General features: G+C 42.7%; 2 protein-coding genes and 2 pseudogenes across 3 annotated transcripts; 3 read left to right on the forward strand and 1 right to left on the reverse strand.

Annotated features, from left to right (window-relative positions):
• Positions 1 to 2,535: 2,535 nt before the first annotated feature.
• On the forward strand, positions 2,536 to 29,883 carry CES5A (carboxylesterase 5A). Its single transcript, XM_032614811.1, is given in 11 exon segments — positions 2,536 to 2,685; positions 4,139 to 4,272; positions 7,693 to 7,846; positions 8,304 to 8,408; positions 10,059 to 10,163; positions 11,507 to 11,647; positions 14,378 to 14,446; positions 17,410 to 17,557; positions 27,428 to 27,577; positions 29,494 to 29,577; positions 29,621 to 29,883. Coding segments are annotated over 10 exon segments (1,350 nt in total). The 5' UTR covers positions 2,536 to 2,685; positions 4,139 to 4,141.
• A 6,714-nt stretch (positions 29,884 to 36,597) lies between these two features.
• Positions 36,598 to 37,094, reverse strand: LOC116744146 (annotated as a pseudogene).
• Positions 37,095 to 39,565: 2,471 nt separating this feature from the next.
• LOC116744734 lies at positions 39,566 to 41,561 on the forward strand (annotated as a pseudogene).
• Positions 41,562 to 58,663: 17,102 nt separating this feature from the next.
• On the forward strand, positions 58,664 to 97,561 carry LOC116744140 (liver carboxylesterase-like). 2 transcript variants are annotated; one of them, XM_032613500.1, is made up of 14 exons: positions 58,664 to 58,715; positions 61,610 to 61,817; positions 65,213 to 65,357; positions 67,773 to 67,906; positions 69,834 to 69,987; positions 77,345 to 77,449; positions 79,289 to 79,397; positions 82,641 to 82,678; positions 87,803 to 87,943; positions 89,557 to 89,637; positions 89,909 to 90,056; positions 95,878 to 96,009; positions 96,948 to 97,020; positions 97,298 to 97,561. In XM_032613500.1, the coding sequence occupies exons 1-14, from the start codon at positions 58,664 to 58,666 to the stop codon at positions 97,479 to 97,481; spliced, it is 1,704 nt and encodes a 567-aa protein (XP_032469391.1). In that variant the 3' UTR covers positions 97,482 to 97,561. The 2 variants fall into 2 exon arrangements, with proteins under 2 accessions (XP_032469391.1, XP_032469392.1); XM_032613501.1 differs by having other exon boundaries at positions 61,613 to 61,817.
• The last annotated feature ends 32,017 nt before the right edge of the window (positions 97,562 to 129,578 follow it).

Genomic DNA, 129,578 nt, shown 5'->3' on the forward strand with positions numbered 1-129,578 from the left:
TTGCTTGATTTCCAAGTGTTTGGGAATTTTCTAATTATATTTTTGTTATTGATTTCTGCATTATGGTCAGGGAATATATTCTGTATTATTTTAATACTTTGCAATTTATTAAGACTTGCTTTAGGGCCCAGCATTTGGTCTATGTTGGTAAATGTTCCATGTGCACCTGAAAATAATAATCTGTGGTTGTCCATCTAATACATGTCAATTAGGTCAAATTGCTTAATACTGTTGTTCAAATCTATATCTTTACTGATTTTTTCTGATTATTTTATTAATTATATAGATAGAACTGTGTTAAAACTTCTAATTATGATTGTAACATTTTCCACTTCTTTCTTTAGTTCAATTTTTTCTTTATGTATCTTGAGCCTCTGTTGTTAGGTACATACACAATTAGGATTTTTATATCTTTCTGATCACTGTATTTTTTTTTCATCCACTATAAAAAATGGTATTCTTTATCTCTGGTGATATTTCTCATCTTGAAATCTACTGTACTGAATGTACTGAAAATCAGTCTTAAATTGCAGTGCTTAGTCTGTCTTCATTAAACATGTTTACTAATATGGGTAGGCTAAAGTCTATCATCTGACTATTGGTTTTGGTTTTTTTTTTTCCCATCAGTTCTTTTGCTATTTTTGTGGTTTCCCCTTTCCTATTTTCTTTTAGATTAATTGAGTATTTTCTATGATTCTTATTTATTTATTTATTTATTTATTTATTTATTTATTTATTTGGTCTCTGCTCTTGAGTTTTTGTTTTTTTTTTACGGTATGCGGGCCTCTCACTGTTGTGGCCTCTCCCGTTGCGGAGCACAGGCTCGGGACGCGCAGGCTCAGCGGCCATGGCTCACGGGCCCAGCCGCTCCGCGGCATGTGGGATCTTCCCGGACAGGGGCACGAACCCGCGTCCCCTGCATCGGCAGGCAGACTCTCATCCACTGCGCCACCAGGGAAGCCCTGCTCTTGAGTTTTTTAACTACACTGTATAAGAAACTTAATGTAACATAATTATGTTTACCTCCCCCATTTGTGCTATTTTGTCACATCTTTTACTTTTGTACATCTTAGAACTCCATAATACATTTGTATTATATTTGATTTATCATTTTATTTCAGCCTGAATAATATACTGTAAGGTTGGTAGTAATGTTTCCACTTTCATTACCAATTTTAGTATTTTGAGTCTTTTCTCTTTTTGTCTTGATTAATCTAGGAAAAGGTTTTTCTTGTTTGTTTTGTTTATTATTTTTCAATTTGCTTGGTCTTTTCAAACAACTAGCTTTTGGTTTCATGGATTCTCTTTATTGCTTTTCTATTCTCTATTTTGTTTATCTCCACCCTAATATTTGTTACTTTCTTCCTTCTGCTTTAGATTTAGTTTGCTCTTCTTTTTCTAGTCCCTTAAAGTGGAATATTAAATGATCTATTTTGGATCTTTCTTCTTTTTCGATGTAGGCATTTATAGGTATAAATTTCCCTCTGAAAACTGCTTTCACTGCACCCCACACCCCATAAGTTGTGGTATGTTGTACTTTGGTTTCATTCATCTCAAAGTATTTTTTAATTCCCTTGTGATTTCTTCTTTGACCTATTGGTTGTTTAAGAGTGTCTTGTTTAGATTTCACATATTTGTGAATTTTCTGAATTTCCTTTTGTTATTGATTTCTACGTTCATTCCATCGTGGTAGGAGAAGATACTTTGTATGACTTCAAACCTTTTTATTTTATTGAGACTTGTTTTATGGCCTAACAAATGGTATACCTTGGAGAATGTGCCATGGGCACTTGAGAAGAATGTGCATTCTTCTGTGTTACATAGAATTTGCTATATATGTTTTTTGTTGAGGGATGGGCCCTTGGAATTCCCTAGTCCGTTTTCTCTGATGTCACTCCATATCTCCTGAAGAACATTCTTTAGTCCTTCCTGCAGTGTGGGTCTGCCAGTAGCGTATTCTCTCCTGAATATGTACTTATTTCTTCTTCATTCTTGAAGGATATTTTCCCTATGTAAAGAATTTTACAGTGACAATACTTTTTTTTTCATCATTTTGTTATCTTTTGCCTTCCATTCTTTCTAATGAAACTAGCCATCATTCTTATTGTTTTCCTCTGGAATCCAATATGTATTTTATTCTTTGGCTGCTGGCAAGATTTTTTTAAGCTTTGGTTTTTAGCAATTGATTGTGATGTGCTAAGGTGTAATTTTTGTGCATGTGTTTATCCTGTTTTGGATATGTTGGGATTCTTAGATAAGTGGGTTGATGTTTTTCATCAGTTTTTCAACCAATATCACTTCAAATATTTCTTCTGGGTTTGGATTATTCCAGGCCACATTTGAGTAAAACTCCCCTTTAACTATCAAATTAGATAGAAAAGCACATTCATAATTTTAAACTTAACATTTATTAAAGACTTGCTCTGTCAGGCTCTAAGCTGGTCATTGATGGTAAAAGGTAAATCTGATGTGTGTCACAAGAACTGGTCCCTCCCAGGGAAGTTTGCTGACAGCAACTCTGGGGGTTTCTCCTTCCCTTTTTCAAGGTGCCTCCAGAACTCAGAGTGGCTGTTCTCAGATCAACACATTCTCAAGGTGCATTATCCCAAACTCAGCGTGTCGGAAGACTGCCTGTACCTTAACATCTATGCACCGGCCCATGCAGACTCTGGCTCCAAGTTCCCCGTAAGGAGGCCTGCCTTGCTGGGGGCTCCAGTTGGCAGGTTCTGGGCCTGGGACCCAGGCGGAGTGGCAGGATGTCTGGAATCAGATCTAGGCCCCCACTGGGTAAAAGGGAAATGCAATCACTTGACATGTCAATAACTTTCTTAAAAAATCATTCTAATGACAGATTTACTTTATCTCCTTTTCTGATTGCTTCCTTATTGGCAGTGACTTGATCTTTGATTTTGATTTTGTTTTGTTTTTCCCCTCTGTTGGGTATTTAATGGTCTGTAAACATGTAGAAAAGACTCTGTTTCAGAGGACTCTGATTTTTCAGCTTGGGAAATCCTCTTTTAAAGAGGAGAAATGCCTTTTTCAAATTTTCTGTTTTCAATGAAGAAAGTCAGGTAAGAATGTGAAATGTTTCACTTAAGAATGTGAAAGATCACTGTACAAGTGAGTAGAGAAGGTAACTCTACCATCTAATTTTGAACCACAACCTCTATCACCCTCTCTCCCCTTGCCACTGCAATGGAGACTCGCTCTGTTGTATCGTAACAGCAACACCTATTGAGGGCTGACTATGTGCCAGGCACCGTTCATTATCTCATCTAACCCCCACAATAACCCAGTGGGTGAGGATTATTGGACCTATTCTACAGATGAAGAAGCTGAGGCACAGGAAGGGCATAAGTGACTTGGTCCATGTTATATACACAGTAAGTGGCAGATCCGGGTGTCAAAGCCAATGCTTTGTCCAGCTCTCCTTTTTCCTCCGTGGCTTTCTTCTCTTTTCCTGCCCCAAGAGTTGTAGTCACTAATATGACCTTAAAAAATAGAAGGGGAGGGATTTATTATTAAGTATATAAATTGTGATAATACCATTTGAATGTTTGATGTTTCCTGGTCCCAGTTTTTCTAATCAGTATAGTAAAGCTTCCATACTTCTCTTCCCATTTTTCCCTCCTCTCTTCTCTATTCTCTGTAAGTAGGGAAAAGTCTTAGAAAAGCAGCTTTTCCTCTCATATATGGCTTACAGTGATTTCCATCCTCCTGTGGGTCAACAAGTTCAAAGACATTTAGTTAATATTTTCTGAGCACTTGAAATATACCAACATTGTTCTATGGCCTTTGGATGAAGAATTTTATTTAAACCTAATGATAACCTCATAAACGAGATACTTTCATTCTTCACATCTTACAGATGAGAAAAACAAACCTCAGAGAGGTTAAGGAAGCTGCTCAAAGTCACACAGCTAGTCAGTGGCAGAGCTGGGAATCAAACCCAGGCACTCGTATGCCAGAAGCCACATGCTTAATCCTGGGCGTTCTTCAAAAGACAAAAACCTCTGATGCTGTTTGGAAAAGAAAGTGAGACATTCATATTTCCCTAAAGAAAAAATGTCCCAACATGCATGGCGAGGGGATATGGGTGCCTGGTGGGCTGACTGGAGAGTTCCTCTCCCCTCCTTAGGTCATGGTGTGGCTCCCTGGGGGTGCCTTCGAGACTGGCTCAGCATCCATCTTCGATGGGTCTGCCCTGGCTTCCTACGAGGACGTGCTTGTTGTGGCTATCCAGTACCGGCTAGGAATATTCGGCTTCTTCAAGTGAGTCTCCCCAAGTGATTGACACCCCTGATCCCCAAGGGGCAGCTGGATAGCAGCCACAGGGGGTTCAGTGCCCAGCAACCTAAGGAGAAATGAGCCTTTAATGACACTGAACAAATTTGGCCCAAATTAGTTAGGTAATTTTAGCGGCTATAACATGTAAACCCCCAAGTCTTAGTGGCTTAAAACAATAAAAATCTCCTTCTTACTCAACTAAAATCCAATCAAATGTTTCTGACTGACAGATGTTCTTCTGTGTGGTCAATCAGGGACCCAGGCTCCTTCCATCTTGTGGCTCTGCCCTCCTCAAGGGCCCCAGATCCTCTTGGATCTACTGTACTTGGACAGCAGATGGAGAAAGAGCATGAAGAGGATGGTCTTTCTGGGCCAGCCTGGAGGTGGCGATTATCACTGTGTTCACATACAACTGGTAGAACTCAGTCATAATAGCCACACCCAACTGCAAGGGGGATGTGTGCCCTAGAAGGTGAGGAAACAGAGTGTGTGAGCAGTTTGTAGTCTCTGCCATAGGGCCCACATCAAGGCTCCTCAGGCGCTCACCTGAGAGTAATCACACCATTGCATGGCTTCCTTTCCCCCAGTAACATCGAACATGTTTCAGGTGCTCACCATGAGCCAGGCATGGTGTTGTGCACTTGCTATGCATCCATTATAGCTCACACTCAGAATAATTCTATGAGAAACATACTGTTGTTATTCCCATTTTACAGTTGAAAAATAGAGGCACAGAGAGGTGAAGCAACTTCCCAGAGGTCACAGAATAGAGCTGGGGCTCTTGGCCACTTTCATTATCCTACTTAGAACATGGCAGAACCTAAGCCCTGGCCAGGATGCAGTGTGAGCCAAAGGAGTAGTGAGAGGCCATGGTCAGAAACTACAGGGAAGGTGGCAAGGAGTCCAGCGTGAATCCTACCCTCGAGAGACTCTGTGTCATGGGGGAGATAACACAGGGACACAAATACCCTACCAGACAGGACATGAGTAATGCTCTGAGGGTGAGAGGTGACGGAGCTGTAGGAACAGAGGGAGCTGCCAGAAACCAGCAAGGCTTCCTGAGAGAGGTGGAATTTGAATTGCACCTTAAAGATGAGGTTGGGTTTGGGGAGGAGGGGTTGGGAGAAAGCACACTTGGCAAAAGGAGCTGTCTGAGCAAAGGCTGGGAAGTTGGAAAGAAATGTAGCAGCATCTGGGCCTGGAGCAATATTTGCAAACTGGGCTTTGCACACATAGCATGGGGAGGTGGTTATGGGGCTGCGGTGGAGGCAAGAAGGCCTGAGAGGGGTGCCCTGATTACACTTTTAGCAGGCCTGTACATTGGGATTCTGCCTAAGATTCCTTCGACAGAAAGTTTTCCAAAAATTCCTTATAATGTCTGGGTTCTAGTAGACAGGTAGGTGAGGATGTAACCGGAGATGGATGTGAAAAGGTAGGGACAGGTCTGATTGGGAAAGACCTTGAATATTAGGCTGTGCACGGCGACTGGTTTTTATTGGATAAAGAAGGAGGGACAAGCGACTTCCCTGGTGGCACAGTGGTTAAGAATCCGCCTGCCAGTGCAGGGGAGATGGGTTCGAGCCCTGGTCTGGGAAGATCCCACATGCCGCGGAGCAACTAAGCCCGTGGGCCACAACTGCTGAGCCCATGTGCCGCAACTACTGAAGCCTACATGCTTAGAGCCCGTGCTCTGCAACTAGAGAAGCCACCGCAATGAGAAGCCCATGCACCACAGCGAAGAGTAGCCCCCACTTGCTGCAACTAGAGAAAGCCCGTGCGCAGCAATGAAGACCCAACACAGCCAAAAATTAATTAATTAATTAATTAAAAAATATATTTTTAAAGAAGGAGGGACCCAGGAGTGCCCTGCAGAGCAGTATAATAGGAAGGTCACTCCAGAGCAGAGCGCAGGCTGGGCTAGGGGCGCCTGGCCTTCAGATGGGGAGTCCGGTAGGGAGGCTGCTGTACAGCATAGGTGCAGGTCATGGGGTGAAGCAGGCCGGAGGGATTGCTAACATGTACATGGCACTTGCTGTGTGCCTGCACCGTCAATCTTCACAACAACCATGTGAAGCAGGCACCGTTATTAGCCCCATTCAGACATGAGAACATTGAGGCAAAGCAAGTTAAGTGACTTGCTCAAGGTCACCCAGATCATAAGTGACCAGATTATGAATCAGGATAAACAGAAATGGAGGAATGGGGACCAATGTGGGGCCTATGATGGAATGGAGGTAAAATTGGCAGGGCATACGTGGCTCCTGACCAGATGCGGAGGCTGTGGGAGAGAGAAGACGGAGTTAGGGCCAGCCCAGGGGTCATGGACAGAGGAAGAGAACCAAGGGGAGGAGTGGTGTGGGGGACTGGAGGACAGAGGAGGAGTAGACTATGATCCCGGGGTTACTCTCATACATGGTGGGTACCACACGAATGTTTTGGTCTAGGCGTTTCTTTGATTCTGTGTTTTTCCCCTTGTTTCCCCATTAATTGTCCACTCATCCTGGGAAACAGGCTATTCTGCAGGGGCAGCAGCATGGAACATGGTTAGGAGCATAGATCCAAATCTGCAACTTTCTAGCTCCTGGGCAAGGGATTTAACCTCTCTGTGCCTCACTTCCTGTCTGTGAGAAGGAAACGATGAATCCATCAGTATCCTTAGAACATGCTTGCGGATATCATTGATGGGCGTGGGGGTGACGTGAGCTGTGGCTGCAGAGAAATGCAGCCACTGCCCAAACCACTTCCCAGCAGAGGGTGGTGGGGCATGGGGTGCCAGAATAAACTTCCCAGTCCCTCAGTATCCCACCCTGAACCCCCGCTGGTGTCTCCCACTGGCCACAGTTCAAAAAGGTCAGTCTTTTGAGAACAGCGTGGAGAAGGGTGAAGAGAGGACCCAGAGGGATAAAGGAGAAAGACCAGCACCACCTACCTCACAGTGTGGGAGGATTATAGGAGCATCAGCTGTAAAGCCCTTGGGGCAGCATTGTGCACGATGCTGCAGCAGCTGCTGTCATTATCATTATTATTCATTTAGTCATTCATTGGAACCCCTGTGCCCAGGGAGGTCTTGCTTCCTGGTGCAGACCAACTCTCAGGAGCAGGACTTTTCTGGAATCTATGGATTCAGGGGAGCCTATGACTACCCTGAATTGCACATATAAGATCGTCTGTGCATTTTTCTGGGGTGTGGAGCTATCATCAGATTCTCAAAGAAACCCAAATCCCAGCAGAGGGTGAGAATGAAGCCTGGTTTTCCCAGCTGCCCCAGGCCTCTGATTCTCAGCTCCTTTCCAGCTGAGGTGGCGATGCCCTGACACCAGCCCACGGCCTCTGCAACCCACTCCCTGGGCTGTGAGAAGCAGACAGCAGCCAACTGAGCATTCTCACCCTGCCTCTTGTCCACAGCACAGGGGACAAGCACGCACTGGGGAACTGGGCCTTCATGGACCAGGTGGCTGCCCTGACCTGGGTCCAGGAGAACATCGAGTTCTTTGGTGGGGACCCACACTGCGTGACCATGTTAGACGAGTCAGCAGGAGCTATAAGTGTTTCCAGCCTTGTGAGTTCTTCTCTTTGGGACTTGAAGGAACCTCGGTGTCACCTCATTTTTGAGGTGACAAAAATGAGGACAATGAGTCATACACGTCTAATGGCTGCTTTCATGTTGAACAAACACTTATAAACACATTGCCTCCCTCGAGCCTCACAAATACATCGTGAGTTAGGGGCTCAGTCTCATTTCAAGGATGGGGGCGTGAAGGAGCTAGCACTCCCATGGCAGAATGCTTGACCTCCAAGTTCATGAGGAACCTGGGGCTCGGAGAGGTTAGAAAACTTGCCCAAACCTTCGCAGCTAGTCCTTGAAACCCCCAAACCAGGACTTTTTCCCCTCTAAGTTTAGAGCTCTTAAGAAGGCTTCCTGGGAAGTTTTCTTTAAAGAAGGGCTGGGTTTTGTGTGTGATAGGTGGGGAGCCCCCTGGATAACTTTTCCTGGGTCTCCTGTGTTCTCTCTCCAGATTCTGTCCCCCATGGCCAAAGGCTTATTCCACAGAGCCATCATGGAGAGTGGGGTGGCCATCATCCCTTACCTGAAGGCCCCTGATTACGAGAGGAATGATGATGTAGGTATATTGTTAACTCTTCTCCAGCTTCCTCTCCTTGGTCAGGAGAGAAATGTGCTCAGGTGTCCATAGACCATGTGCTTGGCTATCCTTACTGACCATGACCAAAGGATCTGATGTTGGCCCAAGGTGACCCCTGTTGCTCCATGGAAGGGCTGGTTCAATAGGAAATGGGTCCAGGTACGCAATTCACTACTGCTGGTGTGCATGAGTGTGTATGTGTGTGTGCATGTGTGTGTGTGTGTATAAGCATATGTGTAATAGTTCTTACATCTTATCCATTACTCTTTGCTTATGATATATAATTCAGTCCTCTGTATTATGTACGGCTTTTCTCCTGTACTAAATCTACTCCACCTAGAGTACTATGTTAAGAAAGATTCTGAGGTTGTTTCCAGCTCAGTGTGAAATAATGCTGTGACTGATAAATGCTGTCTGGCACGAGATTGTGGGGGGAAGTGAGGCATATGCCCTAGATATTTGTCATCTATCATCTTGTCTTAGTGCTGTACCAGATAAGAGGACCTAGAGACCAAGGTCTCTATATCTTTCATGTCCCAGCATAATGTCTGGTGTATATTAGGTGATTATAAATGTTTGCTGAATGAATGAGTTCGTGAATGAGCTGATTCATTCAATGAATATTAATTAAGCCCTGGACTGTGGAGCCATCTCCTGGGTATTATTCACTTTAGTGGTGCATTTTCTTAAACACCTTGTAGAAAATAACAACTTACACCAAGAGTGGGAACATGGAGTTATAATATGGTAAAAAAAAAATACCCTCAATACACAGGGAATATTGATTTTGGTAACATGATATATCAAGCTTTTTTTAGTCTGTGCATTCGCCACACACATATTGAGTGCTCATTGTTTTCCCTGCTCTATTTTAAGACCCATGGGTTTATAAGTGGAGAAGACATATACTAACTTGAGAAGACTATAATCTTTTTATGGCAAGGATTTTTAACCTGGAATCCATGGAGAGTTTGAGAGGTGGTCCTAGAACTCCTACAGTTGTATGGAGACTCTGTTTGTGCATTTTCCAGAGAGAGAAGGTCTATAGCTTCCATTGGATTCTCAGAGCATCCATGACTCCCAGAAGAGTAAGGACCACCACTCTCAAGGGACAAGTTCTACACATGTGGGAAGTCCAATGACAGGGCAAGAAGGAGTTTAGCAAAGAGCTGGGTAGAGGAGGTGAGGACACTTGGAGTAACAGGAGATTAGAAGAGGAAGGGGCTCATGGGGGCTGCAATGGTCTAAAAGAATATCCTGGAAAAGATGGGACTTGGGCCTCAAAGAATGAATGGAATTGGTGTAGAGATAGAAAAAGGATGCTCAGGTCATGTTCAGATGCTCCAGGCTGGGGTGGGGCTGGAGCAGAGTTGATAAACTGAGATCGATCCAGCTCTGGTGATTGCTAAAGATGACAAGGAGCGTCAGGCAAGAGTGTAAGGATGATGCAGTGCCAACCTGTCCTCAATGTGTGCATTCCATTATGGGCACATGGGGGTGGGGAGAGGCAGCAGGCTGGATTTCATATATAAAGCACCAGCCTGGGGCTGGATTGAGGACATTTTCCAACTTTCATTTTCCTGGAGGCTTTCAGTCCTGTGCGCTGACCTGTTCCTTCTCTGGAAATAGTTGCAGATGGTTGCAGATATTTGTGCTTGCAACGTGTCAGACTCCGTGGCCCTGCTACAGTGCCTGTGGGCAAAATCCTCCAAGGAGTTGCTGAGCATCAACCAGGTGAAGAGGGAGGGGAGAGTTTGGGGACAGTGTTACCCTTTGAATGGAGTGATAGACAAATCCTACCACTCTCTTATTTATTTTGATTTGGGACTTGGACAGATGGGGTTTGGGGATTCATAATAACGGCTGTAAAAAAGCAATGTGGCGTATAGAACCCTTATAGGTAATTTAAGGACATTGACAAGCCAGGGTGCTGCTTAGCTTGGATAAGACCCAACAAAATACAAAGGTTGTCCCTATATCATTGAAGGCATCTCACTGGGAAGAGAGACCACAGTTGCTCCACAGGCCACTAGAAACTAAAGTCCAGATCAAGAGCTGGAAGCTGGGAAGCCATTTTGGCTTGAGATGACCAAGAACTTTCTAAAAACTCAGCTGTCTGAAAAAGGACCGGCTCCTTTAGAAGGCAGTGAGATACCCACTTCTGTAGGTATGCAAGCAGGGTCTCCATGACTGCTGACAAATTTCAATCACTGGATGATTCGTTGGACTGGATGATCTTTTATGTCTAACCTTCCAATCTTGAGACCCTCTGGTAGTCCTTGAGAGAATGAGGTCCTTACCTGTTTGATTCTAACATTTGTTAGATAGTTACTTGGCATGGATTGAGAATCTGCTGTGAGTTTTACTAGGGTCCAGGAAATGGGTAATAAGTTCTTGACCCAGTGTAGTGTGAAAGCTCTGTTGTGTGCTCCCTTCTACCCCCAGTCCCAGAACAGAGACCTAAAAAGAAATCACGAATAGAGCCAGGTGTTGCTTCCTAAGACCCAAGAAATATCCATCCAGATCCAAGGCCCAGTGCTGAGGAAGACACCTCAGGAAGATGCTCACACCAACCCACACTACCCTGGCCATCCCCTCCCCTCACCACTCTGCCCATTGCATTTGGCTGGTGGTTCCACACTTGAGCATGCATCAGACTCACCTGGAGGGCTGTTTGCTGGGCTGCACCCCCCAGAGTTTTGTATTCAGCAGGTCTGGGATGGGACATGAGAATTTGCATTTCTAACAAGTTCCCAGGCGATGCTGACGCTGCTGGTCCAGGAGCCATGCTCTGAGATCCGTTGTGCAGGGGTATTATATTTCTTAGGTTATTACTATTATTATCCCTATTTAGCAGATGAGGAAATTAAGGCCCAGAAAAGGTGAGCCCCTTTGCCTAAATGAATGGCAGAGCTGGCCAGGCAGCACTGATGTGTTGGGATGGGCCAAGAGTGGCTTATTTTTCCCTTCTTAATGCCCTTTGCTATAGTGGGTTGGCTCAGCTAGGCTAGGGTTTGGGGACAGCAGATTTCATGAAGAGAAACGGCTGCCGATTTTTCTCTTCTTCCTTATTTCAGAAAACCAAGTCTTTCACTCGAGTGGTTGATGGCTTTTTCCTTCCTCATGACCCTTTAGACCTATTGGCTCAAAAATCATTTAAGCCAGTTCCTTCTATCATCGGAGTCAATAACCCCGAGTGTGGCTTCCTGCTGCCCATGGTAAGAATTCCTGCTGTGCCTCCTTCTGCTCCCTCAGCAGTGAGGCAGCTGTTTGCTTCACACTGGGTACTCCCAGAGATTTCACCCAGCGTTATGAGGGCTGGAGCCCATCACCCAAGTACGCAGCTTGGGTGTACTTCTCATCTTTCCTCTCTCTGAAGGAAGAGAACTGTGGATTGGGGGCAGCCGTAGCAAGTGTCCACCCTGCTCCTCGTATAGGTTTAAAGAAACAACTCTACAAAAAAATAAGAGAGGATTGGACCCATTTGAACTTTGTTCAAAACATTACGAATGATTGTTTCAAATAAGCACTGCTACTACCTCAAAGGTGAAACTCATACAGGTTTAGAAAACTTCAGTCCTTTACACTCTCATGTCCAGCCTTGGTTCTGGTATTTAATTTCCAAGAACGCTCTCTAAGGCAGTGCAAGTTGCAAAATTATTGAATTGTTTCATTCATTCAACAAGTATGAACCAAGCATTTACTGTGTGCCCTGCACTCATAAAAAACCAGCATTCGGCAGTGAGCAAGTCACATGGTTCCTGCTTTTTTCCAGCTTACATTCTCAAGGGGAGAGACGGGTGACATGTAAGATTGAAAGCATGGTTTCAGAGAGTCTAAGTGCTAGGAAGGACATAGACTGGGAAGAGGAGGCTTCTTTAGGGAGGGAAGCAGGGGTCAGGAAAGGCTTCTCTGAGGAGGGATCATTTGAGCTGAGGCCTGAATGCTGAGTAGGAGCCATGATTTCTTGACCCTGTGGTTTGAGAAGACCCTCCCCATTCAAAATAAGCTTTTCGTCTGTCCTCAGAAGAGCAGAGTGCTCAATTCTTAGTATATCAAAGCTCATTTCTGCAGACCAACCTCTACCTTGCAAGCTGGGGGAAGTGCGGTTATGAAATACAGAAGTTTGTCAAGTTATAAGGCTAGTTGGTGACACTCTAGAATCAGAATCAGAACCCTGAGTTCACTGAGCTGTCAAAGGCATGTTCTGGTAATTATTAATTTGACACATAGAGCAATGTTTCGGGGTAAGTAGGGTTGGGGATTTTTTCCCTCGTTGTAAATGAGGCAACTGAGTCACAGGCTGTGGCTTAAGTTAGGTCTTTTAATGCTTTCTGGGTCTGTGCTAGAAAAAGGAAGGCAGCTGCTACTGATAATAGCCATGCCACCATAACCACTGTGACTGAGTGCCTTCCATAAGCCAAGTGCATGTTGTCTGTGCAACTTGCCAACAGGCATTATTATCCCCATTTTGCAGCTAAAGAAACTGAGACTAATGTGACTCTTAGCTAGAGAGGAGACAGCAGTGTATAGATTTTGTGTATTTAGGCTCTGCCTGTAAATGCTGAGTTCTCTGTTTATCTGCTGTGTGACCTTTAGGGAGCTCCCTAACCTCTCTGAACCTCTGTTCCCTCATCTATGAAATAGGCTAATGTTATTACCCACCTCACAGGTACACATCAGGTAGCCTGGCATATAGTCTAAGTGCTCAGTAAATGTTAGATATTGGAATTATTCAAGTGGGAGACCAGAACTTGGTGCCCAGGTCTGCATGCACAAGAGGCTGCATGGGTGCTGTCATTCCGTGTGACCATTGCTGGTTGTTTGAGACCATAGGAAATCTCCAAAAACCAATCCTAGCTCCTGAACGTACATAGAGGGTTCTTGTAGTTAAAATGTACTTGTGGATTATTTCAATGACTCTGGGAGAAGACAGATATGTTTAAATATCTGTCATGACTCGTTACCCCAAGATTTTCAGCAGAAAATATACCAGAGAAATTCATTTGACAAGTGAATACTACTTCTACCCCCTCATGTTTTTAAGCTGTGATATTGACTAGGGAAGGGTCATTTTAAAAACAATTGCTCGTAGCTCTTACTCTGTACCAAGCAGCCCCTGTGGTTTTAACCATCCTCTCTGCAGCCTCACTAAGCTGCCTGCCCCTGACAACTGCTGGCTTCTGAGACTCTAATGACAGAGGTCTTTAGAAAGAGAGCAATAAATAAACCACTAGTTTTGAGATTTTCAACCTCTCTTTTAACTTGCTGTTGAAGCCAAGTGGTGGCCTGTATTAGTTTCCTAGGGCTGCCATAACAAAATAACACAGACTAGTGGCTTAAACGACAGAAATTTATTTTCTCAGTGTTCTAGAGGCTAGAAGTCCAAGATCAAGGTGCTAGCAGGTTTGGTTTCCTCTGAGGCCTCCCTCCTTGGCTTGCGGGTGGCCGCCTTCTTGCTGTGTCCTCACAAGGTCTTTCCTATGCGTGCGCACCCCTGGAGTCTCTGCACATCCAAATTTCCTCTTCTTATAAGGACATCAGTCGGACTGGATTAGGGCCTACCCTACCGTCCTCATTTTAGCTTAAAGACCTCTTTAAAGACCCTCTCTCCATATACAGTCACATTCTGGGTGTTCAACATAGGAATTTGGTAGGGGACGCACTCAGTCCATAACATGGCCTTCCACAGGGCAGCCACTCAGCTCCCACAAGACTGCAGGTATGACAGGGAGTGGCTGCCTCTTATCAAATGTGAGGAGAAGAAACTTCGTTGCTCAACCAACCCACTGAGGCTGCTCCTTACACATGGACCCCTGGGGGCTGAAAGGGTTCCTGCTCTTGCCAGCCTCCCCTCTGAAAGGCAGGTGTCTGGGCCCTCAGGGAGACCAGTTTCCCTTCTGATGACCTGCTGTGCTCACAGAGGGGGCACCTGCTTCTTTCCACAGAAGGAGTTTCCTGAGATCCTCGGGGGCTCCAACAAGTCCCTCGCCCTGCAGTTGATACACTCAATCCTGGTAAGTGAGCCTGACTCTCCAAGATCCATTCATTTCACAAACCTCCTTGGGTCACACACAGGGGTAGCTCTGGGGGTACAGATCTTCCTCATTCGTTCATTTAGTAGATCTTTACTAAGCAGAGTTCTGCAATCCCTTATCCACAATCTCAACATCCAAATCGTGCTGACAACCCAAAGGTTTCTTGTAACTCACATGGCAGCCAAAATTGACCTAGACCGATACGTAGCCATTGGTCTTTATTGTTGCTATACGTTCATTCACTTTATCCCACCATATGTTTCTCTGTGGGCATATTAATGGGGGGGCTGTGGTGCTGCCTCGCCCCCCACCCCTGAACATATCACATAATATGCAGCATATGTACTGAATTATCTGTCTACGAACGGAAAAGCTCTGAATTCTGAAAACCACCTGGGACTAGGGACTCATATTCACTACATACCTGCATATCAGCCAGGCACTGTACTAGGTTCTAGCAATACTGAGGACCATTACTCACTCTCTCCCTGCACTAGGGATATAGAGATATATTTATCCTAGACACTAGGATATAGAGATGGATTTCTTTCCTTCCTTCCTTTCTTCTTTGCATAAACATTTATTCAGTGTGTATTTTGTGGCAGATTCATTTCATTCATTTTTTATTGAACAAATGTTTCTTATGCATCCACATGCCCCAGAACTTCCCGAGGCACTGGGTGCAGTGATAAGCAGGCACTCCCCCTGCACTTGAGGGACTTAGAGACTGTCGCGGTGGATGGACATGACCGGGCACTTTGGTACGGTGCTGTACACACCAGAGCAGAGATGTGTTCGAGGCCCTGTGGTGCCCGCAGGAGGGAGCAGGTGGCTTCCTCGGGGAGGAAGGCTTTGGAGGATGAATTAAGTGTGTCTGGTTAATGGAGGAGCAGGACTGAGGGGAGCCAGAGGAGCTGAGAGGACCAGTTAGGAGCAGAGAAGTGTAAGGAGATCAGTGGAAGAGGCTGGCTGCAGCAGGGGAGGATGCTGGCAGCTGTTTCATGCTATGGAAGGAATAGAAAGTTTATTCTGGGGGCTGGGAACAGAAAAAGAGAAGCATGCTTTGACTTCCACTTTAGAAATAGCCCTATGGCTGCAGAGTGGCCCAGACTGAAGGCAAGGGATCCATCAGATCCTAAGGCTTAGAGGGGATGTTTGGTGAGTCTTGGTTGTCTGGTGATGAGAGTTGAGATGAAGGTTTCAGATATTTAAAATATGTTAGACAGAGGAATTTCTCAGGCTGGATTGGAGATGGCCTCATGGAGGAGGAGGCCATTGATCTGGGCCTTAGCGAAGGGGAACATTTGAGCAGGAGGGCATTTCAAGAGGAGAAGGTATCTTGAGCTAGGTCCCAGCAGGTGGGAAGTGGGGTGTGTGGGAAGCTGCAGGAGGACTAGAAGGGCACGCAGTCTCTCTTCCTCCCAGTAGCAAGGCAGGAAGTACTTTCCAAATGGTAAGTAGTTTTCTCATGCAGAAGCCATAGTTTTGCTCCAGAACCCTAGGGGTCTGCACTGTGACTGCCCAGCTGGGGCTCGCCAGAGGCTCCACATGGCATATGTACCCCCCTTGGATACCTCAAGCACCAATGTGTCTGCTGGTCCTATGGGCCACGCAGGGGAACTTGCACCAGAACCTGGACCTGCTGCAGAGCCCTCACTTGCTCTGGGCCTGATTAAAAGCAGTTGGCCTTCAGAGGACCCAGTGAATGCGTCCCAGCAGCATTCCCTGGCGTGGTATACGCTGCCTCCAAATCCCAAAGAAACCTACGAAGGGCTGTGCCTTTGTCTTAGTGTTAGGGGGTTGAGGTGCAGTAACTTTTCCCAGTGTTCCCCAGAGCACCAGACTCCCAAGAACATCACCAATGTGGCAGACCTTGAACCTTTATGATGTTTCCCTTCCATCCTCTGGCATTTGTGCTGGGGCCACACTGAAGGACTGAAGACTGGGAGGCAGCCTGGTGTCAGGTCAAAAAAGCATGAGATGGGGCTTCCCTGGTGACGCAGTGGTTGAGAGTCCACCTGCCGATGCAGGGGACATGGGTTCGTGCCCCGGTCCAGGAAGATCCCACATGCCGCGGAGCGGCTGGGCCCGTGAGCCATGGCCGCTGAGCCTGCACGTCCGGAGCCTGTGCTCTGCAATGGGAGAGGCCACGATGGTGAGAAGCCCATGTACCGCAAAAAAAAAAAAAAAAGCATGGGATGCTCTGTTAAAGGACTTGGCAATGGGTTTCAGAGGGAACTGACAGAACTGAAGGCCTGCTCTGTGCCAGGCAGCATGCTTTTCTTTTTGTATCTTGTGTGATCCTCTGAACAACAATTGTTGTTGAACAACAACAACAATAAATAAACAACAATTTTTTTTTTTCATAGAAGAGGTAACTCCAAGAGACCAACTCGCTTAGATCAAAGAGTAAAGGTCTGGAGACAGTGCTGGTACCAGGAGCAGGGCCAGCCTCAGGAGTGTGCAACCTGTGTAGTTCAAAGGGCCTCATGCTTAGAAGAGTCCTATACTTGGTTGAATGTTCTGTTGTCACGACCTTGAAATTCTTATAGTTTTTGAACAAGGACCTCACATTTTTCACTTTGCACTGGGCTGCACAAACAATTTAGCCAGATCTGCCCAGGGGTGGCTGTTTCTGAAATATTTCAGAGAGGCGTGCATACTGTGATTAGAGAATGAGATTTGGATGCAGATAGACTTGTGAAGGAATCATGGTTCCACCACTTTGGACAAACCACTTAGCCTCTCTAAACCTCAGTTCCCTCACCTGTCAAATGGGGCTGATTTTGATAGTTGCATCATAGGGTCACTGCGTGGATTAAATGAGACAATGCATGTAAAGCACTTAGAATTTTGCCTGCAAAGGCAAATGTTTGACTGTTGTTGCTGTGTGTTGGCTATTGCTGTTGACCTAGATCTCTTGCAACCATGATGTTTTACAGCACATCCCTGTCCAGTATTTATACCTTGTGGCTAATGAATATTTCTACAACAAACACTCTGTGATTGATATACGAAATCGCTTTCTGGATTTGCTTGGAGATGTGTTCTTTGTGATCCCTGAGCTGGTCACAGCTCAGTATCACAGAGGTGAGTCTCCTAGCACCGCTCCTCCTGCAAGGCTGGTGGCTGCAGGGATCCCTGTTGCCTGCTGACTGTCTACCTGCCTTGCCCTTCTGTTCCTTTGATGAGAGGGAGTTCCCAAGGCTGTCTGGGATATAGCCCTGCATGCTGACCTTTGCGGTTCCCCTGCCTTTCAGAGTTCAGGAATGTTGATCATCTCCTTGTTGTTTATATTCCTTCCCCTTCTTCAGGACCATGTAGAAAAGTTCTACCCCTCCATATTTTCTGGGGCCTGGACCCCACTTTCCTTCCTCTTCGGAAGTATCTTCCCAAATGTCTTAACTCTAAGCAGTAGTGGAGCAATCAGAAAGAGAAGGTTACTCGTGGGGAAGCAAACCTGCCCTTCTTTCTTTTTAAACAATTTTTATTTTTATTTATTTTTTAAATTGAAGTGTAGTTGATTTACAAAGTTGTGCAAATTTCTGCTGTACAGCAAAGTGATTCAGATATATATATATGTGTATATATATATTCTTTTTAATATTCTCTTCCATTATGGTTTATCACAGGATATTGAATATACTTCCCTGTGCTATACAGTAGGACCTTGTTGTTTGCCTATTCTATATATAATAGTTTGCATCTGCTAACCCCAAACTCCCACTCCATCCCTCCCCACCCCCCTCCTGCTTGGCAACCACATGTCTATTCTCTATGTCTGAGTCTGTTTGTTTCATAGATAAGTTCATTTGTTGTCATATTTTAGATACCACATATAAGTGGAATCTCATATGGTATTTGTCTTTCTCTTTCTGACTTTCTTCACTTAGTTTGATAATATCTAGGTCCATTCATGTCGCTGAAAATGGCATTATTTCATTCTTTTTATGGCTGAGTAATATATATATATATATATATATATATATATATATATATATACACACCCTACATCTTGTTTATCCATTCATCTGTCGATGGACATTTAGGTTGTTTCCATGTTTTGGCTATTGTGAATAGTGCTGCTATGAACATAGGGGTGCATGTATCTTTTTGAATTATAGTTTTGTCCAGATATAAGCCCAGGTGTGGGATTGCTGGATCATATGCCAACTTTATTTTTAGGTTTTGTTTTGTTTTGTTTTTTTGCGGTATACGTGCCTCTCACTGTTGTGGCCTCTCCCGTTGTGGAGCACAGGCTCCGGACGCGCAGGCTCAGTGGCCATGGTTCACGGGCCCAGCCGCTTCGTGGCATGTGGGATCCTCCAGGACCGGGACACGAACCCGCGTTCCCTGCATTGGCAGGCAGACTCTCAACCACTGCGCCACCAGGGAAGACCTATTTTTAGTTTTTTGAGGAAATTCCATACTGTTTTCCATAGTGGCTGCACCAACTTATATTCTCACCAACAGTGTAGGAGGGTTCCCTTTTCTCCACACCCTTTCCAGCATTCGTTATTTGTAGACTTTTTAATGATGGCCATTCTGACCGGTGTGAAATGGTATCCCATTGTAGTTTTGATTTGCATTTCTCTAATAATTAGTGATGCTGAGCATCTTTTCATGTGCCTGTTGGCCATGAGTATGTCTTTTTGGAGAAATGTCTATTTAGGTCTTCTGCCCATTTATTGATTGGGCTGTTTGTTTTTTTTGTTGTTGTTGTTGAGTTATATTAACTGTTTGTTTATTTTGGAAATTAAGCCCTTGTCAGTCGCATCATTTGCAAACATTTTATCCAAGTCCATAGCTTGTCTTCTTGTTTTGTTTATGGTTTTCTTTGCTGTACAAAAGCTTGTAAGTTTGATTAGGTCCCATTCGTTTATTTTTGCTTTTATTTCCATTCCCTTGGGAGACTGACCTAAGAAAACATTGTTTCAATTTATGTCAGAGAATGTTTTGCCTATGTTGTCTTCTAGAAGTTTTATGGTGTCATGTCTTATGTTTAAATCTTTAAGCCATTTTGAGCTTTATTTTTTTGTATGGTATGAGGGTGTGTTCTAACTTCTTTGATTTACGTGTGGCTGTCCAGCTTTCTCAATGCCACTTGCTGAAGAGACTGTCTTTAAGATCTCAGAATGTAGGGATTGCAGAACGAATGGATTAAAAAAAAAGTAATCCAACTATGTGCTTTCTACAAGACACTCACTTTAGAATCAAAGATACAAATAGGTTGGAAGTGAAAGGATGGCAAAAGGTACATTCCATGCAAACAGTCACCAAAAGAGAGCTGTAGTGGCAATACTTAAATCACACAAAATAGACTTTAAGGCTAAATAGTTACAGAGAAATTGTTACAGACTAAAAGAGACAGAGAAGCACATTATATAAGGATAAAATAGTGAATCCATCAAGAAGATATAGCAATTAAAAACCCAGACGTACCTTACAACAGAGCCCCAAAATATATGAAGCAAAAAATGACAGAATCAAAGGGAGAAACAGACAGTTTTACATTAATAGTTGGAGACTTCAACCCCACTTTCAATACTAGAACAACTATACAAAAGATAGACAAGGAAATAGAAAACTTGAACAATACTATAAACCAACTACATCAAACAGAAACATAAAGAACACTTCACCTAACAACAGCAGATTGCATATTCTTCTCAAACATCCTCAGCTATAGACCATATACTGGACCACAAAACAAATCTCAGTAACTTTTAAAAAGATGTAAATCATACAGAGTGTCTTTTCCAACCACAGTGGAATGAAGTTAGAAATCAATAACGAAAGGAAATCTGGAAAATTCACAAATGTTTATAAATTAAACGGCACTTTTTTATAGTTTAGAAAATTGTGGCAAAATATGCATAACAAAAATTTTTACCATTTTAATAATTTTTAAGTGTACAGTTCAGTGGAATTAAAGTTCATTCACATTATTGTGCAACCATACCACTGTCCATCCATCTCCAGAACATTTTCATCATCCCAAATTGAAACTCTGTACCCATTAAAAAATAACTCCCCACTCCTTCTGTCTCTATGAATTTGACTATTCTAGGCACTTCATATAAGTTGAATCATATAATATTTGTCCTTCTGTATCTGGCTTAATTCACTTGGTGTAATGCCTTTAAAGTTCATCCATGTTGTATCATGTATCAGAATTTCATTCTTTTCTAAGACTGAATAATATTCTATTGTATGTATATAACACATTTTGTTTATCCATTCGGCCATCAATGGACATTTGGGCTGTTTCCACCTTTGGTTGTTGTGAATAATGCTTCCATGAACATTGGTATACAAATATCTGTTCAAGTTGTGGCTTTCACTTCTTGGGGTGCATACCCAGAGGTGTAATTGCTGGATCATATAGTTATTCTATGTTTAATTTTTTGAGGAACTGTCCTATTGTTTTCCACAGTGGCTGCACCATTTTACATTGTGCATTTATAATGCACAGGGTTCCAAGTTTTCCACATTTTTACCAACACTTGTTATTATCATTTTTAAGTAATAGCCATTGTAATAGGTGTGAAATGGTATCTTATTGTGGTTATGATTTGCATTTCCCTAAGAATTAGTGATGTTGATATTGAATATCTTTTCATGTGCTTATTACCCATTTGTATATATTCTTTGGAGAAATGTTTATTCAAGTTCTTTGCCTATTTTTGAATTTAGCTGGTTTTTGTGTTGTTGTTACTGAGTTTTAGGAGTTCTTTACGTACTCTAGATATATTAATCTTTTATCAGATAAATGATTTGCAAACATTTTCTCCCATTCTGTGGATTGCCTTATTATTTTGTTGATAGTGTGCTTTGCTACAAAATAGTTTTTAAACAACAAACTCTTAAATAATCAATAGGTCAAAGAAGAAATCACAGGGAAAATCAGAACATACTTTGAGATGAATGAAAACAAAACCACAAGATTCTGAAACTTATGTGGCATGGTGAAAGCAGTGCTTAGAGAGAAATTTATAGCTGTAAGCGCATACATTAAAAAGCAAAAAAGGGCTTCCCTGGTGGCACAGTGGTTGAGAATATGCCTGCTAATGCAGGGGACACGGGTTCGAGCCCTGGTCTGGGAGGATCCCACATGCCACGGAGCAACTGGGCCCATGAGCCACAACTACTGAGCCTGCGTGTCTGGATCCTGTGCTCCCCAACAAGAGAGGCCACGATAGTGAGAGGCCCACGCACCACGATGAAGAGTGGCCCCCGCTTGCCACAACTAGAGATAGCCCTTACACAGAAACAAAGACCCAACACTGCAAAAATAAAAATAAATAAATAATAAACTCCTACCCCTAACATCTTAAAAAAAAAAAAAAAAAGCAAAAACGATCTCAAATCAATAACCCAACCTTCCACCTTAAGTAACTAGAAAAATAAGAGCAAAGTAAATCCAACCAGAAGGAAGAATATAATAAAGATTAGAGCAGAGATAAATGAAACAGAGTATAAAATCAATAGAGAGAATGGATGAATATAAAATTTGGTTCTTTGAAAAACAACAGAGACTTCCCTGGTGGCGCAGTGGTTAAGAATCTGCCTGCCAATGCAGGGGACACAGGTTTGATCCCTGGTCCAGGAAGATCCCACGTGCTGTGGAGCAGCTAAGCCCGTGTGCCACAACTACTGAAGCCTGCACACCTAGAGCCCATGCTCTGCAATGAGAAGCCACCGCAATGAGAAGCCCACGCACCACAACGAAGAGTAGCCCTTGCTCGCTGCCACAACTAGAGAAAGCCTGAGCGCAGCAATAAAGAGCCAATGCAGCCAAAGATAAAAGTAAATTAATTAATTTAAAAAATAAAAATAAAAGTGTTTATTGAAAAAAAAAGAAAAACAACGAAATTGACAAACTTTTAATCAGACTGACCAAGAAAGAAAGAAGACTCAAATTAGAAATGAAAGTGAGTGCATTACTACAGACATTACAGAAATAAAAAGGATTATTATGAATAGGTATATGGCAACAAATTAGGTAGATGAAATTGAGAAATTCCTAGAAACACAAAAACTACAAAAACCAATTCAAGAAGAAATAGAAAGTCTGAATATACCTATGACAAAAGAAATTATTGAATCAGTAAGCAAAACCCTACCAACAAAGGAAATCCCAGGACCAGTTGTCTTCACTGGTGAATTCTAGCAAACATTTAAAGAAGAATTAAAACCGATCCTTCTCAACCCTTTCAAAAAAGTGAAAGAGGAGGGAATACTTCGTAACTCATCCTATGAGACCAGTAGTACCCTGATAGTAAAGCCAGACAAAGACATCACAAGAAAAGAAAACTATAGACCAATATCCCATATGAGCCTAGTTGCAAAAATCCTCAACAAAATCCTAGCTACTGAATCTAGCATATTAAAAGGATTGTATACCATAATCAATTGGGATTTATCCCAGGAATATAAGCATGGTTCAATATATGAAAATCAATCAATATAATATACCTTATTAATAGAATACAGGAAAAAACACACAATTATCTTATTAGATGCAGAAAAAGCATTTGACAAAATTCAACACACATTCATGATGAAGACACTCAACAAACTAAGAATACATAGGACCTTGTTCAAACTGATAAAGGACTTATGTGAAAAACCCACAGCTGATATCTTACTTAATGGTGAAAGACTGAAATCTTTCCCTAAGATCAGGAACGAGATAAAGATGTTTCCTCCCACCATTTCTATTCAAGTTCTAGCGAGGACAAATTAAAAGGAATCTAAATTGGAAAGAAAGAAGCAAAACTGTCTCTATTCACAGATGGCATGATATTATGTGTAGAAAATTCTAAAGAATCCACAAAAAACCATGAGAGTTAATAAATTCAAAGTTTCAGGATACAAGATCAGCATACAAAAGTCAGTTTTATTTCTACACACTAGCAGTGAACAATCAAAAAATGAAATTAAGAGAACAAATTCATTTAGAATAGCATTAGCATCAAAAAGAATAAATTACTTAGAAATTAATATAACCAAGGAGGTACAAGATATGTGCACTGAAAATTATAAAACATTACTGAAAGAAATGAAAGAATAAATGGTTTGGAAGATTTAGATTTAAGATGGCAATACTCCCAAATTTAATGCAATTCCCATCAAAATTCTGACTTCCTTTTTTGCAGAAATGGACAAGCTGATCCTAAAATTCATATGGAATTTCAGGGGACCCAGAATAGCCAAAATAATCTTGAAAAAGAACAAAGCTGGAAGACTCATATTTACTGATTTTAAAGCTCACTTACTACAAGGCAATAGTAATCAAGGTGGTGTGCTACTGGCATAAGAATAGACAAACAGATCAATGTCCAGAAATAAACCTATATATATCTATGGTCAATTGATTTACACAAGGCTGCCAAGACTATTCAATGGGGAAAAAATAGTCTTTTCAACAAATTGTGCTGGGACAACTGAATAACACGTGCAAAAGAAGGAAATTGAACCCTACCCTCACACCATAATCAAAAATTAACTCAAAATGGTTATTTGTAGAGAGGTGGATGGACCTAGAGACTGTCATACAGAGTGAAGTTGAGTCAGAAAGAGAAAAACAAATACTGTATGCTAAAACATATATATGGAATCTAAAAAAAATGGTTCTGAAGAACCTAGGGGCAGGACAGGAATAAAGACACAGACATAGAGAATGGACTTGAGGACATGGGGAGGGGGAAAGGTAAGCTGGGACGAAGTGAGAGTATGGCATGGACTTATATATACTACCAAATGTAAAATAGATAGCTAGTGGGAAGCAGCAGCATAGCACAGGGAGATCAGCTCGGTGCTTTGTGACCACCTAGAGGGGTGGGATAGGGAGGGTGGGAGGGAGATGCAAGAGGAAGGAGATATGGGGATATATGTGTATGTATAGCTGATTCACTTTGTTATAAAGCAGAAACTACCACACCATTGTAAAGCAATTATACTCCAATAAAGATGTTAAAAAAAAATAATTAACTCAAAATGGATCAGAGACCTAAAGGTAAGAGGTGAAACTGTAAACCTCTTAGAAGAAAACAGGGTACATTTCTATGACCTCAGATTTGGCAATGGATTCTTAGATATAACACCAAAAATATAAACAAAAAAGAAAAAACTTGGACTTTATCAAAATTAAAAATTATTGTGCATTAAAGGACAATATAAAGAAAGTGAAAAGACAACCCACAGAATGGGAGAAAATATTTGCAAATCATATATCTGATAAGGGTCTATTATTCAGAATATATAAAGAACTCTTACAAGTAAACAAACAAACAAACAAAAAGCCCAAACAACTCAAATAAAAAATGGGCAAAGGATTGAATGGACATTTTTCCAAAGAAGATATACAAATGGCTAATAAGCACATGAAAAGATGATCAACATCATTTGTTATTAAAGAAATGAAAATCATAACTACGAGATACCACTTCACATCCACTAGAGTAGCTACAATAAGCAAACAAACAAAAAACAACAACAACAAATCCAGAAAATAACATGTTGTTGAGAATGTGGAGAAATTGGAACACTCATATACTGCTGATGGGAATGTAAAATGGTGCACCCGTTGTAGAAAACAGTTCGGCTGTTCCTCAAAAAGTTAAACGTAGAAGTATCAACAACCCAGCAAATACACTCCTAAGCAACTATACTCCAATAAAATTTTTAAAAAATAGGTGGTCAAACAAAACTCTTGCATGAGTGTTCATAGCAGCCTTATTGTAACCAAAAAGAAGTAACAACCCAAATGTCCATCAATTGGTGAATAGATAAACAAAAGGTGGTGTATATCTATACAATGGATTATAATTTAGCCATGAAATATTGATACGTGCTACAATACGGATGAACCCTGGAAAAACTAAGTGGAAGAAGCCCATAAAAGGCGATATGTTGTGTGATTCTATTTATGTGAAATGTCCAGAGTAGGCAAATCTATAGCACCATAAAATTCCCAAGGGCTAAGGGGAGGGGTGAGTGAGGGAATGACTGCTTGATGGGTCTGGGTTTCTGTCTGAGGTGACGAAAATGTTCTGGACCTAGATAGTGGTGATGCTTGCACACATTCTGCACGTACTAACAGCCACTGAATTATACACTTTGAAATTGTTAAAATGCTGACTTTTATGTTGGTGGATTTAAAAAAATTACTGTGAAGAAAATGCAAAAGCGGGCTTCCCTGGTGGCGCAGCGGTAGAGAGTCCGCCTGCCGATGCAGGGGACATGGGTTTGTGCCCCGGTCCGGGAAGATCCCACATGCCGCGGAGTGGCTGCGCCCGTGAGCCATGGCTGCTGAGCCTGCGCGTCCGGAGCCTGTTGCTCCGCAGCGGGAGAGGCCACAACAGTGAGAGGCCCGCGTACCAAAAAAAAAAAAAAAAAATGCAAAAGCAAGCCACAGACTGGAAGAAAATATTCACAATACAAATCTGACAAAAAATTCAAATCCAGAATAGAAGAACTCTTACAGTTCAGTAGTGAAAAGACAAATAACCCAATTACAAATGGGTAAAAGGCTTGAAAAGACATTTCACTAAAGAGGATGAATGAAAGCAAAATGCACATGAAAAGGTGCTCGACATTGCCATCAGGGAAATGCAAAGTGAAACCAAAATGAGGCAACCATTTACACCGCTAAAATGGCTAATATTAAAAACTCAAACCATATACCGAAAAGTATTGCCAAGGATGTGAAATGTTCAGAACTTCTGGTGGGAATGTGAAATGGTTACAATCACCCTGGAAAACTGTAAGTTTCTTATAGACATACACCTACCCTGTTACTCAACCACAGAAAAGACTTGTATATGGATCTCCACAGCAGCTTTAATCATAATAGCCCAAAATTGGAAAGAGCCCAAAATGTCTATCATCAGATGAATGGATAAGTAATTTATGGTATATTCATGCAGTAGCTTACTACTTGGTGATTAGGAGTCAATTATTGATACAGGCAAAGCATGGATGAAGCTCAAAAGCATTATGCTGAGCAAAAGAAACAGGATACAAAAGAGTATATTTTGTGTTATTCCATACAGAGTTCAAGAACAAGCAAAATTAATCAATTGTGATAGGAATAAAAACTTTGGTTTTCTCTTGGTAGAGTGACTAGAAGGAGATACAAGGGAACTTCTGGGGTGATGGAAATGCTGTGTATCCTGCTTGGGGTGGTGTTTACATGAACGTTGCATGCATTTGTAAAAACTCATCAAAATGTACACTTAAAATCTGTGCTTTTTATTGTCCATACATGATACTTCTATTAAAAGAGAAATTGAGAGGAAAGGAAGCAGAGATAATAAGGCAACTTCACTGTAAGGCTTGCTAGAAGGAATTTAGAGAAATAAGCCAGTAACTGGAGGGGAAGTTGAGACCAAGAGTATGTATTGATATGTTTGTGTGTGCTTCTGTGTGTGTGTGCCCATATGTGTGTGCATATATGTGTGCACACGTGTGTGTGCTTTAATGAGAGACTTTGTAAGCATGTTTGCTACTGATGGTGATGATCCAATAGAGAAAAACTGATGATGCAGAGAAAGAGGGGAAATTACAGAGCAAAGACCTTTAGAAGAGAGGTGAAGAAACATAGGATGCAGCAGAGCATCTTGGTAGCAGGAAATAATTTTGTTCTGTTTTCCCCAGACAGTTGAACCAGGGTCAAACAAAGGAAGTCACAAGGAGGTAGATCTCGGATCAGCATAAAGGGTTTTTTTTTTTGAGAAGTAGTACTGTTGCCCTCTCAGGCCACCCTGAGGGGTAGTGAGTTCTGTCTCCAGGGGCACGAGGGCCACTGTAGCAGGAAACACTAGCCTCACATTGTCTCTGGGCTGTTCCACCCACGAGCCTGTGGATCCCAGACTAGGTGGACGGAAATGCAGGGCCAGCCCCTACTGCCCGCTGCATGCATGCCTGCCACAAACCCTTCCTACCTTTCTGCAGATGCCGGTGCGCCTGTCTACTTCTATGAGTTTCAGCATCGGCCCCAGTGCTTAAAGGATAAGAAGCCACCTTTTGTCAAAGCTGATCATACTGATGAAATCCGCATTGTCTTTGGAGGTGCCTTCCTGAAGGGCGACATTGTCATGTTTGGTTAAGAAACTGGCTTCAGGGGCTCCTGCTCTTGCAGGAACACGAGCTTGGGATGAGTTGGGGAGAAGATGAGAATCTCCATTGTTAGCGTGAAGCCTCACCAACCGCAACACTATGCAGGGGCTGGGAGGACTGGCAGGGTGGTTTACAGACACAACCTTTCCCTGGAGAATGTCTCCACTCGTAGTTTTAGAAAAAAGGGCCATGAAAAAGAGGGGCCAACATTTGCTTGATGAGTGTTTTTCTCTGGACTAAAGCCTATAGGGGTGGGCACTTGGGGGCACTCATGCAATCTGATTTTTTTGGAAAAAAAAACAACAACCCACTTACTTCCTTCTCTTTGACACCTGGTCTCACCCTCCCTGCCCTTCCCAGAGCTCCTGTGAGGCTACCACTCAGGGCTTTCAAAGGCAAGAACCACATTTTTCATAATTGCAGCTGAAAGTTGTCTGGATCCAGGTGATCTAATGTAAATGCTTGTGAACTATTTCTGGTGAGGTTAGCTCATTTATTCCTGAATTTATGACCTGTTCAGTGCCTAAAATAATAAGCCAATCAGATGAGGTTATCAAAATTTAAAAAACCATAGGAACTACACATGGGAGTTATGACTAAACTATTTAGTTAAAAACTTGCACAGTGTAGGCTCTTAACCAGTTCATGCTAGCCGCTCCATGAAAAGGACAGAACCTCTCCTCTAGAGTGTGTCTGTGCAGTGCGGTTTGTTCATCGTTTTATTTATTCTTTCTTATCTTATAATGCCAATACTAACAGAACTACCTCCTAGGTTGTCATAAGGATTAAATGAAACAATTCTCATAAATCATATGGTGAGTGCTTAAGAAATATTACTATTATTATTACTCAGTAACCATCAGTGAACCTGTACTATGTGATGGGCACATGGACTCTCAAAAATGGAAAAAATGAACAACATATATATGTATCAAAGGGTTAAATTCCTTGATATCTAAAGAGCTCATAAAATCAATGAGAAAAACACAACCCAGTCAAAAACTGGGTAACAGATATAAATAGTTTATGGAAAGGGAAACATGTGGCTTTTAAACATAAAAATCCATTCAACCTCGCTCATAGCAAAGAGGATTAAAAACTAACCTTGACCAAGGACTCATTTTTCATAGATCAAGGTTGGCAAGAACATTTTACATAATGTATTTGAGCAGGTGGGGGAAAATTGATAACCTCATATGTCAATGGAAAACTCTATCAAAATTTAAAATGTGTGTAGTTTTTAGCCCAGCAATTCAACTTCTGGAATTTTTTATGCAATTATACTTCCACATGTGCAAAAATATACACACACAAACACACACTAAAACATTGCTTTTACGAGCAAAAGATTGAAAAAAATGTCAAGACCCATCAATACAGTACTGGATACATGAATTATAAATTTACATATATATATTTATGTATTGTATATTTATAGAGCAATAAATGGAGCAGTAAATGGAAGGTTTATAGGCAGCAATATGGAACTAACTCCTGGATACAATTTTAGTGAAAGAGAAAGATGTATAATGTGTGTCCACTGTAGCATCAAGTATGTTAAATGTGTCTGCTTAAACCCTCATGCACGTCTAGACTCCTTCAGAAGTTCACTCAAGAATGTGGTAACAATGGTTGCCTCTGAGGCTGGTAACTCGGTGACTAGAGGGAAGAGACGGAGAAACTTACTTTCATTAGATATACTTCCTGCATTTTGAACTTTGTGCTTTAAGCAGTGTTACATTTTCAAATAAAGAAGTACAATAATTGATTGATCGAGAGAGAGAGGTGTCTCTGTCCCCAAGGAACTTGCAGTCCCGTGGAAAGGGCAGGAAGAGCATTGGATGGTCAGGGAAGATGTGTGTTCAGCCTCCACCATTTGGAACCATGATTCTTCAGGCAAGTCAGTATCTGCAAATACGCGATGAGTGCAGTGAAACGGCTGAGCAGGAACATGTTGCGATATTGGGCTAACTTTGCTCGGACTGGTTAAGTGAACCTCCCAGCTTCCTCCGTAACCAGGTATTTGAGGCTGAAAATCTCTCACTTCCAGGAATCCTAATGGGGAAGGCCTGCCCCTGTGGCTGGCCTACGATCAGACCGAGGAATACTTACAGCTGGACTTGAACATGAGTGTGGGACAGAGACTGAAAGAGCTGGAGCTGGAGTTTTGGACGGACACCCTCCCCCTGATGATGTCCTCTTCCAGAATGCTCCTTGCTTCTCTTTCTTTCTTAACCTTCCTTTCTCTGCTCCTGCCTTTCATTTTCTCTTTTGCTCCTATCTTTGTGTGATTCTGGTTTTCCTTTTCCTTCTGTGGTTTCTCCCACAATCATTAGCTTCATCTGTGTTTAGCTACTTTATGGAGTCAACTGCTTTAGCTGATGTTTTGGGAACTTGGGGATGATCGTTAAAGAATTATTTTCAACGTCAAAAAACGCAATTTGGGGCTTCCCTGGTGGCGCAGTGGTTGAGAGTCTGCCTGCCGATGCAGGGGACGTGGGTTCATGCCCCGGTCCGGGAAGATCCCACATGCCACGGAGTGGCTGGGCCCGTGAGCCATGGCCGCTGAGCCTGCGCATGCGGAGCCTGTGCTCCGCAACGGGAGAGGCCACAACACTAAGAGGCCCGCGTACCGCAAAAAAAAACAAAAACAAAAACGCAATTTGCCTTGGAAAGCTACCAGATTTCTTCAATAAATCTGCAGGAGGGCTGGCCTATTAGTTGGCATCATAATGATCTTGTTACTCATATAAAATAAAATAAGAATGCAAAATATGTACAGGGAGCAGAATTTAATTATGGGCTGAAAACTCTCCCCCTCTACCCCAGCATCCAAGATGAAGTGAACTTTCTAACATGTCTTGGTGTGTGTTACCTGAATTATGTGTCCTCCAACCCCCATCTAGGTGGGTTTTAGCCACGAACCAAGCATGGATGTCCTGAACATCACTGCCTTGAACTGGCTCTCTTCTCTGGCTCAGGAGTTATGTCGGGGAGAGGGACACACCAGAGACCCTGCTCAGAAATGGAAAACAGACATCCTCCAAGTTCTGGAATGCAGAAGTCAAACACCAGGCAGCAAGTTCAGTCAGAGATTTCCAAGAAGAAAGGATGTTTTACTGATGGGGGTGGAGACTAATCCATCATTCAATAAATCTACATTGGGTACCTGATATGTACCAGCAATAGCCCCACTGGGGTTACAACGGTTAACGAAGACATACTCTCCATCAAATGGTGAGCAAACAGACAGTAAGCAAACATTCACACAAGTGACTATCTTAAGATATATAGTTGAAGAGTTCACTTAGTAAAGAAGGTGTTTTAAGAAAGTGTAAGAGGGGAACCTAATTGAGGTGAAAGTCTTAGGAAGTCTCTCTGGAGAAATAACATTTGTAATAAGAAAGGATGAATTAAAGTTAACCAGATGATAAGTAGGGAGAATGTTATACATACCATCATTCAAAGGATGCACTTTTACTTTTTATATAATTCCTGTTACATCCATATAATTTACCCAGGTAATTACTATTTATTTCTGATTCCTTCAAAGTTACACGAAGTACATAGAATAGGAGGGTCTCTGAAATGTCAGTAACTTACAGTTCTTCTGGGTCAGAGATCTTCAACTTATAGCCTGAATCTGACCTCCAGAAGAGTTTTGGTTAGCTCACACAATGTCAAATATGTTTTGGAATTAGTTTCCACCTAATTTTAAATTAGGGACATTTCACATTAAAAGCCATACTTCCAGCTTCTCAAAAACAACAACAACAGATCCGGCAACATTAGAACTGTATTCCCACATGGTAACTAGGGCTTCTGAAAGCCCATATAACACCTTCGTGCAAATTAGAAGGTATCCTTTTCTCAAAACCCTCTACAGAAAATATCTACATCTATGATGTGAATGACATGTCCTCTGAAATAGTGTCTTTGTGCAGTGCACAACCTTCATAACTGTTCTCAGCGACCCTGATAAAACAATCTGCAGGAGCTGAGGAGTGACTATCCCTTTACAAAGGCATGAACTCTCAACTTTCCCCAGTCCTCACTATTCTCCATTGTCTTGGTCCTGGCCCATTTCAAAACTCACTGATATTACCTGCCCCCTGAAGGTGTTTAAGTTTGGACCCCTTACCTCTCATTTTACAGTAATCTGCAAGGGGGAAGAGACTCACCCAAGATGACTTGTGAGTTAGCAGCAAGTCAACACCAGGCCTTGAGTCTCTTGTCACTCCAGTGCAAGACTCTTCCTGCCATGCTGCCTGCCTCCCTCAGCAGATGGTCCAAAGCTGTTGGATTATCTCTAGTTTAGGTGATTTTGAGAGTTGTGGGTGAGTGATGTTCGGGCCATTTTATGGTTGTTAAAAGAGGGACTGAGATGCATACAAGCAAGCTGGAAATTCAGTTGCCTCTGCAGCTGCAGAAGGCTAATTTCTACATTGGTATTTGGTAAAACTAACAGCTAGAAAAATATCACTCAACTCATATTTTTAAATATTACTATATTAAATGAAATTACACATTATATACTGCTTGCAGTCCTAGTGTCATCAAATATGGTTCTTATTTTGGTTGGTACCTTGCAGGAGGAAGCATATATCCACTTCATCCAGATACAGGGCCCTCTTCCCTCCTTGTTCCTGTCCACATGCAATCAAATATTTTATCAAATTAAAGTTGAAATATAAATGACAGTTGGAGGGCTTCCCTGGTGGCACAGTGGTTGAGAGTCTGCCTGCCGAAGCAGGGGACACGGGTTCGTGTCCCGGTCCAAGAAGATCCCACATGCCACGGAGCGGCCAGGCCCGTGAGCCGTGGTCGCTGAGCCTGCACGTCCAGAGCCTGTGCTCCGCAACGGGAGAGGCTCAACAGTGAGAGGACCGTGTACCACAAAAAAAAAAAAAAAAAAAAATGACAGTTGACATCCAGGTTTTTATCATTTAATTTAGAATTTTATATGGGGTGTAAGTAGAAGATACACTTGGAGGGTTTTTCCAAAATCCAGTGCCCTTCCACACCCAGTCCAACTTAGGCATAATCTTCTTGGGTAGGACTTGGGAATCTATATTTTCAGTTTTTACGTGTTCAGTGTACACGCTGAATAAGAACTGCTGAGCATTAAGCATGTGTCATATGTATTTTCCAAGTTGCCAGAGGGTCTTTAAAAAATCAGCTTTTATGGGGCATGGCCAAGATGGCAGAGTAGGAAGATCCCAATTTCACCTATTTTCATGGGCACATCTAAATTACACCTATCTACAGACCAACTATCAATGAGAATGACCTGAAGACTAGCAGAAAAGATCTTGTATAATTAAAGATATTAATTTTAAAAGGAACTACAATGAGATGGGTAGGAGGCACAGAGATGTCATATAGTCAAGATCCATACCCCTGCATAGGCAACCCACAAACAGGATTATAATTACAATTGCAGAGGTTCCCCTCAAGAGTGAGGGGTCAAAGCCCCACACTGGGCTCCCCAGTCCAGGGGTCCTGCACTGGGAAGATGAGCCCCCAGAACATTTGGCTTTGAAGACCAGTGGGTCTAACTTTCATGAGAGACAGAGGGCTGTAGAAAATAGAGACTCCATTCTTAAGGGCACACACAAAATTTCACATGCTTGGAGATCCAGAGCAGAAGCAGGAATTTGAAATGACCTGGGTCAGACTCATTACAGAAGGCGAACATCACCTTGATACTGAAACCAGGCAAAGATATCACAAAAAATAAAATTGCAGGTCAATATCACTAATGAACGTAGATGCAAATTCCTTAACAAAATATTAGCAAATTGAATTCAACAATGCATTAAAAGGAACATATACCATGATCAAGCAGAATTTATGCCAGACATGCAAGGATAGTTCAATATCTGCAAATTGATCACTGTGAAACACCACATCAACAAATTGAAGAATAAAAATCATATGATAATCTCAATAGATATAGAAAAATCTTTTGACAAATTTTGACATCCATTTATGATAAAAACTCTCAAAAAAGTGGATGTAGAGGGAACAAATCTCAACATAATATAGGCCATATATGACAAACCCACAGGTAACATCATACTCGATAGTGAAAAGCTGAAAGCATTTCCTCTAAGGTCAGGAACAAGATAAGGATGCCCACTTTCACCACTTTTATTCAACTTAGTACTGGAAGTCTTAGCCACAGAACTCTGAAAAGAAAAAGAAATAAAAGGAATCCAGATTGGAAGAAAGAAGTAAAACTGTTACTGTTTGCAGATGACATGATACTATATATAGAATATCCTAAAGACACCACTGAAAAAAAATTAGAACTCATCAATGAATTCAGTAAAATTGCAGGATACAAAATTAATATACAGAAATGTGTTGTGTTTCTATACACTAACAATGAGCTACCAGAAAGAGAAATTTAGAAAACTATTCCATTCACAATCACATCAAAAAGAATAAAATACCTAGAAATAAATCTAACTAAGGTGATAAAAGACCTGTACTCAGAAAACTGTAAGACACTGATGAAAAAATTGAACATGACACAAACAAATGGAAAGATATACCATGCTCATGGATTGGAAAAATTGACATTGTTAAAATGACCCTACTACCCAAGGCAATCTACAGATTCAACACAATTCCTATCAATATACCTATGGAAATTTTCACAGAACTAGAACTAGTATTTCCAAAATTTGTATGGAATACAATACAATAGCCAAATACAATAGCCAAAACAATATTGAGAAAGAAGAACAAAACTGGAGGTATCATGTTTTTTGATTTCAAACTCTGGTACAAAGCTACAGTAATTGAAACAGTATGATACTGGCATACACACACACACACACACACACACAAACACACACACACACAAAGACACATAGATCAGTGGAACAGAAGAGAGAGTCCAGAAGTGAATTCACACTTATATGGCCAATTAATGTAGGACAAAGTTAGCAAGAGTATACAATGGGGTAAAGACAGCCTCTTCAATAAATGGTGCTGGGAAAACTGGACAGCAACATGCAAAAGAATCAAATGACTGCTTTCTCACACCATATACAAAAATATATTCAAAATGGATTAAAGACTTGAATGTAGGACCCGAAACCATAAAATTTGTAGAAGAAAACATAGCCAGTACATTATTTGACATCAGTCTTAGCAATATTTTTTTTTGGATCTGTCTCCCCAGGTAAGGGAAACAAAAGCCAAAACAAACAAATGGAGCTACATCAAACTGAAAAGGTTTTACACAGCAAAGGAAGCTGTCAACAAAACAAAAAGGCCATCTATTGAATGGGCGAAGATATTTGCAAATGATATATATGATAAGGGGTTAATGTCCAAAATATACAAAGAACTCAGAACTCAACATCGATAAAACAAACAACCTGATTTTAAAATGGTCAGAGGACCTGAACAGACATTTTTCCAAAGAAGATATACAAAGGCCAACAGGCACATGAAAAGATGTTCAGCATCACTAATCATCAGGGAAATGAAAATCAAAACCACAATGAGATATCACTCACACCTGTTAGAATGACTGTCATCAAAAAGATAACAAATAGCAAGTGTTGGGGAGGATGTGGAGGAAAGGGAACCCTTGGCATTGTTGGTGGGAATGTAAATTTGGTGCAGTTACTATGCAAAACAGTACGGAGAATTCTCAAAAAAATGAAAATAGAACTGCCATATGATCCAGCAGTTTTACTCCTGGGTATTTTTCCAAAGGAGACATAAACACTAATTTGAAAAGGTATATGTATCCCTATGCTCATTGCAGAATTATTTATAATAGGTAAGATATGGAAGCAACCTAAGTGCCCATCAATAGGTGGACATAGAAGATGTGGTGTGTGTGTGTGTGTGTGTGTGTGTGTGTGTATGGCTGAGTGTATATATATATATATATATATATGTATATATATATATATATATATATATATATATATATATATACACTCAGCCATAAAAAAAGAATGAAATCTTGCCATTTTTGACAATATGGATGGACCTAGAGGTTGTTACGTTAAGCAAAATAAGTTAGACAAAGAAAGACAAATATCATGATTTCACTTATATGTGGAATCTAAAACACAAAACAAATGAACAAACATAACGAAACAGAAACATAGTCATAGATGCAGAGAACAAACAGGTGGTTGTCAGAGGAGTGGGGGTTGGGGAGAAGAGAAGAACAGGGGAGGGAGATTAAGAAATACAAACTTCCAGCTGTAAAAAAATGAGTCATGACGTGAAATACCCAGTGTGTGGAATGTAGTCAATAATTATGTGTTAATGTATGGTGAGAGATGGTAACTAGACTTATCATGGTGCTTTTTTTGAAATATATAGAAATAACAGATCACTATGTTGTGTAACAGGAACTAACAGTGTTGTAGGGCAATTACACTTCAAAAACAAACAAACGAGCGAACAGAAACTAGCAAACTTATATAAAAAGAGATTGTATTTGTGGTTACTAGAGGCAGGGGTGAGGGAGGGGAAATTGTATGAATGTTGTCAAAAGGTACAAACTTCCAGTTATCAGATAAATAAGTACTAGAGATATAATGTACAGCATAATAAATATAATTAACACTGCCATATGTTATAAAGAAAGTTGTTAAGAGAGTAAATTCTAAGAGTTTTCATCACAAGGAGAAAAAGGTTTTCTGTTTCTTTAATTTTGTATCTGTATGAGATGATGGCTGTTCACTAAACTTACTGTGGTCATCATTTCATGATACATATAAGTCAAATCATTATGCTGTACACCTTCAACTTACACAGTGCTATATGTCAATTGTATCTCAACAAAACTAGAAGAAAAAATCAGCTTTCATATCTGACTGATGTGGATATATCACAATCTCTTTAGCCAATAGTATGTTCCTGGATATTTATGGGCATAATTTGATGAGTAACTTTGGGAATGAGTACTTTTACTTTTTTACTTTTTTTTTTAAAGTCCAGGTCTTTTATTTTCTTTACACCCATCATGCCATGAATTCATAGGGAATGGACTCCAACAGTTCAGGCTCCCTTCCGTTGGTTCTCATGAAGTGTGCTTCTCTGGATGGAGCAGGCTGGCGCTTCAGTTGAACCCAAGTACCTTTCTCTTTGGCTTCCTTCTTTTTCTGACCATTTTCCTTCACCAGTTTCAGGAAGCTATCTCAGCTCTTAGAGTGTTTAATATTCTCGATAGGCACATTAATTCTCTTGGCAAGAATCTTGCCCTTAACTTGTTTGTTTATAATGATGCCAACAGCATGCTGGGTAACATTGTAGACTCTCCCAGTTTTACCATGGTAACATTTGTGGGGCATTCCTTTCTGAACAGTGCCCATTCCCTTGATATCTACAGTATCACCTTTCTTGTAGATTCGCATGTATGTGGCCAAAGGAACAACTCCATGTTTTCTAAAAGGCCTAGAGAACATGTAGCGGGTGTTCCTCTTCTTTCCCTTTGTGTTGGTCATTTTGGAGAATTACTGGAAGATGGCAGTTCCGGCCAAAAGGTGAGTACTTTTACTTTTTAAAATTACTTCTGGCTTCTGGATTTGCAGAAGATCAACTGGATCAAAGGCCCTTTGATTTTATTTTATAATTTTTTGTAAATTTATTTATTTTATTTATTTTGGGCTGCGTTGAGTCTTCGTTGCTGTGCCTGGGCTTTCTCTAGTTGCGGAGAGCGGGGGCTGCTCTTCATTGCGGTGGGTGGGCTTTTCACTACGGTGGCTTCTCTTGTTGCAGAGGATGGACTCTAGGCACGTGGGCTTCAGTAGTTGTGGATCACAGGCTCCAGAGCGCAGGCTGAGTAGTTGTGGCACACGGGTTTAGTTGCTCCGTGGCATGTGGGATCTTCCCGGACCAGGTCTCGAACCTGTGTCCCCTGCATTGGCAGGCGGATTCTTAACCACTGCGCCACCAGGGACACCCCAAGGGCCCTTTTAAAATTACTCTCCTTACATTCTACAAATTCAGTTCCATAGGGTCCCATCACTTCACACTCATCAACAATACAGGTACATGTATTTCACAATCACTTCTGCTTTTTCATCATTGTAAAAACAAAATATTTAACACTTTCTTGTTGTAAATTTTAAAAATTATTTATTTACAGAAAAATCCTTTATTTTTTTCAAACAATCTTGAACTTGAATTACTAAATCAAACCCAAACAAAACTTTAGAGACAAATCAGCCTTCGCCTGTGAATTTCCTGTCATCCAGCAGAGGTCAGCAATGTAAAAGGGGGAAAAAAATTCCCTTCCCTCAGGGATCCTGGGATGCAGGTGATATGATACCCTAGAACTTAGAAGGAAAAGAAAACCATACAAAATAGTTAAGTTACAAACCTATACCATTAATCATTGTCCCTTTTCCCTGTAAGATTTGGAAAGCGGAAAAGTACAGTTCATTACCTCAAAAGACTGAAATGACTTGCAGGCGGAACAGAGTTTGGGGCCAGCAGTTTTTTTCTTTCCTGTTTTTTCTACTTTCCCATCAAGTCCCTAGGAGCCTGCCTCAGATGGGCAGAAAGTAGTTCCTTCCCCTGTGTGTACCTGTTCTTTCTACTCTTGCCTCAGTGGCCCTTTGGGCTCTGGACCTTTCTGTGTGACCCCCAAAGCCCGATTCTTCTCCCTTTCAGCCTCTGGTCTTGGCTGAAAGTCAGGGGTTTTCCCTCCTGGCAGAGGTGGAACAAGGTGCAAGGTGGGCTCAGGACCTGTACCTGGGAAGCTGCCGTGCCTGGCACTGCCCCAGGTAACAAATCTACAAGATGAACCCCCTTCCCACAGCTGAGACTGACCCAGCCTGCCATAGCCCTTCTGCTCTGCTAAAAGTTTGTAAGTGTGCACCTCATTTTATTCCCTGGGAAGGGAGGAGTGGGGAGAGAAAAACCTGTCACTTGATTATGTCCAAATACAAAGGAATTCCTGGGCAAAGAAGTTGCTATGCTCCATGGATGGGTTGGTTCTCAAATTGGGACCTAAAGAATGGATGGGGGGATAAAGGCCAGCAAAGGTGTGTGGAAGCTTGACCATAAATTTGCAGGGCGGACATATATACACTACCAAATGTAAAATAGATAGCTAGTGGGAAGCAGCCGCATAGCACAGGGAGATCAGCTCGGTGCTTTGTGACCACCTAGAGGGGTGGGATAGGGAGGGTGGGAGGGAGGGAGACATAAGAGGGAAGAGATATGGGAACATATGTATATGTATAACTGATTCACTTTGTTATAAAGCAGAAACTAACACACCATTGTAAAGCAATTATACTCCAATAAAGATGTAAAAAAAAAAAAAATGTGCAGGGCGGGGAGAGGGCCAGCCCAGTCGGCAGCATGGCTGGTATTGTCACAGTTGCTAGAGCACAACTTTGAGGCTTAGGGAACAGCTTTTATACCTTGACCTGTAGGAAACAGATTTCTTTGTTTAGAGTGGGATGATTGATAAGAGGTGAATTTATCTACCCATCCATCCATTCATCCACTATCTATCATCTATATCTATCTATCTATCTATCTATCTATCTATCTATCTATCTATCTGGGCTCCTTTATAGGCATACCTCATTTTATTTCACTTGACTTTATTATGCTTTACAGATATTGCATTTTTTACAAATTAAAAGTCTGTGGCAACCCTGTGTGGAGCAAATCTATCGGTGCTATTTTGTCCAAAAGAACTTGCTCACTTTGTGTCTCTATGTCACATTTTGGTAATTCTCACAATATTTCAAACATTCTTCATTATTATATGTGATGAGTGATCTTTGATCTATTGTAATTGTTTTGCGGCACCAGGAATCATGCTCATATAAGATGGCAAACTTAATAAATGTTTTGTGTGTTCTGACTACTCCATCGATGGACCATTCCCCTCTGACTCTCCCTCTCCTCAGGCCTCCCTATTCCCCAAGACAAAACTATATTGAAATTTGGCCAGTTAAAAACCCTACAATGGCCTCTCAATATTCGAGAGAAAGAAAGAGTTGCACGTCCCTTATTTCAAATCAAAAGCTAGAAATGAGTAAGCTTACTAAGGAAGGCATGTTGAAAGCTGAGATAGACTGAAAGCTAGGCCTCTTGTGCCAAACTGTTAGCCTCATTGTGAGTGCAAAAGGAAAGTTCTTAAAGGAAATTAAAAGTGCTTCTCCAGCGAACACACTAATGATAAGAAAGCAAAACAGCCTTATTGCTGATATGGAGAAAGTTTTAGTGGTCAAATAGAAGATCAAACCAGTCACAACATTCTCTTAAGCCAAAATCTAGTCTAGGGCTTCCCTGGTGGTGCAGTGGTTGAGAGTCCGCCTGCCGATGCAGGGGACACAGGTTCATGCCCCGGTCCGGGAAGATCCCACATGCCACGGAGTAGCTAGGCCCGTGAGCCATGGTCGCTGAGCCTGCATGTCTGGAGCCTGTACTCTGCAATGGGAGAGGCCACAACAGTGAGAGGCCCACGTACTGCAAAAAAAAAAAATCTAATCTAGAGCAAGGCCCTGACTTCCTTTAATTCTGTGACAGCTGAGAGAGGTGAGGAAGCTGCAGAAGAAAAGTTTGAAGCTAGCTGAGCTTGGTTCATGAGGTTTAAGGAAAGAAGGTGTCACCATAACATAGAAGTACAAGGTGATACAGCAAGTGCCAAAGTAGAAACTGCATCAAATCATCCAGATTATCTAGCTAAAATCATTAGTGAAGGTGGCTACACTAAACAACAGATTTTCAATGTAGATTAAACAGCCTTATATTGGAAGAAGATTCCATTCTAGAATTTTCATAGCTAGAGAGGAGAAGTCAATGTCTGGCTTCAAAGCTTCAAAGGACAGGCTGACTCTCTTATTAGGGGCTAAAGCAGCTGGTGACTTTCAGCTGAAGTCAATGCTCATTTACCATTCTGAAAATCCTAGGGCCCTTAAGGATTATTCTAAATCTACTCTGTGCTCTATAAATGGAACAACAAAGCCTGGATGACAACACATTTGTTTGCAACATGGTTTGCTGAATATTTTAAGCCCATTGTTCAGACCTATTGCTCAGGAAAAAAAGATTCCTTTCAAAACATTACTGCTCATTGACAGTGCACCTGGTCACCCAAGAGCTCTGATGGAGATGTACAAGATTGTTATTGTTTTCATGCTGCTAACACAACATCCGTTCTGCAGCCCATGGATCAAGGACTAATTTCAACTTTCAGGTCTTGTTATTTAAGAAATACATTTCATAAGGCTATAGCTGCCACAGATAGTGATTCCTCTGATGGATCTGGGCAAAGCACATTGAAAACCTTCTGGAAAGGATTCATCATTCTAGATGCCATTAAGAACATTCATGATTCATGGGAAGAGGTCAAAATATCAACACTAACAAGAGTTTAGAAGTTGATTCCAGCCCTCATGGATGACTTTGAAGGGCTCAAGACTTCACTGGAGGAAGTAACTGCAGATGTGATGGAAACAGCAAGAAGCTAGAATTAGAAGTGAAGACTCAAGATGTGACTGAATTGCTGCCATCTCGTGATAGAACTTTAACGGATGAGGAGTTGCTTCTTATGGATGAGCAAAAGAGTGACTTCTTGAGATGGACTCTACTCCTGGTAAAGATGTTGTGAAGATTGTTAAAATGACAACAAGGATTTATGATACTATTGTACATAAATTTAATTGGTAAAGCAGCAGCAGGGTTTGGGAGAATAGACTCCAATTTTGAAAGAACTCAAACTGTGGGTAAAATGCCATCAAACAGAATTGCATGCTACAGAGAAATCATTCATACTACAGAAAAATCATTCAATCAGTCAGTGCACAGACTGCGTTGTTGTCTTATCTTTAAAAATTGCTGTAGTCAATCCAGCGTTCAGCAGCCACCACCCTGATCAGTACAGCAGCCATCAACATCGAGGCAAGACGCTCCACCAGCAAAAAGGTTATGACTTGCTGAAGGCTCAGATGATTGTTAGTGTATTTTTAGCAATAACGCATTTTTAAATTAAGGTATGTACATTGGTTTTCTAGACATAATGCTATTGAAGACTTAATAGACTGTTGTAAGATGTAAATATAACTTTTTTTAAACATCTTTGAGTATAATTGCTTTACAATGGTGTGTTAGTTTCTGCTTTATAACAAAGTGAATCAGTTATACATACACATATGTCCCCGTATCTCTTCCCTCTTGCATCTCCCTCCCTCCCACTCTCCCTATCCCACCCCTCCAGGCGGTCACAAAGCACCGAGCTGATCTCCATGTGGTGGGAAACCAAAAAATATGGAGATTGCCCATCTCCTCACTTTCAGTCTGTGTGCATCTTTAGATGTGAAGTGAGTCTCTTTTTCTCTTCACCCCTATAATGTGAATGTTATTCTGCATGCTGTTGTCCTATAGGTCCCTTAAGTTATCTTCACTTTTTTTTATTTTTTAATTTTTTTATGGTACACGAGCCTCTCACTGTTGTGGCCTCTCCCGTTGCGGAGCACAGGCTCCAGACGCACAGGCCCAGTGGCCATGGCTCACGGGCCCAGCTGCTCTGCAGCATGTGGGATCTTCCCAGACTGGGGCACAAACCTGTGTCCCCCGCATCGGCAGGCAGACTCTCAACTCAAGCCACCAGGGAAGCCCCTATCTTCACTTTTTAAAGTTCTTTTTTTCTCTTTGCTGCTCTGTTTTGTTGAGTTCCACTGCCCTGTCTTCCAGATCACTGATTCTTTTCAGTGCTTCTTCTATTCTGCTGTTGAACCCCTCCAGTGTATTTTTCAGTTCAGTTATTGTATTCTGCAGCTCTGTGATTTGTGTGGTACTTTCTCATATTTACTCTTTGTTGAAGTTCTGCTGTGTTCATCCATCCTCTCCCAAGTTTCATGAGCATCTTCATGACCATTACTTTTACATTTTTACAGGTAAATTACCCATCTCTCTTTCATTAAGGTATTTTCTGGGGTTTTATCTTGTTCTTTCATTTGGAAAATATTCTTCTGTCTCCTCACTTTGCTTGGCTCTCTGTGTTTGTTTCTATGTATTAGGCAAAACGGTCTTGAAGGAGCAGACTTGAGTAGGAGATCAAGACTTATCATTAACCTTGACCTAGCTCTTGGTCTTCTCTTAATCATTTGTGATTGTCTAAGCAGTCTGATTTTTTCTAGCTAGGTCCCAGTTTTTGAGGGTGTCAAGAACTTTCTGATTTTTTTCGGATCCCTGGGACCCAGAAATATAATACCCCTTGCCACCAGAGTGAACCACTCAGTGAGTATCCCCATTATGGGCTGCATGTGTGTGCTGGCTTTGGTGGGGCCACAGGAGTAATGCAGGGGCAGTGTATTTGCCCGGTCAGGTTTGGTGAGACCATGGGAACAGCACAGGTGCAGGGCACTCACCCAACTGGCTTTGGTGGGGCTGTAGAAGTGGTAGGGCTGAGGTACTTCCTTGGCCAACTTTGATTGGGGCCAAGGGAGAGTCTCAGATGCCAGACATGCCCCCTGGTGCTAACAGGTCAGAGGGAGAGTGCAAAAAATGTGTCTGCCAAGCCGATGCTAGCAAGGTAGAAGGAGAAGCAGAAGGGGTGCCCACCAGTGCCGGTGTCCCCAGAGAGTGTCCTAATAGGTTCCTGCCCCTCCAGCAGATGCTTTAGGATTAACAAATAAATCTTCTTCACATATGGTCTAGGCATTTTTCAAACTGCTGCTTTTGTGCTTGGTCCCAGGGCAAATGAGTCTGTGTACAAGCTCTTAAAGAAAGAAATCTCCATTCCCTATAGGCCTGTGGTTCTCCTGAACATAAGCCCTGTTGGTTTTCAAAACCAGGCATCCTGGGAGCTGTCTCTCCAGTGCAGGTCCCAAGAGTTAGCATGCCTGATGTGGGGCACAAACCCCTCACTCCTCAGGGATAAGCAGTGCATTTGTGAGATCCCTCCTGCTTGTGGGTCACCATACTGGGGATGGGGTTTGGGGAAGACTGCAACTCTGCCTCTCCTACCCATCTCGATGTGATCCTTTGTTGTGGAGGAGCTGATCTACACTGTGAGTATATATTTACCTTTAGCAGTGAGATTTTTTCTTTTGTAATTTTCATATCTCTAGCTGTGGTCTTTTCATTTCTTCTTAGAGAAGTCCCTTTATTTATTTATTGTAAAGCCAGTTTTCTGGTGCTGAACTCTTTTAGCTTTTGCTTATCTATAAAACTCTTTGTCTTGCCTTCAAACCTGAATGATAGCCTTGCCAGGTAGAGTATTCTTGACTGTAGGTTCTTCCTTTCATGACGTTAAATATATCATGCCACTCCCTTCTGGCATGCAGAGTTTCTGCTGAAAAGTCAACTGATAGACTTATGGGAATTTCCTTGTACATAACTAGTTGCTTTATCCTTGGTGCTTTTAATAGTCTCTATCATTAACTTTTGCAATTTTAATTACAGTGTGTCTTGGTGTGGACCACTTTGATTTGATCTTGTTTGGGACACTCTGTACTTCCTAGACCCGGATGTCTGTTTCCTTTCCCATGTTAGGAAAGTTTTCAGCTATCATTTCTTCAAATAAGTTTTCTGCCCCTTTCTCTCTCTCTTCTCCTTCTGGGACCCCTGTATTGCAAATGTTAGTATACTTGATGCTGTCCCAGAGGTCTTTTAAACTATTGTACTTTTTTTTAATTCTTTTTTTTTCCTGTTGTGCTTCAGTGAGCCCCACTACTCTGTCCTGCGGTTCACTGATGTGTTCCTCTGTATCACCTATTTTACTGCTGATTCCTTCTAGCGTATTTTTAGCTTCAGTTTTTATATTCTTCAGTTCTACTTTTCTTTATATTTTCTAACTCTTTGTTATACTTCTCACTGTGTTCATCCATGCCTCTCCTGAGTTTGTTGAGCATCTTTATATTCATTACCTTGAACTCTTTATTGAGTAGATTGCTTATCTCCACTTGGCTTAGTTCTTCTTCCAGGGTTTTATCTTGTTCCTTCATTGTGACATATTTTTCCTTTGCCTAACTCAGTTTTTATTTTTGTGTATTAGATAGGTCAGTTACATTTCCCAATCTTGGAGAAGTGGCCTCATGTAGGGGTTGTCCTATGGGGCCCAGCAGCACACTCCCCTCTGATCACCAAAATTATAGGCTCTAGTGGTGCCACCTGTGGTGGGTGCATGGGTCCTTCTATTTTGGCAGGGCCAACTACTGTGAGTCCACGGGTAGGTGGGGCTGGTCCCTGGCCCCGGTGGCTGCCAGTGGGTCCTGGGGGCAGAGCTGTCCCAGGGCTGGTCCCAGCCCATTAGTGGCCCCAGCCCATTGGTGGCAGGGCCATGTGCCAGTGTGGCTGGCTGCTGAGGCTGGGTGGTTTCATGGCTGGTGCTGTCCTGTTGGTGGGTGAGGCTGGGTCCTCGGCCTGCTGATGGTCAGGGCTATGTCCCAGAGTGGCTGGCTGCTCAACCTAGGGGGTCCTGGGACTTGTGCCAGCTAGCTAGGGGCCAGTTAAGATTCAGTGCTACTAGACTAGAGGAAGTGCTCCAAAATGGCACTTGCCAGCACCCGTGTCCTTGTGGTAGAACAAGCTCCCATAAATGGCTTACGCTGTCATCTTTTTCTGTAGGGGGAATCCCTGTTGCCTCCTGCCTCTTCAGGAGGCTCTCCAAGATTAGCTAATGGGTCAGATCCAGGCTCCTTTCAAGTTACTGCCTCTGTGCTGGGTCTAGGAGTATGTGATAGTTTATGTGCACCCTTTCCCACAGCCCTCCAGCTCTCCTGTATGCTGGCCTTCAAAGCCAGAGATTCTGGGGGCTGGTCTTCCTCGTGCAGATTCCCCGGGTTGGGGGGCCTGATACGGGGCTCAGACTCCTCACTCCGTGGGGAGAACCTCTTCAACTATGATTATCCTCCCATTTGTGGGTCACCTACACAGGGGGTGTGGGTCTTCTCTGTCTGTCCTCTCATATTGTGTTTCCTTCTCTGTATCTTAGCTGTGGAAGACCTTTTCTGCTAGTCTGCAGGTCATTCTCACTGATAGTCGCTCTATTTGGTGTGCCTGTTGGAGGAGGTGAGCTCAGGGTCTTCCTACTCCGCCATCTTGGCCGCTCCCTTACAAAATGGTTTTCCTGAAAATAAGTTACTCAGTGGGAAAAGCTGACCACTGATGGTCAGCTAGTAACATAAGGGTGGGACAACCTTGTCCACCGTCATGACCACTAGGTAGGTGACCAGGCGTTGTCTTCATCACTGTTACTACAGCCACTTCCTTGAACTTCAGGAAAATTTTCCTTTTGACACTCAAATCTCTGGACAGAAATCACATTGTGTTGATGGTGCCACAGGCCTTCTGGTGTTCTGTTGTGATCAGGTGATTGGATTCCCCAGATTCAATCCAATTCTGGGACTGGCAGAAGCAGAGCACAAGTGGGGAACTTTAGCCGGGGTGGATCTTGGAGGGGAGAGCTGCACTCTTTTTTTTTTTTTTTTTTGCAGTACGCGGGCCTCTCACCACTGTGGCCTCTCCCGTTGCGGAGCACAGGCTCCGGACGCGCAGGCCCAGCGGCCATGGCTCACAGGCCCAGCCGCTCCGCGGCATGTGGGATCCTCCCGGACCGGGGCATGAACCCGTATCCCCTGCATCGGCAGGCGGACTCCCAACCACTGTGCCACCAGGGAAGCCCGAGAGCTGCACTCTTGATGTGCATAAGTTGGGGGTATCTGCATCCCCCACTTTCACAGCTACCTGGCACCTCTAATCCAGAGTGTTGTCTACTGTCTCCATTCTGCATCCATCTTTCGGGGCCTCCGTCCTCTCCATGCATCAACTTTCACTCTCTCTGCCCTAAAAGCAGTGGTCATTGTTCTGTCATCTTTCAGCTTCCAGAGTGCTGTTGCCATCGTCTCCTCTTCCACTTTGGACACGTGGGCTTGTGCCTTTACAGACTTTATTTAACTGTCCTTTTAGAAAAACTGGGGGAGGGAGTGAAAATTCAGGTTTTTATCCTCCTTCTTTAACAGCAAGTGCCAAACTGCTTTTTTTTTTTTTTTTTTTTTTTGCGGTGCGCGGGCCTCTCACCGCCGTGGCCTCTCCCGTTGCGGAGCAACAGGCTCCGGACTCGCAGGCTCAGCGGCCATGGCTCACGGGCACAGCCGCTCCGCGGCATGTGGGATCCCTCCCGGACCAGGGCACGAACCCGCGTCCCCTGCATCAGCAGGCGGACTCTCAACCACTGTGCCGCCAGGGAAGCCCCCAAACTGCTTTTTTTAATGAACACTTAAAAACAATATTATGTATGTTTCTACACTTTTGACTGCTACCTAGCATCCCATAGTAGAAATACTTAATAAATTATTTAACCATTTACTATCATTGGTCATAGGTTATTTCATACTTTTTACTGCTATCAGTATCATTGAGGTGAACAATCAGTCTGATACAGACCTCTTAGGGCTCATTCAGAATTATTCCTCAATAGAAAATAGCTAGGGCAATGAAGATACCCTTCTTAAGTATTTGGATAGATTTTGCCAAAGTGCCCCCAAGAAAGGCTGTACTAATTTATTTCCCACATCAGTGGTGAAAGTTCCTGTTTTTCTACACTCTTGTCAATACTGGCATAACCATTAAAATGATTCCTTGCCAACTTGACAGGTACAGTTTGAGTATCTGGTTTTAATTTGCACGTCTTGATGTTCATGCTTATTGTATATTGAAATGACATTTTATATGTGTGTAGCTTGAAGGGTACTTGAAACCTGGGTGATGGGTTGGGGGAACCGTGGACTGACTCAGCCTCCCACATACACACTTGTGCCCACCCCTCAATGTGCTCCCAACCTGCTACCATAGAAGGACAAGTAGGCACAGAACAGACAATGGTTCAGGGGATCTCAGGCGGTTACAACTTCCCCACGGCTCCTGTGACCTTTCAGAGTGAGAACTGAGAGCTCACATCAATAGATCCTGGGATTTGGCAAAACTTTTTGCCATCTAGCATTTTGGAAATGCTTATGTCATTATTCTTGCTGAGGCCTGTGGGAGCCCCAAAGGCCAAACTTTCACCTGCAGAGAACTTATCTGTCTTTGGAAAGGAGAGCTCACCCTTCACCCTCCCAGTGAGTGTTTGGGAGGTTCCTTTTCAGAGTAACCCTCTTGGCCTCTCCAGTGGCTTACCTGCTTCTGCCAGATTCTACTTTTGGAAACACCCTTGTTATCTTGTCATTACCATTGCAATGGTTCCCATTGTCTGTCCAGGGTGAAACCCAGTTCTCCTTAGCTTGGCATGTGCCCTCTGTCCTTTATTCACCTTTCAGCCCCTGCTGACCTCCCCAGGAAGCCTTCAAATCCACCTTGCACTGCTGCTAATGTCCTTTCTTCTCTGTCCTCCAAATTCTGTTCACCTCTTAATGCCCAGTATGATCAGAAGTCATGGAAAGTTTTGAGCATTTATATATATGTATATATTTTGACAATTCCAGGATAAAAAAAAAACACAAAAAACACTTCTGTAGTTGGAGGTCACTGTATTTGCCCAGATGTCTATAAAAAATCTATAATAATAATTTGAACTTTTTCCAGAATATAATTCAATCTTAACTTTTCTAGGTCTAAACTTTTACATGTCTTTCTGATTCACCCTTTTTCCTTTTTGATTCTTAAAAGGCTGAAGGAAAGCTTTATAGAGTAGTCCTAGCAAGTAGGGACTGGATTTACAATCAGGCTACTGTAATTTAAATCAAAGAAACAAAAACTCAGTGTTTACCAAAGTGTAGTACTTATTCCCAGAGTTACGCAAGGTCATTTTAGATGGTGTACAAACAAACTTTAAAGGGTTTATATTATGGTTACATGTTTATTTTTCTGTGAATTAGGAAAAATATCTCTAATATCAAATCTATGATTTAATGGCTATTAATTGTGGCAGGAATTTCTAGCTGTCCATTAAAATCCATCCTGCTTTGTTTGGTGCACAACCAGACCACGTTTCCCAGCCTTCCTTGCAATTAGACTGACCATGTGCCTAAGTTCTTTCCAGTAGAGCCTGAGTGGAAGTGAGGACTGTCACATCCAGGCCTGGCCCAATTTTCCCTAATATTCACTCCTTCCTGCTCCTCCCCACTCCAGCTGGACTAGATTTAACACCAACTACAACATTAGAAGCCATGAATTAAAGATGGCAAAGCCACCATTGTCTAGATCAGGGGTCAGCAAGCTATGGCCCATGGGCCAAATCTGGTCCACCACCTGTTTTTTTTTGTTTTTTGTTTTTTTAACATCTTTATTGGAGCATAACCGCTTTACAGTGGTGTGTTAGTTTCTGCTATATAACAAAGTGAATCAGTTATACATATACGTATATCCCCATATCCTCTCCCTCTTGTGTCTCCCTTCCACCCTCCCTATCCCACCCATCTAGGTGGTCACAAAGCACTGAGCTGATCTCCCTGTGCTATGCAGCTGCTTCCCACTAGCTATCTATTTTACATTTGGTAATATATACAAGTCCATGCCACTCTCTCACTTCATCCCAGCTTACCCTTCCCCCTCCCCGTGTCCTCAAGTCCATTCGCAATGTCTGTGACTTTATTTCTGTCCTGCCCACCACCTGTTTTTAAAGTAAAGTTTTACTGAAACACAGTCATGCCCATTTGCCTATGTATTGTCCATGCTGCTTTTGCTACAACAGTAGAGATGAGTAGTTCCATGGAGACCATATAACCTGCGGAGCCTAAAATATTTACTATCTGGTCCTTTATAGCAAATGTCTGCTGACCCCCTGGTTTGATCCCTGAATGGAGGACAGCCACCTTGTTGACCTGAACCACACCCAAGTTCTTTATATAACAAGAAATAAGCCACTAAATTCTGAGCCTATTTGTAACCATAATTTACCCCCCTCTCTCAATACATTCTCACTCAACAGGAGCTAAACTAGGCAGTCCCACGTGATTGCCCGATGGAGACAGCATGACCACCAGTTGTTTGTACCATGTAGGGTGACCACTTGTGCCCATGGTGAGTGACTCTCTCCCCACTGGGAACCACCCCCAGGCCAAAATTTCCACAGGTACTCTGCCTCAGTCAGTCCTAGGACTGGACTGACCCCAGGGTGTCTAGCAACATAATTACAACAGAGCATCAAAGGCCTTGAGAGGTGTGAACATAATGTGATTTCTGCCCAGTGATCTAAGTATCAAAAGGAGGAAGGTCCCTGAAGCTCAAGGAAATGGCTACAGTAATGATGACCCTTGATGAAGCCAATGCCTGGTCACCTAACAGGTGGTCATATGGTGGACAAGTTTATCCCTGCCCTTATATTACTAACTGACCATCAATGGTCCACTTTTCCCATTGAGTATTTATTTTCAGGTGTACACTTTTGTAAATCAGTTAGAGGTGTCATTACCTTTATACTTATTCACTTTTTATTTTTACCATTATTTTAATTTTAAAAATACAATGACACATTTCCATGCTTACTATTAGTACCTAGTAAGTTATACAGGTCTTCCCTTTATGGAAATGGTGTAAAAATTTTTTTGAATAAGTTTGTTAAAGTAAAAAAAATTAATCTAAAGAAAACTGGTAATAGTAGTACAGATGGTATACTGATATGGTGAAAAAACATGATGTTATTATGAGAATAACTGAGGTTCCAGAAACACTGCATATGTCTAGGCTGCATTGGAAAATGCCATATAATTCTAGATTCACAGAATGTTGATCCAGGGTAGGTGGTGCATGAGAGATCACCTCACCCATAGCCACCCCTGCCTCTCACCACTCCCTTTCCAGAACAGACACCCAAATGTCACCCAGTGGGGTTCCCAGATTTCTGGTCTCCCAGTGCAGTGTTCTCCATCATAGACAAAGCCCAGTAATGGGCCTAGTAGGACACAAGCTCATACTTGTCCAGTGCTTGTTTTGGTGCATATGCTCCAAAACATGGTGTATATGCTCTCCATATATCTTTTGAGTAAATTGATGGAGATGGAAAGGTTTGGAGGTAGCTAATTTGGAGGCCCCACAGGTGTCTTCTCTCCTAAGACCTGCCCAACTACTTAGGAATTAGGATTTTACTTTCCAGATCATTTAGTTTCATGTGGGAAACCTTAGGGAGTTCCCCAAAAGAAAAGTGGTAATCCCAATCAACTGCCACTGAAACTTAAGAGCTGTATTACTTATAGCTAATGTGATGCCAAAAGATTGTACACATTAAGTGGAACTGAGGTTTGGCTTCAGGTTTGGTAGGCTTCAGCCTCACCCACTTCTGCAGAGTCCTTATGAGCCAGGAAGGGGCATCCAGACTGCAGCCATTCACAGCAAGGTTTGGAAGGGGCTGCCTCTGGTTTTGAAATTATGGGTGTCACAATTGGGTATGTGATTGAACAGTGAGATTAGGAGAATAATTCATCCCTTCTCTTTATATTTTGCTAAGACAGCATCCTACAATCTTATAGGCTAAGAACTAGGGCTGTGTTCCTAGGTTAGAAAGGCCAGATGGCCAGGGCAAAAGGCTGGATGGTTATTCCTTGACAGGTGTGTGAATTTGTGTGTTTGAGTGTATATGTGGTGTGGTAAGTGATTAGATAGAAACAGCCTTGTTTTCTGCTTAGGAGGACCACCTGGATTGTCCCATGTGGATAGAATTAGGGGTGCTCTTTATTAGGGTGCTCCTATGACCCATGATTCTTTCCCAGGTAAAAGTAAGGGAAGAATCCCAGACGAAGTCAAATTTCATAGAAGCAGTCTTCTCTAAGGGCTAACTCTAATGCTGTCACAAAGTCCCCGTCCCTAACACAGGGCTCCCCCTTACTGGCCTGCCATAGTGGCTAGAATGAGTGAAAATGAGCATCCTTTATAGAATTTTGGTCTCCAGAAGCTTCATTTCAGCTATATCCTATGCCCTTAGCCAAGAACTCATGAGCTTTTCTGGGATTGTCTTGTGTTTTATAGATGCTGGTTGCTTAACTCTCTCTGATATCAATATTGGCCTGGCCTGGACAAAAGCAGGCTTGCTAAATGAAACTGTGAAAGCAGTGTGAGCATAGGGAAGATACAGCTGCCTCTTACTGTGCTGGCCTGACTTAAATTTTAAAATGAAACTATAAAGTCTCTTTGCATCTGTCTATATGTTTATGTGTGTAAATATACTTGTTGTAGATGTGTGTGTATTTTCTACCTCTAGATGGCATTTCCAAAATTAATTTGTAGAAAGAGCTCTCTCTATTTAATTGGTTTAAGAAAAATTAAGTGCTTATATAAGTCAAACTCTCAGAAATATAATAGAAACTAGCCCAAATGTTTCTCAAGTTCATATGATCTAAAATAATCTTTAGTAAATAAAAGCTAGTTTAAGTTTATTGGGGTTGTTAGTAAACATAACTTGTGCCACATTGAGAAATTTACTATGAAAATTTATGTTCCTAAAAATATATTAAATGTATATTAAAATTTTTAAATAAGTTGAATGAGTTTTAATATCAAAAGTAAGCTGGTACAAAATTAAAATTTGGTTTTCTCACTGTTAAAAGGACAGTCTTATTGGACTGTTGGTCTGTTCTTCATAAGAGATTGTGAAAGGTTTTTCTTTACCTTTTAAAATAATCTGCCTAGAAAACAAAGATCTTGAGACTTGTTAAAATAATCTACCTCTGTTTCTGTGTTGTCTTTGATTACTTAGGTAAAACTAGTCCTCTCAGTAGTAAAAGAGCTAAGTTTTACTCAGAGTATATCACATTCTATATTTGCCTGTGAAGTCTTTAATTGTCACCTTGGTTAAGTAGATAACTAAGTATTGTTTCACAGTGACCTGTGATCCTATTTGACTGAGTGTTTTTAAACCTTTTGTTATTTTTGACAAACTTCCCCAAAATCAAATTCTAAATGAAATCTTTTGACCTCAAACTAACTTTGGGATTTTTTGAAGGGTTCCTGGAACACCTTAAAAAATTTATTCTTTCTCCTTTAAAAAAAGAAAGATGTTAAACTAATTAGTTTTATTTAATATATTGAGTTACATGGGAAGCATTGTCAGAAAAGAAGTAATACTAAACTTTTTTTTTTTTTTGTGGTACGCGGGCCTCTCACTTTTTTTTTTTTTTTTTTTTTGTGGTACGCAGGCCTCTCACTGTTGTGGCCTCTCCCATTGCGGAGCACAGTCTCTGGACACGCAGGCTCAGCGGCCATGGCCATGGGCCCAGCCGCTCCGCGGCATGTGGGATCTTCCCAGACCGGGGCACGAACCCGTGTCCCCTGCATCGGCAGGCGGACTCCCAACCACTGCGCCACCAGGGAAGCCCCTAAACTTTTTAATGTTGCATTTATGTTGGTATGTATTATAAGTGTTCCAGAAATTGCATGAAATTCCTAAAATCTGAGATGTCCTAGTATGTTATCACTTGTAATTCCAGTTATTATCTTAAAATGTGTGTGTCAGAAATAACCAAATTTCCTTATAAATTGCATTGTAATGAACTCTAATCAGATCTTTAACCATGGCTATTTTAAGTCTTTTGTTATTTACATATAGTTATTGTTTTACTATGATGCTTTTGCAAAAGCGTTCCTACAAAAGTGTTTCATCTTCAGAGAAATTCATAGAAAGGATTCTACAGGTACTCTAGAATACAGATTCCTGATAACTTTCAGATCATACCACAAAACTGGGTAAGAATTTTCAGAACTCTAAGGAAAAACTAGATTCATAGAATTGCTAACAAAAGATCGAGATCAACAATAATTAATTACATAGGACTAAATGAACTGATAAAGATCATTATAATTTTTGGTGATGACTTTTTGTTTGAAACGTTGCTGGTTCTCTTATGTTTAGTTTTTCCAGATTTAAGGAAACCTGTTTTCTTTCTCTTGAAGCTATTGACAAGTTAAATCAGATATACCTTTGTGAACAAAGACGAAACCTTTACTTTTTCTCCCTACCCAATCCCTTCAAATTTCAGAAACTCTTGAGTATTCTTTTCATGCCAATATAGTTTGCTGTTTCAGTAAGTTCAATAAGAGTCTGTTCTCCTTGTAACAGAACACAATAACATTGGATAGAATATCAAAGTTTTTTTATTAATTAATTTACTTATTTATTTTGACTGCACCAGGTCTTAGTTGAGGCATGCAGGCTTCTTAGTTGCAGCATGTGGACTCTTAGTTGAGGCATGCATGCAGAATCTAGTTCCCCAATCAGGGATCGAACCTGGGCCCTCTGCCTTGAGAGCGTGGAGTTTTACCCACTGGACCACCAGGGAAGTCACATATTACCAAAGTTTTGACTAGAATATCATATTTAAAAGAGACGTAGGGACTTCCCTGGTGGCACAGTGGTTAAGAATCCACCTTCCAATGCAGGGGATGCAGGTTCGATCCCTGGTCAGGGAACTAGATCCCACATGCATGCCACAACTAAGAGTTTGCATGCCACACTAAGGAGCCTGCTGGCCACAACTAAGGAGCACACATGCTGCAACTAAGGAGCCCTCAAGCTGCAACTAAGGAGCACATGTGCTGCAACTGAGCCAGCGAGCTGCAACTAAGGAGCCTGCGGGCTGCAACTAAGGAGCCCACCTGCCACAACTAAGAGCCGGTGCAACCAAAATAAATAATAAAATAAAAAAAAAAGATTCCCAGCTCCCTTTAAAAAAAAAAGAGAGAGGTATAAAGGCGCAAATTGACCAGACAACTTTAAGGAACTGCTTGAAAAAATCAGCCTGGTACCTTGCTTACAGGATTCCCAGCAACCTTACCAGGTGAGTAAGGCAGGTAACTTTCTGGCAGACCCAGGAACCTCAAGAAGAGAGGAATTTACCCAAACTATAGGTATTGCAGGTAAAAACTGATGGTGAGTTCTTGGACTTGGAGGCTTTTTAAGAGTTCAGTCTGAGATTCCTTATGAAAAGTGCCAATGAAGCAGTCTCAAAAAGAACGTATATGGTCAACTGTTCTTGCTGCACTTATGTAAATAATCAAGCTAAATTTAATACAAACAAATTAAGTTTTACTGTGATTATCCTTGGAAAATAAGAAATGTGGATGGTTGTAGAGAGAAAAATTATTTTTGCATAATCCTGATAATTGCCTTTGGGGTTTTGCTATATACCTGTTAATTGGACTGGATCTTGAATTCTTCTAGTTTCCTCAAATATCTGGCTACAAATCTCCAAACTAATGTTTCTAATTACCTCCCACCCTTCTGATTTAGAATCACTAAGAACAAAGACTGCCTTTAGATCTCCTTGGAAGGATCCAGGTCTTCCTCCTACTACCCAGACGGCAGCCAAACTTCAGGAACTTGAACCTTAGATATATAACTCACAGCTGAAAAAGGCTCCACCTGTCATCTGGTCCTGTACAAATGCTGGAGGACACCACATCAAATTGACTGGAGAGAAGCAGCTGACATCAAGGTAGACTTCTTCCACCAAAGATGTCGGATTGGGACTTCATACTTTAACTAAATATGAAACCTTTTTTTTCTTCTTTCTTTCCTTTACTCTGGCATTGGCCTAGAAAGATGATGCCATTATCCATATCTCCAAGACCATTGCTAAAGGGGGTAAGTTTTCAGACTGCTGGATTTGTCGTTTAAAAAACTCTTATCTGTCCATGATGCCAGGGTCACCCTGGTCCATTTCCTTATCTCTGGTTAACAGCCCCAAACTTGGGAAACCTTGTGTCCAGGCTCTATGCAAAGAAAAGTACATGAAGAAAGGGTAACCAGAATAAAACTGCCTGTGTGGTCTACAGACCCTTTTACTGGCCTCCATGGCTGTCACCTTTCCAATCCTGAGCCAAAAACTTAAATGGGAATTACCAGGAGGCATTCAATTTTCAAGATTCGCTTCCTTTGAAGGAAGGCCCTACTTCCCTGGTTAGGAGTAAATGTAAATGAGGCTGTGATCAGGAACCTCTTCTTAACTCTTGAAAGTATTATGGAATCTGCCACTAAAGCAATAGCTCAGAAAAATTCTGAGACTCTGGCCAAAGTTGTTTTTGATAATAGGATAGCCCTTGATTATCTTTTAGCTGAGCAAGGAGGTAACTGTGCTTTGGCCAACACCACTTGCTGCACTTGGATTAATATTTCTGGGGAAGTAACTTAGTTACATAAGAACAGTTATATAAGATCACTGAGCAAGCCACTTGGCTTAAAAAAGTGACTTCTTCAATAAATCTTTCTTGGACTTATTTGATTTTGATTGGTTTGGGTCTTAGGGACCATGGCTCTAGAGTGCACTCCAAACATTGAGAATTATCTTGCTAATTACAATCATAATCATTTCTGTGGTGCATTGTATTCTTTCAAAGGTTTTAAACACGCGTTCCCAGCTGCTAACGACCACATAAATGATCTCACTAAGATAAAGACACAGACCTACTAGAGAATGGACTTGAGGATATGGGGAGGGGGAAGGGTAAACTGTGACAAAGTGAGAGAGTGGCATGGACATATATACACTACCAAACGTAAAATAGATAGCTAGTGGGAAGCAGCTACATAGCGCAGGGAGATCAGCTCCGTGGTTTGTGACCACCTAGAGGGGTGGGATAGGGAGGGTGGGAGGGAGGGAGACGCAAGAGGGAAGAGATATGGGAACATATGTATATGTATAACTGATTCACTGTTATAAAGCAGAAACTAACACACCATTGTAAATCAATTATACTCCAATAAAGATGTTGAAAAAAAGAAAAGAAGGAAAGAGAATAACCACTTAAGTATTATGAACCTGAAGCCATGACCTGTGACCGTCACGGGGATTAGACAAAAACATGATGAGCTATGGACACCACACAAAGGATCCACAAAAGTGACCGGTAGCTGAGCGTGGTGCTGATGCCTTAGATTTTGATCGCATCTCTCAGTTAAGCCAAGAATTTGATCAAAAGAGGGGAAATGTTAAAAAAAAAAAAAAAAGAAACAACAGACCCCAAATGCAGTCACTTGTGCTAAGCGCTCGTCACCAAATGAAGATTTAGTACCTAACTTAATTGTAGTTTCAACCTTCCCCAGGAATGTAATCTTAACCAGTCAGTCTGGAATTTCCTGATCAGCACCAGTGAGGTAGTATGCCTAATAGACGCTCTTACCCCTCAAAGAAGGTAACCCTGCCTGAAATCATCATTTTTGTTTGTTTATGACTTCCTTGTCCTACTTCCTCTCTGCCTTTAAAACCTTTTCTGCTTGCTAGATGGGATGCCGCTTGGTTCGTGAATCATTTGAAAAGCCATTTAGATCTTCAAATTTACGAAGTAGAACTTTGTTTTTTAACATGGGATATTATACATGATGGGATTTTAAAAATATTTATTTTTTTGAAATACAATACACATATCATAACATTCACCTTTTTAAAGTGTACAGTTTAGTGATATTAGTATATTCACAAAGTTGTTTAACCATCACCAGTATCCAATCTCAGAAAATTTTCATCACACCTAAAAGAAACTTTATACCCATTAGGAGTCATTCCTTATTCCCCTCGTCCCCAGCCCATAGAAACCTCTAATCTACGTTCTGTCTCTATGGATTTGCTTATTGTGAACATCTCATAAATAGAATCATACGATATCTGGCCTTTTGTGTCTGGCTTTTTCCATTAGCATACTGTTTTTAAGGTTCCTCCACATTGTAGCAAGTATCCGTACTTCATTTCTTTTTATGTCTGAATAATATTCCATTGTGTGGTTAGATCATATCTCTTTGTCCATTCATCAGTTGATGGACATTTTGGTTTTTTCCACTTTCGACTTTTTTGAAGAATGCTGCTATTTGAGTACAAGTTTTTGTGTGGACATATTTTCAATTAGCTTGGGTGTATACCTAGGAGTGAAATTGCTATGAAATACGGTAATTCTAAGTTTAATTTTTTCTAAGTTTAATTTTTGACGAACTGCCAAACTGTGTCCCGAAGCAGCCATAACTATTTTATAACCTGTTTTATTTTCCTTCACAATGGATCATGACTGTATTCCCTTGTCCATATGTAGAGGTATGCATCTCTAGTTTGAGTGAATGTGTAGTATTGTCTTAGCCAGCTAAGTATCAATATCACAGTGTATTTGGAGAATTCTCTTTTATTGGACACTTAATGATTCAATGAAACAGGCTTTAAGCATCCTCCTTGCATCCCCATCAGGTAAATGACAGTCTTCCAGGTATACCCAGAGCACTTTGTATCCCTTTATTTTGGTGCTTTCACATTGCATAGCAAGCCACCCCTTCTCCCATCTATCTTATCTATTACATGGTGAGCTCCTCTGGGCACTAGAACATGTCTTAAATTTATCTTTGTATCCATACTACCTAGCACAGAGGCAGGCATTTGATAAATGTTTGAAGAATGAATAAATAAAGGGAATAATGAATAAATGGAAGGATGGATGGTTAGTGCGAGGGATTATGAAGAGATGGAGTTCCTTTACTATAAGAACATTCTGTCCAAAGATCCCTGTGTGGAGAGGTAATGAATTCCCTGACCCTGGAGGTGTGCAACAGGAGGCTGAGTTAATTGGCAGGAATATTGAAAAGTTAATCCAGGCATCAAAAGGGAAATGGGATGAAATTTAAGATGCTTCCAAAGTGGAAAGCATAGAACTCTATGAAATGGAAGCTCAGGGAAGCTAAGAGATTTGCCTTAAGTTCTCCAGCTGGGCAGCTGTGGAGCTAGGAGTTGCTCTGAAAGTTTTCAAGTTGTTCTGAGGACCCCAGGCCAAAGCCTCCCCTTGTCTAAAGGCCTCTGTCTGCTTGTGTCTGCCTTGGGTAGCCCACAGCACACTAAGGTTAGAGTCCAAGAAGGGAAAAACACTTATGAAACAAGTTGTTGAATGAGTAGGTGGCTATCTGTAATCAGAGAGTTTAATCCAGACTCTTTTGATAAAAGACGGTAAACTCTGGGAGGGCAGGGCTTGGAGGCGCCAACAGCCGCCCATCGAATCTTTGGGAAGGGGAAGAGCTTTTCTGTTGTCTCTTCATCAGGCTATTGGGTGGTGGGGGCAGAGCTGGGGGTGGGAGCTGGACGGGGGCGGGAACTGGGGGGTGGACTCATAAGGCCCTCTGTGGGCACAGAGACCTGCAGGCCCAGAAGTTGCTGTCCTTCCACGATGTGGCTTCTTCTTCTGGTCCTGACCTCCCTCGCCACTTCCACGTCTTGGGGTGAGCCTTCTGAAATGCAAATAGCGGGGGCATCTTTGGAAATCTTCCTGGGGGACAAGGTAGAGGAGATGCGTACAGGGCAAAGGAGTGACAGGCCAGGTTCTGCAGTAGCACGTGCTGTCAGGACTCTGAGTCTCTGCCCAGCCAGCCCCAGTGACAGGAGACAGAGAGGAAGGTAACCGAGCTATGCCACGTGCAGGAGGGCAGCCAGCTAACCTCGCCCCTGGCAGTTGGCAAGCCCCGTGTATCAAGGCAACCCCTTGATTATTAGTCCAGATATTGCCAAAAGTGGGTTAGCAGAATATTGATATCCACTCTGGAGTCAGAGTGTGTGGGTTCGCATCCAGCTCAGCACTTAGTAGCTGTGTGTTCTTCGGCGAGGGATGTCCCTTTTCTGTGCCTCAGTTTTGCATTTCTAAAATGGGGGTGACAACTGTATCTACCTCACTGGGCTGTTGTAAGGTTGAAATGGGTTGTTGTTTCTAAAGAGTGCCTGGAATGGAGAAAGAAAAATAAAGTAATTCATAAATAAAGGGGTTGTTTTAAGATATAGTGTATTAATAGACAGTCTGAGGTGTGGTAAGGCCATGGATCAGGAGCCAACTGCCACTGAAAAGATAGTTTGTTACTCACAGCTCCCCAGAGGAGGGGGCGTGACACCACCATGGTGGGCCAAGGTGAGGCACCCGGTGCATCAGGAGGCAGAGGAAGGAAGGAGGAATTGGGCGCAAGAAGCTTTATCTTGGTTGCTGGGGGGAAGGTCGAGGTGGAGCTGAATAAGCAGGTTTGGGATTGACAGCCGATTGCAGTGGGCTCTGGGGCTTAGGGAGTTCCCACAGTTGTCAGGTACTTGGCCTGGAGTGATTAGGGCAGGATGATAGTGGCCAGATGTGGAGGGCCTGATAGAGAAGGTAGTTGGGGTACAGGCTCTGGCACGCTTGAAGGGGAAGTTCATTCCTATCATTAGGGATTGGCGAACTCTGGGAGGGGCAGTCCCTCCAGAATCAGCAAGGCCCCAGATGTCAAGGCATCAGAATACAGAACATAAAAGACCTGATTAATACAAGGGTGCAGCAAGGGACCTCAGAATGCATCTGTGCCATTTTATAGATGGGGAAACTGAGACTCAGAGAGGGAAATGTACATGCCCAAGGTCAACCGGAAAATCATGCTCTGAATTCTATCTCTAACTCCTGAGTCCAGAGCCAGTGCTCTGGCTGTCAGTGCACTGACAGCCCAGGCTCCACTGGGTTTTCTCTTCTTCCTGGGCCTATGACACTGTGAGAGGCCTGGAACTGAGGGTAAGAGCAGAGTAAGAACCAAATTAGGGGCAGATTATTCCCTTACTGCTGTTTACCCGCTGGCAGGGCCACGCCACTTCCACCTTTAGAAAGTCCATACTGGCTGCCTCCATTTCCTCAGTTACCTCATCTGTAAAATGGACATATTAATGTCTACCTAGCAAGGATTTTGTGAAGATTAGTTTAAAGGAACTGGAATGCCCATGTAGCACATAGTAAGTGCTCAGTATACAAACATTACGTATAACACAAGTGGTAGCTGCTGCTGTTACCAGTATTGCCTATACCTCTCAGCCAATCGCCCACTTTTTCACCCTTGCCACCCTTGTCCACTTCATCTCTCTTGAAGGTTATCATCAGATTTATCCGTAAGACCAAACCTGGGTTATTCTTTTCTGTTCTGGCCACATACTTTGAGAGAGAGGTTGACCTTGTGTCTATATCTAAAGGGAACAATTGGGAGGATGAGAGGCTGGAAATTGTTTCCTGTTAGGATGCTTAAACAAACTGAAGCTGTTGAGGACGGACAAGAGAAGACTTGAGGGATGGGTATGAACATGGGTCACTAAGGCTGCCTGTCACATGAAGGTGCAGGATGTCCCAGAGCAGGTAGGACCAGGACTGATGTGGCAGCTTCAGGGAGACGCATTTCAGCTCAGTGAGAAAGAACTGTCTGCTCCACGAGAAGGGGACAGATGGAATCTGAGCCCGTCTCGCTCCCTCTGCATGACCGTGCTCAGAGCCAGCAGAAGGGGCCTCTTCAAGCTGATTGTGTCACTCTCTTTTACTCCAGGACGGTTCACTGCTGCTCATTTACCCACTAAATAAAGCCCGAATCACTGGCCTGGCGTTTGAGACCCTCCCAGACATGAACCTGTCTCATCCAGGATTATGTTCCTCCCCCATTACTCTTCCTGACCCAAATGGGCCAATCGCTCTTCCTCAAGCAGGTCTTGCACTTTGCTGTCGCAGAGCCTCACCTCTGCACAATCTCATCTCTGTTTATACCTTTAAGCACCCTCTTCCACCTCCCCTTGTCACTCCTTCCACTACTGCAAGTCCCAGCTCCAAGGTCACTGCCTCCATGAAGCCACCAGTCAGAAGGCCTCGCTCCCTCTTCTGTCTCCTATGGCACCTTACTTGGTACCTCTCTCAGGACACAGACCACTTTCTTCCCAGCAGTAGGGTCAGGTATGTATGTGGCTCATCCTCCACATAAGGCCAGATCTCTGAGAAGAGCAGCCTGCTCTTGTTCATCCTCTCATCCAGCGTGCAGCTCGGCACCAGCATCCAGTGATTGTTTCTAGATGCTCCTAAGTGTGGAAACTGAATGCCTTCTTCATTCCCAGTGGCTCTTCTTTTTGCATTTATGTCTTATTTGATGCTGTTATACCTCCAATTCCAATTCGCTCCTTCAGATAGCGCTGTGAGTTAGGAAGGACAGTTAGCTTCACTCTCTCTTACATACGAAGAAACTGAGGCTTAGAGAGTTGAGGGGACATTCAAGATCACGTGGCAAAAGTAACAAAATTCACCCAGAATCCAGTTCACACCTTCACCACTGACATGTTCTCATTTCCTCTCAGTGTCCAGCAGGGCAACCACCCTCACCGCCTGTTGTGGACACCGCGCAGGGCAGAGTCCTGGGGAAATACGTCAGCTTAGAAGGTTTTGCACAGCCTGTGGCCGTTTTCCTGGGAGTCCCTTTTGCCAGGCCCCCTCTTGGATCCTTGAGGTTTGCTCCACCGCAGCCTGCAGAACCAAGGATCTTCGTGAAGAATACCACCTCTTACCCTCCCATGTAAGTCAAGGTGTGACTCTGGCATCTTCCAGTGGGGATGTTAGCCTCAAAGGGACGCAGGAAGGAGCCAACGCGATCCTCTGAGTGGCTCATACTTTGTTCTGGAATCCTAAGATATTGTAGATCCTTATAAACATTTCAGAACTCTCACAGCATTCTAGAGCCATTTATTCAACAAATATTTATGGAGCACCTCCTGTGTGCCAGGCGTGTTCTAGTTTCCTGGGATCCATTAGTGAACAGAACAAAGATCCCACCCTCATGCAGCTTGCATTCTAGCAGGGAGAGACACACTGAACAATATGCAAAGCAATAGGTTATGTAATATGTTAGAGTAGGATAAATGCTTTGGAATAAAATAAAGAGTTGAGCAGGTGAGGGAGATCAGAAGTAATGATTCTATTTATTCTCCTGTCTTGAACTTTGTTGTAGTTGGGGAGTGAGGTGGGCCAGATGTGTAGGTGGGGAGTCTTTGGGGTGTTGACCAATCAAGTTCCCAACTCCCAGGTGTGACTGTTACCTAGTAAGGAGCAGAGCACTGGTTAGTGTATCCTGGTCACTCTGGCCATGTTGGGCAAAGATGTTGAAGTCATCCCCCAGGACACCTGGGATATCTACACGCATGGATTCAGACCTTTTTCATCTCAGCAAGGCATTTCTGGGAATTTCCAGGGGCCTGCCTCTTCCTGCTTTTTTCTTTTCCTTTCTTTTCTTGTCCTTTCCTTTCCTCTTCTCTCCTCTCCTCTCCTCTCCTTTTCTTTCTTTTCTCTCCTCTACTCTTGCCATCCTCCTTTCCTCCCTCCAACTCTCCCTTCTTTCTTTTCTTTATAATATTCACTGTTTTTATTTCCTGATTGCAAGTGTAATACATACTTATTACAGAAAAGTGAGGAAGTAAAGGTAAGAAAATGAAAATTATATATACTTCTACCACCTAGAGAGAACTGCCATTCATATTTTAGATTCTGTTTTTGTAGTCTCTTACCTATTGCATATTTTATCCCTTAAAATGTAACCACATAAGATTCTGCACACAATTCCAATATTTATTTTCTTTTTTCCACACCAACACGCAATTCTCTGACACCAGCTGGGTGTCCTACAATTCAACTCAATTCTGACACTAACCACCTGGAGACAGCATCATATTATATGGGTTAAAGACTCAGTCCCACAATACTGCCCTCCGTTTCAGATGATATCTCAAGTCCAAGTTGTTACCTCTGCTTCTGATCAAATGGCTGTAAGTCACAGGTTCCCATGACCCCCTCCTTGGGTTCCATTAATTTGCTAAAGCAACTCATAAAACTCAGGATGCTAGTTTACTCACTAGATTACTGGTTTATTATGAAGAATATTAAAGGATATGAATCACCAGCCAGATGAAGAGATACATAACATGAGGCACAAAGGAGCTCCTGTCCTGCGGAGTTTTGGTCCCAGCACGTTGGCACTTGGAAGAGTTCTGGTTCACCAACCTGGAGGCTCTCTTAACTCTAGCCTTTTGGGCTTCAGTACATGGGCAGGATTGATGAAATCATTGACCACTGGTGATTGATTCAACCTCCAGCCCCTTTCCCTTCCCCAGAGGTCAAGGGGGTGGATCTGAACGTTCCAAACCTGGAATCACATGTGGTTCTCTTGATAATCAGCTCCCATCCTTAGGTAAGGTCCAGAATCACCTCATTAACACAACAAAAGACACATTTATCACTCTCATCACTTAGGAAATTCCAAGGGTTTTAAGAGCTCTTTGCCAGAAATGGGAAGAAGACCAAAAATATATTTCTTATTATATCACAGGATACAGATACTTTGAATGCCTGCTTTGCTCATTTATAAATGTATCATGAACATCATTATATGTCATTAAATATCACAGCCTGACATTATATTACACTGGGTACTGGATAATAATTTATTTACCCAATCTCTTATTTGGGATCGTTAAGTTGTTCTTGATGTTTCTGATAATATAATTAGCACCGTGATGAACATCACGTAGCCAAACCTTTATGCACATTCACAGTATTTTGGGATAAGTTCCAAGAAATGACATTTCTGAGGAAAAGAGTATAACCATTTGTTAAATTTCCTTCCAGAAATGTTCTAACTACACTCCTTCCATTAATATATGAAAACTTTCATTCACCAGACCCTTGCCAATGCTTGGGATTATTAAAACATTGTTTTGACTATTGGATAGACAAAATAATTATCATCATAATTATATAATTTTAAAATTTATTCTGCAATTATCTGAATACTAGGGATGTTGAACTCTCTTTCCCTTTTTTAATTTTTGAATTTCTTCTTTTATGAATAATATGCCCTTTGCCTTGGTGATCTGGGGAAAGTTCCCCCATGATGGAAATCAAGAGGCTGCCTTTGCAGCTCTGACTCTGCCACTTGACAGCTGTTTCATCCAAACACCTCAGTGCCTCAGTTACCTCATTGACATACTGGGAGCAGTCATGCCTGCTTTCTGGAAGTCTGAAAATGTTGCTTATAATGTCTTCAGAAACATAAACACTACATAGTATGGCTCTTCCTGGCTGTGTGACCTTGGGCAGGTTCTGTAACCTCTCTGTGGCTCAGTTTTCTCAAATGTAAAATGGGGATAATAGTAGAACCTATATCATGGAGCTGATCTGAAGATTAAATATTACCAATTATCTCTGTTGGATCTTTAAGATCCATTATTTGGGCAACAAATAGCACTTGACCAGATGGGTTGATGATAGAATCTTAGCATGTCAGTGCTGCAAGACCCTTACAGAAATCACTCCCCTCACTTAGACATGGCAGACTGGGGCCCAGAGCCGAGAAGGAATTCACCCAAGGTCACCCAGCACATAAGTGGCTGAGGCAGGACTAGAATAAAGTTCTCCTAATGTTGCACCACAAATATTTTGTCCTTGACCTGTTGCATGCCTTAAATGTCTAAAAATAGAGTGACTTCTCATGGTTTTTGGAAGTATCCCATGGACTGGAACACCTGGTTTACCTGGTAGAGGAACGTGGTCACCCCACACTCACTATGCAGAGCCCAGCAGAGAGGCAGCCGCGACCAGGACATGCAGAAAATGATCCATTCCCAGGCATGTAAGCAGCATCCTCTTCTTGACACAAGGCATCCTGAAGGCTCCTGGAAGGGGAAGGTGCCAGGCCTTCTCACTATTCACTCTCCCGGGAGACCTTGGTGAGCCCCAGGTCCCTCCATCGTGATCCCCCAGGTAGCCTCCTACGCATTCCAGTGTCTGGAATCTGGTAAGAACAACTCTATTTACAGGCTTAATTCTCCCGGTCCAAGACCTGGCCTGACCACAGGAGACATCTCCTTGGTCAGCTCTTATCGAACTTCAAGAATTCATTTCTCTCCTTGCCTCTCCCAGGTTCTCCCAAGACCCAGTGGCAGGGCAAGTGATCTCAGAGCTCTTTACCAACAGAAAGGAGAACATTAATCTCAGGTTTTCCGAAGACTGTCTTTACCTAAATATTTACACTCCTGCTGACTTGAGGAAGAGAAGCGGGCTGCCGGTAAGCAGTGGGAACAAATGGTCAAGGCTGGTGTAGACTGGAGGGGGATGAAGGCAGTGTTGGGTTGGGGCGTCTTGGACCAAGGCTGTTCCAGGGACCCCAGGGCTTTCTTTACCACCACAGCCAAACCTGACATCAGGAAACACAGGTTTTCCACACCTCAGTTTCCCATAGTGACAGACATAGGGCCTCTGGGGGAGTTTGCTGTACATCTGTAATGAACATTTTAATTTTTCTAAGGTCTCTCATGCTAATAGATGGACAAGAAGGATTACTCTTAATTGTTAGATTAGGAATCTGATACCCAGGGTGGCTAAGACATAATTTCCAATAAAGTCAGAGCTGGAAGGAATCTTGGAAATAAGCCAACAACCCAACCGTTCTGTTACAGATAGAGAAACTGAAGCCCAGTGAGGGGAAGGCGAGGTCACAGAGTAGGGTTGCAGGACTAGAGCACGGGTCTCCTGATCTCAAGTCACGCTCTTTGACACACACACACACTAGCAAGTGGAGCCTGTGTGTGGCCTTTCCTCAGCACACAGAGACCTTCTCTGACAAACTTTCAGTGTCTCAGTGTCACAGGTGGAGGGTGTAGAGCCTGGAGCAACAGAGAAGCACTTTCCTTTGCCTTTGCCAACTATCAAGATTTTATTGTAGATAATTTTACTTCCTAATTGTCTTTCGCACAAGCTGATGACCCAGGGAGTCAGCATTTCCAGAATAAATGGAAGCCCAGAGATGGGGCAGCCTTCCAGACTCAGACTGGAGGGTGAGGCTGGTCTGCTGGGAAAGGAGGGGTCAGTGGGGTAGAGACAGGCGGGGTGTGAGCACCCAGCCATCTCCCAGGAACACCTCTGGCACGGTGCCCAGATGTGGAGGAGGGCATCTGTGAACTTGTGACTAGAAGGTGGCCCTGCATATGCTGGGCTCAAAGAGGTGGGGACAATTGTTAATTCATTCATTCATGCATTCATTCATTCCCCTAGTACATACTCAGCGCCCCCATATGCATAGCTAGAATTGGGGGTTAAGAGAAAGGAGGAACATAAAACCATGACCACACAGCCCCTGCCTTTGAGGATCTTAGCATCTGGGTTGCACAGAGCTGGACTAGCTTCTTCAGCAAATCACTGCTGGCCAGCCCTTGGCTCAGCCTGGACTCAGTCCCTCTGCCCGGAGGTAGGCAGGGATCAGAGATGTAGGAGGAGCAGGGGCTCCAGGAACCTGAAGCTGGAGAACCTCTACTATGGACACAGGCTCTGGAACTGCAGGGTCTGGGTGTAAATCCTGGTTCTGCCTTTTATTAGCTGAGAGACCTGGCTCTGTTTCCTCAAATCAGGGATAATCACACACAAGTGTTCAATGATGAATATCAAGATTTATGTCAGTGTCTGACACAGCACACGAGGCAAGTCTTGCTGATGCATTAGTTAGAGTTGAAGGGAAGAAATTCCTCCTGCCCCAACAGCCAGCCTACTGCACTGTGGCCATTGGCTGCCATGTGCTGGGCAGCTCAACATGTGGACTCTGGAGCCAGACTGCCTGGGTTCAAGTCCTGCCTCCACCACCTGTTAGCTGCGTGACCTCAGGGTGGTTAAGTGCCTCAGTTTTCCTGTCTGTGAAATGGGACAATAGTAGTCCCTATCTTGTGGATGGTTTTTTTTTTTTTTTTGGATGGTTTATTTTTAAATGCTTAGAGCAGTACTTCACACATAGTTCATGTATGAGTTCTTTGATTTTTTTATTAACAAAATCATTATACTATTATTTTAGCCATTCTCACTTTCTTGCTATGTGAACTCTTTAAATTCAGGGCCATGCATTATGAATTGTCATGTCCACTCTCATCCTTAATTCTTACCACAGTCCCTGGTAGGTTTTCAAATCATATTCATCAGATGATTGAAGACTTCTTAGAGGAGGTGGCTTTTAGGCTGGGCTTTGGAGGATGGGTGAGATTTGGGGAGCAGAGGAGGCAGTGGAAAGGCCTATTAAGAAGAGGTACCACCCAGGGCGTGTGCTTCTTGACATGGTCATCATTCACGTGAGAAGTTTATTTCACCACACAAAAGGTAACTAAGGTGAAGCTGAAATAAGCTTCTAACCAAGGGCTGTTGCGTGCGGAGTGTGCTGAGCTGCGTGAGGGGTCCGGGAGTGAGGACTGTGGGAGTGTTGGGGAGAAGATGGCGCTCTTAGCCTTGGCTGTTCCCATGATGATGTTCTCAGCATGAAGAGCACTGGCAGGAGGTGGCACTGAGGCAGGGGAGACAGGCAGGGGCAGCCAGGGTGCACTGAGTGGGGTGGTGGCCTGGGCCACAGCTGGGAGAACGGGTAGATGACCAAACCAGGCAGCCTCTTGAGGTCTTTCCCAGCTCTGCTTCCTACGCCCTGTATGGTTGCTTCCTCCCGATCCAGGTGATGGTGTGGATCCCCGGAGGAGGTCTGATGTTGGGCGGGGCATCAACCTATGATGGGCTGGCCCTCTCTGCCCATGAAAACGTGGTGGTGGTGACCGTTCAGTACCGCCTGGGCATCTGGGGATTCTTCAGGTAAGACACTGGACTCTCCTCACGGCACATTGACCCTCAGTGTGGGAGTGCTAGGACCCCACTCTGGTCACGCAAGCCCTCAAAGGGATCTTTGCTAGGTTCCCTACTAAGACACCAAGTCCCCTCATAGTTGGGCTCTACCTACCTTCTCCTTCCCCAGCCACCCTGGTTTACTTACTTGCATGTAAAGTGCCTAATCTGCCTGACAAACTCCTATTGTTCCTGCAAAACCCAACCCAAATGTTACCTCGTCTGAAATGCTCATCTCTTTTTCACCTGTGCTGCCCAGCATGTTGCATACCTATAAGGTGACAGTTAACATGCAGTGCAGCAGTTAGAGGCGTATACATCTTACCTCATGGGGAAGGAAAGAAGGAGCAGACTCACGTGGGAGCTCCATAAAGTCTTGTAGGTGGAGGAACGGGTGGCTGGAACTTGGAGGCTGTAACGAGCACCTGACTCCAGTGGACACGTCTACGGAGAGGAGCGTAGGGCCCACTCACCCCATTTCCTTCGTGGAGTTTGGCACATGCGTGAGCGAAGGCTCGAGTCTCCTCCATGGAGTGTCCGTGGGGACAGGAACCGGACTTCCTGCAGGCACAGTTACTGAGCCTTTTCTGAATGCACCAGCCCCAGGACCTCTTACCTGAGATGGCTGGTGGGTGGGCTGGGGGAGGGGTGGTCATCTCACTGGAAAGACCTATGGGCTGGAAGAGGGCTGTCCCAGGCGAGTCGCGTCCCGGGATGTGTCACCTTCACTGAGACTCCTCATGTCCTTCGCCCGCAGCCAACGGCTGCTCCCAGTTACAGTATAACTGTGTATACTCCCCCCTCCCTCTCCCCCAGGCTCTCCTCTACCACATCAGTCAGGGTTTCACCCCGACCAGACACCACACTGCTCTGGTCCAGGTCACCAGCGGCCCAGCCTTGGCAGCAACCGCACGTCACCCCTCAAACCTTTTTGAAAAATTTCCTTCTCTTGGCTCCTGGCCACCTCCTCCCTCATGGCAGCTCCTTCTCGGCCCCTCCCGGCCCCTCCCCTCCCCATCTCAGCCTCTGTGTGTATCTTCTTCTCTGTCCCACTGGTGCCCTGAGTGACCTCAGGGGGCACTTCCAGGCTCCCTATTTTTAGCCCATTTCTCCCTTGAAACCCGCAGGTACATCATTAACTACCTCCTGCCATCCCCACGGGACACCTGAGGGCACCTCTCCCTTCCACGGACACACTTAACCCTTGACTCCCGATGCCCCTGCCCCAAACCCTCCTCCTTTCTCCACAGGGCCTCCTGCTCAGCTGCAGGCAGCTCCACCCTTCCAGTTACTCAGGATAAAAGCCTGGGGGCACTTGGATTCTTTTCGTTTTCTCACACCCCACATCCAGTCACCAGCAAATCCTCTTGGCTCCACTTTTACAATATGTTCAAAGCACTCTGTCTCTCCCCTGGATTGTTGTAATAACACCTACTTCTATAACCCTGCTATTTTACACCGTGTCTGATCCACACAGTAGCCAAAGTGATCATTTAAGACATAAATGGAATCATGTCATCCCTGCAGTGGCTTCCTAACTTACTCAAGATGACATTGACATCCTTACCGAGGCCCTCAGGGCCCTCTGTAGCTGTAGGTCCTAGGCTCACACTTTTGTTCACTGGATGCCGGGGCCTTTGCATGTGCTGTTTGTTCTGCCTGGAATTCCCTTTGGAAATGTAGAATAGTAGATGCTCCATAAATAGATGTGGGATGGATGTATAGAGCGCTACAGCGGAACAATGCTGCAGGATGGGAGGCAGGTGAAGACCCCAGTGTCAGGGCTCTGGAAGCCCAGTCTCTTGCAGAAGGCTCACCCAGACCCCCAGCCCCATCTGTGGTCCTGAGAGCCCTGCTGTGACATGTCTGCTCTCAACCCCACCCTGTTCTCTTACAGCACAGGGGATGAACACAGCCGGGGGAACTGGGGTCACTTGGACCAGTTGGCCGCACTGCACTGGGTCCAGGAGAGCATTGCCAACTTCGGAGGGGATCCAGGCTCTGTGACCGTCTTTGGAGAGTCAGCAGGAGGGGAAGGTGTCTCTATTCTTGTAAGTGTTCCTGGTCCTGATGTGGCTACCGATGGGACCCCTTGCAGACCAGCCAGTCTAGTCATGGGACCTGGATTCAAGGCTGACCCTACTCTGTGCAGCATCAGATGGTGGAAAGTTATGGCCAAACTCTCCTTGGACCGCAGGAAGCTCAGAGCTCAGCTTAGCATCCTGGGGCCGTATCTCCAGCCACGGCTGCAACGGAGACATTCCTCCTGTCCTGTGTTGGTTGAGCTCTTACTCTCCTTCCTAATCATTTTACTATTAGTACTCACCTCACTCCTCTTGGGAAGTAGGGGTGGGTGTAAATTCTGGATAAGAGGAGGCAACCATGAAGTTGGGAACAATGTCATTATTTGGCTTGAAGCCAGATCTACAATTCAAGGGGACACGAACACTAAGAACAGGTCAGAGGCCTCCTCTGGGGAGGTCTGATGGCTTGTTTATGCTCAGGAGGGAGGGAAGCAGCCTCTGGGGCTGAGGATGGAGCTGGGCTGGGGGAGGAGAGGTAGAGAGAGGAAGGAGGATGGAAGCGGGGATGGGACCCGGGAAATAGAACACAGACATGACCTGGGAGCCTGATGTGGGAATGGCAGTTGGGAGACACCGAGGGAAGCAAAGGTGGAAAACCAGATTAGAAGGCGCTGGAAGCTGTTAGAAACCCTCCAGCTGCCTCACAGTTGAGCAGAGGGTCAGTGCTATTACTGCATTTTAAAAGCATATCTCGGTTTCATAGTGGAACACTCAGAGGAAAATGATTTTATATTTTGTAAAGTGGAGAAAAGGAAAAGTACAGATAATCTCAAAGAAACAAAAAGTCTTTCACAGTCCCATTATCCTTGGATACTCACCATGAACATTTTTTTTTTTTTTTTTTTTCCGGTACGTGGGCCTCTCACGGTTGTGGCCTCTCCTGTTGCGGAGCACAGGCTCCAGACGCATAGGCTCAGCGACCATAGCTCACGGGCTTAGCCGCTCTGCGGCATGTGGGATCTTCCTGGACCGGGGCACGAACCCATGTCCCCTGCATCAGCAGGCGGACTCTCAACCATTGCGCCACCAGGGAAGCCCATGAACACTTTTTTTAATGTTTACTTTTTAATTATTTTTTTTCTTATTAGTTATCCATTTTATACACATCAGTGTATACATGTCAGTCCCAATCGCCCAATTCATCACACACACACCCCACCCCCCGCCACTTCCCCTCTTGGTGTCCATACGTTTGTTCTCTACTTCTGTGTCTCAATTTCTGCTCTGCAAACTGGTTCATCTGTACCATTTTTCTAGGTTCCACATACATGCGTTAATATACAATATTTGTTTTTCTCTTTCTGACTTACTTCACTCTGTATGACAGTCTCTACAAGCATCCACGTCTCTACAAATGACCCAAGTTCGTTCCTTTTTATGGCTGAGTAATATTCCATTGTATATATGTACCACAAATTCTTTATCCATTCATCTGTCAATGGGCATTTAGGTTGCTTCCATGACCTGGCTATTGTAAATAGTGCTGCAATGAACATTGGGGTGCATGTGTCTTTTTGAATTATGGTTTTCTCTGAGTATATGCCCAGTAATGGGATTGCTGGGTCATATGGTAATTCTATTTTTAGTTCTTTAAGGAACCTCCATACTGTTCTCCATAGTGGCTATATCAATTTACATTCCCACCAACAGTGCAAGAGGGTTCCCTTTTCTCCACACCCTCTCCAGCATTTGCTGTTTGTAGATTTTCTGATGATGCCCATTCTAGCTGGTGTGAGATGATACCTCATTGTAGTTTTGATTTGCATGTCTCTAATAATTAGTGATGTTGAGCAGCTTTTCATGTGCTTTTTGGCCATCTGTATGTCTTCTTTGGAGAAATGTCTGTTTAGGTCCTCTGCCCATTTTTGGAATGGGTCTTTTTTTTTTTAATATTGAGCTGCCTGAGCTGTTTATATATTTTGGAGATTAATCCTTTGTCCGATGATTCATTTGCAAATATTTTCTCCCATTCTGAGAGTTGTCTTTTCATCTTGTTTATGGTTTCCTTTGCTGTGCAAAAGCTTTTACGTTTCATTAGGTCCCATTTTTAAATTTTTGTTTTTATTTCCATTACTCTAGGAGGTGGATCAAAAAACATCTTGCTGCAATTTATGTCAAAGAGTGTTCTTCCTCTGTTTTCCTCTAAGAGTTTTATAGTGTCTGGTCTTACATTTAGGTCTCTAATCCATTTTGAGTTTATTTTTGTGTATGGTGTTAGGGAGTGTTCTAATTTCATTCTTTTACATGTAGCTGTCCAGTTTTCCCAGCACCACTTATTGAAGAGACTGTCTTTTCTCCATTGTATATCCTTGCCTCCTTTGTCATAGATTAGTTGACCATAAGTGTGTGGGTTTATCTCTGGGCTTTCTATCCTGTTCCATTGATCTATATTTCTGTTTTTGTGCCAGTACCATATTGTCTTGATTACTGTAGCTTTGTAGTATAGTCTGAAGTCAGGGAGTCTGATTTGTCCAGCTCCATTTTTTTCCTCAAGACTGCTTTGGCTGTTTGGGGTCTTTTGTGTCTCCATACAAATTTTAAGAGTTTTTGTTCTAGTTCTGTAAAACATGCCATTAGTAATTTGACAGGGATTGCATTGAATCTGTAGATTGCTTTGGGTAGGATAGTCATTTTCACAATATTGATTCTTCCAATCCAAGAACATGGTATATCTCTCCATCTGTTGGTATCATCTTTAATTTCTTTCATCAGTGTCTTAACTTTTCTACATACAGGTCTTTTGTCTCCCTAGGTAGTTTTATTCCTAGGTATTTTATTCCTTTTGCTGCAATGGTAAATGGGAGTGTTTCCTTAATTTTTCTTTCAGATTTTTCATCATTAGTGTATAGGAATGCAAGAGATTTCTGTGCATTAATTTTGTATCCTGCAAGTTTACCAAATTCATTGATTAGCTCTAGTAGTTTTCTGGTGGCATTTTTAGGATTCTCTATGTATAGTATCATGTCATCTGCAAGCAGTAGCAGTTTTACTTCTTCTTTTCCAATTCATATTCCTTTTATTCCTTTACTTCTCTGATTGCCATGGCTAGGACTTCCAAAGCTATGTTGAATAATAGTGGTGAGAGTGGACATCCTTGTCTTGTTCCTGATCTTAGAGGAAATGCTTTCAGTTTTTCACCATAGAGAATGATGTTTGCTGTGGGTTTCTCATATATGACCTTTATTATGTTGAAGTAGGTTCCCTCTATGCCCACTTTCTGGAGAGTTTTTATCATAAATGGTGCTGAATTTTTTCAAAAGCTTTTTCTGCATCTATTGAGATGGTCACATGGTTTTTATTCTTCAGTTTGTTAATATGGTGCATCACATTGATTGATTTGCGTATATTGAAGAACACTTGCATCTCTGGGATAAATCCCACTTGATCATGGTGTATGATCCTTCTAATGTGTTGTTGGATTCTGTTTGCTAGTATTTTGTTGAGGATTTTTACATCTATATTCATCTGTGATATTGGTCTGTAATTTTCTTTTTTTGTAGTATTATCTTTCTCTGGTTTTGATATCAGGGTGATGGTGGCCTCATAGAATGAGTTTGGGAGTTTTCCTTCCGCTACAATTTTTTGGAAGAGTTTGAGAAGGATGGGTGTTAGCTCTTCTCTAAATGTTTGATAGAATTCACCCGTGAAGCCATCTGGTCCTGGACTTTTGTTTGTTGGAAGATTTTTAGTCACAGTTTCAATTTCATGACCTGTGATTGGTCTGTTCATATCTTCTATTTCTTCCTGGTTCAGTCTTGGAAGGTTATACCTTTCTAAGAATTTGTCCATTTCTTCCAGGTTGTCCATTTTATTGGCATAGAGTTGCTTGTAGTAGTCTCTTAGGTTGCTTTGTATTTCTGCGTTGTCTGTTGTAGCTTCTCCTTTTTCATTTCTAATTTTATTGATTTGAGGCCTCTCCCTCTTTTTCTTGATGAGTCTGGCTAATGGTTTATCAATTTTGTTTATCTTCTCAAAGAACCAGCTTTTAGTTTTATTGATCTTTGCTATTGTTTTCTTTGTTTCTATTTCATTTATTTCTGCTCTGATCTTTATGATTTCTTTCCTTCTGCTAACTTTGGGTTTTGTTTGTTTTTCTTTCTCTAGTTCCTTTAGGTGTAACCTTAGATTGTTTATTTGAGATTTTTCTTGTTTCTTGAGGTAGGCCTGTATAGCTGTAAACTTTCCTCTTAGAACTGCTTTTGCTGCATCCCATAGGTTTTGGATCGTTATGTTTTCATTGTCATTTGTCTCTAGGTATTTTTTTATTTCCTCTTTGATTTCTTCAGTGATCTCTTGGTTACACAGTAACGTATTGTTTAGCTTCCATGTGTTTGTGCTTTTTACGTTTTTTTCCCTGTAATTGTTTTCTAATCTCATAGTATTGTGGTCAGAAAAGATGGTTGATATGATTTCAATTTTCTTAAACTTACTTAGGCTTCATTTGTGACCCAAGATGTGATCTATCCTGGAGAATGTTCCGTGAGCACTTGAGAAGAAAGTGTATCTGTTTTTGGATGGAATGTCCTATAAATATCAATTAAATCTATCTGGTCTATTGTGTCATTTAAAGCTTGTGTTTCCTTATTAATTTTCTGTTTGGATGATCTGTTCATTGGTGTAAGTGAGGTGTTAAAGTCCCCACTATTATTGTGTTACTATCAATTTCCTCTTTTAGAACTATTAGCAGTTGCCTTGTGTATTGAGGTGCTCCTATGTTGGGTGTATATATATTTATAATTGTTATATCTTCTTCTTGGATTGATCCCTTGATCATTATGTAGTGTCCTTCCCTGTCTCTTGTAACATTCTTTATTTAAAAGTCTATTTTATCTGATATGAGTATTGCTACTCCAGCTTTCTTTTGATTTCCATTTGCATGGAATATCTTTTTCCATCCCCTCACTTTCAGTCTGTATGTGTCCCTAGGTCTGAAGTGGGTCTCTTGTAGACCGCATATATATGGGTCTTCTTTTTGTATCCATTCAACGAGCCTGTGTCTTTTGGTTGGAGCATTTAATCCATTCACGCTTAAGGTAATTATCAATATGTATGTTCCTATTACCATTTTCTTAATTGTTTTTGGGTTTTTTTGTAGGTCCTTTTCTTCTCTTGTATTTCCCACTTAGAGAAGTTCCTTTAGCATTTGTTGTAGAGCTGGTTTGGTGGTGCTGAATTCACTTAGCTTTTGCTTGTCTCTAAAGCTTTTGATTTCTCCATCGAATCTCAATGAGATCCTTGCTGGATAGAGTAATCTTGGTTGTAGTTTCTTCCCTTTCATCACTTTAAGTATATCATGCCACTCCCTCTGGCTTGTAGGGTTTCTGCTGAGAAATCAGCTGTTAACCTTATGGGAGTTCTCTTGAATGTTATTTGTCATTTTTCCCTTGCTGCTTTCAATAATTTTTCTTTGTCTTTAATTTTTGCCAATTTGATTACTATGTGTCTCAGCGTCTTTCTCCTTGGGTTTATCCTGTATGGCACTCTCTGTGCTTCCTGGACTTGGGTGGCTATTTCCTTTCCCATGTTATGGAAGTTTTTGACTATAATCTCTTCAAATATCTACTCGGGTCCTTTCTCTCTCTCTTCTTCTTCTGGGGCCCCTATAATGCGAATGTTGTTGCGTTTAATGTTGTCCCAGAGGCCTCTTAGGCTGTCTTCATTTCTTTTCATTCTTTTTTCTTTATTCTGTTCCGCAGCAGTGAATTCCACCATTCTGTCTTCCAGGTCACTTATCCGTTCTTCTGCCTCAGTTATTCTGCTACTGATTCCTTCTAGTGTATTTTTCATTTCAGTTATTGTATTGTTCATCTCTGTTTGTTTGTTCTTTAATTCTTCTATATCTTTGTTAAACATTTCTTGCATCTTCTCAATCTTTGCCTCCATTCTTTTTCTGTGGTCCTGGATCATCTTCACTATCATTATTCTGAATTCTTTTTCTGGACGATTGCCTATCTCCATTTCATTTAGCTGTTTTTCTGGTGTTTTATCTTGTTCCTTCATCTGGTACATAGCCCTCTGCCTTTTCATCTTGTCTATCTTTCTGTGAATGTGGTTTTTGTTCCACAGGCTGCAGGATTGAAGTTCTTCTTACTTCTGCTCTCACCATGAACATTTTTTTTTTTTTTTTTTTTTTGCGGTACGCGGGCCTCTCACTGCTGTGGCCTCCTCCGTTGCGGAGCACAGGCTCCGGACGCGCAGGCCCAGCGGCCGTGGCCCACGGGCCCAGCCGCTCCGCGGCACGCGGGATCCTCCCGGACCGGGGCACGAACCCATGTCCCCTGCATCGGCAGGCGGACTCTCAACCACTGCGCCACCAGGGAAGCCCCACCATGAACATTTTGATCTGTATTTTTCTAGTGTTTTTTTCCATGACCTACCCTATCTATCTGTGTATCTATCCATCTATCTACATATTTATCAATCTAGCTAGAATTTTTAAACACAAACTTTCCTTAGCATTATAAAACAACATAAATATTTCTCTAACCATTAAGCACTCTTTCATATTTTTTATGTGTATAGTCAAGAAGTATTCCATTGTAAGAATGAAAAATAGTTTATTTACCAAATCTCATAATATTGGAACCTTGGGTTATTTCCAATTTTTACTACTATAAAAAACATGAGCATTCTTAGAAACTGTTGTGTACCTCCATGTTCATTTTCCATAGGATAAATTCTTTTTTTTAATTAATTAATTAATTTATTTATTTTGGCTGCGTTGGGTCTTTGTTGCTGTGCGCGGGCTTTTCTCTAGTTGCAGCAAGCAGGGGCTACTCTTCATTGGGGTGCGCAGACTTCTCATTGCAGTGGCTTCTCTTGTTGTGGAGCACGGACTCTAGGTGTGCGCGTCAGTAGTTGTGGCACACGGGCTCAGTAATTGTGGCTCACGGGCTCTAGAGGGCAGGCTCAATAGTTGTGGCACACGGACTTAGTTGCTCCACGGCATGTGGGATCTTCCCGGAATAGAGCTCGAACGCATGTCTCCTGCATTGGCAGGCAGATTCTTAACCACTGCACCACCAGGGAAGTCCAGGATAAATTCTGAGTAATGGAAATGGGGAATCAGAACTGTGCTTTAAAGTGTTGCTAGGAATTGCTGAGCTGCCTTTCAGACACTTTGATTGTTATAATCAGTGTGTGCCACACACTTCCTGTTTTGTCCTTCACTCTGCTCCTGGCTCCTTCCAGCTGAGGTTTTCTTGCAGAAGCCAGGCCCCATGGTCTCCAGGGGAACAGCCCAGGACAGGGCTGTGGATCGGGGTAGCTCTTGAAGACCCCTCCCTGTGAGCATAAACTCCCTTTCTCGCCACCCTCCTCCCAGGTGTTATCTCCCCTGGCCAAGAATCTCTTCCACCGGGCCATCTCTGAGAGTGGTGTAGCCCTCACTTCTATCCTGGTCAAGAAGGACATGAAGGCTGCAGCTAAGGTAAGTCTCACACTGGACTGTCCCCACACCCTTTGCTCTGCTCTCCTGGAGTTGTCAGGGGTCTTTCTTGCTGTGGGAGCCAGTTGACATCCTCAAAGAATCACAGAAGTGAGGGTGGCTGATCAGGGAGGGCAAGGACACGCCTCATCCCACCTCCACCTTCTACTGCTGAGCAAACTGGGGCAGAGAGCAGAAGCACTTGCCAGCGTCAGCAAGTGATCAGAGCAGAGCCGGACTCAGGCTCATGACTCTGGACTGCCAGCCCCCTGCACGGTCCACTGACCATATTTCCTAAGGGAGGGGTGCTAGGCTGGATGTGTCTGGTGGACTGTCATTGTGTCTTGCCTCTCTTAGGGTCTGAGGTCTGGTGAACTCATTTGTACCATGTGGGCCTGGAGTGGTTCCTCCCTGGGGGCTTGTGACTGGGGTGGGTTCCTGAAGAATTCATTCAATGATTCATTCATTCATTCAGCAGATAGTTTTGGTACAGCCTGACATCTAGCTTCTATTCTCATGGAAGAGATTAATGATTGCACAACTTATAAAATATCAATTGTGACAATTGCAATAGAGGAGAGATACCTGATGTCATAACAGAATCCAAAAGGAGCGCTTAGTCCAGTGGACAGGGGGAGGTTTTCAGGAAAGGCTTCATGAAAAAAAGTGATCAACGAGTTGAGATGAGAAGGATGAGCAGTAAATTACTTGGTAAGAAAAGAATATCCAGGAAGAGGGAGCAGCCTGTGCAAATGTCCTGTGGCAGGAGCAGGTATCTCAACTGAGAGAGAGCGAGAAAAGCTGCTGTGGCCAGAGCAGAAACAACAGACGGAACCTGGAGTGAAGTGAGGATGGAGCCATCGGCAGGGCCATGCTGCAGAGGACCTGGTGAGGACTTTGTCTTATTTGGAGAGTGTTAGGAAGCCAAGGAAGGGTGAGCAACAGGGAGGCTCTGCTGAGGGGTGTGCGCTGGAGTCACTGATGTGGAGCGTTTCCGTCGGCTGTGAGAGCTGGTTAGGTGGACGGGTGGGGGCAGCAGCCAGACTTAAAGGGACTGACTGGTAAGCAGGAGAGGAAGAGATAAGACACCAAGAATTTTAAAAATTGTTGAGACTGTTTTTCAGAATTCTTTGGCTATTAACAGCAGAAGCCCATTGATCAGGCTTAAGTCAAGAAGGGGGAGTTTATTTAAAGGAAACAAAGGTGGCAGAAATGGTGCTGGATTTTGCTGTCACACAGGACCAAAAATTGGCAGAATGAAGAATCCAAGACTCATATTCTTGTGCGCTCTCTCTCTCTCTCTCTCTCTCTCTCTCTCTCTCTCTCTCTCTCTCTCCACTCTACTTCTTCATGTCCCTTTTTATTTAATTTTTCACCAAATACATACTGAGCATTGATTGTATGTCAGACAATGGACCAGGCTCTGGGCAGCCCATGTGCACTCTCCATGGTCCCGCCATCATGGAGCCTGATTTCTCTCCTTCTGCATCTTCCCCTCTGGCTGCACTTTGCAAGTGTCTAGCCTGAGGCCAAAAGGCTATTAATTGGATCAGCTGAGATTTGAAATTAGTGGGATTCTAGATTCCATGCTCTCAAGCCCCACTCCACGCTGCCTCTCTTTAGATGTTCAGCTTTGAGATCATTGTGTCCACTTGAAGAGAGATAAGGCAGCAGAGGCTGAGGAGTATAATTGGCACGTCTGGGATCCAGGACATACTTGTCTAGAGTATCTTCGCTACCATGTGTTGACTTTAGAAATTGAGGTTGGAACAGAACACCTCTTTATTGATGGAGGGAAGAGACAGGGCTCTTGAATTCTGCTGTCACCTGTGATCTCTGCAGAAAATTGCTGTCTTTGCTGGGTGTAAAACCACCACCTCGGCTGTCCTCTTTCACTGCCTGTGCCAGAAGACAGAGGACGAGCTCTTGGAGATAACGCTGAAGATGGTGAGTACATCCACTCTCATAGCCACACAAGCTCCCCGTCCTGTAAACATGGCCCCAGGCTTCATCATTTCACCTATCCCCTTGCCCTGGAAAAACTACCTGGGAGAGTTCCTCACCTCTCAAGAGCAGTGTCAGAGCTCTGGATCTGAATGGGGAATTTCCTTCTTTATTTTTTATTATGGAATATCTCAGATGTTAGCAAAGACAAAAAATAACGTAATGGGGCTTCCCTGGTGGCACAGTGGTTAAGAATCCGCCTGCCAATGCAGGGGACATGGGTTCAATCCCTGGTCCAGGAAGATCCCACATGCCACGGAGCAACTAAACCCATGCACCACAACTACTGAGCCTGCGCTCTAGAGCTCGTGAGCCATAACTACTTAGCCCGCGTGCCACAACTACTGAAGCCTGCACGCCTAGAGCCCGTGCTCCACAGCAAGAGAAGCCACCGCAATAAGAAGCCCATGCACTGCAAGGAAGAGTAGCCCCTGCTCACAGCAACTAGAGAAAGCCCGTGCTCAACGACGAAGACACAATGCAGCCAAAAATAAATAATTTATTTTAAAAATAGTAATAATAACGTAATGAACAACTGTGTAATAACTCCTCATATCTATCAAAACTTACTTTTTCCAATATTGTTTTCTGATAGCTTTTTTATATATAACTATTTTCTTTATTGTAAATATATGTGTCACATACAATTTACCATTTTAATCATTTTAAGTGTACAATTCAATGGCATTAATTTCATTCATAGTACTGTGCAACCATCACCACTATTTCCAAAAATTTTCATCATCCCAAACAAAAAATCCCTACCTCTTTAAACATAACTCTACCTTCTCTCCTTCCCCCCAGTCTCTGGAAACCTCTAATGTACTTTCTGTGTATGAATTTGCCCATCCTAGATTCATTCATATAAGTGGAGTCTGATAGATTTTTAAGAAATTAAACATTACACATTCTCAGAGGTGATTACCATCCTGAATTTTGGGAATGGGGTTATTCAGAACAAAGCTTTTCAGAAAGGTTGTCACAATTGTCTTGGTTAATTTAGAAACCACCTCAATTATAATGCAGTGGTGGCCCAATTTTCTAGATTTTCTGCACATCTGCCTCAGTAGTGATTCTCACATAATCGTATATCTACCCATTCATCCATCCAACCATCCATCCATCTATTCATCCATCCATTCATTCATCATCTTATTATACATCTGTCCATCCACCAGTGAATCCAATTCATCAGTATCTTTTCATCAATCTAATATCAATTTATCTATAACATTCATTCATCTGTTATCAATCATTCATATATCTGTATTTCATCATCCATCTCTCTAAAATCAGTGATCCATCCATCACCTAATCTGCTAGCTATCATCCATCTATCCACTTATCCCCCCAATTCAATACTCCAAGTATTGACTAATTCCCTCCACCCATCCATCTGTCTTTGCTAAGTGTATGGGGGGAGGTAACAGCGTGGGTGATGCAGACATAACTGGATATAGTCCCTGCTCATAAGGAACTATTCAAGGAGAAACATGCCCCTATACTTAGTGGATTAAGTGTGGTGGGAATACAGAGAGGGGATGCATTCATTATAGTAAGCAGGGATGCTTCACAGAGAAGGTGACATTTCAGGATTGGTGGATGGCTATGGTAGTGGGTCATCACAGGAAGCTACAGCACAACAGGTACCCAGAGATCACCACTTATAAGATCCGCTTATAAGGGGAGAGTCTGGACCCTGGACCCCTGAGGATGCTCCTGGACCCCCAGCGGCCAGCCTCCAGCACTGGAGTCTGCTCTGTTTCCATGGGTTAAGTCCAAGGGAGCCTTGGATCCTGGTTTCTCAGGCTCAAATAAGGTGACCAATGTGCTCAAAGATAAAAACACAACTGTTTTCTGATGCCTGGAAAGAGGTAAATTTATTTCAGCAATTCTCCATGTGGCACAAGAGATCCGCTTATAAGGGGAGAGTCGGTGACTTTGGGAGAATCCAGAGAACCTAAGAGCCCATGTTATCCTTCTGAGATCTTCTGAGATCACGTGGAAGTGTTTCCATGATTATCCTCTCTCCCCAATAACACACGTGGGTGTGCACGCGCACACACACACACCTGGATTGCGGGGCTACAACCCATAACGGAGGGACCCTTACTGGGACTTTCTGCATACTGGTCAGGACTGTTAGCTGCAGTGTCACAATGAAATCAGCACAATCTTGGTGAACTCACAACAAAGAGAAGCATGGGCTGGGGTGAATTTCAGTGAGCTTGTATGAGTCAGGATTTTCTAATGCAGGAGGAGAAAACTCATCTCAAAGTGACTTGAGAAGAGAAAGGTGTATGTTGTAACAGAATCTTCAGGTAACTAACTGAAAAGTCCAGGAGTTGATGGTTTCAGGCATGTCCGGATCCAGATGCACATATGATATCATCAAGACTCTGTCTCTATCCCTCAGCTTTTTTTTTTTTTTTTTTTTTTTTGCAGTACGCGGGCCTCTCACCGTTGTGGCCCCTCCCGTTGAGGAGCACAGGCTCCGGACGCACAGGCCTAGCGGCCATGGCTCACGGACCCAGCAGCTCCGCGGCATGTGGGATCCTCCCGGACCGGGACACGAACCCGCGTCCCCTGCATCGGCAGGCGGACCCTCAACCACTGCGCCACCAGGGAAGCCCTATCCCTCAGCTTTTTACGTCTCTGTGTTGGCTTCACTCTCAGGCAGATTTGTCCCCTGGAGAGGTTAGACAACAACAGTATTCTAGACTTATATCCTATCTGCTTAGAAACCCTCTTTCCCAATAATTCCAGCAAAAGTTTTGGGTAAACTCTATTGAACTGACATGGGCACATGTCCATCCCTGAAGTAATCCCTGTCTTCAGGGAGATAGTGCACCTCAGGTCACATATAGATGCCTGGAATCGTGGAGTGAGACTGGGGAAGAGGGAGTCCCCCAAAGGAAAATTGGGATGTTTTTGCCTGGAGGAACAAGAAGAGGAAATGGGTGCAGGGCAGGGCAGGCACAAGCAGCAGTCCTCTCCAGAGCTCCCCTCCCGCATCCCATACCTGCACCCTGTGCTCATGCCCAGGGGAGCTGGTGCCCTGCCCACTTCCTTTCAGCCCAGCCAGGGTGGCACCAGGAGGGAGGACTTGATACCTTTGAGCACAACTCACAGGATCAGCTTTGCTCTCAGGAAGCCTTTTCACCCACAGCCTCTGCCTTTGTCTTCACAGAAATTTTCCCTCTTGATTTACATGGAGGCCCCAGAGAGGTAAGGACCTTTGGTTTCTTGATTATAGGTTTTAAGTCTTTAAGCTCCAGTTGCATATGAATGAAAGAATTCTCTCTTTTGAAATCATAGTAACTCCTTGCATTTACCCTGCTGAGGCCAGGAGAGGGACAGAGTATTGCCTGGATAGCACGGGGAGGAAGACCAATCATAGCACACAGAACCTGTTCCCCCAACTCCCAATGCAGTGCTCTCTGTCATCAACCCTGTGTCCCCTGGACCCACCTACCCCCTCATCTTGTTTACATTCCTAAAAATGCCCTGTTAGGGGAAGGCTGGACTAGAAACTTCCACTGTGAGGAGTGGAGAGAACTGGACAATGGGGGCTCTTCAGGAGCCGTCACAAGGAGCTCAGATCTCCTGGGAGGCTGCAGGGGTGACTGGCTGTGCAAATTGCACTGTTTGCAGGGCTGTGAGGAAAGGAGTCATGAATCTCAGTCCTGAGGACACTACCCTCCTCCCAGCCACGCAGAAAACTCAAACAGCAGCCTCCCATCTCCTTCCTCCCCTCCCACCTTCCAATGCTTTGCCAGGTTCTGATGGCATTACCTCTGCAACATCTTATGTCCTGCCCCCTCTGCTCTCTCCCTGGTGAGAGTAACACTCACCTTAAAAGGTGTAGAGAGGATTAAATGAGATTCATTCAGTCATTCAACAAAGACTTTTTTTTTGAAGTATAGCTGATTTACAATATTGTGTTGGTTTCTGGTGTACAGAAAAGTGATTCAGTTATACATACATATACATATTCTTTTTCATATTCTTTTCCATTATGGATATTGAATATAGCTCCCTCTGCTATACAGTAGGACCTTGCTGTTTATCTAGTTTATATATGGTAGCTTGTATCTGCTAATCCCAAACTCCTAATATATCCCTCCCCCACCCCCTTTCCCCTTTGGTAAACATAAGTTTGTTTCCTATGTCTGTATTTCTGTTTTGTAAATAAGTTTATCTGTGTCATATTTTAGATTCCACATATAAGTGATACCATATAGTATTTGTCTTTCTCTTTCTGACTTCACTTAGTATGATAATCTCTGGGTCCATCCATGTTGCTGCAAATGGCATTATTTCATTCTTTTTAATGGCTGAGTAATATTCCATCGTATGTATGTATGTGTGTATATATATATACCACATCTTCTTTATCCATTCCTCTGTCAATGGATATTTAGGTTGCTTCCATGCCTTGGCTATTGTAAATAGTGCTGCGTGAACATTGAGGTGCATGTATCTTTTCAAATTAGAGTTTTCTCTGGATATATGCCCAGGAGTGGGATTGCTGGATCATATGGCAATGCTATTTCTAGTTTTTTAAGGAAATGTTCTCCATAGTAGCTGCACCCATTTGCATCCCCACCAACAGTGTAGGAGGGTTCCCTTTTCTCCATACCCTCTCCAGCGCCTTGTTATTTGTAGACTTTTTAATGATGGCCATTCTGACCAGTGTGAAGTGGTACCCTACTGTAGTTTTGATTTGCATTTCTCTAATAATTAGCGATGTTGAGCCTCTTTTCATGTGCCTATTGGCCATCTGTATGTCTTCTTTGGAGAAATGTCTATTTGGGTCTTCTGCCCATTTTTTTTTTTTTGATTGGGTTTTTTTTGTTGCTGTTATTGAGTTGTTTGTATATTTTGGAAATTAAGCCCTTGTTGGTCACATCGTTTGCAAATATTTTCTCCCAGTCCATAAGTTGTCTTCTTGTCTTGTTTATGGTTTCCTTTGCAGTACAAAAGCTTATAAGTTTGATTAGGTCCCATTTGTTCATTTTTGCTTTTATTTCTATTGCCTTGGGAGACTGACCTAAGAAAATTTTGTTTCACTTTACATCAGAGAATGTTTTACCTATGTTCTTTTCTAGGAGTTTTATCATGTCATGTCTTATATTTAGGTCTTTAAGCCATTTTGAGTTTATTTTTGTGTATGGGGTGAGAGCGTATTCCAACTTCACTGATTTACATGCGGCTCTCCAGCTTTCCCAGCACCACTTGCTGAAAAGACTGTCTTTTCTCCATTGTATTTTCTTGCCTCCTTTGTCAAAGAGGATCAACTGTAGGTGTATGGGTTTATTTCTGGGCTCTCTATTTTGTTCCATTGATCCATATGTCTGTTTTTGTGCCAATACCTCACTGTTTTGATTAGAGTAGCTTTGTAGTATTGTCTGAAGTCTGGGATGGTTATACTCCAGCTTTTCCAACAAAGATTTGTTCTTTTTCCAACAAAGATTTAATCAGCACTTCACTATGTGCCAGGACCTGATTTATAAGCTGGGGATATAGCAGTGGAGGCCATGCAGACACAATCCCCTGCCCCCTTGGAGTGAGGGTGGCAGACAATAGACAAGCAAACAAAATATGTAGTATGTTTGATGATGGTGTGTTTGGTGAAGGGAAATGGGGATAATTTGCCAGTGGTTTGAATTTGCAGAGCAGGGTCAGGGAATAGCTGGATGCAGAGGTGACATTTGAGCCAAGTTCTGGAGGAGGGGAGGAAGCCAGTTGTCAGTAAATTGGAGGAAGAGTGTTCCAGGCAGAGGGAACAGCAAAGGACATGAGACAAGAGGCCAGTGTGGCTGGCGTGAGGGGAGAGAACAGGCTTGAGGCTAAAAAAAGAGTGGAAGGTGGGGGTGGTCCTTTAAAGGACTTGGATTTTGATTCCAAGTGAGATGGGAAGTCTTGGGAGGGTTTTGAATAGAGGAGTGACAGGATCTTAGATTTCGCAAAGGGCACTTTGCTGTGTTGGGGATGATGTAGGGAAGGGGCAGGGCAGGCACAGGGAGACCAGCTGGGGAGCCTCTGTGCTGGAATAATCCAGGCCCGGGATCATGGCAGCTTGGACTAAGGCTATAGCAGAGCGGGTGGAGAGAAGAGGTTTGGGCCTGGAGATAGATAGATAGATAGATAGACAGATATAGATATATAGAGATATATTTTATGGAAGTATAGTTGATTTACAATATTGTGTTAGTTTCAGGTGTACAGCAAAGTGATTCCGTGATATATATAAATATTCTTTTTCAGATTATTTTTCATTATAGGTAATTACAAGATATTGAATATAGTTCTCTGTGCTATACAGTAAATCCTTGTTGTATATCTAGTTTATATGCAGTAATGTGTATCTGTTAATCCCAAACTCCTAATTTTCCCCCACCCTTTCCCCTTTGGTGACCATAAGTTTGCTTTCTATGTCTGTGAGTCTGTTTCTGTTTCGTAAATAAGTTCACTTGTATCATTTTTTAGATTCCACATATAAGCAATATCATATGGTATTTGTCTTTCTCTATGTGACTTACTTCATTTAGTATGAGAACCTCCAGGTCCATGGATGTTGTGGAAGTAACAGCTGACAGGATGTGCTGATGCACAGCGTGTGGGGCATGAGGAGAAGAGGAATGAAGCAGGCCCGAGTTTTTGTTTGTTGGTTTGGTTTGGTTTTGGTTTCAGCCGCGCTGCGCGTCTTGTGGGATCTTAGTTCCCCAGCCAGGGATCGAACCCTCGCCCTCGGCAGTGAAAGCGTGGAGTCCCAACTACTGGATCGCCAGGGAATTCCCTCCTCTGGGTTTTTTGACCTGAGCAAGGTGATACATGAGGCCCACACAGAGCAGCCACTAGCACCCCCTCTGGACAGCAGTGTTTACTGTCCCTCTTACTGTTGCTGGTATCAGTCAGTCCCCACTGGACACTGCCCTGGACGCCACCTTGATCAACTTGGACCCTTGTTGTCTCTCTACTGCCCCTCCCCATCCCATGTCCCACGGTCCTGACAGATTTCCCCTTGTAAACACATGCCGCCTCTGTCTTAAAAGACAGACCTTCCTTACAAGACAAATCCCCTCACTCATGGAGTTATTCATTCAAACTACATCTGAGTCCCTACTGTGTGCAGGCATGTGCAGAACACATGCTCCAACATGTGACCATGTCTCTATCGCACACCCCCAACATTCCTCCAAGCCCAGGACCCTTGGGGTTTGAGGTTCCTGGGATGAGCACTAAAGTGACACCTTTGTCACTTTGCTCATGCTGTTCCCACTCTTTAGAAAACTGTTCATTCTCCAAAGCCCACTGCCAACGGTAGGCACCTCCTCTGTGTGGCCTTCCTGGGTCCTCCTTCCGGAATGAGTTGCTACTCTTGCTGGCCTCCTGCAGCAGCCCTTCCTGAACTGTGCAGCCTTTGGAAGTGAGCAGGAGTGGCACCCCAGTCCCTTCTCCCCTATCGTCAGCCATAGTGGATTAGGATTCAGGGCCTCGTCTTGCTGCATCAGAATTATGCGACAGAACCTCTCTTGCTGCAACTAGAGCTGGCCTGTCATTCACTGGTCCTTGCAGAGCAGAAGCAGGTCCCGGGAGCCATAGGATCTCAGAGCCTAGGAATTGTCCACTTCTACCTGCCATCCAGGAGGGGAATATGCACATGGGGCTGGTGTCCAGTGCAGGATCTGTAACAGCACTGCTAATGAATCATATCTAATGTTATTCAGCCCTTTCCAGGTTCCAGGTACTGTGCTCAGCATTTTGCATGTGTTCAGTAATTTAATCCCCACAACAACCCATCTTATAGATGAGGAAACTGAGGCACACACAGGTGAAACTACTTTCCCAAGTTACCAGCTAGTAAATGACAAAGCCAGATTTCAAATCCAGTCTGGCTCCAAAAACCCAGCTCTTAATGACCAAATATGAACTATAACTATACCAGAAACCAGCTTCCCAGGTGGTGACATGTGAGTCAGTTGCTACTAATCTGTGGCCATGTCAATACAGTAGTCCCTCATTATCCTCGAGGAATAAGTTCCAAGACCCCCAGTGGATGCCCAAAACCTCAGAGAGTACCAAACCCTATATATCCTATGTTTCAGTTCCTACGCATACATACCTATGATAAAGTTTAATTCATAAATTAGGTACCCTAAAAGAATATCCAACTGCTAGCATCACTACTCTTGGGCTTTGGAGCCATTATCAAGTAAGTAAGGGTCACCTGAACACAAGCCCTGCAATACCATGAGAGTTGATCTGGTAACCAAGAGGGCTACTAAGTGACTAGCGGGCAGGAGACCCTGGCAACCATAATGGACACAACACTGCCCTCTTCCCCAGAGCTCTCCTTTCCTGCCCACCGTGCTTGATGGAGTGCTGCTGCCAAAGACACCCAAAGAGAATCTGGCTGAAAAGAATTTCCACCCCGTTCCCTACATCGTGGGAATCAACAAGCAGGAGTGTGGCTGGATTCTGCCGATGGTGAGAAAGTGCAGGCCTCTTAGACTTGCCTCCCCTTCCCGTCACATCACCCCTCCCATCTCTGGTCACAGGATCCCTCCTTCTACGCACGCACCTCTGGGACCTTCATACACCTTGACGTTTCCGTGGAAACCTTCTCCACGATGGCCCAGCTGTCACCTGGGTGGTGCGGCCCTGGGGACCCACATCCCCACACACTCTCTGCTTGTCCTCCCATCCAAGAATCCTGAAATGTCAGTGTCAGGAGGGCTGGTAGAGATAATCATTGGGCAGATGAGAAACCCAAGGCCTGGAAAGGGGAAGGGGCTTGGGAGTTAAGGAGAGTGAGGCCTGGGACCTGCAGCCTCTCCCCTGGGCTTGGTGCTTTCATAGTTTCTCCATAAATTCCACCCACCCACACCTCACACTCTCATTCATCTAACTGGAAAGATTCAAAGGAGCCTGCTTCCTCCTGAGTTAAAATTGACTTCTAAAAGTTAGGAAGTACTTTCCCTTCTGCCAAAGATAAACAAAGCCGGACACTAGTTGAAGTGGTAACAGATTTGATTCAGATACACCCTTGCTGTAGGGAAAAGATCAGTTGTGAACTGAACCCAAGGCCGGGGGCTCGGGGAGGATTATCCGTGTAACTGGGCCACCTGGATTTGTTAGCTGGCATTTATCTGGAGAAGAAACAAACTTCTTCTCTCTTTATGACAGGAGGCCGTGGTGTAAGTAGAAGCAAGGCTCCTGCTGAAATTAGGCCTTTATTTTTCCACAGGGACTGGGGGAGAGAGCAAGAATTACCCCCTGAATGTTTGCTTTTCATAGAGATGGCTCTCAAGTCCTGAGGAAACAGTTTTGTGTGGTAGATTTACATCTCAAAGGGCAGAGAAAGGATTTATAATAACAAGGTTTTAAAGTAACTGCACTAAGAATGGGTTCAGGGACCTACCTGCCCATCACCAGGTTTTGGCTATAGAGCAAACGGTAAATGTTCCTGGCAGCACACAGCTTTATAAGGGGGCCTGGGGTCATCCTGGGGACAGGGCCTTAAGCTGCTTGTGGCCGTGCTAGAGTTTGGTGAAGTCACTTAGTGCAGAGTTTTGATGCGGTTGTTATGTGCAGAGTTCTGCAGGTCTTCAGAATGATTTCAAAGATTATACCGAAAGACCAAAACCATAATGGCAGGATTTGGGGCTTTCTCAGTTATCTGACACAGGCGGGGTATTTGTGAGGTCTGTGTCATCTGCCCCAGAGCCCTCTACTTCAACACTTGGCTGGCTGAAACCTTCCCTCTCTGTCTTGATGACCACTGTGGAGACTCTAGCCTAAATATATATATATATATATGTACGCATATACATACACACACACATATATATATACATACATACACATACACACAAAGACGGGCAGCTTCCCTTAACAATTACTTTATCTTCTTTGTACTCCTTGATTTCTAAATATAAAAGTCCATTTGATTCATTGATTTTGCCCAACTCCACAAAGACCCATGCCCATCAAGACATGACAAAGTGACCTTCAGCCTGCATTGGTTTGGTTTGTTGGTCACTTCGGTTTTTCCTGTCATTACCGGATGATTCACAATTGCTTAACCTTTGTTTTAACAGTTCATGGGCTACTCATTCTCTGAAGGCAAGCTGGACCAGAAGACGGCCACATCCCTCGTGTGGAAGTCCTACCCCATCCTTGTAAGAGTCTAGGAATCACAGGAACTGGCTGAGCCCTAAAGAGGGGAAGAGGCTTGTTCCCAGTTGCAGAGCAACTAATGGCAGAATGAAGACTGGGGCTGGAGGGTTCTACTCCCATTTTCATGCCTTTCTACCTCACCACTAGGAGTGGGCAGAAGTGGTTGCACAGAACTTGAGAGGTTCACCATTAACGCAAGCCTTCCTCCCTGGCTGGAGAAGCCATGCTGTTCACTAGGGCTTGGTGGTCACTTTCACTCTTGATCTATTTCAGAATATCCATGAGGAACTGACTCCAGTGGCTACTGACAAGTATTTAGGAGGGATGGACAACCCTGCCATAAAGAAAGACCTGTTCCTGGACTTGATTGCAGATGGGATGTTTGGTGTCCCATCTGTGAATGTGGCCCGTCGCCACAGAGGTGAGTCACGGAAAGTGGACAGGAGAAGGACACTGACCACACCAGCTTCACACTGTATTCTCTCCTAATGCTCAGCATAGAAAGATATGTGGAGGGACTTCCCTGGTGGCACAGTGGTTAAGAATCTTCCTGCCAATGCAGGGGACATGGGTTCAAGCCCTGGTCCGGGAAGATCCCACATGCCATGGAGCAGCTAAGTCCGTGTGCCACAACTACTGAGCCTGTGCTCTAGAGCCCGTGAGCCACAATTACTGAGCCCACGTGCCATGACTACTGAGGCCTGCATGCCTAAGACCCGTGGTCCGCAACAGGAGAGGCCACTGCAGTGAGAGGCCTGTGCACCACAACGCCCCTGCTCGCCACAGCTAGAGAAAGCCCATGCGCAGCAGCAAAGACCCAACGCAGCCAAAAAATAATAAATAAATAAATTTATTTTTTAAAAAAAGATATGTGGAAACTCCAAGGTCCATTCTATATGGCCTGGGGACAGTGGGGGGCACTGTCCTATTTTGGTTTCCACCAGGAGCGACTCCAAGGAAAGGATCCAAATACAAATATTTTATTTGGGGGGTGATCCCAGGAAACACCAATAGAGGAGTGGAGAAGTGACATGAATGGAGAGGAAGCCAGTCCACCCTGCACTGTCAAGAAAGCATCCACCATGGACAGCTGGAGCTGGGGAGCTCTGAGAAAAACATATCTTAGGGTTATCCCAAGAGAGTGGCAAGAGAGCTGGGGTATTTATCCTCCAACTTTGTCAAGACATTGGTTGAAGGCTGTTCCCAAGGGCAGTTAAATTCCCTGGTGCTTTGACCTGCTGCACACATGGGCAGAGTGATCTCTGGCTGCCAAAGACCTCAGGCAAAGAGCTGTGGATGCAGGAGGTGGAACTCAGGCTGACGTGCCCGGAAGCAGGGGATATGGGGAGGCACCGACAGCCTCTGCCACAGGGCTCCTCACTTGAATTGCGGTGGTCTCTGGGGCTAGAGGGGAAATCTTGGAAGATAGGTCTTGGAAGGTTTCCAAGATCAGAGCTAGTTGCAAACTAGTTTGTTAACCAGTGGAGCTGGGGGTAGAGTGAGGCCAAGAGTAAGACCAGGAGTGTTGTCTGGGACCAAGAAAGCTGAAAGGAGTGAGAAGGGGGAGGTGTCGGGCAGGTGGTCTGGAGAATGTTGATGTCTGCAGCTGGCCTTGTTCCATCCCAATGTGTGCTGGGTCTATCACAGGACCTTTCAACATATCCCAAGACTGTGTAGGGGAGATGTGAGGTAAAGGATGGATGAGCTCACCCGAACAGGAGGTGTCCCTTTGGGGCGCCTTGTTGAGGTCCTCACCGGACCCTTCCTTTTCTAGGAGCTATCCTTCACCTAGTCTGCAAGGCAGGAAATGGTTCTCTGATCCAGACCACTCTCTCTAACTGTGCTAGAAGGGTTTTAGAATTGGAGACTTTAAAAGCATAATAAAAATTAGCTACAGCTCACCTACCATGTCCCCAAAATTCAGGACAGTCATGTACAGGTGCTGGTTACCACTCCCTCCTCCATAGGGTCCTGATGAAACTCTTCAGCCAGGGGCTGCCTGGGGTCAAATCTGTTCTTTCACAAACTTGGCTTTGTCTCTCGATACTTGTGGTTTCCTCTTCCTCACTGTCTGTTGACCCAGCCGTCCTGGACTTGTGTTTTATCTGAATCTCATGACTGCATTCAGGATCTTTTTTGCCTGGACTTCCCAGATTTTATCAACATTATTCTTTCCTTTTTAAATTTTTGTACTTGTCTTACTCTTTTTTTTATAGAAGAGAACTTTTCTGAATATAAAATTAACATCTTACAGTTGTAAAACATTTTGAAAATATGGAAACACATAAAGAAGAAACTAGATATCACTCATAATTCCTCCACCTAGAAGAATCTGCTATAAATTTTTGCCATATTTTCTTCTATTAATCTTTCCATATCTTACATATAATTTAAATATTAATTTTATCTTATGTTTTTGTTCACAGAATCCTATATTGTAAGCATTTCCTCAATGTCAGCAAAAACTCATTAAAAACTCCATTATTTCATGGAATAATGCATTAAAATTTACTTTAGTCTTCCTGTCCTATTGGATATTTAGGCAGGGTGCCCATACTTTGATGCTACAAAAACATTATGCTCAGCTTCATGTGCATAAATCTGTAACCAAATCTCTGATGATTTTCTTAGAATTGGTTATTAGAGGTTTAATTACTAGCCTGGGCCTGTAGGAGCATTTTCAATTTCTTGATACATATTGTGAAATTGCTTTCCAGTGTATAAGAGTGTGGATTTCTTTTTTTTTAATTAATTAATTTATTTTATCTTTATTGGAGTATAATTGCTTTACAATGGTGTGTTAGATTCTGCTGTATAACAAAGTGAATCAGCTATATGTATACATATATCCCCATATCCCCTCCCTCTTGAACCTTCTTCCCACCCTCCCTACCCCACCCCTCTAGGTCGTCACAAAGCATGGAGCTGATTTCCCTGTGCTATGCAGCAGCTTCCCACTAGCTATCTATTTTACATTTGGTAGTGTATATATGTCAGTGCTACTTTCTCACTTCGTCCCAGCTTCCCCTTCCCCACCCCGTGTCCTCAAGTCCGTTCTCTACGTCTGTGTCTTTATTCCTGCCCTGCCACTAGGTTCATCAGTACTGTTTTTTCTTAGATTCCATATATGTGCATTAGCATACAGTATTTGTTTTTCTCTTTCTGACTTACTTCACTCTGTATGACAGACTCTAGGTCTATCCACCTCAATACAAATAACTCAATTTCGTTCCTTTTTATGGCTGAGTAATATTCCATTGTATATATGTGCCACATCTTCTTTATCCATTCATCTATCGATGGACATTTAGGTTGCTTCCATGTCCTGGCTATTGTAAATAGAGCTGCAATGAACATTGTGGTACATGACTCTTTTTGAATTATGGTTTCTCAGGGTATGTGCCCAGTAGTGGAATAGCTGGGTGATATGTTAGTTCTATTTTTAGTCTTTTATTTTTAATACAGCAGGTTCTTATTAGTCATCAATTTTATACACATCAGTATATACATGTCAATCCCAATCGCCCAATTCATCACACCCCCACCCCCACCCCCCACCCCAGCTTTCCCCCCTTGGTGTCCATATGTTTGTTCTCTACATCTGTGTCTCAATTTCTGCCCTGCAAACTGGTTCATCTGTACCATTTTTCTAGGTTCCACATATATGCGTTAATATACAATATTTGTTTTTCTCTTTCTGACTTACTTCACTCTGTATGACAGTCTCTAGATCCATCCACGTCTCAACAAATGACCCAATTTCATTCCTTTTTATGGCTGAGTAATATTCCATTGTATATATGTGCCACATCTTCTTTATCCATTCATCTGTTGATGGACACTTAGGTTGCTTCCATGACCTGGCTATTGTAAATAGTGCTGCAGTCAACATTGGGGTGAATGTGTCTTTTTGAATTGTGGTTTTCTCTGGGTATATGCCCAGTAGTGGGATTGCTGGGTCATATGGTAGTTCTGTTTTTAGTTTTTTAAGGAACCTCCATACTGTTCTCCATAGTGGCTGTATCAGTTTACATTCCCACCACAGTGCAGGGGGTTCCCTTTTCTAAGAGTGTGGATTTCTTAATTCTCTCAGTTGAGATACTCAGATTAAAAAATAAAAATAGGGACTTTCCCAGTGGCACAGTGGTTAAGAATCTGCCTGGTAATGCAGGGGACACAGGTTCGAGCTCTGGTCCAGGAGGATCCCACCTGCTGTGGAGTAACTAAGCCCGTGCCCCACAACTACTGAGCCTGTGCTCTAGAGCCTGTGTGTCACAACTCCTGAGCCCACGCGCCACAACTACTGAGGTCCTTGCACCTAGAGCCCGTGCTCCGCAACAGGAGAAGCCGCTGCAATGAGAAGCCTGCGCACCACAACAAAGAGTAGCCTCCACTCGCCACAACTAAAGAAAGCCCACACACAGCAACAAAGACACAATGCAGCCAAAAATAAATTAGTTAATTAATTAAAAAAAAAATGCTGCTAATTTCATAAGCCCCTCCTAACCAAAAAAAAAAAAAAAAACCACACTTTTAATTTGCATATTTGTGATTGCTAGCTTTCCTTCCCTCTGCTTTTCTTATTGCTCTTAAATGTTATTATTCAATTCTGTGCCTACTTTATTTTGAAGACTTGTGTTGTGGTTGCAGGAATTTAATAAATCTCAGAGGTTTAAGGCAGAAAGCTTAAAAAAACAAAAAGAAACAGAAGGAGAATATATTTTGGGCAGCATGCTGCCATAATTAAGTTCTCTCATTCACAAAAGGTCTTTCCTCTCTGGCTGGGTTGTGAGTTCCATTCTAAAACCTCTGAGTGGCAGAGCCAAGGATAAAACCCCTCCTTACAGCAATTTCTGCTTGACCTTGAAACAACTGTTTAGTAAGTGGATTATGGGACCACAGAAGGATTGCTTCTTCCAAAAACACCCCTTGCTAAACCAAAGTGCAATGATGGGGGGGAGAGAGGCAATTAAATAGATTAATCTACATCCTCCTGTGGGGATAGCATATATTGTTAAGCTACTTTGTGGACAAATATTTAATGATATGAAGCAATTATTATAGTCATATGAAATAACATATACAATAGTATCCTAATTTTATATACATGAGTCGGATAAGTGCTAAAATATTAACAGAGGTTTCTCTGAGCAGTAGGATTATATGTGATCATTTTGTTCTTATTCCTTTTTTCTGCATTTTCCAAATGTGATTCTGTCCCCAGGAAGGGAAAAAGTGTGATATTTCCCCACCAGTCTGACTTGGGGCCTGACCCTTCCCGGGTAGAGTCACTCGCTCTGGGCATAATGATCAATGCAAAGCACAGAGCTCCCCGGGCGGGTGGCCCGTGATTTAGCCCTGAAGGAGCAAGATGGGCAACGCTGCTGAAGCATCAGCGGGAAAACTGACATCTTCCTGGGGCTTAGAGAGGGGGTGGTGAGCGTAGGGGCAGGGGAGAGGAGGAGGGAGGAACTGTACCCTTCCTCGGCCCCTTCTTCCTTCTGCCACCACCTTAACACTCCCCGGGGCCAAGCAGGAAGCAAGACCTGTATGATGACAGAGAAAAAGGAAATGCTGAATTGTGGTTTCCTGAGACACAAGGAATAGACTGTCCCCTTTCTGCATAGGCTTGTATTTAAATACCTGCACTTTCAGACTAGCAACTTGGATTTACTTCACTCTTCTTGGAATACGTGTGAAAAACACCAGAAATGCTCAAAAATGGGCATAATAGAAGGCACCTGTCAGGCTGCAGGTATTCTCCAAGGGAATGAAGACTAACCTGTTAGCAATGAAATACAGTAGTGTAAAGTGTGTGCATATAGACGTCCTGTGTGTATGAATGCATCAGAAGGGGCTTATGTGAGTTGACCTAGTGCCCCTGTAGTTATCTTGAATGGATCTACCCAAAGTTTCAACATTCATTCATTTATTCAATCAATCTTCACTTATTCATTCAATGAATACCTGGCTCAAATCCTATTCTACATCCCCCAACTATGCACCCTTAATCAAGTCACGAAATTTTTCCAAAAGTCTTTTTCTCTATTATGCTGATAACCAGGGGCTTCCTGCAGGGACACACAGGGTCTGGCACACAGTTGCTTCTCACAGCGGGCAACTTCTGTTAATATTGTTCACTCAGGACCAGGCAGCGCCCCTCCCACCCACCTCTGGAGCCCTTGATACCATCCAGGTGTGCGTCTGCTGAAGTGAGCTGTGCATGAATCCATGTCTTCCAGATGCCGGAGCCCCCACTTACATGTATGAGTTCCAGTATCGCCCAAGCTTCTCATCAGCTGTGAAACCCAAGACGGTGATGGGGGACCATGGGGATGAGCTCTTCTCGGTCTTCGGGGCTCCATTTTTGAAAGGTGATGGCCCTTCGGTGACTACAGACTTGGAGTTAGGGGATCTGGGTTCAAGTCTTGGTTTGGTGGCCTTGGGCAAGTTCCTCCTTCTCTCCAGGTCTTAGTTTCCTGAATTCACCATAACAGCGTTGAAGGACAAAGGGTCCTAACCTTTCTCTTGCTCTAATGTGCATGGTGGAGAACGTGTATCCTTGCGCCCTCCTCCATGGTCACTCTAAGAATCCAGACCTGGGCATCAGTAGGACAGGAGGTGGGTCACCTGCAGGGCCCTGCTCAGGGCTAGAATGCCCCCACTCACTTCGCACTCACAAGAGCATATCAGAAGGTACGTGAGAGTAAGGTTAGAATTGCTCTTAACCTTGAATCAGGACTAATATGTGTCTGTCTATCCAACCATCTATCTATCTAAAACTCATATCTTTTAATACACTTAAGAGTATAATATTTTAAAGAAAACTTTTCACAGATGTCTTCAATGTCTTAACCCTCAGCAGTTACTGACAACTTGTGTGTGACACAACCCAGGGCTGTTCATGACACCCAGTGCCTCTGGGCACTTTCTGGTTGGGTGACTCTTTGGGGGCCTTGCAGCTTGGTTATTTTTCAGATTCTATGAAAATGTGTGTGGGTGTAGGAGATTGAAAAAAGACCCAAAGGAGAGTATCCTGGGAGGTGGGGTTACTGTAGCAGAAACCCGGGGGTGTGGCCCTGTGACCCAGCCAGTTTATGGATTGACTACAGCCCTTCACTGAGCCTGACCTAGGTCAGTAACTGTCAAGCTTAAAGTGCACTTGAATTACCCAAGATCTTCTTAAAATGCGGTTTTGACTCAGTAGGTCTGGAGTAAGGGCCCCGTTTCTGAATTTCTAACAAGTTCTCAAGGGCTGCTGCTGCCCCTGAACCACACTTTGAGTAGCAATGGCTTTGTCTCCTCTCCACAGATGGTGCCTCAGAAGAGGAGACCAATCTCAGCAAGATGGTGATGAAATTTTGGGCCAACTTTGCTCGGAACGGGTGAGCTGGTGGCACAGACGGAGCAGGGTTGGGAAGGGGCAGGGCGTGTCTGCTGGGTGGGAGGAGCTTCAACGTGTGCTGGGTAAACTCCCCGCCCTGTGGCCCCTGACGTGAGAGCTCCCTCAGTGGACAGGCTGCCCAGGAGATGGTCAGCCTCCTGTCTCTGGAGGCATATGAGCCTTTGGCAGAGATGAAGCCAGGGGGTCCCTGACAATCTCTGAGGGTTGTTGGGGCCACACAGTAGCTTTGGGGAATTTCTATGTGAGTCTGTTCCCAGGAATCCCAACGGGGAGGGGCTTCCCCCTTGGCCAGTATATGACCAGAAAGAAGGGTACCTTCAGATTGGCGTCACCACCCAGGCAGCCGAGAAGCTGAAAGACAAGGAAGTGGCTTTCTGGAACGAGCTCCTGTCCAAGGAGGTGGCAAAGAAGCCACCCCAGTTAAAACATGCTGAGCTGTGAACGGGAGGCTCAGCTGGCCTTGGGGGCTTGTGGGACCCCAGACAGGGGTATTCTATAGAAGGTGTTTGTGGGCCAAAGAGGCATCTTTTTGTGGAGGCTGGGGAATTATCTGATGGGAGTAGCAGAGGTCAGGGAGGGGGAATTTCTGTTTTTGTGGCCTCAATTTTGGAAGTAAATGTTCTTTTGGAGACCAAGTCAGTGTCTTTGTCTTGGGCTGGAAGTAAGTCATCCTCATTAGCAAGAGAAGGATGAGAGAGGGCACCACTGGCAGGAAGGTGACTCAGGCAGCTCTGGCTTGGCCTCTGGACAGGAAGAGTCCAGTAGGCTGGGCCCTGGGAGGGGCTGAAGGGGACACTGCGTCTACTCCATGTCTCTGGGCCGTCAACAACTCCAGTAAGTGGATGTGAGGGAACCAGAGTGCAGTGTCCCTCTCCTCCATGTGGAGCCGCCTGTAGACATGGAGGGGGCACAGACCGAGGATGTACCTGGAGTGGGAAGGAGGGGGACTTGCCATGGTGACACTGTGGCACTGTTGTGTGGCCCTTACTGACCCTCCCACAGGTCTACAATTCTTTCTTCAACTTACACAGTATCCTCCCAGGCCCCTCCCTGAGGCCGTCTCTTCCAGCAATTCCTCTGAACCCTTTCTGCAGCCTGGACCACATCAGGTCCAAGCAGTGACTACCTTGAAGTGAGTCCCTGAAGTGTCATGTGAAAACTGACTCTTTCAGAATCCCTGGGGTGACTTCTGGCTCCTGGGATATAGAAAGCTCTAAGGAATGCCACTCCCACCTTAACAGAAAGAAAAAAGTGGATTATCCTCAAAATCATGACTTTCTCTGACTCATTAAAAGAGGTTGCAAGGCAAACAATTACCCTGAAATCTCAGGGAAGACAGGCATTTTGAAGGAGAGATGGGAAGTGAACACTGGCTTACCGTCTGGCAACAGATGGAAGATGGAGTCACCATATGTGTGAGTACAATTACTCTAAAAATTCGAATCAAGGGCTAAAGGCCAAACATAGGTGAGTATGAGAGTATAAAATCGTCAGGAGCCACGGACCCACAGGAGAGTACAGGGCCTCATTACAGGCCCTTCTCCATGGACCTCTATCAGGGACCTGTGAGAAATATTGGGAACAGGTAGTAAGACCAGAGGGTGCAGGCTTGAAGCCCTGCCCAGACACTTCTCCCCCTAAGAAACAAAATCCCTTAACCACTGGGAAAAGGCAGCAAACCCATTCCCGTTTGGGCCCTGGGGAAGACCTATTGAAGCTGAGGGAAAGGAAAATTTAAAAACCCTCAACTATTGGGAAAGGGACAGGAAACTAACCTGGGTCCCAATCATTAAAAGTCTTTTACTGCAGGGGAGGGGAGAATCACTGAGAAAACCCCGTGTCCATGACCAAGGGACTGCCTAAGATTGCGGCTGGACCAGGACACAAGAACCCGCCCCTGAATTCCACCACCAAGTTATCAAGCAGTAAGTACTGAGCAGCAGAAATCCACCACTGGGGGAGGAAGAACGTGAGAGAGACTCCCTGAGGGGCAGGAGCACAGGGCAGGCCCAAAACTGAGGGCAAAACAGGAACACTGAGTGAAACCTTTCAGCAAGCCCTCCCCCTCAGCACAAGGTAGTACAAAAAGAATTTGAAGCAGGTGGTGCACTTAAGAGAACCATAGCAAAACCCAAGCTCTGCTCAACTCCTGACTAAATTGCCTCAAGTCCCCCAACACACAGTCACATGTACACACAAACACACACACACACACACAAGCCCCAGTCTAGTAGAAGAGGCATGTCCATCCCCAGTCATAAACACTATTTACTTCAGTTTCTTCCCCTCTGCACAGGGTGTTAAGCATTTCATCTAAAATTATAAACACACACAAAAAAAGGAGAGAGGAAAAAACACACTAAAAGGGCAAAGCAGTCAGTAGTACCAGATTCAGAGATAACCCAGGTGTTAGAACTACAAAAGTAGGAATCTAAATAACTCTATGAGAAACTTACAAGAGCAGATGGGTAATTTCTGGAGAGAGACAGAAGCTCTAAGAAAGAAGCAAATGGAAATATTAGAAATTAAAAAGAATAGTAAGATATGAAGAATACCTCCAACGGGAACAGATTTTTGGTTGCCAAGGGAGAGGGGCAGTGGGGGAGGGATGGATTGGGAGTTTGGGATTAACAGATGCAAACTATTATATATAGGATGGATAACAACAAGGTCCTACTGTATAGCACAGGGAACTATATTCAATATACTGTGACAAACCATAATGGAAAGGAATATGAAAAAGAATATATATATGTATAACTGAGTCATTTTGCTGTACAGCAGAAATTAACACAACATGGTAAATCAACTATACTTTAATAAAATTTTTTAAAATAAATAAATAAAAATAGGACTGTCCAAAAAAAAAGAATAACTCCAGTGGGTTCCTCAGTAGATTTGAGGCAGTTGAGGAGAGAATGAGTGAACTTTAAGAGAGGGCCATATAAATTACCCAAGTTAAATAAGAAGAAAAAGTAGTGGAGAAAAAGGAACAACAGTACAGAGGATCCAAGAGATGTGTAACAATATCTCATGTCCAAATATATGTGTACCTGGAATCCCAGAAGGAGAAGAGAGAAAAAAAAATGGATAGAAAAGATATTTGAAAAAAAGATAGCTGAGAATTTTCCAAAATAATGAAAGACAAAGATCCAAAGAGATGAGACAGGCAGCGATGGGATCTATTTTCCAGTGTCCTCACACAATTCAGTGCTGCAGCATCACTGAGTGATTCCTCCCTGGACAGGGGGCCAGGCTACAGGAAAGTAGAGACCCAGGGAGCCCAGTCTCACTTCATCAGAAGCAGGACTTTGTTATGTAATCCAGGGTGTCTCAAGCTCAGTACTGACATTTCGGGTCAGAAAATTCTTCGTTGTGGGAGCCGTCCTGTGCATTGCAGGGTGTTTAGCAGCATCCCTGGCCTCCACCTACCCTATGCCAGTAGCACTCCCCTAGTGTGACAACCAAAAATATTTTCAGATATTGCCAAACATCCCCTGGGGTGCAAAATAATCCCCATTTGAGAACTGGTTCATTTATCTAGTAAGTCCCCGGGGGAAGGAGTTGGGGGGCAGGGGATCGTAGGTACATTGAAAGCTGGATACGTTTTTTAAAAATCAGCAACATAATTTAGCTATGGTTACCCAGAATTCTAAGTACTCCCCCTCGCAATGCCATAGATCTCTGCTCTTTGGTTCATATCTACAAGTCTGAGGACTACAGTTTAAAAAGGGATTGACTTTGAATGGATGTCTGCTGCCACCTGATGGTAATTTAGTTCATTGCACTCTGCGGGAAATCCCAATTTAGTCTTACTGGTCAACCAACCAGCGCATCAAAAAGCTAAGACAATCAGATTTGCTTTGCTCAGATCTTAGAAAGTAGTTCTAAGTTCACAGATGACAGGCCCTTGGGAAAACAATTCGGGGTTAGCATAAACTGCTATAAGCAGTGACCCCCCCTTTTTTCTAAAGCTTTAGTTTGAACTTTTAGGACATTGACTTTGTCCCCAATTTCCCTACTACCAAAAGTCCTATTTGCAATGCATTTATAAGTTATAGTCAGGCACAGTTAAATTCATTTTGTGAAGATTTTTTTGAGAATTTCATAGTACAATTGGAGATAATTAGACATATTTAGGATGCCATAAAATGGGAACATCTTGTATTAAAGCAGTATTTTCCAAATTTGTCTGACAGAAAAAACAAAGCGATACACTAAGCCCAAGACAGGGCCCTCCAGCGACTGTTAGCAGCAAGGAGGGCTGTGGACCTCAGTGTCAGGAAGCATCGGAACTGTTGCTATGGTGACTTTGAATGCTGGCTGACCTTGAGGATGGTGAAAAATCCCAAAACTCGGTTTCCAGGTTTGTGCCACCTCCCTGTCCCTCTGGGCCCAGATAAAATGGTTATTCAGAGCTCAGTCTGGGACAGAAGCCAAGTTCCACAACTGTTATTAATATGATAATACTTAATAACAACAATGTTTCAAGAGGCTTCAAGAGAATTCAAGTGAGTGCAGCTAGAACCTTGGTCTGCTCCTAACACAGCGGCCGGACTAATCCTGGTAGAACATGTCATCTTCTGTTCCAGACCCTCCAATGGCTCACCACTTCTCTTGGAGTAGAAACCAAAGTACTTTTGTTGGCTTACAAGGCCCTACATGACTCCCTCCCACCAGTTCCATTTGCCTAGTCCTGTACCTCAGGACTGTCAAAAATGTTCTGCCTCAGGGCCTTTGCACTTCTGGTCCCCTGTGCCTGGGATGCTTTGTCAGTGGCTCCCTCCATCATCTCCTTCAAGTCTCATCGTCCCCCCTTCAGAAACTTACCCCATCCCCCTTCCCAGCTTTATTTTTTTCCTGAGCACCTGTCATTTTCTAACTTCCCCTAACAGAATGCACATTCCATGGGGCCAGGGACTTTACTAATGGAAAAATCCTTGCTTTCTGCAGAATGTTAATTGGCAGGGTGTGTACATTAGAAAGTCAGACAAGCAAACTTGTGAATTAAAGTTCTATCTCTTTGGAAACAGGGACATTATTTGAAGGAAACCATTCATAAGCCATTACATATTTATCATGAAAGATGTCTTATAGTTTAAAATGCATAATTTTTTTTACTTAGCCCATGAAGTAATATAATAATCCCCTTATTGGCTTTATAGGTTCCGATGAGATCTGACCTACATTCCCTCATTTCTTCTGCTTGTTACCTTAAGTGTTTATTCGGTCAAGGAAGAACCAAGAACAGTGAACGGCGGCTGTGAAGTAAATTGCTGTAGACTTTAGAATAACCACATTGGAGAAATTAACTGTGAGTGCTGTGGGGACTCTAACAAAACCATGAATTTAGTCACTGATGGGTCTGGGGTCTGAGGATCTGGGGTCAGTATCAGATATGGCATCTGAAGGCTGGGGTCAATCCTTGTCTTTGCCATTTACTGGGCATGTCACTGTGGGCCAATCCCAGTGTCAAGAACAGTGTCTGGCACATAGTAGGTGCTCAGTGGACTTGGCAATGCACCCTTGGAGGCACATGGGGGTGGGACAGGTAGTCAGAAGACCCTTGGAACTCAGAGGGTGTCCCAGGTGGGGAGGGAAAGGTGGACATGAAGGATCCTCTCCTCTTCTATTTTGAAGGACTCTGAACAATGTAAATTCCATCAACACTGATTGATGCCCATGGACCAGGGCTTGGAGTGAAGCCTGCAGGGAGGTCAGAGGCCAGCACGGAGGGCCCACCCTGGAGAAGTTCATGGCCAAGCCCACATATCCATCCAAAACGGGGCAATGTAGTCTGCACCATTGTGGGGCTCAGAGAGCAGTGAGTGGGGAGTAAGCTGTTCTGGGGGAAGGGGCTGGGGACCCGGACATCCTGGTGGGTCTGGGAGAACGAACGGGAGATGACCAGGAGGAGAAGGTGGGGGCATCATCTTGGGGCAATAACGATACATTTGTTTCTTTTTGCTCCCTTCCTTCCTCCCCCGCCTTGATTTCTGAAGTCATATATTTTCTCTTGGTAGAAAATTTATAAATTATAGAAAAGAACTAAGAAAATCTCACCACCCAGAGATGGTCCTTGGTACCATTTTAGTATATATCCATGTAGACTATTTGGGGCATTATTAATTTTTAATTATGCATAATACACGAATATACTCTTCTTGTAAAAAGAATTAGAACATTACAGATAGGTCTCAAGTCCGCTTAGACAGCCAGCCCCACTCCTGGAGCTGGCTCCAGCCCTTGCCTTCCAGATGACGACTCATCAGGGTAATAAATATCATTCCAGACAGTTCTCTATGTATGTGGAGATGCAGAGACCTGGTTTTCTTTAAGTTAGTTAGTCTATCTTTTATATCACAAATTCAGCTTTGTGGTTGCATTTTTCTTCTTCACATTGAGTACTTATTCTAATATATGCTTACACATGTACTTCTAGAAAACACATTATTTTGTGGGGTTTTTTATTTGTTTGAACTGTATTTCTCATACTGTTGTGATTTATTGACTTAGGGCAGAGGGGTTGAGAGCACGGGCTCTGGAACCTGATTACATGGGTTTGAATCTTGTCTCTACTGCTTCTTAGCTGTGTGACCTTGGGCAGGTTACTTAACTTCTCAGTGCTTTGATTGTCTCCTTTGTAAAAGGGAGATTTTAGAAGTTAGTATCTCCCTTCCTAAAAAAGTTGTTGTGAGGACAAAATGAGATAACACATGTCACCTATTAGAAACAGTGCCTGCCATGTGAAGGGCTGCAACTAAACGTTAGGTCTGATAAATTTGTTGATATTTATAGGACCATCTCATCATCAAGTGGTGAAATAGCATAATGACTTAGAGCATGGGCTCTGCAGCCAGGATGACTGCTCCCTGGGTTCAAGCCCCAGGATCACCATTGACCCAATGAACTTTGGGCAAGTTTCTTAATTTTTCTATTGTTTATCTATAAAATGGCTTGACGATAATACCTTCTTTATAGGGTGAGAATTACGTTAATGTGCCTAAGTATTTAGAAGGGTACCTGCACTTAAGTGTTCTGATAATTTTCTTTTTGTCTGCTGCCAAATATTTCAAAGAATGATTATAGTACCATTTTTTTATTAATTAATTTTTATTGGAGTATAGTTCCTTTACAATGTTGTGTTAGCTTCTGCTGCACAGCAAAATGAATCAGCCATACATATACATATATTTCCTCCATTTAGGACACAACAGTGCATTAAGTAGAGTTCCCTGTGTTATACGGTATGTTCCTATCAGTTGTCTACTTTATACGTAGTATCAGTAGTGTATATATGTCAGTCCTAATCTCCCAATTCCTCCCACCCGACCCCTTTCCCCCTTGGTGTCCATACATTTGTTCTCTACATCTGTGTCTCTATTTCTGCTTGGCAGTTAAGGTCATCTATACCATTTTTCTAGATCCCACATATATGTGATAATATACAATATTTGTTTTTCTCTTTCTGACGTACTTCACTCTGTATGACAGTCTCTAGATCCATCCACATCTCTACAAATGACCTAATTTCTTTCCTTTTTATGGTTGAGTAATATTCCATTGTATATATGTACCACATCTTCTTTATCCATTCCTCTGTTGATGGATATGTAGGTTGCTTCCATGAGCTGGCTATTGTAAATAGTGCTGCTGTGAACATTGGGGTGCATGTGTCTTTTAGAATTATGGTTTTTCTCTGGGTATATGCCCAGTAGTGGGATTGCTGTGTCATATGGTAGTTCTATTTTTGGTTGTTTTTTTTTTTAACATCTTTATTGGAGTATAATTGCTTTACAATGGTGTGGTAGTTTCTGCTTTACAACAGAGTGAATCAGTTATACATATACATATGTCCCCATATCTCCTTCCTCTTGCATCTCCCTCCCACCCTCCCCATCCCACCCCTCCAGGCGGTCACAAAGCACCGAGCTGATCTCCCTGTGCTATGCGGCTGCTTCCCACTAGCTATCTACCTTACATTTGGTAGTGTATATATGTCCATGCCACTCTCTCACTTTGTCACAGCTTACCCTTCTCCCTCCCCATATCCTCAAGTCCATTCTCTAGCAGGTCTGTGTCCTTATTCCCGTCTTACTCCTAGGTTCTTCATGACCTTTTTTTTTTTCTTAGATTCCATATATATGTGTTAGCATACGGTATTTGTTTTTCGCTTTCTGACTCACTTCACTCTGTATGACAGACTCTAGGTCCATCCACCTCACTACAAATAACTCAATTTCGGTTTTTTTATGGCTGAGTAATATTCCATTGTATATATGTATCACATCTTCTTTATCCATTCATCTGTTGATGGACACTTAGGTTGCTTCCATGTCCTGGCTATTGTAAATAGAGCTGCAATGAACATTTTGGTACATGACTCTTTTTGAATTATGGTTTTTCTCTGGGTATATGCCCAGTAGTGGGATTGCTGTGTCATATGGTAGTCCTATTTTTAGTGTTTTAAGGAACCTCCATACTGTTCTCCATAGTGGCTGTATCAATTTACTTTCCCACCAACAGTGCAAGAGGGTTCCCTTTTCTCCACACCCTCTCCAGCACTTATTGTTTGCAGATTTTCTGATGATGCCCATTCTCACTGGTGTGAGGTGATACCTCATTGTAGTTCTGATTTGCATTTCTCTAATAATTAGTGATGTTGAGCAGCTTTTCATGTGCTTCTTGGCCATCTGTATGTCTTCTTTGGAGAAATGTCTATTTAGGTCTTCTGCCCAATTTTTGATTGGGTTGTTTGCTTTTATGGTGTTGAACTGCATGAGCTGCTTGTATATTTTGGACATTAATCCTTTGTCAGTTGCTTTGTTTGCAAATATAGTACCATTTTTTTTTTCTTTTTTTTTTTTTTTTTTTTTTTTTGCGGTACGCGGGCCTCTCTCTGTTGTGGCCTCTCCCGCTGCGGAGCACAAGCTCCGGACGCGCAGGCTCAGCGGCCATGGCTCACGGGCCCAGCCGCTCCGCGGCACGTGGGATCTTCCCGGACCAGGGCACGAACCCGCGTCCCCTGCATCGGCAGGCGGACTCCCAACCACTGCGCCACCAGGGAAGCCCCAAAGAATAAATTTAATCAGAGAAGTGAGAAAATGCAGAAACAAAGCAAGCAAGACAAAATAATAGCTTAGCCATTAAAGTCAAGGACCTTCAATTCCTCTTCAAGGGCTATAGATAATCTTCTGAGCCAAATCCTTTGAGCTGTTTTGTAGATACTGAAACCCCCACCAGGTGGGAATAGTTAACTACGTGCTGCCCACAAGCAGGTAGATCCCAGACCAGCTGGAACCAGAAGATTGATGATGTTGACTCCTGATTACCTCACCACCAACCAATCAGAAGAATGTCCATGAGCTGATCACACACCCCACAACTCCCTCTCCCTCACCCTGTCTTTAAACACCTTTCCCTGAAAGCCATGGGGAGTTTGGGTCTTTTAAGCATTTGCTGCCCTGGACTCCTTGCTTGACCCCGAAATAAACGCTGCACTTTCCTTCACCACAGCCTGGTGTCAGTAGATGGGCTTTACTGCGTGCAGGTGAGCAGACCCAAGTTTGGTTTGGTAACACTAGCCCTGGGCTGTGCTTCCACTGGCCATCAGCTACAAAGATATTCTCCCAGCTACCCTCACCCCTGACCACAGGCCTCTGTGATGGGGCCCTGCCTGCTCCTCTAGAGCCCCTGCAGTAGGCACCAACGTCCCAAGCATTCTTGCACCTACCCACCCGAGGGTGCCCCCCAGCAGGGCACTGTGTGCAGTGGACCCAGGCCCCTCTTCCCACCTCCACCCCACACCTTATGGGCCTCTGGAACTCAGGGAGCCAATCCCTTCCAAGCCACACGGCCTTCATGCCTCCCTCTCCAGTTCCAGAACTCACATCTATCCTGTCCACCGGCATCAGGACACCCTGAGGAAGGGGGGTGATAAAAATGCCAATTCCTCAGCTGAAAAGTGTCAATTTCTTAGATCCCATGAATCAAAATCTCTGAGACTAGGGCTGGCAATTCATAAACACACTCAGTTTTTGAGATTAAATTACATTTACATTCAGTAAAATGAGCAAAACCTCAACTGCAGAGTTTGATGAGTTTTGACAGATGTACAACCCCATGTAACCCACACCCCAGTCAAGACACAGAACATGTACATCACCCTAGCAGTTCCTGGCCCCCCCAAGTCCGTACCTCTCACCCACCCACAACCACTGTTTGATTTCTATCCCATGTTGGTTTCATCTATTCATGAACTTGGTGTAAATGGAGTCCTATAGTAAATATCAATACCTTGTTCTGGCTTCTTTTACTCAGCCCACTGTTTCTGAAATTCATTCGTATTGTTGTGTATATCAATAGTTTATTCCTTCACATCTCTGACTAGTATTCCATTGTATGCATGTCCCACAGTTGGGTTATCCATTCTTCTTGGATGGACATTCAGGTTGTTCCCAGTTTGGGGCTGCTATGGGCATTCTTACATAAGTCTTTTTGTGGACAATATGCTTTCACTTCTCTTGGGTAGATACCTAGCAGTGGAATTGCTGGGTCTTTATTAGAATCTGCCAAACTTTTCTAAAATGGTTGTAGCGTTTAAGATTCCATCCAGCAGAATACGAGAGTTCCAGTTGCTTCACATTTCTTTCAACACTTGGTATTATCAGGCTTTTAAACTGTAGTCATTCTAGTGGGTATGAAGAAGTGGACCATTGTGGTTTAAATTTAGATTTCCCTGATGACTAAGGATATTGACTATTTTTCATGTTTATTGGTATTTTTATATGCTCTTTCATGAAGTGCCTATTGAAGTCTTTTGACCATTTAGAAACATTGGATTATCTTTTTAATTATTATTCATAATTATTAATTTTCAGAAGTTCTTTTATATATTCTTGTAGTGTAAGCCCTGACAATTTTTTCTTTTTTGTAACACAGTGCCTGACAAACTTTGATCGCTGAGGCATCCGTTTCAAAGAGGCATCCTCGGCTTCCCTGGTGGTGCAGTGGTTAAGAAGCCGCCTGCCAATGCAGGGGACACGGGTTCAAGCCCTGGTCCAGGAAGATCCCACATGCCGCGGAGCAACTAAGCCCGTGCACCACACTACTGAGCCTGCGCTCTAGAGCCTGCGAGCCACAACTACTGACCCATGTGCCACAACTACTGAAGCCCGCACGCCTAGAGCCCGCGCGCCACAAACAAGAGAAGCCAACTCAGTGAGAAGCCCGCACACCGCAATGAAGAGTAGCCCCTGCTCACCGCAACCAGAGAAAAGCCCGTGCGCAGCAACGAAGACCCAACACAGCCAAAAAATAAATAAATAAATAAATTTAAAAAAAGAGGCAACCTCTTCGAAGGCAACTATTTAGAGTAAACACACCGCCAGCCCCATGGCAAGATAAACAACCAGGCTGCCTCCCCCCACCAAGGTGCCTTTATATTTAGAGATCTTGGTTGATTTCAACAACTGACCTTTGGGTTACTTGTTTTTTTTCTCTTCTTGTGCTTTAAAATTCCTGCCTGCATATTTTAAATTCACCAATAAAGAGTGAGTTCAAGAAAACCTAGACCCCCCAATCCCCAAGCCCAGTAAAAGCAGAACCCCAGGGCCATGCGTGCTCTCTCTCTCTCAAACCTTGATTTTAGATGTGCTATGTAATTTCTGTGTGGCCCCAGATGTGCTGTGTAATTTCTAGATCTTGTAAGTAAAAAAACCCTCTTTTTTTCAAAGTTTTCTGATGCTTATAGCTGAAGGGTGTCTTCAATCATAATAAGAACCATAAGAGCTGGTCCATCCACAACACTGGTTATTGATAGTCCGAGACCAGTGCACAATTCTGGACATATGTCCTTTGTCCTAAATAACTATTAGGAAAATTTCCTTTCAGTCTATGGCTTGCCTTTTCATTTTCTCATGGTATCTTTTGATGATCAGAAATTTTAATTTTTGATGAAAACCAGTTTGTTTTGTCCTTTTCGATCAGTGCTAGTTTTCTGCCCGAGAATCTTTGCCTACTGACTATAGTTTTAGCAAGTTTCTCAGGTGATTCTGTTTTGCACTAAAATTTGAGGTCCACTGGTCTCAGATAATGGTATACTGTTGGGTGTTTTCCCCTGCTGGCACCCTTCCTCCTAATACATGCATGCATGTACACACACACACACACACACACATACACACACACCTGACACCTGGACAAGGAATCTGGAACTTAAGAACCCAAGATATGATGGGTCAGAGACAATGGGTTTGCCCCCAATATCCACCCTCTTCCTCTTAGTAATAAGAACCCAGCAATTATCTGGAACATGGACATCAGCTAAGACATTTCCCAGCCTACTTTGCAGCCAGTGATGGCCAGGTAACCAAATTTTGTCCAATGACTGTAAGTGGAAGTGGATATAAAACTATAGGAATATATCTTTAAAGGGAATGAGGAGCTGCTTCAGGTCCCTGACTTCCTTTCTGCTAGCTGGAACCTGGGCATAACAGCTGGATCTTAAGCAACCACCTTGAACAGTGAGGCAGGATGCTAAGGATGGTGGAGCAACAGTGTAGAAGGAGCCTGGGTCCTTGATGACTCAGGAACCACTACCTTGTCTGGATGGGCTCCCTTCAGACTTCTCTTACGTGACAGAGAAATAATGTGTTAGCTTGTTCAGGCCATTAGGTGTTGGTGGTGTTATCATTATTGGTTTTTGTTTGTTTTATGCAGCTGAATTGAATACAAACTTCTACACTTCGCTGTTTTCCTTTGAGGGAGAAGGGACAAATCATCTTTTCATCCTTTGTTAGTGGATGCTGACAAATTTAAAAAAAAAAAAAGCAAAGCAAAACAACAACAAAAAAATAGACACGAATTAATTTCTCAGGAACTCACCCTATCACATCTTGTTTGGAAAGAAGTTGAGGAATCTGGAACATTTCTACGGCCTCTGATGTTTTCAAAGTGCTTCCATGCACATCTTTCTATGGAGTCTCATCGCATCCTGCCAGGTGGGTTGGACTTAGACAAGCATTATTGACTGCCCTGACACATGATGGGGCTCATATTCAGAAGGCAAGTGATTTGCCCACCCCCCTCCATGACCCAAACAGGCCACAGGCAGCACTGGGATCCCCTGACTTTTTGCCCAGGGCACTGTGGGAATGTCTGAGAACCATGATGGTACAAGGAGGCCAGGACATGAAGCATCTCAGAGGGCAGGGTGAAATCCTGTTCCCCCAGTGACAGTGGGGTATGCCAGGGCTAGGGCTCGGGTGAGGCAAGGGGGTGCCCACTTCAGGTGCCACAGGCATGACACTCCATCCCTCTCTTGCCTCCTCTGAGTCCCTGCTGGGGGATGTGCAGCTCAATTCTTTCTCTCTAAACAGCAGCCCCTTGTTCCTCTACAAAGAGAATGGTACAGTGGCAAGACTCTGGGCTCTGGCATTAGACCAACCTGGGTTCAAATCCTTTTCTGGTTCTTTAGCTACATGACCTTAGACAATTTCCTCTGCTCAGCTTCCTGTCTGCTCTAAAACACAAGGATACTTTGAAAGAGTTGTTGGAAGGATTAAATTAAACAGCATAACTCAAGTGTCTGTCATATGAGTTCCTTTCCCCTAAACTTCCCCTTATGATAATTGGGTTCCCTGGCTTCATAGTCCCAGAGAATCGAGAAACTGTTAATTCATTGTAATGATAATTGATATCATTATCAATTACACACCTTCTGGGTATAAAGTATGGTGCTAAGATTATTCATCAGGTAGAGATAAAGCAACCCTGATCCAGCTATCAAGTAAGGAGTTTTCTGGTTGTCAAACGCCCATTCCTGGCTTGCTGAATGGAAGACAGAGAACAAAGAGCCCTCTTTGCCAACAGATCCTGATAGATCTTTGTGGGTAAAATGAAACAAAGTGCTGAGTCCTGCCCAGTCAAATCCACAACACAGAAGTTATCCCGCTTCTTCTCAGGTCATTGTATTTCTTTCATTCACTTGACACATTTATTACGTACTTATTCTATACAAAGCCTTGCATTGAAATGAACATATTTTAATTTTACTTGCAGGAATTAATTTCAGAAAAAGACAAACAGAAACGTTGATTCTTGCCAGGATAGATTTTTACAAAAACATCATAGAAATTGATGGATGATTTTAAAAACTGAGATCATAATGGATAAAAACTCTCCCTTCAAATCTTCCAGTTTAAACTGAACCGTGAAACTGAAGAGCAGCCTTCTCGTCATTTAAAATCAAATGTATTACAAAAAGTAAATGCTGTGAAGACACTTACAGATTAAAAAGGTAAACAAACATATTTTCCATTAAAATTACAATATCAGCCAGATGGATAAAGAAAGTTTTGTTCTTCCCTAAATGCCCTCTTCCCTGACTTTTTGAGGACTGATTTTTATCTTCTGCTCTAAAAAAGAATGAGACATCTAAGACAGACTTCAGTCAGGGGCTGTAGCCTGGTGAGTGTGTGTGAAATGGTTTTCATAAGGGTGAACTCTAGCATTGCTTCACTGAAGTCTAAGTGTTCAGCACTCTTCTGTCTCAAGGCAAGATAAGGTCTGGCCACGTCGCTGCTTCAGGAAATGCTTCCAGTGCCCAAGAATGTTACAGAACCACAGACCACCAAGATAGGGCCACAGGTAGGAGCTGGCTCTGCCTCACTATGCCACAGATGCCACTGTTAGCCCTAGTTTGGACCAAATGCTGAGGATGCCCGCTCTATTTGAGAAATTCAGACTCTGTGAGTTCCAGCAGAGTTGTGAGTGCAGAGTTGTGAGTGCTGGAGCCTCCATTCTGAGAGTCCGGGCTCTGGGGTGGGGTCAGGCTGGTCCTTTTTCAACTAACATTCACTGAGCGCCCCCTGGTGGACATAAAGAGGAACATGTCATGCCGCTGCCCTCGGTGAAAGTTATGGACAGTTGCTATGTCCTGTGATGCGTAGCATGGGGTGAGGGCAGAGGGTAGCTTTGTTCTGGTGAGTCGGAGAAACCTCTACTCAATTGTAGAGCATTGTGGCAACAGGCCCTACCAGAAATAAAAACAGTTACCCTTTACTGAGCACTTACTCTATGTAAGACTCTGCTCTAAGCCCTTAACATGTATTAACGAATTTAATCCTTAGAACAACCCTTCACGGTAGATTGTTATTATCCCTATGAGAATAGTCACAATGTGAAAAAGGTAATTCCCCCCAAAGTTAACCTGCACGTTCTTGGGTATAGTTACCAAAGAAGGGAGAAGGTGTGGTGGAAAGCCCCAATGCCACCCAATATCCACTATTGTCCACCATGCTCGTTTGCTGATGTTAATTTACTCCTGGGTTTTCAAAGAAGGATTAAGTCTTCTGATGTCTAGGAGTGGTAATAGCTAGAAGTCTGTTTCTGTTTTCTAGTTCATTCTTGGGGACAATTTTTCTTTTGTCATTTAAGGCTTTTTTTCTCCTGAACCTCCATCTGCAAATGCACTTAATAATCAACCACAACAGAGCCCCTGACAGATGGGCCTCAGAGCAGATGGCTCCATTGAAAGGCAGCAATTGAAAATGGAGGGTAATTTGAACCAATCAAGAAGATGGGGTCTCTAGGAGGCAAAGTTTCTACAGAAACTGTAACCATATCCCCCAAGTTCCTTTGGTGCATTTTTCACCTGCAGATGAGCTTTCCTGGGGGTGGATCCAACTTTTTTTTTTTTTTTGACATCTGGAACGTTGAAAAGGAAGAGAGAGAAGCCCTGGGGCCTTGTCAATCAAATTCACTTTTCTTTTGGCAAATTCAGCATCAGCGACAAATTGCGCAGTTTGATATAAACAAAGTTGATAGATGTCGGCAAAGCTGTTTTGAAACAGCAGCAACGAAGAGATGTGTAGGATTTTTTTTTCACTCAACAGTTTGTTTAATAACAAATAAAACAACCAGGTGTTTAAAAAATGCTACCACCTTCACAATGTCATCGGAGTGTTAGCTGCTGATTAATGAGAATGTGGGATTTATTCCCTTCCCAATTCAGAAACTTGGCAGGAAAGTCCATTTAATAGTCCAGTGGATAGCTCTTACAGTTCACAAAGTCTTCTAAGTTCACCTCTGAGTCTTTTGTGGACTAGAAAACACTGGCCGTGATATCAGAAGACTTGAGTGTAGGCTCTGGTCTGCCACTACCTCCCTCTGTAACCTCGGATAAATCATTTAATTCTCCCAGAGTTTAGGTTCCCACAGGATGCACAATGATAATCTGCCCTGCCCTGCCCTGCCCTGCCCTGGATTGTTGCAAGGTTCAAGGCCGATATTAGATGTGAATCACATTTTCTGTAATTTGAAAATTATTAATCTTTTCGTTGAGAGATCATTTCATCTGGTAAAGTGCACAAATCTTAAATGTACAGCTCAATAAATTTTTACATATGTGTACACCTGTATTGCCACTCAGATCAAGATAGGATATTCTGGGGCTTCCCTGGTGGCGCAGTGGTTGAGAGTCCGCCTGCCGATACAGGGGACACAGGCTCGTGCCCCGGTCCGGGAAGATCCCACATGCCGCGGAGTGGCTGGGCCCGTGAGCCATGGCCGCTGAGCCTGCGCGTCCGGAGCCTGTGCTCCGCAACGGGAAAGGCCACAACAGTGAGAGGCCCGCGTACCGCAAAAAAAGTTCTCTTTGCCTTTGCCAGTCAATACTTCCAAGGAACAATTACTGTCACCTCTGTCACCATAGATTAGCTTTACCTGTTCTTGAACTGAATACAAGTAGAATGGCATAGTATGTATTCTTTTATATCTGGCTTTTAGCTGGCAATGGTTTCTGAGATCCATTTATATCAATTCAGGAATCGTAGTTTCTTCCCTTTTTTTGCTGAATAGTATCCCATTCTACAGCCATACCCCAGGTGTGTCATTCACTGATGGACACATGGCTGGTTTCCAGTTTGGGGTTATTATGAATAAAGCCACTCTGAGCATTTTTGTAGAAGTGTTTTTGTGTAAATGTTTCCATTTTTCTTGGGTAAATACCTAGGAGTAGCATGCCTGGGTCATAGGGTAGGTGTGTGTTTAACTTTTTTTAGAAATTGTTAGTTTTACAAAGTGGTTGTATAGTTTATATTCCCTCTAACAATGTATGAGAACTCTGGTTGCTTTACATCTTCCCCGTGCTTGTCACCTTTAAACTATGGTGCCTTTTACAGGGATGGGGGTGTTATTACTATGAGAGAAGAGATAAGTGTAGGAATTAAGATGGAATATAGAGTCTGGAGTCATGTTTGAATCATTGTTCTGTGCTGGGCTCACCATATGGCCTTGAGTAAGCCACTTAACTCTAGCCTCATTTTCTGCATCTTAAATGAGGCTGTCAATAGCATCTCTCTCAAAGGGTTGCTGTGAGGATTAACTGAGAAAAGTCTTGCAGAGACCCTTAGCACAGTTATTGCATACAGCTCAGTTAATGACTGCTGTGGTCTTAAGTTCCTTTGTTTACTCTTTAACAGATCCCAGTTGTAGAGAACATCTTTCAATGTCCTGTGTCTCTCAGGAGCTCTGACAGAGCCCAAGGATTATGAGCCATCTTATAGGGTAAGAACTCTCTATCCTGTCTTATCAGCAACATCTTTACTGCCCCCAAGATGGAGTTCACACCGAGGATGACACAGCAGAGAGATGGAAAATCCCTGGAGACTGTGAGCTGCTGAATCAACCAATCTACTGCCAAACTTCCAATTAGATTAATAACACATTTCCTTATTGTTCAGGCCAAATTCAATTGGTTATTTGGAGCTCAAACATCTTGACTGATATACCAAATGATCTCAACGTTCCTCCGCTGAGCCTGGACCTGCTCTCAGCATCCTTAGCACAGGATTTCTGGATAGACCCAACCAACTGTGAACACACAGGAGCTAGTGTTCTAGTCAAAGCCTGTTTGCCATGTCTGACAATGTCAAGTCACCTTTTGTGCAGCTGAAATTAAATTCATCTGAAGAGCAAAGTAAGAAGCTTCCCTTTTAAGCTTTTAATGACTTTTAAAGAATACTGCTAATCACTCAGCCACAGATCACAAAGCATTATGCAATTTGCTGCCACCCACTAAGAACCCATCTTTGGCAGCAGCAGCTCGAGATAGGGGGCAATTGTGGAGCTGAATTCTGTCATTTAAGAAATATTTCCAGCTTTCTTTCCATGAACCGCATGCTAGGGATTGTGGGGGAATACCAAAGAAGTAAAACAAGGTTCTAAACTGCAAATAGTTGAGGGAAGGGAAAGTGATATGAATTCTGGGTAGCAAAAATATCAAATATTCTACAGTGGAGAGAATATTTTACTTTTTTTTTTTACTTATTATAGTATAATGGATAATATATGTGCGGTAAAGTACACAAATCTTAAATGTTCAGCTCAATGAATTTTTAAAAGTGACTATAGCCATCCACTCAGCATCCAGATTGAGAAACAGAATATTAACAGACCTCAGAAGATCATCTCATTTCCCTTCCTAGTCAACAATCCTTCCTCCTTTCAGAATAACTACTGATCTGACAATGTGTCACCATAGATTAGTTTTGTCTCATTTGAACTTTATATAAATGGAGTCATACCTTTGGGTCTGGCTTCTTTTGCTTACTATGATGGCTGTGAAATTCATTCATGTTGCCTTATGTGGTTGTAGTTCATTCTTTTATTTACTGCAGTATTTTTTTCTGTGACCACACCATAATTTATTTATCCATTATTCTTTTAATGGACATTTGGGTAGTTTCCACTTCTGGGCTAGTACAAATAATGCTGCTATGAACATTGATGTGCATGGCCTTGGTGAAAATATGTATACATTTATGCAAAAGATAGATAAAACATACATACATACATATATACATACATAGAACTGTTGAATCACAGAGTATGTGTATATTTAACTTTAATATATTTTGCCAGTTTTCCAAAGTGTGTGTTCCTATTTACAATTCCTCTGCAGTATATGATGGTCTCAGTTGCTCCACAACTTTAAAATCTTTTTTTTATATTTTGGTAATATAGACATAACCTAAAATTAACCATCTTAATTTTCAAGTGTATAGTTCAGTGGTGCTAAATACTTTCATAGTGTGCAATCATCATTACCATCCATCTCCATAACACTTTCACCTTGTGAAACTGAAATTCTGTACCCATTAAAAAATAACTCCATTCCCACCCCCACTCCCCAGCTCCTGGCAACTACCATTCTACTTTATGTCTCTATGATTGTGGCTACTCTAAGTGAAATCATACAGTATTTGTCTTTTTGTTACTGGCTTATTTCATTTAGTAAATGTCCTCAAGGTTCATCCATGTTGTAGTATATGTCATAATTTCCTTCCTTTTTAAAATTTTTTAAATTTTTAATTAATTTATTTATTTTTCTTATTAGTCATCCACTTTATACACATCAGTGTATACAATGTCAATCCCAATCTCCCAGTTCATCCCACCACCACCATCAATCCCCGCCGCTTTCCCCACTTGGTGTCCATACGTTTTTTCTCTACTTCTTTGTCTCAATTTCTGCTCTGCAAACCGGTTCATCTCTACCATTTTCTAGGTTCCACATATATGCGTTAATATACAATATTTGTTTTTCTCTTTCTGACTTACTTCACTCTGTATGACATTCTCTAGATGCATCCACGTCTCTACAAATGACCCAATTTTGTTCCTTTTTATGGCTGAGTAATATTCCATTGTATATATGTACCACATCTTCTTTATCCATTCGTCTGTCGATGGACATTTAGGTTGCTTCTATGACGTGGCTATTGTAAATAGTGCTACAATGAACATTGGGGTGCATGTGTCTTTTTGAATTATGGTTTACTCTGGGTATATGCCCAGTAGTGGGATTGCTGGGTCATAGGATAATTCTATTTTTAGTTTTTGAAGGAACCTCCATACTGTTCTCCATAGTGGCTGTATCAATTTACATTCCCACCAACAGTGCAAGAGGGTTCCCTTTTCTCCACACCCTCTCCAGCATTTGTTGTTTGTAGATTTTCTGATGATGCCCATTCTAACTGGTGTGAGGTGATACCTCATTGTAGTTTTGATTTGCATTCCTCTAATAATTACTGATGTTGAGCAGCTTTTCATGTGCCTCTTGCCCACCTGCATGTCTTCTTTGGAGAAATGTCTGTTTAGATCTTCTGCCCATTTTTTGATTGGGTTGTTTGTTTTTATAATACTGAGCTACCTGAGCTGTTTATATATTTTGGAGATTAATCCTTTGTCAGATACTTCATCATTAGTGTATAGGAATGCAAGAGATTTCTGTGCATTAATTTTGTATCCTGCAAGTTTACCAAATTCATTGATTAGCTCTAGTAGTTTTCTGGTGGCATTTTTAGGATTCTCTATGTATAGTATCATGTCATCTGCAAACAGTGACAGTTTTACTTCTTCTTTTCCAATTTGTATTCCTTTTATATCTTTTTCTTCTCTGATTGCCGTGGCTAGGACTTCCAATACTATGTTAAATAATAGTGGTGAGAGTGGACATCCTTGTCTTGTTCCTGATCTTAGAGGAAATGCTTTCAGTTTTTCACCATTGAGAATGATGTTTGCTGTGGGTTTGTCATATATGGCCTTTATTATGTTGAAGTAGGTTCCCTCTATGCCCACTTTCTGGAGAGTTTTTATCATAAATGGGTGTTGAATTTTGTCAAAAGATTTTTCTGCATCTATTGAGATGATCATATGGTTTTTATTCTTCAATTTGTTAATATGGTGTACCACGTTGATCAATTTGCATACATTGAAGAATCCTTGCATCCCTGGGATAAATCCCACTTGATCATGGTGTATAATCCTTTTAATGTGTTGTTGGATTCTGTTTGCTAGTATTTTGTTGAGGATTTTTGCATCTATATTCATCAGTGATATTGTTCTGTAATTTTCTTTTTTTGTATTATCTTTGTCTGGTTTTGGTATCAGGGTGATGGTGGCCTCATAGAATGAGTTTGGGAGTTTTCCTTCCTCTACAATTTTTTGGAAGAGTTTGAGAAAGATGGGTGTTAGCTCTTCTCTAAATGTTTGATAGAATTCACCTGTGAAGCCATCTGGTCCTGGACTTCTGTTTGTTGGAAGATTTTTAATCACAGTTTCAATTTCATTACTTGTGATTGGTTTGTTCATATCTTCTATTTCTTCCTGGTTCAGTCTTGGAAGGTTATACCTTTCTAAGAATTTGCCCATTTCTTCCAGGTTGTCCATTTTATTGGCATAGAGTGCTTGTAGTAGTCTCTTCGGATGCTTTGTATTTCTGCGTTGTCTGTTGTAACTTCTCCTTTTTCATTTCTAATTTTATTGATTTGAGTCCTCTCCCTCTTTTTCTTGATGAGTCTGGCTAATGGTTTATCAATTTTGTTTATCTTCTCAAAGAACCAGCTTTTAGTTTTATTGATCTTTACTATTGTTTTCTTTGTTTCTATTTCATTTGTTTCTGCTCTGATCTTTATGATTTCTTTCCTTCTGCTAACTTTGGGTTTTGTTTGTTCTTCTTTCTCTAGTTCCTTTACGTGTAAGGTTAGATTGTTTATTTGAGATTTTTCTTGTTTCTTGAGGTAGGCTTGTATAGCTATAAACTTCCCTCTTAGAACTGCTTTTGCTGCATCCCATAGGTTTTGAATTGTCGTGTTTTCATTGTCATTTGTCTCTAGGTATTTTTTTATTTCCTCTTTGATTTCTTCAGTGATCTCTTGGCTATTTAGTAACGTATTGTTTAGCCTCCATGTGTTTGTGTTTTTTATGTTTTTTTCCCTGTAATTGATTTCTAATCTCATAGCGTTGTGGTCAGAAAAGATGCATGATATGATTTCAGTTTTCTTAAATTTACTGAGGCTTGATTTGTGACCCAAGACATGATCTATCCTGGAGAATGTTCTGTGCGCACTTGAGAGGAAAGTGTAATCTGCTGTTTTTGGATGTAATGTCCTATAAATATCAATAAATCTATCTGGTCTGTTGTGTCTTTTAAAGCTTGTGTTTCCTTATTAATTTTCTGTTTGGTTGATCTGTCCATTGGTGTAAGTGAGGTGTTAAAGTGTTACTGTCGATTTCCTCTTTTAGAGCTGTTAGCAGTTGCCTTATGTGTTGAGGTGCTCCTGTGTTGGGTGCATATATATTTGTAATTGTTATATCTTCTTCTTGGATTGATCCCTTGATCATTATGTAGTGTCCTTCCTTGTCTCTTGTAACATTCTTTTTTTAAAAGTCTATTTTATCTGATATGAGTATTGCTACTCCAGCTTTCTTTTGATTTCCATTTGCATGGAATATCTTTTTCCATCCCCTCACTTTCAGTCTGTATGTGTCCCTAGGTCTGAAGTGGGTCTCTTGTAGACCGCATATATATGGGTCTTCTTTTTGTATCCATTCAGCAAGCCTGTGTCTTTTGCTTGGAGCATTTAATCCATTCACGCTTAAGGTAATTATCAATATGTATGTTCCTATTACCATTTTCTTAATTGTTTTGGGTTTGCTTTGGAGGTCCTTTTCTTCTCTTGTGTTTCCCACTTAGAGAAGTTCCTTTAGCATTTGTTGTAGAGCTGGTTTGGTGGTGCTGAGTTCTCTTAGGTTTTGCTTGTCTCTAAAGCTTTTGATTTCTCCATCGAATCTGAGTGAGATCCTTGCTGGGTAGAGTAATCTTGGTTGTAGGTTCTTCCCTTTCATCACTTTAAGTGTATCATGCCACTCCCTTCTGGCTTGTAGGGTTTCTGCTGAGAAATCAGCTGTTAACCTTATGGGAGTTCCCTTGTATGTTATTTGTCATTTTTTCCTTGCTGCTTTCAATAATTTTTCTTTGTCTTTAATTTTTGCCAGTTTGATTACTATGTGTCTTGGCATGTATCTCTTTGGGTTTATCCTGTATGGCACTCTCTGTGCTTCCTGGACTTGGGTGGCTATTTCCTTTCCCATGTTATGGAAGTTTTTGACTATAATCTCTTCAAATATCTACTCGGGTCCTTTCTCTCTCTCTTCTTCTTCTGGGGCCCCTATAATGCGAATGTTGTTACATTTAATGTTGTCCCAGAGGTCTCTTAGACTGTCTTCATTTCTTTTCATTCTTTTTTCTTTATTCTATGCCGCAGCAGTGAATTCCACCATTCTGTCTTCCAGGTCACTTATCCGTTCTTCTGCCTCAGTTATTCTGCTACTGATTCCTTCTAGTGTATTTTTCATTTCAGTTATTGTATTGTTCATCTCTGTTTGTTTGTTCTTTAATTCTTCTATATCTTTGTTAAACATTTCTTGCATCTTCTCAATCTTTGCCTCCATTCTTTTTCTGTGGTCCTGGATCATCTTCACTATCATTATTCTGAATTCTTTTTCTGGACGATTGCCTATCTCCATTTCATTTAGCTGTTTTTCTGGTGTTTTATCTTGTTCCTTCATCTGGTACATAGCCCTCTGCCTTTTCATCTTGTCTATCTGTGAATGTGGTTTTTGTTCCACGGGCTGCAGGATTGTCCTCTTATTCTTAACTTTTACCCTCTAATCACTCTTATTTCTCCTTGATAGGAGCTTGATGTATCTTCTTGTATCTGTAGCTGCTGATTGATTTTGTAAGCAGATAGGGTAGGGGGAGTCTTCAGAGAAAGAGAACCAGGCATGGCTTTCTTGACATCATAATTTCCTTCCTTTTTAAGGCTGAATAATATTCCATTGTCTTTATATACCACATTTGCTTATCCATTCATCTATCATTGGACACTTGGATTGCTTCCATGGTTTGGATATTGTAAATAATGCTATGTACATGGGTGTACAAATGTCACTTTGTGACCCTGCTTTCAATTCTTCGGAGTGTGTACCCAGGATTGGAATTGATGGATCATACAGAAATTCCATTTTTAGTTTTTGAGGCTCCTTCATAAAGGATGGGTTTTTCTACTTCTGCAAAAATGTCATAAGGATTTTTATAGGGATTGCATTGAATCTGTAGATCTCTTTGAGAAATGTTGACATCTTAACAATATTGTCTTCTAATCCATGAACATGGGATGTGTTTCTTTTTATTTATGTCTTCTTTAAATTGTTTCAGCTATGTTTTGTAGTTTTAATTGTGCAAGTTTTTCACCTCCTTGCTTAAGTTAATTTCGAAATTATTTTTTCATGCTATTGTAAATTGAGTTGTTTTTGTATTTTCTTTTCAGATTTTTCATTGTTAGTGTATAGAAACGTGACTGATTTTTGTGTGTTGACTTTGTATCCTGCTACTTTGTTGAATACATTTGTTCATTCTAACAGGGTTTTTTTGTGTGGAATCTTTAGGATTTTCTACATATAAGATCCTATCATCTGTGAACAGAGATAATTTACTTCTTCCTTTTTTATTTGAATGCCTTTTTTTTTTTTTTTTTTTTTGCGGTACGCGGGCCTCTCACTGTTGTGCCCTCTCCCTTTGCGGAGTGCAGGCTCCGGACGTGCAGACTCAGTGGCCATGGTTCACGGGCCCAGCCACTCCACAGCATGTGGGATCTTCCTGGACCAGGGCACGAACCCGCGTCCCCTGCATTGGCAGGCGGACTCCCAACCACTGTGCCACAAGGGAAGTCCTTGAATGCCTTTTATTTCTCTTTCTTGACTAATTGCTCTTCCAGTACTATGTTGAAAAGAGGTAGCAAAAGCAGGCCTCCCTGCCTTGTTTCTAATCTTAGAGGAAAAGCTTTCAGCTCTTTGCCATTGAGTATGATGTTTGCTGTGGGGTTTTCATATATGGCTTGTATTATGTTGAAGTACTTTCCTTCTGTTCCTAGTTTGTAAAGTGTTTTTATAACGACAGGGTGTTGAATTTTGTCAAATGTATTTATGCATCAATTCAGATGATAATGTGATTTTTCTCCTTCATTCTGTTAATGTGGTGTAGTACCTTGATCAATTTTCATATGTTGAACCATCCTTGCATTCCAGAAATAAATCCATCTTGGTCATGGTGTGTAATCTTTTAAATATGCTGCTGCAGCTGGTTTGCTAGTATTTTGTTGAGAACTTTTACTTGTGGTATCTTTGGCTGGCTTTGGTATCAGGGTAATACTGGCCTCATAGAATGACTTGGAAAGTATTCCCTCTCCTTCAATTTTTTGGAAAAGTTTGAGAAGGATTGGTAGTAGTTCTTTAAATGTTTGGTGGAATTTACCAGTGAAGCCATTGGATCCAAAGCTTTTATTTGTTGAGAGATTTTCCATTACTGATTCGATCTCATTAGTAATTACAGGTCTACTCAAATTTTCTATTTTTCTTGATTTAGTCTTTGTAGGTTTTATATTTCTAAGAATTTGTCCATTTCACCCATCATTTTTGGGGGTACAGTTGATCATAGTACTCTTATCCTTATTTCTGTAGATCAGTAGTAATGTCCCCACTTTCATAGCTGACTTTAGTAATTTGATATTTTTCTCTTTTTTTCTTAGCATATATAGCTAAAGTTTTGTCAATTTTGTTGATCTTTTCAATCAATCAATTTCTAGTTTCATAGATTTTTCTCTCTTTTTTTTCTATTCTCTATTTTATTTACTCTCTGCTCTAATATTTATCATTTCTTTCCTTCTGCTAATTTTTTTTTTTTTTTTTTGCGGTACGCTGGCCTCTCACTGTTGTGGCCTCTCCCTTTGCGGAGCACAGGCTCCAGACGCACAGGCTCAGTGGCCATGGCTCATGGGCCCAGCTGCTCCATGGCATGTGGGATCTTCCTGGACCAAGGCACGAACCCATGTCCCCTGCATCGGCAGGCGGACTCTCAACCACTGCGCCACCAGGGAAGCCCCCTTCTGCTAATTTTTGATTCTTCTTTTTCTAGTTTCTTAACATGTACAGTTAAGTTGTTGATTTGAGATATCACTTGTTTTGTTTGTTTGTTTGTTTTAAGCAAGGTCTTCTTAGAAGCCCATATGATTTAAATTTATTTATTTATTTATAGCACCACTCTTCATCGCAGTGCGTGGGACTCTCACTATTGCGGCCTCTCTTGTTGCGGAGCACAGGCTCCAGATGCGCAGGCTCAGTAATTGTGGCTCACGGGCCTAGCTGCTCCACGGCATGTGAGATCTTCCCAGACCAGGGCTCGAACCCGTGTCCCCTGCATTGGCAGGCAGATTCTCAACCACTGCGCCACCAGGGAAGCCCCACTTGTTTTTTTAATATTAGTATTTATAGCTATAAATTTCCCCTTTACTGCTTTCACTACATCCCATATGTTTTCATTTTCTTTCATCTCTAGAAAATTCAAGTATTTTTAAATTTTCCTTGTAATTTCTTCTTTGATCCATCAGTTGTTCAATAGTGTGTTGTTTAATTTCCACAAACTAAAAAAAATTTTTTAATTTTTGTGTTGTTGATTTCTAATTTCATCCTACTTTGTTTAGAGAAGACACTTTGTATAATATCTATCCCTTAAAATCTACTGAGACTTAATCTGTGGCCTAACATGTAGTCTATCCTAGGAAACGTCCCATGGACACTAGAGAAGAATTCTGTTGTTGTTCTGTACATGTCTGTTATATCTAGTTGATCTATTGTGTTAAGTCCTCTGTTTCCTTACTTATATTCTGTCTTGTTGTACTATCCTTTATTGAGAGTGGGACATTGAAGTCTTCAACTATTATTATAGAGCTATTTATTTCTCCCTTCATTCTGTCAGTTTTTGTTTCATATATTTTGCTGGTTTGTTATTATGTATGCAAATGTTTGTAATTGTTATATATTCTTGCTATGTTGAAACTTTTATTAATGTATAATGTCCTTCTTTGTCTCTTGTCATCTTTCTTGATTTGAAGTCAATTGTGTCTGATAATAGTATAGCCATTCCCACTCTTTTTTGGTTACTATTTACATAGAATGTTTTTTTCCATCTTTTCACTTTCAGTCTATTTCTGCTTTTGGGTCTAAAGTGAATCTCTTTTAGATGGTGTATACTTGGATCCATTCTGCAAATCTCTGTCTTTTGATTGGAGAATTTAATCCATTTCTGTTTAAAGTAATTGCTGGTAAGGAGAGACTTCTGTCACTTTACCATCTGTTTTCTGTATGACTTACACTTTTTTTTTGTCCCTCATTACTTACATTACTGTCTTCTTTTGTGTTTAGTTGAATTTCTGTAGTCAAATATTAAAATTCCATTCTCATTTCCTTTTGTGTATATTCTATGGCAATCTTCTCTGTGGTTACCATGGGGATTGCATTTAACATCCTACAGTTATAATAGTCTAATTTAAATTTACACCAGCTTAATTTGAATAGCATACAAAATCTCTGCTCCTTTATAGCTCCATCCTCACCCCTTTCTGTTGTTGATGTCACAGAATTACTCTTTATGTACTGTGGGCCCCAAAAACTAATAATTCTTTTAAATGCATTAGTCTCTTAAATTATGTAGAAAACAACATGTGGAGTTATAAATCAAAGCTACCATAATGGTAAATTTTAGACTAATAATTTAAAAATATATATTAGTCTCTTAAATCATGTAGAAGATAAAATGTGGAGTTACATTGTTACAATAATATTTGTTTTTATAAGTGCACATGTATTTACCTTTTGTGATCTTTATTTCTTTATACAACTTCAAGTTACTGTCTGTTGTCCTTTCGTTTCACCCTGCAGGGCTCCCTTGAGCTTTTCTTGCAGGGCATGTGTAGTGGTAGCAAATTTCCTCGGCTTTTAACCTGGAAATGTCTTAATTTCTCCCTCATTCTTTTGGGGATTTTTGCGGTACGTGGGCCTCTCACTGTTTTGGCCTCTCCTGTTGCGGAGCACAGGCTCCGGACGCGCAGGCTCAGCAGCCATGGCTCACGGGCCCAGCCGCTCCACGGCATGTGGGATCTTCCCAGACCAGGGCACAAACCCGTGTCCCCTGCATTGGCAGGCGGACTCTCAACCACTGTGCCACCAGGGAAGCCCTCTCCCTCATTCTTGAAGGACAGTTTGCCAGACATAGTATTCTTGGTCGATTTTTTTTTTCCTTTTAGCATTTTGAATATATTGTCCTACTGCTTTCTGGCCTCCAAAGCTCCTAATGAGAAATCTGCTGATAATTTTATTGAGGATCCTTTGTATGTGACAAGTTGCTTCTCTCTTGCTGCTCCCAAGATTCTCTCTTTGTCTTTTGAAAGTTTGATTATAATGTACCTTGTTGTGTGTCTCTAACTTCATCTTACTTGGAGTTCATTTAACTTCTTGGATGTTTTTCATACCTTCATCAAATTTGAAAAGTTTTCAGTCATTATTTCTTCAAATAGTCTTTCACCCCTTTCTTTCTTTCTCTTCTCCTTCTGGAATTCCTACAATGCATATGTTGGTCCACTTACTCATGTCCCACAGGTACCTTAGGCTCTGCTCACTTTTCTTCAGTTTTTTTTTTTCTGTTCCTCAGACTCCATAATTTCCATTGTCCTAGGTTCAACCTCACTGATTCTTTCTTCTGCTTCCTCAAATCTGCCTTTGAATCCCTCTAGTGAATTTTTCATTTCAGTTATTGTACTTTTCAGAATTTCTGGATTCAGAGCTTCAGAGTAAGCACCAGGATTTCTTTTTGGTTTCTTACAGGTTTTCTGTGTCTTTACTGATAGTTCCATTTTGTTCATACATCATTTTTTTGACTTTTCACACATCTTCCTTTAGTTCTTTGAGTATCTTTAAGGCTTTTGTTTTAAAGTCTTTGTCTAGTAGATCTGCCATTAAGTTTTTTTTCAGGGGCATTTTCTGTTGGCCTATTTGTTCCTTTGAATGGGCCCTACTTTACTGTTTCATTTGTTTGTATGCTTTATGATTTTTCTTGTGAAAACTGGACACTTGAATCTAGTAAGGTAGTAACTCCGGAAATCAGATTCTCTCCCTTCCCAAAGGTTTGCTAGGTTTTTGTTATTGTTTTTGTTTTTATGATTGTTGTAGACTATCTTTGTGCCAAGGGTCAGCCTGAGGTGTGAACTTAAGGTCTTCTCAGGTCTTTTCTGAGCCTATGCTTTTCCTTGGGTGCAGGTGGTCATTTTCTAATTTCACCCATGTATGTAGTTGTTTTTGAATACTCTAGTCTTTAACGTCTGAGGAAAAGAGAAAAATGAAGGGGGGAAATAGGGCACTGGCCCTTCAAATAGGCTGGGAATGACCTCTGCTGGAGTGGAGGGGGAGGGACTTGCAACAATGGGAGAAGGTGTTAACAACAATGACTGCCCTTCTATTTGTCTGCACTTCTGAGATCAGAAGCAGCAATCAGTGATCAGAGCACAGATCCCCAAGATTTGGAGGATCTTGGAGGACAGGGCCTTTTTTACCCATGACGGCTCCTGCAACTGTGTGCAAGCTGCTCCAGGAATATGTGCACAGCTGTCTGTCACCATGGGGGATGGGTGTCTGAGCTTAAATAAACTGAAATTAACTTCAATTTACCACCCAAGCCTTCCCCTGGAAGTTGCAAGCTTCAATAGATCCATAGTTCCAAAATAGTTACATCAAACAGATTCTGCCAGTGCAATTGTTGTCCAGGTGTGGACAGATTCCTGATACTTCTTAGAATCCTCACTTTTCAACCTTTTGAACATTTGGTTTTGTCAATTTTTTAATTTAGCCATTTTCTCAACATTATCAGTAGTCAGAGAAATAAAAATTAAAACTATAATCATATATTCTATACATCTATTAAAGGGGCTCAAATAAAGAAAAATATCTGATAATACCAAGTGTTAGTCAAATTTGGAGCAACAGGAACTCTTATACGTTGCTAGTGGGAAGGTAACATGGTACAACAATTTGGAAAACATTTTGGCAGTTTCTTATAAAGTTAAACGTATAAATACCATACAACCCAGAAATTCCATTTTTAGGTATTTACAGAAGAGAAATGAAAGCATATGTTCACACAAAAACATGTACAGGAATGTTCCTAGCCAAAAACTGGAAAAAAATCCAAACATTTATCAGAATGAATGGATAAATAAAACGGAGTATATCTACGTAGTAAATACTTATCAATTAAAATGAATGAACTACTGATACAGGTATCAACATGGATGAATATAAAAAAACATTATGCTGAGCTAAAGAAGCCAGACACAAAAGACATGGCATGATTCTATTTACACACAGTTCTACAACAGGCAAAAATAAGTTATAGTGACAGGAAGCAGATCAGTAGTTTCCTGGGATGTGTGTTAGGGGATAGAGAGGAGGTTGACTGTAAAGGGACAGAAAGAAACTTTTTAGAATGATGGAAATCTTCTATACCTTGATTGTAGTGATGGTCATGCATTTATTAAATACACCTAAGTATACTTTTAAAACAGGTCCATTTTTTGGAAGGAGACTGTACTTCATGAAAAATGTAATCATTCTGGCCTGGTGGTTGTTTAACGGTTATTCATTGCAGATTTAATTTGCATTACCCTATGACTAATTATGTTGAGTACCTTCCATATACTTACTGCTATTTTGATATTTTACTAGTCAGGTTTCTCCACAGAAGGCAAACTAGAGACCCAGGAGAGTCTGTAGTAGTTCCAGTCTGTCCAACAGGCTCAAGGCCCAGGAAAAGTCAATGTTTCAGTTCATGTCTGAAAGCAAGAGGAAAAAACAGTTGAAAGCAGTCACGCAGAAGGAATTCTTTCTTACTCAGCATTTTAATACTATTTAAGCCTTCAACTGATTGGATGGAGCCCACCCACATTGGGAAGGGCAATCTTCTTTACTCAGTCTACTGATTCAAATGTTAGTCTCTCCAAAAACACCCTCACAGACACACCCAGACTAACATTTGACCAAATATCTGGGCATCCTGTGGCCCAGTGAAGTTGATACATAAAATTAACCATTATAAATATCCTCTTTTGTAAAATACTTATTCAAGTCTTTTGCCCGTTTCTAATTGGGTTATCTGTCTTTTCCTTATTGATTTATAGGAGTTCTTTATATATTCTGGATATGTCATAGTTCGAGAAATGTATTGCAAATTTCTTCAGTCTCTCAGTGGTGTCAAATTTATCAGTCTTTTCCTTGTAGTTAATGATTGTTGTGTGTTATTTAAGAAATGCTTGCCAACCCCAGGTCATGAATTCTACTATCTTATCTTTTAGAAGATTTATTGTGCTTTCTTTTCACATTCAGGTCTATAATCCATGTGAAATTTATTTTGGGTATACGGTGTAATGTAGGGATACACTTTTTTTCCCTATAGCTAATAGGCTCATACTACTTACTGAAAGCACTATCTTTTCCCCCTCTGAGTCACTTTTGCCATAAATCAGGTAACCATATCAGGTCCACTTCTGGACCCTCTGTTTCATTGGTTTATTTATCTATTCTTGTGCCAATTCTTTTAAAATTATTATAGCTTTAAATAAGTCTTGATATTTGACAGTATAAGTTCCCCTCCCACTTGGTTTATCTTCTTTAAGAATGTCTAGGGACTTCTCTGGTGGCACAGTGGTTAAGAATCCGCCTGCCAATGCAGGGGACACAGGTTTGATCCCTGGTCCAGGAAGATCCCACATGCCGAGGAGCAACTAAGCCTGTGCGTCACAACTACTGAGCCAGCGCCCTAAAGCCCATGAGCCACAACTACTGAGCCCACGTGCCACAACTACTGAAGCCCACGTGCCTAGAGCCTGTGCTGCACAACAAGAGAAGCCCCCACTCGCCACAACTAGGGAAACCCCGTGCGCAGGCTTGAGGACCCAACACAGCCAAAAATTAATTAATTAATTAATTTTAAGAAAAAAAGAATGTCTAGAAGGAACATTCTTGGCCTTTTACATTTTCAGGTAAAATTTACAATCAGCTTGTTAATTTCCTTTAAAAATTTTTCTGGGATTATAACTTGAGATATTTGAACCTAAATCACCTTGGGGAGAACTGACATCTTTATAATACTGTCTTCAATCCAAAAACATGGTATATTCCTATGTTTATTTAGATCTTCTTTTGTTGCTCTCAGCAATGCTGCGTAGTTTTTTTTTTTTGCGGTATTCGGGCCTCTCTCACTGTTGTGGCCTCTGCCATTGTGGAGCACAGGCTCCAGACGCGCAGGCTCAGCGGCCATGGCTCACGGGCCCAGCCGCTCCGCGGCATGTGGGATCTTCCCGGAGCAAGGCACGAACCCATGTCCCCTGCATCGGCAGGCGGACTCTCAACCACTGCGCCACCAGGGAAGCCCCAATGCTGCATAGTTTTTAGTATCAAGATCTTGCACATTTTTTTGTAAAGTTTACTCCTCATTGTATTATTTTTATGCTAATGTAATTTATATCATTAAAAATTTTAATTTTCTATTTATTTTTGCTAATATATAGAAATACAATTAGTGTTTTTTGTTTGCGGTACGCGGGCCTCTCACTGTTGTGGCCTCTCCCGTTGCGGAGCACAGGCTCCGGACGGACGCGCAGGCTCAGCGGCCATGGCTCACGGGCCCAGCCGCTCCACAGCACATGGGATCTTTACAGACTGGGGCACGAACCCGTGTCCCCTGTATCGGCAGGCGGACTCTCAACCACCGCGCCACCAGGGAAGCCCCTCCAATTTTTACACCTAGTA

The sequence above is a fragment of the Phocoena sinus genome, chromosome 19 (genome assembly GCF_008692025.1).
Source record: "Phocoena sinus isolate mPhoSin1 chromosome 19, mPhoSin1.pri, whole genome shotgun sequence".
Lineage (NCBI taxonomy): Eukaryota > Metazoa > Chordata > Mammalia > Artiodactyla > Phocoenidae > Phocoena > Phocoena sinus.

Coding starts and splice junctions, on each gene's coding strand:
- LOC116744140 (XM_032613500.1), top strand. CDS start 58,664: ATGTGGCTTCTTCTTCTGGTCCTGACCTCCCTCGCCACTTCCACGTCT. Junction 65,358..67,772: donor GGAAGAGAAGCGGGCTGCCG/GTAAGCAGTGGG, acceptor CTCCCGATCCAG/GTGATGGTGTGGATCCCCGG. Junction 82,679..87,802: donor TACATGGAGGCCCCAGAGAG/GTAAGGACCTTT, acceptor CCTCTTCCCCAG/AGCTCTCCTTTCCTGCCCAC.